A 144,179-nucleotide genomic window follows, 5' to 3' on the forward strand; every position below is an offset into this window, starting at 1 on the left:
TAGGTACAATCTGGCAGCTCTCCTCGTTACAGTGCAAGATCAAATGTGAGTGTATTATATTCTACATTTGCTTACTGCTATACCATACAGAATCACGCTATGTGGCACCTTCTCCATCTTTATTATTTTTAGTAATATTAGGTTTTTTTATTTTTGGTATTATTAGATTTTTTAAACAAGTAACGTTAGGTTTTTTAGTTTAAACGTAGGTTTTATTTTTATTTCACAGGTAAGTTTGTATTTATTTTGCCTAGGTAGTTAGTAAATTGTAATATTGTAACTAGTTTAGGTTTGGTTTTTATTTCACAGGTAAGTTTGTATTAATTTTTAAATAGGTAGTTAGTTAATAATTGTAACTTTACTTTAGGTGTATGTTAATTATGTTAATGTTAGGGGGTGGCGATTTAGAGGTTAATTATTTTATTTAGTGTTTACGATGTGCGGGGATGGCGTTTTAGGGGTTAATAGGTTTATTTAGTTTTGGCGCTGTGGGGGGTGGTGGTTTAAAGGTTAATAGGTTTAGTTAGTGTTGGTGATGTGGGGGGGGGCAGCGGTTTAGAGGTTAATAAGTTTAGTTAGTGTCGGCGATGTTGAGGAATGGCGGTTTAGGGTTTAATAGGTTTAGTTAGTGTTTGCGATGTTGTGGCGATGGTTTAGGGGTTAATAGCTTTATTTAGTGTCAGCGATGTCGGGGAATGGTGGTTTAGGGGTTGATAGCTTTATTTAGTGTTTTAGTTAGCTGCGGCGATGTTTGGAAACTGCGGTTTAGATTAGAACAATGAAAAATTTTGAATATGAATAAAGAATGGATCCGAAAATTCGGAAACTGATTTATTCATTTTCGGAATTTTAGTTATGGTGCCAATTCAGATATTCAGAATCATCCGAATCGGCCAAAATTCGTCCGAAAATAAAATTTGGCCGAAATTAGTTGCACATGTTTAATGCTTGGTCTCAGGAGCAAGGTGAGCATACATAGGTAGCAGGTAGGTCTGCTTTTGTCCCAGGAGTAAGGTGAGCATACACAGGTGGCACATACATCTGTTTTTGTCTCAGGAGTAAGGTGAGCATACACAGGTAGCAGGTAAGTATGCTTTAGTTTTCAGGAGCAAGGTGAGCATACACAGGTATCAAGTAACTATGCTTTGGTCTCAAAAGCAAGATGAGCATACACAGGAACCTGGTAAGTATGCTTTGGTCTCAGGAGAAAGGTGAGTAAGGTAAGAGGGCAATAACTCAGCCCAGAGTGACGGGCTGGGTGAGTTTTTATAGGAACTCCGGCACCTGAATCCTCCAGATGGGAGTACCTATAATTGAGACATGGCCCATTTAAATTTAGGCAGCGTGCGGTTGTGCTCCCTTACAGAGCTGCAGCTGCATGCTGAAAACAAGCAGAGAAAATCAGCACTTTCATTGTTTGCCGAGACCGGGAACCCCCCAACCTGGTAAGGGTAAGTACCCTTACAGTGTCCCCTCCTTAGGCGTAACCTCCAAGGATGACTGAGAACAGAGTGTTTAGGATGTTTCCTCTTAAAGTATCTGAGCAGGAGCATGCACTTCTGATGCTGGTACCCAACTTCTATTCTTGGGCAAGATTCCGAGTGGTGCACTGACTGTTGTGCACGAGCGATAAGAAGTTTATCGTGGCCCTTTGCACCCATCAGAAGTAGAACAATTAAAAGTACAGTTGCACTCATAATAACAATGAAAACATTAAATATTTTTTTTTAACAAAATTGCATAAAGTTTTAAGGGCTCAAAGATATGAGGTCTCAGATGTTAGAATAAAATGGGTCTGCAAAGGTCTTTAACATAGATATGTCTAAATATGTATATGTGTGTATGTTTATATATATATATATATATATATACTGTATGTATATATGTGTGTACAGATGTATTTATGTGTTCAACTGTACATATTTATAATTCCAATGTTCTCCACTGACAGGAAAATGTCCTTTTTATTCCTAAATAAATATCTCTAAATATATCTGTATATAGCTATACCTGTATATCCATTATTTTCTGTCTGAAGAATATAGGAATGTAAAATACGCTAGAATGATTACCGCAACTTCAGAGCTCTGGTTAACTGTTTCACAAAAACATAAAAGTTGCACAAAACTCATTAAAAATGCATTACAAAGTATAGATACGCTCATAATAACACCATCTAATAAAAATTATTCACAAACAAATTTGCACACAAAAGTTATAAGGGCTCAAACATATGATATCTCAGGTGTTAGAAAATAAAGGGCAGGCTTTAACTCGGAGATACATACACATACATGTCTAAATATAGATATGTATGTGTATATATACTGTATATATATATATATATATATATATATATATATATATATATATATGTATATTTATATGTATGTATACTTATGTATTAATGTATTTATATGTGTATATATGTATTTAAAAACTTACAGTATATACATATATAAATACATAAATGCATGTATACACATAATACATATAAATAAGTGCTTTGGAGCACTTTGCCGTGAAGTAGATGAAAACATGTAAAAGCATATGTATGCAATATTCATTTTTAATAAAGGTTTTAAATATGTATTTACTGTAAATAGTTCACATTACAATGTTCTGCACATTTATTTCTAAATAGTCATTCCTATATATATATATTTATATATATATCTATACCTATATATGATCATCTATATATATAGGTATATATATATATGTTAGCAAAAAAAATCATATATATGTAGAAATATGTATTTATGAATAAATAGAACATATTTTGCTATGCCAAATATTCGAATGTGAAATATTCATATTTTCATGTCGGGTTAGCGCAAATGAGAATATGCGATTGTGTTTGTGCAAGAGTAATTGACTTCTATAGGGGAATATGCGACCGAAAAAAAACTAGTTGGATTAGCGTAAGCGTGAAAACAGTTTACTTTCAACTCATAAAACGAGCACAACCCGACAAGTTCAAAAAGCTTGCTTCTAGCACAATTAATACTCATACAGGAGCGTTAATTTGCACTCCACTGGTAATCTGGCCCATAGTATTCATAGTAGTAATGCCAGTGATAAAAAGTAGTGGCAAGCAAATTGTGACTAAGTACAAGAAGAACAAAACCCGAGAGACATAAAATATGAACAAATATGGTACCAGTGGTATGACAAATTATAGATAATATAGCAAATGATTAAGTCTAGTTGAATAACCAAGGGACTAGGCAAGAAGAGTGAAATCTCGATAGGCACACCGAGCTTTGCCTGGGGCTCTTGATCTTTTTGTAATATAGCAATGCTCTGACTAAAAGCATTGAAAATATATAACTGAGGGTTAATAGTGTCTTGTTTTGTAGATATATAACTGTGAGCTCCACAATGTTATGCCTGTAAGCTTCTCAGAATTTGTTCCTGGTGAAAAAATATTATTATTATACTTTTTATTCTCTAACTCAGCAGTTTTCAGTAATTCCATTCATCTACATAGAAAGAGGACATCCACACAATTTTGATTTTACAAATGTTAAAGAACGTCATAAAGACTTTGTTACCATAAAATAAAATTATTTTATATCAATATACTGTATGTCTAAAATGTAGGTTTATCTTTATCTATCTGTTCCTATCCATCCCCTATTTTGAACTTGCAGTTGTGTTTGCACTTAATACTTAACCCAACAACTTTAACCCCTTCCCTGCTAAGCATTTTGTACACTCACATGAGAAGCTGATTTCAAGCTTTTTTTTACTGCTTCTATTTACAAACTAATTTAAGTCATGTTCCAATGATTGACCCACACAAATTATTATCACTGGCATTTAAGTTGCAGGAAGGGTCCATACTGGCTTTTGAAAGTTGTGATAAAACTTAGAGGAGTCCCTTGTGCATTGTTCCAGAGTAGAAATGAAAGCACTTTTTTGCCAGGTGATTGCTGTAACCACATTTATCACCTGACTATACGGACAAAATGAACATTTTCTTTTTAAATAGAACTTGTCCACTATAAAACAAACTTTATTGTGGCTCTAAATACATTTTTTATTATAGATGCCTAAAGCTACCATTAGCAGTAAAACCTTGTGTATTAGATTTTTATTTTTTATTTTTATTATGGGGGTTTGATACTTTTTAAGACCCCTGCCGTTTGAAAGAGCATATGATGCTCTTTCAAATGAAGTGTCATGATCATCTGTAGCTGCTAAGGGAGCTGAGATAGAGGGATTTGAATAACCTCCCCATCCAGATCCCTTACCAGCTACCATCTATATAGCTTACCAGCTATAGTGGCTCCGATCCTTTGTGACTTTACGACCAACAATCCCTAGCCAGCTACCATCTACATAGCTTACCAGCTATAGTGGCTCCGATCCTTTGTGACTTTACGACCAACAATCCCTAGCCAGCTACCATCTACATAGCTTACCAGCTATAGTGGCTCCGATCCTTTGTGACTTTACGACCAACAATCCCTAGCCAAAAACAACTTGTGGTCGGAGATCCAACTGCATAAGATGGATGTCTCATTATACACACACAGGCCGCAATGCACATTCTCATCACGCACATTGAATGGTTAATGACTCTTTTGTTTTACTAAATGTTGCCTTAACGCTCAGATGCACAGACTCCATCTATGAACCCATGAGAGAAACAGTTCTTTCCCACAAGTTTACAACCAAAATAAATAGTAAGAAACATAAAATATTAGTATTAGGTATATGCCACTGATGTCATGGGGGAATTAGGGTGATGTCATTGATGATGTAATAACTGACTCTTTACTTGTATATTAAATTATGTAATTTATCATGTAATCAGAAAATCTTGTGAGTGCAGAAAATGAGTAAAGAAGTTTTGAATGCTCTGTTCCAACACTACCTCTCTGTAATATGACAATTATTTTAAGTTTTTATATAATTTAACTTTAGCAAAGTGTATGCACTGTCATCTATCTAAAAATACACAAATAATAATAAATAGGACATTATACCCATGGCTGCTCTAGACGGTTATATTTATTTATTTAGTCATGCATTGCAGCCCTACACCAACCAAGGGGTTAATCTATTTATTTAAAATTGGTGGCAAATAAACAGCATTAAAACAAATATAGTGAAAATGGGTTATCTGTGCTAATCAGAGAGTGCAACAGATTTCTTTTTTCCATTCATAAAATTCAACACATCTGCTTCGAACATCTGTTCAACAGGTTGAAACAAGGAAAGCATCAGGATCCTGTAACCCACATATTTATAAAGCTTGTAATGCTCACAGATCTCTGCACTTTACTATCACAGTGAGAAAAGCAGCAAGGGAGCAGTTGCAATGTAGAAAACAGCTGTCCAGAAACCCTGCAGCATTAGGATTAATATAGTAGCTACATTTATCGAAGCTGAAAAAATAGTTACCTGCACGCTTTTCACAAGCTGATATTTACATGGAAGATTTTATGCCATATTTTTGGGCAAATAATCCAATCTCACCTGCCAAAGGTAAATGCCATAGATGACTATGGTCTACCCAATGCAATTAAATATGTGGTTCATTTAAATCCCAAAGCAGAGATTTGAAAGGAAAAAAAAATGTGTAAGTCAGTGATGGGTATCTGCCAGTCTAGGTGGCTCTTATATGATCAGCTAAGGCTTCCATTGTGATTCTCGTGCTTTCTCCTGAAGCAGGAAAGATTTAGAATGTTGCATTTTATCCTTCACAAAGCAATATGTTATAGGGAATGGACTTCCAACGAAGAGCATAGGTTTAAAGGTTTTTGCTTTGCATTGTAAAGGTGTTGACCTACATTTTCTTTAAATTCAAAGAACTTTTCAGTTACTACAAACTTTATTGATTCATTTTTATATGAACATAGGAAATAATTAATATTTTCTTTTCTTTATGGAAAGGAAATTGATATTTTTTTCTCTCCAGAGAGTCCTTTGATAACTTAGTGAGCTTAGGTTTCCAATGTTCTTTAGATCTACTGTACTTTCATAGAGGGTATGTCATGAAAACTTAAAATGTGAGAGAATATAAGGTTATGTCAACAAATATAAAACTTGCTGCCTATTCAAGATACACCTTTTTATTTTTCAAATCATTATAATTATTTTTACATCTTATTATTATTATTATACATGTGGAAAGACAAAAAAATGGTTTTGGACAAATTTAATTCGTCATGGATTTTTATTTTTTGTATTTTGTCCAAGATTAGTAATTGGGGTCATTCAATTTCACTGAATTTTGACAGTATTATTAATTTATTAAAAAACATTTTACTTACCCTTATTTCCTAGCTGGAACATCTTCAGGACAACAGAGGAGCAGTTAAACAGTATCTTAAAACTAAGTGAAGTTAATGTGGTAGCTAGTGCTTCTTCTACAAGCCAGCAGCACAATAAACATCTATTTTTAAAAAAAAAATGTTATGGGGTCAGGATTATCCAAGAGCAGAAGTGAAAATTACATATTTGTTGCCTAATACAGGGATCAATCAATAACAATGAAATTGCTGGATATAGTTACTGAATAACATACATCTGATCTTCTGAAAACTCAATCTGAATAGTCTAAATCTGAACTTTTTGAACCCTTTTTTTTACCTGCAGAAAAGCCTTTCTGGCCATTAGAATTACTGGTTTAACTGCATCACAAATAACTCATTTTTTTTTAGTTTTAAAACTAATGCATAGAATACAGCAAAATTACGCCTAGATTTAGAGTTCTGCGTTAGCCGTCAAAACCAGCATTAGGGGGTCCTAACGCTGGTTTTGGCCTACCGCTGGTATTTAGAGTCTTGTAGGTAAGGGTCTAACGCTCACTTTGGAGCCGCGACTTTTCCATACCGCAGATCCCCTTACGTCAATTGCGTATCCTATCTTTTCAATGGGATATTTCTAACCCCGGTATTCAGAGTCTTGGCTGAAGTGAGCATTAGAAATCTAACGACAAGACTCCAGCAGCAGAAAAAAGCCAGGAGTTAAGAGCTTTCTGGGCTAACGCCGGTTCATAAAGCTCTTAACTACTGTGCTCCAAAGTACACTAACACCCATAAACTACCTATGCACCCCTAAACCGAGGCCCCCCCACATCGCTGCCACTCTATTAAATTTTTTTAACCCCTAATATGCAGACCGCACACCGCCGCAACCTACATTATCCCTATGTACCCCTAATCTGCTGCCCCTAACATCGCCGACCCCTACATAATATTTATTACCCCCTAATCTGCCCCCCCCCCATGTCGCCGCTACCTAACTACACTTATTAACCCCCTAATCTGCCGACCGGACCTCACCGCTACTATAATAAATGTGTTAACCCCTAATCCGCCTCACTCCCGCCTCAAAAACCCTATAATAAATAGTATTAACCCCTAATCTGCCGACCGGACCTCGCCGCTACTCTAATAAATGTATTAACCCCTAAAGCTAAGTCTAACCCTAACACTAACACCCCCTTAAGTTAAATATAATTTAAATCTAACAAAATAAAATAAATCTTATTAAATAAATTATTCCTATTTCAAGCTAAATACTTACCTGTAAAATAAACCCTAATATAGCTACAATATAAATAATAATTATATTGTAGCTATTTTAGGATTAATATTTATTTTACAGTACAAATACTTTGTATTTATTTTAACCAGGTACAATAGCTATTAAATAGTTAATAACTATTTAATAGTTACCTAGTTAAAATAATTACAAAATTACCTGTAAAATAAATCCTAACCTAAGTTACAATTAAACCTAACACTACACTATCAATAAATTAATTACATAAACTATCTACAATTATCTACAATTAAATCAACTAAACTAAATTACAAAAAAAACACTAAATTACAAAAAAACCCTCTAAATTACAAAAAATAAAAAAAGATTACAAGAATCTTAAACTAATTACACCTACTCTAAACCCCTAAAAAAATAACAAAGCCCCCCAAAATAAAAAAATGCCCTAACCTATTCTAAAAATAAAAAAAAATTACAGCTCTTTTACCTTGCCAGCCCTTTAAAGGGCCTTTTGCGGGGCATGTCCCAATGAAAACAGCTCTTTTGCCTGTAAAAAAACATACAATACCCCCCAACATTACAACCCACCACCCACATACCCCTAATCTAACCCAAACCCCCCTTAAAAAACCTAACACTAAGCCCCTGAAGATCTTCCTACCTTATCTTCACCACACCGGGTATCACCGATCGGTCCAGAAGAGGGTCCGAAGTCTTCATCCTATCCGGCAAGAAGAGGTCCAGAAGAGGTTCCGAAGTCTTCATCCTATCCGGCAAGAAGAGGGCATCCGGACCGGTAGACATCTTCATCCAGGCGGCATCTTCTATCTTCTTCCAGCGGAGCGGGACCATCTTGAAGCAGCCGACGCGGATCCATCCTCTTCTGACAACGTCCTAAGTCCGAATGAAGGTTCCTTTAAATGACATCATCCAAGATGGCGTCCCTCGAATTCCGATTGGCTGATAGGATTCTATCAGCCAATCGGAATTAAGGTAGGAAAAAATCTGATTGGCTGATTGAATCAGCCAATCAGATTCACGTTCAATCGGATTGGCTGATCCAATCAGCCAATCAGATTGAGCTTGCATACTATTGGCTGTTCCGATCATATAGGGGTCGGCGATGTTAGGGAGGGCAGATTAGGGGTTAATACTATTTATTATAGAGTTTTTGAGGCGGGAGTGAGGCGGATTAGGGGTTAATACATTTATTATAGTAGCGGTGAGGTCCGGTCGGCAGATTAGGGGTTAATAATTGTAGGTAGGTGGCTGCGACGTTGGGGGCGGCAGATTAGGGGTTAATAAATATAATATAGGGGTCGGCGGTGTTAGGGGCAGCAGATTAGGGGTACATAGGGATAATGTAGGTTGCGGCGGTGTACGAAGCGGCAGATTAGGGGTTAAAAAAATATGCAGGGGTCAGCGATAGGTTAAGGTTAGGGGTGTTTAGACTTGGGGTACATGTTAGGGTGTTAGGTGCAGACTTAGAAACTGTTTCCCCATAGGAAACAATGGGGCTGCGTTAGGAGCTGAACGCTGCTTTTTTTCAGGTGTTAGGTTTTTTTTTCAGCTCAAACTGCCCCATTGTTTCCTATGGGGGAATCGTGCACGAGCACATTTTTGAAGCTGGCGCGTCCGTAGGCAACTCTGGTATTGAGAGTTGCAGTGGCGGTAAATTTGCTCTACGCTCCATTTTTGGAGCCTAACGCAGCCCTTCTGAGAACTCTAAATACCAGCGTTGTTTAAAAGGTGCGGGGGAAAAAACATAATTTATGCTTACCTGATAAATGTATTTCTCTTGTGGTGTATCCAGTCCATGGATCATCCATTACTTGTGGGATATTCTCCTTCCCAACAGGAAGTTGCAAGAGGATCACCCACAGCAGAGCTGTCTATATAGCTCCTCCCCTAACTGCCATATCCAGTCATTCGACCGAAGACAAGCAAGAGAAAGGAGAAACAATAGGGTGCAGTGGTGACTGTAGTTTAAAGTTAAAAAATATCTGCCTTAAAATGACAGGGCGGGCTGTGGACTGGATACACCACAAGAGAAATAAATTTATCAGGTAAGCATAAATTATGTTTTCTCTTGTAAGGTGTATCCAGTCCACGGATCATCCATTACTTGTGGGATACCAATACCAAAGCTAAAGTACACGGATGAAGGGAGGAACAAGGCAGGTACTTAAAAGGAAGGTACCACTGCCTGTAAAACCTTTCTCCCAAAAATAGCCTCCGAAGAAGCAAAAGTATCAAATTTATAGAATTTTGAAAAGGTATGAAGCGAAGACTGTTCAACAGAAGCCTCATTTTTAAAGGCCCATGTGGAAGCCCCAGCTCTAGTAGAATGAGCTGTAATCCTTTCATTAGGCCGCTGGCCAGCAGTCTCATAAGCTAAGCGTATTATACATCTTAGCCAAAACGAAAGAGAAGTTGCCGAAGCCTTTTGGCCTCTCCTCTGTCCAGAGTAGACAACAAACAAAGCAGATGTTTGACGAAAATCTTTAGTAGCTTGTAAATAATACTTTAAAGCATGAACCACGTAAAGATTATGTAATAGACGTTCCTTCTTTGAAGAAAGATTAGGACACAATGACGGAACAACAATCTCCTGATTGATACTCTTATTAGATACCACCTTAGGTAAAAACCCAGGTTTGGTACGCAAAACTACCTTATCTGCATGGAAGATCAGATAAGGGGAATCACATTGTAAGGCAGATAACTCAGAAACTCTATGAGCCGAGGAAATAGCTACCAAAAATAGAACTTTCCAAGATAAAAGTTTGATATCTATGGAATGAAAAGGTTCAAACGGAACCCCTTGAAGAACTTTAAGAACCAAATTTAAACTTTATGGCGGAGCAACAGGTTTAAACACAGGCTTGATTCTAACTAAAGCCTGACAAAATGCCTGAACGTCTGGAACATCCGCCAGACGCTTGTGCAAAAGAATAGACAGAGCAGAAATCTGTCCCTTTAAGGAACGAGCTGACAATCCTTTTTCCAATCCTTCTTGGAGAAAAGATAATATCCTGGGAATCCTGACTTTACTCCATGAGTAACCCTTGGATTCACAAATAAAGATATTTACGCCATATCTTATGATAGATTTTCCTGGTGACAGGCTTTCGTGCCTGAATTAAGGTATCAATGACTGACTCGGAGAAGCCACGCTTTGATAAAATCAAGCGTTCAATCTCCAGGCAGTCAGTCTCAGAGAAATTAGATTTCAATGGTTGAAAGGACCCTGAAGTAGAAGGTCCTGTCTCAGTGGCAGAGTCCATGGTGGAAAGGATGACATGTCCACAAGATCTGCATACCAAGTCCTGCATGGCCACGCAGGCGCTATCAAGATCACAGATGCTCTCTCCTGCTTGATTTTGGCAATCAGACGAGGGAGCAGAGGAAACGGTGGAAACACATAAGCCAGGTTGAAAGACCAAGGTGCTGCTAGAGCATCTATCAGCGTCGCCTTGGGATACCTGGACCTGGATCCGTAACAAGGAAGTTTGGCGTTCTGGCAAGACGCCATGAGATCCAGTTCTGGTTTGCCCCAACGATGAATCAATTGTGCAAACACCTCCGGATGGAGTTCCCACTCCCCCGGGTGAAAAGTCTGATGACTTAGAAAATCCGCCTCCCAGTTCTCCACACCTGGGATATGAATAGCTGATAGGTGGCAAGAGTGAATCTCTGCCAAGCGAATTATCTTTGAGACTTCTAACATCGCTAGGGAACTCCTTGTTCCCCCTTGATGGTTGATGTAAGCCACAGTCGTGATGTTGTCCAACTGAAATCTGATGAACCTCATTGTCGCTAGCTGAGGCCAAGCCTGAAGAGCATTGAATATAGCTCTTAGTTCCAGAATGTTTATTGGAAGAAGTGTCTCCTCCTGAGTTCATGATCCCTGAGCCTTCAGGGAGTTCCAGACTGCCCCCCAGCCTAGAAGGCTGGCATCTGTCGTTACAATTGTCCAATCTGGCCTGTGAAAGGTCATACCTTTGGACAGATGGACCCGAGATAGCCACCAGAGAAGAGAATCCCTGGTCTCTTGATCCAGATTTAGTAGAGGGGACAAATCTGTGTAATCCCCATTCCACTGACTAAGCATGCAGAGTTGCAGCGGTCTGAGATGTAGGCATGCAAACGGCACTATGTCCATTGCCGCTACCATTAAGCTGATTACTTCCATACACTGAGCCACCGAAGGGCAAGAAGTGGAATAAAGAACACGGCAGGAATTTAGAAGTTTTAATAACCTGGACTCTGTCAGGTAAATCCTCATTTCTACAGAATCTATTAGAGTTCCCAGAAAGGAGACTCTTGTGAGAGGGGATAGAGAACTCTTTTCTTCATTCACCTTCCACCCATGCGACCTCAGAAATGCCAGAACTATGTCCGTATGAGACTTGGCAATTTGGAAATTTGACGCCTGTATCAGAATGTCGTCTAAATAAGGGGCCACTGCTATGCCCCGCGGTCTTAGGACCGCCAGAAGTAACCCCAGAACCTTCGTAAAGATTCTTGGGGCTGTAGCTAACCCAAAGGGAAGAGCTACAAACTGGTAATGCCTGTCTAGGAAGGCAAACCTGAGAAACCGATGATGATCTTTGTGTATCGGAATGTGAAGATAAGCATCCTTTAAATCCACTGTAGACATGTATTGACCCACCTGGATCATAGGTAGGATGGTAAGAATAGTCTCCATCGTGAATGATGGGACTCTGAGGAATTTGTTTAAGATCTTGAAATCTAAAATTGGTCTGAAGGTTCCCTCTTTTTGGGAACCACAAACAGATTTGAGTAAAATCCCTGTCCCTGTTCCTCCTTTGGAACTGCATGGATCACTCCCATAACTAGGAGGTCTTGAACACAGTGTAAGAATGCCTCTCTCTTTATCTGGTTTGCAGATAATTGTGAAAGGTGAAATTTCCCTTTTGGAGGAGAAGCTCTGAAGTCCAGAAGATATCCCTGGGATACAATTTCCAACGCCCAGGGATCCTGGACATCTCTTGCCCAAGCCTGGGCAAAGAGCGAAAGTCTGCCCCCTACTAGATCCGTTACCGGATAGGGGGCAGATCCTTCATGCTGTCTTAGAGGCAGCAGCAGACTTTTTAGCCTGCTTACCTTTGTTCCAGGTCTGGCTAGGTCTCCAGACCGACTTGGACTGGGCAAAAGTTCCCTCTTGTTTTGCATTAGAGGAAGTTGATGCCGCACTTGCCTTGAAGTTTCGAAAGGCACGAAAATTAGTCTGTTTGGCCCTTGATTTGGACTGATCCTGAGGAAGGGCATGACCTTTTCCTCCAGAGATATCAGAAATGATCTCTTTCAAACCAGGCCCGAATAGGGTTTGCCCCTTGAAGGGAATGTTAAGCAGCTTAGACTTTGAAGTAACGTCAGCTGACCATGATTTAAGCCATAGCGCCCTGTGCGCCTGAATAGCAAAACCAGAATTCTTAGCCGTTAGTTTAGTCAAATGAACAATGTCATCAGAAACAAAAGAATTGGCTATCTTAAGTGTTCTAAGCTTGTCAAGTATGTCATCCAATGGAGTCTCAACCTGTAAAGCCTCTTCCTGTCATGGATTTTCCTCACTTCTCTCTGCCCCTTTAATTTTACCTGTGCTTCCAGCTAGCAAGGTTATTTAATGCCTGGACACGCCCTTCCTCCTTGCTTCAGTAATTTGTTTTTGGCTGTAGTAACAGCAAACAGACAGACGTTAGGAACTAAACTTCCAAGCTACCTATCCTTCCTATAGAAGTATCCTGACTCTAAGAAGAAGCCTGTCCTCACTCACAAGAAGATTTACTACCTTGCTCTGAATTGTTGGGAGCGCATTGCAGCGCTAATTACCTCACCATATCCCTCTGACTTACCTAAAGAACTTATCACCTTCAAAGGTGCTCCTCCTAACCGCTCTTGCGGTCTTCAACTGGATTTACAATTTCAGTTAAACCGTTGCTGACAAACTCTAACACCTCTCAGGACCGGAGTACCGGTGTGAGTAGCCAAACACGCCCCATCGGTTGCGTGTCACGTCACTAGCAAGCCGCCTCTCAGTTCCCTCTAGCCTGTCAGCTCAACCTGACACAGACCGCACACGGAGAGCAGCCTGTCAGTTCAACTGACACAGACCCTAACACATACAGATTGCCTGCAGACTCCAGCTTGTCAGCGCATACTAGCTAACGCTTCACACTAAGCCTGACCACGCACAGGATTCAACCTGTCAATCTTCATTAAGCTGCCTAGAGAAGCATTGTATATTCTGAAGGTGCCATTCCCAAGTTACAACTTCAATTAGTTATTAACTATTCCTTTCTACAAACAACTTTAGCCAAGAGGGAATTACTCTGACACACAGAGATACAAAACCAAAACATCCACTAATCTTGATTCAGAGAATACTGATCAGGATCTTCTACTACAATAGTAAAATCTCCTGCCCAAAACCTCCAGATACATTGTATACTCTTCCTCTGTATCCTGGTTAAGGCATACACTCATTACATTCCGCAGCTGAGATCCACAGCGTACGCTATATCTTACACTTCCAGAGACTCAAACCAGAAAGCCGCAGCAGCAGTGACTGGGGCAATGCATGCAAGGGGCTGTAGAATAAAACCTTGTTGAATAGACATTTTCTTAAGGTAACCCTCTAACTTTTTATCCATTAGATCTAAGAAAACTCAACTGTCCTCGACAGGGATAGTAGTACGCTTAGCTAGGGTAGAAACTGCTCCCTCCACCTTAGGAACTGTCTGCCATAAGTCCCGTGTGGTGGCATCTATCGGAAACATTTTCTTAAAAATAGGAGGGGGAGAGAACGGCACACCTGGTCTATCCCATTCCTTAGTAATAATTTCTGTAAACCTTTTAGGTATTGGAAAAACCTCAGTGCACACCGGCACTGCATAGTATTTATCCAATCTACACAATTTCTCTGGCACTGCAATTGAATCACAGTCATTCAGAGCAGCTAAAACCTCCCTGAGCAATACGCGGAGGTGTTCAAGCTTAAATTTAAATGTTGACATATCAGAATCAGGTTGAATCCTCTTCCCTGAGTCAGAAACATCACCCACAGAAAGAAGCTCTCCTTCCTCAGCTTCTGCATATTGTGAGGGAGTATCAGACATAGCTACTAAAGCGTCAGTATGCTCTGTATTTCTTCTAACTCCAGAGCTGTCTCGGTTTCCTCATAACCCAGGTAGTCTGGATAATACCGCTGACAGTGTATTATCCATGACTGCCGCCATGTCTTGTAAAGTAAACGCCATGGGCGCACTCAATGTACTTGGTGCCATTTGAGCGTGAGTCCCTTGAGCGGGAGTCAAAGGGTCTGACACGTGGGGCGAGTTAGTCGGCATAACTTCCCCCTCGTCAGATTCCTCTGGTGATAAATTTTTTAAAGACAGAATATGGTCTTTATTACTTAAAGTGAAATCAGTACATTTGGTACACATTCTAAGAGGGGGTTCCACCATAGCTTCTAAACATAATGAACAAGGAGTTTCTTCTATAACAGACATGTTTAAACAGACTAGCAATGAGACCAGCAAGCTTGGAAAACACTTTAAAGCAAGTTAACAAGCAAAAAATAAAAACGGTACTGTGCCTTTAAGAAAAATAAAAAAGGTCAGAATTTGAAAAACAGTGAAAAAAAGCAGTAAATCAAACAAAATTTTTAAAGGGTGTATAATAAGCTAACAGAGCATTGCACCCACTTGCAAATGGATGATTAACCCCTTAGTTCAAAAAACGGATAAAAAAAACGATTTAGACTTTTTTAACAGTCACAACAAACTGCCACAGCTCTGCTGTGGCCCTACCTTCCCAAACAAATGACTTTGGAAAGCCTAAGAGCCCTTTAGAGAGGTCCTATAGCATTCAGGGGACTCCTGGAGGAAAGCTGGATGTCTCAGTCTGTAAAAGTTACTGCGCAATTAAGCGCTAAATTAGGCCCCTCCCACTAATGTCTAAACAGTGGAAAGCCTAAGAAAACTGTTTCTAGGCAAATTTAAGCCAGCCATGTGGAAAAAAAACTAGGCCCCAATAAAGTTTTATCACCAAAGCATATATAAAAACATTTAAACACTTCTAGCAAACATTTTATATGACAGGAATTGAAAATGTATAAGAGTATTACCTCTGACAGTAAGCATGATACCAGTCGCTATTAAATCACTGTAATCAGGCTTACCTTACATAAATCTGGTATAAGCAGCATTTTCTAGCATTTACATCTCTAGAAAAAAAATTTAACTGCACATACCTCATAGCAGGATAACCTGCACGCCATTCCCCAGCTGAAGTTACCTCTCTCTTCAGTTATGTGTGAGAACAGCAATGGATCTCAGTTACAACCTGCTAAGATCATTAGAGATCACAGGCAGATTCTTCTTCTATTTTCTGCCTGGGACAAAAATAGTACAACTCAGGTACCATTTAAAAATAACAAACTTTTGATTGAAGAAAAAAAACAACTACGTTTAACCACTTCTCTCTTACTACTTCCATGCTTGTTGAGAGTTGCAAGAGAATGACGGGATATGGCAGTTAGGGGAAGAGCTATATAGACAGCTCTGCTGTGGGTGATCCTCTTGCAACTTCCTGTTGGGAAGGAGAATATCCCACAAGTAATGGATGATCTGTGGACTGGATACACCTTACAAGAGAAAAACCATGCGTAGCTAACGCACCCCTTCTAACGCAAAACTCTAAATCTAGGCGTTAGAGTTTTAATTTGTTCAGATTCAAAGACATATTTAATATTATTATTATTCAACAATGGACAGGTTGCAGTTAGATGTATTATGTGTTTATAGTCCTCAATCATATATGTGTACAAACTCTATTCAACAACACCAAATAACCAGTAATCATACAGATAGATCAGCACTGAATGCTTTTTACCTTGCAATTGACCGTTAAATTAAGCAAATCTAAAAAAATATATATTTTAATTCCTTCCTTGATCATATTTTGTTGTTTCTACATAATTAATTAACTATTAAAAATCTAAAGAAAAACAACCTGGATCTTCATCACTAGCCTAGATGTTGAAGAACAATATACAATATGAAGTTATATATCAAATCCTACATTTATGCATCTTTTTTAATGTATACATCAGATGGGTTTGATTCTGTTTACTTGCCTGTGGCAATTTTTACATTGAAAATGAGACTTTGTTATTATTATATATCTGCTAGACCCTTAAGGGACCAGCATTATGTGCAGTCATTTGCCTGGTTATTTGGTATTATTGAATAATGAGGCAACTCTGGTTTCTCTTACCAGCTATAAGAAGATTAAACAAATATTGACCAGATTTTTTTGGAAAGCATCTTCACTGCAATGTTATAAATTGCCACGTCACCCACCTTTTCTCTAATATATTCTTTAAAAAAAGAAATGTTTAAATAAGGCTCCGGCCTAGTAATGGTTCCATATATCTACTCCTCTTTCTGACATGAATAAAGGTTGAAAATAATAGAGATTATACGTGTTACTATGGTAACAGAGATAGTTTCATCATGAAATCATTGCACATTTAATAATTGTATTTCTAGTTTCAACAGAGAATGAATGTGAGACTGTAGGATAGTATTCAGTCCGGGATAATGCAAATAAAAAACTATTTAAGGTGTCAAACTACTGTACGCTGTTTCTCATAGCATGAATGTAATTGCATTTGTCTCCTATATTAATTCATCTGTGAGTGATGCTCATCTTTATTAAGGAGAACGAATCTGACAGGTGGTCCCAGGAGAAAATGTTTCAAAACAAGAAAATTGGGCAAAAGAAATCTTTTCGCTCATCAATATCGAGCAGTGTGAATATGTAGTATCCCACTGAAACTGTGAACATGGGAATATGTTAGGGTACGATAAAGTTTGTACATTTCATATCTCCCACAGCTATCTGTTATGCTAGATTTTTTTTAGTATAATTAAGAAGGTCTTTATTTCCATAAATGCATTCAAGGGTAATTACACACAACTGTGGTTTAGGCTATTCTTGGTTTCTGTGTGGCTTGCTGCTCATTGTATAAAAAATAATAATCCATGGAATACAAAATATGATGATGTCCCTCAAATACACAAAAGCTGGGGTTAAGCACATAAAACAAGAAAACATATGCACTAGGTTGAGAATGAACTAAAGCTAGAAAAATGCTTAATAGGTTAGTGCTATTCAAGGTGCAGTCTCTCTTAGCTCACTATGCCTTTGACAGAGAAGAAATAATTCCACTTAGAACAAGGAAAAGTAACAAACAACAGAACTATATTTTTGACTCTCTAGGATTTTCATTGAGGCTCACTTCAGCTATCATTTCCAGTGTTTTGTTAGTGGCCGTTCCTGCCATTGACAGATATAGTTGTGTTAATTGCCCCAAAACATGTTATCTAGTGCATCAAAGGTATATATATATATATATATATATATATATATATATATATATATATGCAGGTATATACTGTAGGTGTAACTTTATATGTGTATATGTGTATTTATGTATGTATATGTGCATACACATATGTACACAAACATACACATGTATACATACACATACAAATATAGACACGCATATATACAACTTTGAGCCCTTCTCTGTCAAACACCTTGTGATACAGCAGATCCCTTTAAAACACTTTTTATACTTTCATTTCAATAATATATGTATATTTTACATGAAAACATGTTACAGCATATTTATGCAATATTCGTTTTAAATCAAATGTTATACTATGTATTTACCTTAAATAGTTCACATTTAAATGATCCACACATAGCAGAATATGTTCTATGTATTTTGAAATAGATATTTCTATATAAATCTGTATTTATCTATACCTATATATATACAGGTAGACCTCAGTTTACGCCGGGGTTAGGTTCCAGAAGGAATGGTTGTAAATTGAAACTGTTGTAAATTGAAACCCAGTTTATAATGTAAGTCAATGGGAAGTGAGGGAGTTAGGTTCCAGGCCCCTCTCAAAATTGTCATAAGTAACACCTAATACATTATTTTTAAAGCTTTGAAATGAAGACTTTAAATGCTAAACAGCATTATAAACCTAATAAAATAATCACACAACACAGAATATATAATTAAACTAAGTTAAATGAACAAAAACATTTGCTAAACAGCATTATAAACCTAATAAAAAAATTACACAACACAGACTTCACTTGCATTTTTCTGCAACCAGTTCTTTCTATGCATTCCAATCTGGACTGATTTATAGTCAGGAAGATCTTGTTCCTTTGAAATCTGCTCGATAGCTCAGGTCTGGTTAAACTGATTAATTTCAGCTTGCTTGGCTTGGCTGCAACACAAGCATATATATACATATATATATGTATAGAGAGAGAGAGAGAGAGAGAGAGACAGAGAGAGAGAGTTGTATGCAAACGTTTAGGCACCCCTGACAATTTCCATGATTTTCATTTATTAATAATTGGGTGTTTGGATCAGCAATTTCATTTTGATCTATCAAATAACTGAATGACACAATAATATTTCAGTAGTGAAATGAGGTTTATTGGACTAACAGAAAATGTGCAATATGCATCAAAACAAAGTTAGACAGGTGCATAAATTTGGGCACCCCAACAGAAATATTGCATCAATATTTAGTAGAGCCTCCTTTAGCAGAAATAACAGCCTCTAGATGCTTCATATAGCCTGTAATAAGTGTCTGGATTCTGGATGAAGGTATTTTGGACCTTTCCTCCTTTCAAAACATCTCCAGTTAAGTTAGGTTTGATGGTTGCCGAGCATGGACAGCCCGCTTCAAATCACCCCACAAATTTTCAATGATATTCAAGTCTGGGGACTGGGATGGCCATTCCAGAACATTGTACTTGTTCCTCTGCATAAATGCCAGAACAGATTTTGATCAGTGTTTTGGGTTGTTGTCTTGTTGAAATATTCAGCTCCGGCATAACTTCAACTTTGTGACTAATTCCTCAACATTATTCTCAAGTATCTGCTGATATTGAGTGGAATCCATGCTACCCTTAACTTTAACAAGATTCCCAGTACCGACACTGGCCACGCAGCCCACAGCATGATGGAACATCCACCAAATTTTACTGTGGGTAGCAAGTGTTTGTCTTGGAACGCTGTGTTCTTTTGCCGTCTTGCATAACGCCCCTTGTTATGATCAAATAACTCAATCTTTGTTTCATCAGTCCACAGCACCTTCTTCCAAAATAAAGCTGGCTTGTCCAAATGTGCGTTTACATACCTCAAGCAAATCTGTTTGTGGCGTGTGTGCAGAAAAGGCTTCTTCCGCATCACTCTCTCATACATCTTCTCCTTGTGCAAAGTGCACTGAATTGTTGAACGATGCACAGTAAGACCATCTGCAGCAAGATGATGTTGTGGGTCTTTAGAGGTGGTCTGTTTGCTGTTTTTGACCATTCTCACCATCCTTTGCCTCTCCAATATTTTACTTGGCCTGCCACTTCTGGCCTTAACAAGAACTGTGCCTGTGGTCTTCCATTTCCTCACTATGTTCCTAACAGTGGATACTGACAGCTTAAATCTCTGTGATAGTTTTTTGTAGCCTTCCCCTAAATGATAATGTTGAACAATCTTCGTTTTCAGGTCATTTGAGAGTTATTTTGAGGCCGTCATGTTGCACTCTTCAGAGGAGAGTCAAAGAGAACAACAACTTGCAATTGGCCACCTTAAATACCTTTCCTCATGATTGGATGCACCTGCCTATAAAGTTCAAAGTTTAATGGTCTCACCAAACAAATTGTGTGTTCTAATTAATCAGTGCTCGGTAGTTACAGATATTCAAATCAACAAAATGACAAGGGTGCCCAAATGTATGCACCTGTCTAATTTCATTTTGATGCATATTGCACATATTCTGTTAATCCAATAAACCTCATTTCACTACTGAAATAATACTGTGTCCTTCAGTTATTTGATAGATCAAAATGAAATTGCTGATCCAAACACCCAATTATTTATAAATAAAATTCATGTAAATTGTCAGGGGTGCCTAAACTTTTGCATACAACTGTATATATATATATATATATATATCTACTTATAGATATATTGGAGCCGATTCATCAAGCACCAAATGGAGCTTGTTGCAGCTGTTTCTGTGTTAGCCTTCAGGCTTGCCGGAAACAAGAGTTAAGAAGCAGCGGTCCTAAGACCACTGCTCCTTAACTCGTCCCCCACCTCTGAGACAAAGGACAGTAATCTGCCCGATCGCATACGATCGTGTTGATTGACACCCCCTGCTAGCGTCCGATTGGCCGCAAATCTGCAGGGGGCGCCATTGCACAAGCAGTTCACCAGAACTGCTGGTGCAATGATAAATGCCGACAGTGTATGCTGTCGGCATTTATCGATGTGCGGCAGACATGATCGCTACAGTTGATCATATCTGTCTGCACTTTCATAAATTCGACCTCAATGTGTACCAAAAAAACATCATATATATGTAGAAATATGTATTTATGAATAAATAGAACATATTTTTCTATATCAAGAACAGTGGAATGTAAAATATTTATACCTTCATATCTGGTTAGCACACTTGAGATGTTTTTACATGAGAACATGTTACAGCATATTTAGGCAATATTCGTTTTAAATATATGGAGCTTGATTCAGCTGTTTCTGCACGAGCCTTCAGGCTCACAGGAAACAGGAGTTAAGAAGGAGCGGTCCTAAGACCGCTGCTCTTTAACTCGTTCGCCACCTCTGAGGTGGCGGACAGCAATCCACCCGATCTCATACGATCAGGTTGATTGACACCCCCTGCTACAGGCCGATTGGCCGCAAATCTGCAGGGGGCGGCATTGCACAAGCAGTTCACCAGAACTGCTTGTGCAATGATAAATTCAGACAGCATATGCTGTCGGCATTTATCGATGTGCGGCGGAAATGATCGCTACAGCGGATCATGTCCGTCTGCACTTTCATAAATTTACCCCAATTTGTACAAAAAAAAACCCAATGTAGAAATATGTATTTATGAAAACATATAACATATTCTTCTATATAAAAAACATTGGAATGTGAAATATTAATTCTTTCATGTCTGGTTAGCACACTTCCAGCAGTGTTTGCACCTGAGCGAAAGCGATAAATAGAAGATTACTGGATCAGGTATTGTTTAGCCTCAAGGGCTGCTATTCGAATCCATTAGAGTTTGTATTTAGCTTTGATGATCTATGAATTTATTTTCTATGATGCACATGTTTTGTCACTAAAATCTAGATTACAAGTGGAGCACTACTTCTAGCGCAAGCAAAAGATAACCTCTTCCCCCACAGAAGTCAATGGAGAAAAAAAGTGGGGAAAAAAACAGACTTGCATGCAAACCCAAACTCATATTTTGATATGCGCTAACCCAACATAAAAATATGAATATTTCACATTCAAATGTTCTGCACATAGCAGAATATGTTCTATTTATTCACAAATACATATTTAACCCTTTGAGTGCTAAGCACTTTACCCTCTGGGTGTTAAGCTGATTTAAGTTTTTTTTTTTTTATTTTTTTTTTTAATAATTCTGTAGCTGCTTAGATGCCTGAGATACAGGCTTCTAAGCAGCATGGTAAAATATATATTAATACATATATATATATATATTGATGATTATATATAGGTATATAGATATGTACAGATATATAGGAATTTGTCTTAAAATATATTCTGCTATGTGCAGAACATTGGAATGTGAAATATTTACAGTAAATAATCAGTATAACACTTTATTAAAAATAATTATTGCAGAATTGTTTTTTTTTTTTGTTTTTTTTTAATAGTTTTTATTGAGGGTATAACAGTTACAGAAGTAAAATACAGTTTGCATATTTAAAGAGAAGGTACATGCTAAATAATAGAGCAAATACCATAGGCAGAAAATTATATAAGAACATATATAAGGTTAAATCTAATGCTGCATTTGTTTCATACAATTCCCGCAAAGAAACAAAGATCAGATGTATAATAATTAGAAAGCAAACCTAAAACACCCTCTTTTTCCTCATAACTAGCTGAGGCCGCACTTGGACCCCAATGGATTCAATGTACTTATCTGAGGGGTTTTTTAAATAGCTCAGGCCACTTTTAGGCCTGTTTTTAGTACTCTCCTTCTTATGTCTACCAGGACCATGGATAGGTCCATAAATCCAATACTAAAATCAAAGGAGGGCAAAGGAATAAACATGACAAAAACTCGTAACATGTAATATAATATTGGCTAACACAGTGTCCTAGAAGCAAAACTATAAGAACTACTTTACAAACAAGTCTGAGGGCTAGTATGTTTAAAAATTGTTACTGCTAACATTATTATAGCTGAGATAAGCTCAGGAAATATAGAGGCTGAGATGTCAGAGAATTCAAGATCTAATATGATATAAATACAAATACCACTAGGATTACAGGACCCTAAGGTTCTCTGAGGCTAGTTAAATGGGTATATCCCCCTACTGGGCAATCTCTACGTAAACTGCTGCGTCCATCTGTTATATAATAATCTGAGGGCTGTAAATTTTGGTAAGCCTGAGTAGAGATGGAGCAATACATTGCTTTCCTAGTATTATAAGAATTAGGGGATAGATTTGCATAAGTTGGCAATGCAGTGAATATCTAAGAGCAACTATCTATGCATAGTTTACAATTCAAATTTATCGGCGCCTCTATTTTGTTTCAATAAGGCTGCGCCTTGTCATCTATACCACCTAAGTCTGCTAATCATAATCTTACTCTCTGAAGTACATAAAAAAACACATATAACAGCCACAACTGGTACCTATAAACCCTAAACAGAATCCCAGTGGTCCCAGCATTTACATTAGATAAACATGTGAGTTAACAGTCATACCCAAATTATTGAAAATAGAAAACCTGCAGACAGTAGGACATATAAGCATAGTCATGATAGTTCTTATCAGTGGTTATATAGTCCCCTTCTTCAAACAGGTTATACAACCTAACCCACACATGCTACACATGGTCTCATCATAATAATACACACTATCCAGAGGAAACTGCAAGCATAAATACAATCATATTACAAAACATGTGTGGCAAGAAGGATGCATAGATGTTATGGGTTACTTTCAGTAAATAAGGACTCTAAAGATATTAAAACTAGTAGCTATTTATATAATATAAGTACTTGGGGCAGCTTCACTGACATTTACATGTTGGGCCTAAAGAACAATGACCCTTCTCACAGTACTCAAATGTCACCTAAAAAAAAAGAAAAAAAAAGTCACCAAAGCTTATGGAGTGTCTAAACATCTCTCTCCCGACCATTAGTTCATACATGGGCTCCCCAATAAAATCTCAGGCAAATTTGCCATCATAATGCAGGAGAAGAGATAGAATAAAGGGGAGAAAAAAAGAACAGGGAGTCACTGAGTTCACTGCACAGGGGTGAAGCCTTATGCTAGGGTGGCGATGCATAGCCGCATACAGGATATAGAGAGTCAACCCACACCTTTTTTCTGGTAAGTAGAATTTGTTTTAAAAATGACCCCACAGATGTGAAAAGGTAGCACAGACTGATGGATAATGGAGCGACTGCACCTCAGGATCAGACAGTGAAAATAGGGAGCCTGCACGGCAGAGCAGCCCTCCTCCGGAGCCAGAACCTCCCATCCAACACTCTCCACAGCTGCTTCCTCCCGAAGGCACAGGCAAACTCTGTTCAAGTCGCGAGCATCAACCGCACCTCCCAGGTCAGAGGGGCATGGCAAATGATCGCTGTTCTCGCGGTCTGGAACAAATTGTAGAGGGTAGGTTGTCCCCGGCAGAAGGTGTCGGGTAAAAGTCCCCTGGGGAGCAGTCATGTGCATGTCCGGAGCCGCATCGGATCTCGCACAAGATTTGGTGCTACCTTCTTCCTCAGCCCGGTGTGCAAGTGTAGAAATAAGACTATCAAGTCTGTTTTTGATTTTGCGGTCATACTGCTTAAAGAGGGCTAGGATGGCCATGCGTGAATCCTCCATGTTTAAGCCTCTCCGTGATTAGGCCGCAATAGTTCTTTCCGTCGGTGGGCTATAAAAATTTCCCCAATCTTCTCCAAGTCTTTTGATCCGGCTCTTAGGCAGGGGTTCAAAGCACATCTGGACTTTAATCTGAGCTTTCAGTTCAAAAAGAACCCCCAGAATCTTTATTAACCCCTTAATGACCACAGCACTTTTCCATTTTCTGTCCGTTTGGGACAAAGGCTATTTTTACATTTTTGCAGTGTTTGTGTTTAGCTGTAATTTTCCTCTTACTCATTTACTGTACCCACACATATTATATATAATTTTTCTCGCCATTAAATGGACTTTCTAAAGATACCATTATTTTCATCATATCTTATAATTTACTATAAAAAAAATTATAAAATATGAGGAAAAAAATGGAAAAAACACACTTTTTCTAACATTGATCCCCAAAATCTGTTACATATCTACAACCACCAAAAAACTCCCATGCTAAATAGTTTCTAAATTTTGTTCTGAGTTTAGAAATACCCAATTTTTACATGTTCTTTGCTTTTTTTGCAAGTTATAGGGCCATAAATACAAGTAGCACTTTGCTATTTCCAAACCACTTTTTTTCAAAATTAGCGCTAGTTACATTGGGACACTGATATCTTTCAGGAATCCCTGAATATCCCTTGACATGTATATATTTTTTTTTAGAAGACATCCCAAAGTATTGATCTAGGCCCATTTTGGTATATTTCATGCCACCATTTCACCGCCAAATGCCATCAAATCAAAAAAATCGTTCACTTTTTAACAAATTTTAGGTTTCTCACTGAAATTATTTACAAACAACTTGTGCAATTATAGCATAAATGGTTGTAAATGCTTCTCTGGGATCCCCTTTGTTCAGAAATAGCAGACATATATGGCTTTGGCGTTGCTTTTTGGTAATTAGATGGCTGCCAAATGCCACTGCACACCACACGTGTATTATGCCCAGCAGTGAAGGGGTTAATTAGGGAGCATGTAGGGAGCTTGCAGGGTTAATTTTAGCTTTAGTGTAGTGCAGTAGACAACCCCAAGTATTGATCTAGGCACATTTTGGTATATTTCATGCCACCATTTCACCGCCAAATGCGATCAAATTGAAAAAAACGCAAACATTTTTCACAATTTTATGTTTCTCACTGAAATTATTTACTAACAGCTTGTGCAATTATGGCACACATGGTTGTAAATGCTTCTCTAGGATCCCCTTTGTTCAGAAATAGCAGACATATATGACTTTGGCGTTGCTTTTTGGTAATTAGAAGGCCGCAAAATGCTGCTGCGCATCACACGTGTATTATGGCTAGCAGTGAAGGGGTTAATTAGGTAGCTTATAGGGAGCTTGCAGGGTTAATTTTAGCTTTAGTGTAGAGATCAGCCTCCCACCTGACACATCACACCCCCTGATCCGTCCCAAACAGCTGTCTTCCCTCCCCTACCCCACAATTGTCCCCGCCATCTTAAGTACTGGCAGAAAGTCTGCCAGTACTAAAATAAAAGTTTTGTTTTGTTTTGTTTTAAAATAAAATAATAATTCTGCTGTGTAGGACCCCCCCCTAAGCCCCAACCTCCCTGATCCCCCCCCAAACAGCTCTCTACCCCCCTCCTCTGCCTTATTGTGCACCATATTGGGTACTGGCAGCTGTCTGCCAGTACCCACTTTTAAATCAAATGTTTATTTTGAGTTTTTCTGTAGTGTAGCTTACCCCCCTTAACACCCAACCCCCCACCCTCTCCCAGATCATTAATATTTTTTATTCCCACCCTCTCTCCCACTGAGGCCCACCTTGTGCCTCTTTAACTTAAATGCTAACTTATGGCGTTTCACACGTGCACGCGCGCACGCTCCCGTGCACGTGCATGCACGCTCCCGTGCACGTGCACGCGCACGCACACGCGATCCCGCCCCCCTCCTCTACTGATGGCCACCCACTCGCCTCCCTGGACACGCTCCCACCCACCAACGATCATAGCCATCAATAGCCGATGCAGAGAGGGCCACAGAGTGGCTCTCTCTGCATCGGACTGCTTAAAAAAGTTATTGCAGGATGCCTCTATATCGAGGCATCACTGCAATAACATGAAAGTAGCTGGAAGTGATCAGGATCGCTTCCACTGCTTTCAAAGACCAAAGACGTGCAGGGTACGTCCTTGGTCGTTAAGGACATTTTTTTGGAGGACGTACCCTGCACGTCCTTGGTCATTAAGGGGTTAAAGCCGGGAGCTACTGCATTATTCGCAGAATTGTTTTTTCACGTTTTCATCTTTTAATTGTAATTGGCTCCAATGCACTACTATATATGTCTATATGTGTCTAATATGTATTTATGTGTTCATATATGTATATATGTCTGTAAATACATATAGAATCAAACACAAGGGGGGGTTGGTTAAGCACACCACAAAAAAAACATTTTAAAGTTTTTAAAATACTAGCACACATATTGTGGGAGTGCTGCCAAAAAGACCAAAACAATAACAAAACAACAGAGAGGGTTGGCGCACATCTAAATACTTGAATCCACATGTTTATAACATTTACAAGCAAAATTAAATTTAATTTTTGCTGCAAGACTTTAAGTCTATATATCTTTAAATAAAGTTGGGATCTTAGTCACACAATATGGCCATATTCTGCTAAGCCAGTCTACCACTTACAAGGTGTCCCAAAGTCAGACTGGTCCTAACACTAGTCTGTTTAGCTTTGCTGGGCTGAGTCATTCGATTCTAATATTAAATACAGAATTCCAAAATTGCAGTGCTATGCCTCAAATCATGACTGCACAGAATGAAACTCCCTAGCTTTATATGTATATATATATATACCATAGTCACATTATACTAGTCAGTTTACCTTTGCTGGGCTGAGTCATTCGATTCTAATATTAAATACAGAATTCCAACTTTGCAGTGCTATGCCTCAAATCATGACTGCACAGAATGAAACTCCCTAGCTGAGTATATATATATATATCAAGATCACATTATATGGAATACACCTGGGCTCCTGGGCTGGGTGGTGTGCATTAACCAAAGGGATTTGGTCAACTCCCTATTATAGAATCAAACACAAGGGGGGGTTGGTTAAGCACACCACAAAAAAACCATTTTAAAGTTTTTAAAATACTAGCACACATATTGTGGGAGTGCTGCCAAAAAGACCAAAACAATAACAAAACAACAGAGAGGGTTGGCGCACATCTAAATACTTGAATCCACATGTTTATAACATTTACAAGCAAAATGACTTTGGGACACCTTGTAAGTGGTAGACTGGCTTAGCAGAATATGGCCATATTGTGTGACTAAGATCCCAACTTTATTTAAAGATATATAGACTTAAAGTCTTGCAGCAAAAATTAAATTTAATTTTGCTTGTAAATGTTATGACATGCCCTGATGATCCCCTGTAACACATACTGGAGGTGGGGGAGAAACGTGCGTTGGCACTATGTGTTTATGAGAACCCAGGTACCTGTCGAATGTACCGTGGGCCAGGATTTCTAGTGCACCTGTCCAGGCCTATTCCCTGAATCTTTTGTTTCTTCAGAGACATTTTTGGCTCTATACATGCAGCTGTACCTTTAAAGTGAGCTACGAATCTTTCAGGTGTGACTCCGACAGTGGAGTAAGTGGTTTTGAGGAGTGTGCTATTGGAGTGCAATGGAAGATGTGCCTATACGATAGGTGAACATATACATAACTTTGCGATACAGTCATTTGTCAAAGTTCTTGGCAAAACTTACAATGCAAAATTGATTCAAATGGATCCTTCTGTCTATAGCCACTCATAGTCCCTGGTGACGAGAGACCACTCCCACTGTTGCTGATGTCACACGCCAAGTAATCATCACAGGTGCTTGCAAGCAGAAGACAAGTGGAGACAACAAAAACCGGAGGACTTGGGCTAAGTATATGCTGTGTTTTCCAACTGAATTATTACACTTGCTAGAGACTCTTTATCCAGCAGTACTACTTGCGGCACATTTATTTGCCTTAAGAGAAGATTCCCTGGTATATATAAAGAGGAAAAACAAGCGCTTTTTGATACATAATATAGTTCACCTCTGTTTGGACTGCAGCCATGTGTTTAACATGTATTTTGCCTACTTACTATAAATGTCCTATAAACATTAGATTCTATGTAACATTCGTTATAAACATGAGTTTTCTGGTTAACCCCTTATTGTTTATGATGTCTTTTTGTAATTTATAGCATAGGGAAAGTATTAGGTCTAAGTGCACTTAAAATGTTTTAGATTTTGCTGTCTTTAGTGGTAACTGATATTGACAGATAAGATATCGCTATATACTTAAGTGTATTTTTGGGAAATTATTATAAATAAATTTTTGAAAGTCTTCTATGTGTGCCGTTTATTCCCTTGCTGTTCTAGGGTAATCTTATATACCCTGGTATTTTTTTCTATCTTTCTTTTATATTTTACATATATATATATATATATACTGTATATATACAGTGTATATATATATATATATATATACATATACATTTTTAGACATGTATATGTATGTACCTCTATGTTAAACTCCTTTGACTGCCTTTTTTTTAACATATGAGACTTCCTATCTTTGAGCCCTTATAACTTTTGCGTGCAATATTTTTTTAGAAAAGTTTATATTAGACAGTGTTATGAGTATAACTGTACTTTAACTTTAATAAAGGGGGAGTAAGGAAAAGGAGCTAAGAGGGCGCAACTATTTCTAAAACTAGTAATGTTATTGATATAGATTAAAATCTACTTTTAAAGTGTCATAAAGTAGGGAAAAAAAGGGGAGCAGAAAAATCTGCCCTAGAAAAAGCCTTGTTTAGAAGGGTGACTTGTCCAGTTCACAGTGAAGTGCCAGCTGATATCCAAAAAACTGCCGAAGATGTTAGAGTAAAATGCTCCTAAGATTCCCGGACGATAGCTAGATATCTCAGTGTCGAGTGGGGACACCTCTCACACACCTCCAAACAGATAGAAAAAGTTTAACAGGACTTCTTGAGTAAAGATAGCGCATTTCGGCCCATATACGGGCCTTTATCAAGCCAAAAAAAGGTCTGTGTAAATCTCTAAAAACATTTTGAAAATTTAAATAAAACGGCGGCCTATGAGAAAGTAGCTGCTCTTCTCTGATTGGTTGCCACTTCCAAAAAATACACGCTAAGCATTAAGGTTTGATTAAAGAATAAACTAGTGGTTGTTTTAGTGGTTTAAAACACAAAAAAACTGAAATTAAAAACTTTGCAATGAAAACAATGGTAGTGGTAGGCGTTCATTTGATTGGTTGAAAAACTTTCTAGCACTACGCGGACCTTAATGGGAAATGAAGAACCAAATGCAAAATTTAATAAAAACAAAAAAAACGAGGAATAAGCATGATTCTGATTGGTCGCCATGATATACGTATCGGCGGACCTGTTTTAGAACTGTAACCTGTAGCCGTTAGAATTTTTTAGCGTGTTTTTTTGGAAGTGGCAAGAAATAGCAGCTACTTTCTGATTGGTCACCGTTTTATTTACATTTTTGAAATATTTTTGGAGATTTATACAGCCTTTTTTTTTGTTTGATAAAGGCCCGTATACGGGCCGAAACGTGTCACCTTTACTACAGAAGTCCTGTTAAACTTTTTCTATCTGTTTGGAGGTGTATGAAGGGTGTTCCCACCTGACGCTGAGGTATTCAGCTATCGGTCAGAAATCTTGGGGTAATTTTACTCTAACATCTTTGGCAGTTTTTTGGATATCAGCTCAACTCACTTCTCTCTGAACTGGAAAAGTCACCCTCTTGAACAAGGCCCTTTTTTGCCAATTTGAGGTGAAAAGCTTACAGCTTACAGATTTTTCTGCTCCCCTTTTTTCCCTACTTTATATGCCACTTTAAAAGTAGATTTATATCTATAGAAATAAAATTACTAGTTTTAGAAATAGTTGCACCCTCTTAGCTCCTTTTCCTTACTCCCCTTTATTATTGATAAAAATGTAAATGGCGTGGGTAGCACCAGGAGGAATTATCTATATCCCCCTGTTAATTTTAATTTATACCCTAATCCTGTTATACCACTAAGTAGTGCCACTGTCTCCTTACTGGAATAATAGTGTAACTGTACTTGTTTAATGTATTTGTTATGTGTTTTTTTACACTTTTTATTTTGCGAAACCACAGCTCTTAGACTGCGGTAATCATTCTAGATTAAATCACAATTGCGCTTAAGCGATCGTGATTGTGCTCAACTTGTAATATAAGCACAATTTTACCTGCGAGGAAACTTGTGCCTCACTTGTAATCTAGTGCTAAATGTATAACAATGTTACAAACATTACAAATCTATCTATCTATCTACCTGTCTGTCTAATCTTTCTATCTACTTATATATCTATATATTAAATTTGATACACATAGAGGTGTGTGGCGTATGGATTCTACTGAAAAAACTCTGCTTTGAGGCTCCAAAGAAAAATAAAATTGGACCATGAATAAGTACAATATAACTTAATAAGAATAATTCAGTGGTGATACCATTATACTTATATTTATCTATTTAATATACATTTCCTTGTCTCTATGATCTTTCCATCTAATTCTATGGGCACTGGAATATATAGAACCAAAGCTGAGATTATGACATCTCCAGATGTTGCTTTAACTGATAGTCTCTTTGCGCAAACAGAGCCATTGTCTTACATTTCAGAGAACTTTAAATCTAGCTCATCAGATATTTATCAGGCTGAAAAAGATAATTACTAGTTATTCTTTAATCTCACTTTTTTCACAAATCAGAAGCGCTAACTCATCTTGAAAAAAAAAACGCAACACCTAAATGATGACAATGTTCACTGCTTGCTATTCCCAATGGTCACACAACACTCGACAACGGAATGGGCCACTGACCAATTTTCCCTTGTGTTATCTGCATGAATATAAATGAAGTAGTTAGACTTTCTTTAATCGTACAGAACAATGACATAAATGACAAACCACGCATTTGTGACAGACATTGGAAACAGATGATTCTAACTATTGTTTTCAGTTGGTGAGTACTATCAACTATTATACAATTGTATTTTATATATTTATTGTCATACATTTTGGTGAAACAGCAAATACTATTAGTTGTATTGAGAGGTGGTGGAATGTAGAGGAGTGATAGCTTAAATATAGTTGACTAAGTAAGGAAAGTTTAGCAATGGGGGAAGAGTAAAATGTAAGCTTGGTAAAAACTGACTGAGTACAAAATGTAAAAGAACCAATAGAGTGAAAGGAATGCTTTATCATGGACAGTGCAGTGTCTAACTACATGAGTAACAGCAATATGATTGTGTGTGTATATTCAACTAGACATGACTTTATTTCTTGAAACAGAACATTTTCATAATACACCATTATAGAAACAGAGTGAAGCCATTGCCAGAATATCAAACCCTATAAACAATTTGGTGTGTCTTCCTAATGACAAGTCTAAACGTGGATTTTGTTGTTTGGACTCAACAAAACTAATTCATCACATTTTGCAAATAATATTTTGTCTAAAGTATGTAAGTTAAGGAATCCGTGCACATAAACACTGACTGTGCATTTAACCAATATTGAAAAGGAAAGCTGGGTGGCCACACCTACTAATTCAAGCACATTTTGCAAACAATATTTTGTCCAAATTATGTAACTTCAGGAATCCGTGCACACAAACACTGGTTGTGCATTTAACCAATATTGAAAAGGAGGATGAGTGGTCATCTTTCATCTAACCCTTTCAGTTACGGGTATACAGATGGTTGCTAGGTAATACTGGCATAATATTAAAAAGCAGAAGAAAAAATAATTGGCTAAATTACGAGTTTTGTGTTACAGTGCGGTATGGCTATGCAGTTGAAAAGTTGGTCATTGCGTGTGAAATGGCCGGTAACGTATATTACAAGTTGCCGCGGTATAAGCTGTAATGCAACATTTTAGCCTTAATGCAACCCTCCATTCCGCACTCAAAAAATGTCCATCGCCGTATTACAGGTTGTGCAGTCCGACTAAAATGCTTGTATTACAGCCTATACCGACATGAGCCATTCCGTGATCTGAGACCAGTAGTTATGGATTTTGCGAAATAAAAATGTTTCACAAAGCTCATAACTAAAATGTTACAAAGTACACTAACACCCATAAACTACCTATTAACCCCTAAATCGCCACCCTCATGCATCACAAATACTATATTAAATGTATTAACCCCTAATCTGCTGCCCACCCACATCGCTGACACTAAACTAAACCTATTAACCCCTAAACCACCGACCCCCCACATCGCCAGCACTAAATAAATCTACTAACCCCTAAACTGCCAGCTCCCCACATCGCAACTAATAAGCTAAACCTATTAACCCATAAACCCCTAAACCGCCGGTCCCCCACATTGCAACTAATAAACTAAACCTAATAACCCCTAAACCACCGGCCCCCACATCGCAAAACACTAAATTAAACTATTAACCAATAAACCTAACACCCCCCTAACTTTAAATATAAAGTTACAATATAACTATCTTAAAATAAATAAAAACTTACATGTGAAATAAAAAAAAACTAAGATTAAACTATAAATGAACCTAACATAACTATTCTAATAAAATAAAAAAAACTACAAATTAAAAATCCTAAATTACATGATTAAAAAAAACTAACACTACGAAAAAATAAAAACCCTAAATTACAAATTTAAATAAACCCAATACTACGAAAAAATATAAAAATCTAACATTACAAAAAATAATAAACACTAAATATACAAAAAATAAAAAAATCTTAGATTACCAAAAATAATAAACAAAATTATCAAAAATAATAACAATTACACCTAATCTAATAGTCCTATAAAATATTTTTAAATGAGTACCTTGCATTCAAGCTTCAGTATACGGAGGTGATCGCATGAAGAGGACACTCCGCGCTGGATGTGATCGCCAGTCCTGGACAGCTCCGCTCCTCCACAGCTCCGTGCCACCGGGATGAAGATAGAAGATGGTCCTGCGATGGAGGAAGATGTCGCCGCCTGGATGAAAACTTCTCACCGCCTAGATGAGGATGGATGATTAGACTTCAGGAACCGTGAGTAGATATTCTTGGGTTAGTGTTAGTTTTTTTTTTTTTTTCATATTTTGGGGTGTTTTTTGGGTTTTTTTTAGATTAGGGCTTTGGGAAGTAAAAGAGCTGAATGACCTTTTAAGGGCAATGCCCATACAAATGCCTCTTTAGGGGCAATGAGTATCTTAGGATTTTTTTAGTTACGTTTTTATTTTGGGGGTTGGTTGGGTGGGGGTTTTTACTTTTAGGGGGGACTTTGTAATTTTTTGTAGGTAAAAGAGCTGTTTAACTTGCACTACAAAAGGCCATTTTAAGGGCTATTGGTAGTTTATTGTTAGGTTAGGGGTATTTTTATTTTGGGGGGCTTTATTTTTTATAGGGCTATTAGATTAGGTGTAATTGTTTTTATTTTTGATAATTTCGTTTATTATTTTTTGTAATCTTAAAGTTTTTAATTTTTTGTATTTTTAGTGTTTATTATTTTGTGTAATGTTAAATTTTTATAATTTTTTCGTAGTATTAGGTTTGTTTAAATTTGTAATTTTTTTTTTTTTTCATAGTGTTAGGTTTTTTTTAAGCATGTAATTTAGGATTTTTAATTAGTAGTTTTTTTATTTTATTAGAATAGTTTTATGTTAGGTTCATTTATAGTTTAATCTTAGGTTTTTTTATTTCACAGATAGGTTATTATTTATTTTAAGATAGTTATATTGTAACTTTTTATTTAAAGTTAGGGGGGGTGTTTAAGGGTTAATAGTTTAATTTAGTGTTTGCAATGTGGGGGGCCGGCGGTTTAGGGGTTTATAGGTTTATTCTATTTGTTGCAATGTGGGGGGCTAGTGGTTTAGGGGTTAATAGGTTTAGTTTATTAGTTGCGATGTGGGGGGCTGGCGGTTTAGGGGTTAATAGATTTATTTTATTTGTTGTGATGTGGGGGGCTAGTGGTTTAGGGGTTAATAGGTTTAGTTTATTAGTTGCGATGTGGGGGGCTGGCGGTTTAGGGGTTAATAGGTTTATTTTGTGTCGGTGATGTTGGGGAGCAGCGGATTAGGGGTTAAACACTTTATTTAGCGTTGACGATGTTGGGGAGCGTGGATTAGGGGTATTTAGACTAGGGGTTTATGTTAGGGTGTTAGGTTTAAACCTAACTTTCTTTTCCCCATAGACATCAATGGGGTTGCGTTATGGCGATTTGCCATTTTGCGATCACAGGTGTTATTTTTTTCTAACACTCTCTCCCCATTGATGTCTATGGGGGTAAGAGTGCACAAGCACATAATCTCAGCCCTTGGCTTTTGTGCGGTATGGAGCTTAACGCACCATAACGCACAGCACAAGGAGGTTTTTCAGTAACTCATATTGGCAGGCTATGGAAAGTGCGATACCGCTCATTTTATTGCGTTATTTACACACCCGGTATATAGCAAAACTCGTAATTTAGCCGAATGTATGCAGACATTCCTAAAGCTAATAATTATATGGAAAAAAACAAACACCTTTTATAACAAAGAAAATAGTTTGTTTGTTTGTTTGTTTTTTATTTTCTTGTGTATTATCCCCAAATATATAAAATATAAATGTTAAAGGGATATGAAAATTTTAACTTTCATGATAAAAAAAAAATTCAATTTAGGTGTATTATCTATTTACCTCTTTGTCTTGTATGAAACGCGGACCCGTTCCATGAGGATATACTGAAGTAGACTCAGAAATATGTTGTGTCTTGAGTATCATATGCCGGCAGTAGTGTGTGTAGCAATATTATACAAGCAACCTGTAGAAGGAGCTTTAGAATTCAGTAGCTTCAACCACTCTTTTACAAAACTCTTTGGTAAAGTGAGCTAGTGAACATGACAGCAGTATAGCTATAAACAATGTTTACTGGAAAGACTATTTGAATACAATCTGAGAGCTGATTTATCTTTAGATGGACATCCAAACGGTGCTTTTAAGTAGGGGTAAGTGCAGGCAGACGTGTGAGTGTCCCCTGCTGTCACTCAGCACTGAATAACATTGCTACACAAACCACTGCCATATAGTGCTCAGGACAAGTGCCCACTCCCAAACAAACCTCAGTATGGTCTCATGGAAAGTAACTATGTTTCAACAAAGGGTACTAAATAAAGTACCAAGATAAAGTAAATTCAAACATTTCATAAAAGAACTATATTTATTCAAAGAATGTAAGCTCACTAGCCAATATAAAGGCAAACCATATATTAATTAAACAGCCTATATATAAGCCAATATCTCATATCTTCCTCCTTTGATGGGAAATATATTTTAACAGCAAATCACTCTGATTTATACAACCACAGATACAATCACCAATTTTGATGAGTTTCTCATTAGGAATTCTACAAGACAAGTGCTTTTGCTATGGAAAGTTCTTCAAGGCATTTTTTTATGGGGTCAGGACTGGCCAAGAACAAACTAGAAGCTTACACATTTATTGGCTGATACCGGAATCAATTAAGTGACATTGACATTGTTAAATTGTAATTGAGTAGTGTAAATTTGAACTTCCCTGCCTAGATAGTGTAAACAAAGCAAAGCAAACAAATCAACTATATTTTCTCACATGTATTCAGTTTGTTCATTTTTAGAAGAATGCACTGAATATAGAGAAATATTTTTCCCTTTTTTTACATTTGGCTAAAAATGAATGAATATGGTTTATACTTGTGAGCAGGGGAATACGGTTCATAGAGTTCTGAAACTGCTCTAGTCACCTTTTTTAGTGTGCCCTATACTTTCAATGGATAAAGCATGCTGTGCTAACATTGCTCGCATTGTATTTGTAAGAGGTGTGTTATATGTAACGCACAAGCACAACACATAACTGTGTGTGTGTGTGTGTGTGTGTGTGTGTGTGCAGGGGGGGGGGGGGGTTGTAAGTGTGTAAGTTATGTGTTTTCATATGAATGTGTGTATGTATGGATGCATGTATTTATATATCTTTAAGCTCTTCCCAGTCCAACACCTTGTCATGTACCATATCCCTATATATTTTTGCTAAAAAATCAAAATACAGTTTCTTCTCTTTTTAAGGGTGCCTACAGTGTAGAGCACTCGAGGGAAAGCCAGGACCTGAGTTTTGCAGCAAGCCCCATAGAAGTATATTAGGTGAGGCACACTCCAGATGTAAGAGAGCCCTAGGCTTTAATTTAAGCACCACTTGTAATATGAAAGTAAAAATTGTAGCTCTGTGAATTAACTCTAGCGATGTAGGTGCACCATAGCGCTACCATTTTTAATTCCACTTCTAGTGTAGGCCATAGTGTTTTCCAACAATCTCTCTATCCAGGGTACACCAAGGCACCAAGTGATCACCAAGTGATCCTTCCCCTGGCAAACCTGATCCCAAACTTGACTCATTCGGGCCTGCACTCCAACAGTAGCCCACCTACAAAACACTGGAGGAGCTTTGGAATAATTAGTGAAGAATGTGTATAGATAGTTAGATAGATAGATAAATATATAGATAGGTTTTTAGTGTACGTCAGGAAACAGTTTTGAAGACTTGAGCATTGCCAAACTAATCTAGTCATCAACAATGCCTGAGGAAAGATTAATATGCAGAGAGATAGAGATGTGAGGAAAGGTACTGTCTTTTAGTTAGGCAGATTGACAGCATGCATTGTAATTTAAGTAAATTATAGTGAAATAGTAAATGTGTCTTACCTTTACCATATTGATGTTAAATGAATTCAAAGGTTTTATTAATTTAGGGATTCTTGAAGAACATGGGTGACCTGGACCATTTTGGGACTAATGTGATTAGAATTAATGCAGTTATGGAAATCATTAGAGATGTTTGAACCTGGGTGGGAATAATGTATTATCATCCCCACATGAACTAGCTTATCCTATTTTGTGCAAGGGACAACTATCCTAGTAAATTATATTGCTGAAAAAAACCCTAGTCTGATCTCACTTGCATTGCTCTGGGAAGTTTGATGAACAAAGTGGGCACGGCCATCATGTTTTCAGTTAGCCATTTGTTCCAAAGGGCTTGTAGTCCTCTTGAGGAGGCAATTATCTGGAGCAAAAAAAGATGGCTAAACTGTAGAATTAAATTATGTACTGCATATTTTATAGTTATCTGGTCATTTCATCAGAAATTTTAATGAAGATATACTAACAAAGGAGCTATTGCTGATTTTATCTGCATCATTAGATCATTGAGAAACAGTTGAAAGGGGCTAACTGTAAGACTGTAATAGGAAGTGAATAAATACACCTTAATATCAGTTTTAATGTTTTTTTGTTATCCTATATTATAAAAGGCCAGGTATGTTTGTCCGATGCAGTCATGTGCAGTAGAGACTGCAGCGTGAGACAAACATACCTGGCCGTAAGGAAGGATCTGTCGAAGCTGTGAGGATCAAACAGCAGAGAGGATGGGCGGAAGTGGGTGTGGCAGGGGCGTGGACAGGCGGATGTGGTGGGGGGGAGTGGGGACGGACGGACGGGATGTCACCGCTGCACTGCAGAAAATGGCCTGTGTTCATGGGCTTTAGGACTAATTAAAAGATAATGCAATAGCACTTACTCTGAATCTTTTCTGCCAATTTTCAAAATGTACTTAAATTTACCAGCCATCTGTATCATGTGACAGCCGTCAGCCAATCACAGACTCATATAGTGTACATATACACTGTGAACTTTTGTTCATGTTCAGTAGGAGCTGGTGCCCCTCAGAAAGAGCAATTAAAAAGACTATACACAATTTGATAATGGAAGTAAATTAGAAAGTTTTTTTATAATGATATGCGCCATCTGAATCATAAAGGTTTAATTTTGACTTTAGTTTCCATTTAAATGAAAAACATTGTTCCCTAGATTAACTAAATATCAGCACTGCTGTTCTTGTAGCAATAGATATCTTGATTCTTTTTTAAATAAAGTTTTCTCTGTCACTAAGTCAAGAAGCAACAGGAGACATGTGGGCTCAGCTATTACATATACGGCTCAGGTTTCAGCGCAAGCGCTGAAGACGCGCCACCCCCATAATTTCACCTTGCACATCGGGGTATTATATAAACCCCGCCGGCCATTCATAAAGTGCTGTAAGCCGAATAAACTAGCGATGTCCACAAATGAGCGTAAATACAAATTTCTGGAGTCGCCAGTCACTTACGGCACTTTAGAAACTGCCAGCGCCTAAGAAAATAAAAAAAACATAAAATCTCCCATAAAGGTCTAACCCACCTCCCAAAAATAAACCCAACACATAAAACTCCTATATCCGCCATTAAACCCACATCAGAAATAATAATACAAATATTAACTCCTAAACCGACAACCCCCCACAACCCCTAATCGGCAATTCACCCACATGGTGATCTACCTAATAAAATTATTAACCCCTAATCCGCCATTAACCCACAATGCAATAAACCTATTAAACTATTAACCCCTAATTCGCCAAACCCACACAACGCAATAATGCTAATAAATCTATTAACCCCTAATTTGCCAAAGCACACAACGCAAATAACTAATCACTAAGCCCCCTAACCTAACACCCCTTAAATTAACCCCATTAAATAAATTAAAATACAACTAAATTACAATTAAAATAAAAAATACTAAGTTTAAAATTAAGCTAGCATTACAGAAAATAAAAAAGCTAAAATTACAGAAAATAAAAATTCTAACATTACAGAAAATAAAAAAAAATTATCAAAAATAAAAAAATTATACCTAATCCTTATGAAAATAAAAAAGCCTCCCCAAATAAAAACACCCCCTAATCTAAGAATAAACTACCAACAGCTCTTAAAAGGGCCTTTTGTAAGGCATTGCCCTAAGTTAAATAGCTCTTTTCTTTAAAAAAATACTAACTTCCCCCCTCTAACAGTAAAACCCTCCACCCACCAAACCCCCCAAAATAAAAAAACCTAACACTAAAAAACCTAAACTACCCATTGCCCCTAAAGAGGCATTTGTATGGGCATTGCCCTTAAAAGGGCATTCAGCTCTTTTACTGCCCTTAAAAGGGCATTCAGCTCTTTTAACCCCTTAACGACTCATGTCGTACAGGGTACGTCTTACACAAACTGGTCTTTAAAGACCAGTGACATACCCTGTACGACGTAGGTGTTTAAAGAGTCTGGAAGTGATCCTGATCGCTTCCAGACGCTTTCAAGGTATTGCCGTGATGCCTCGATATTGAGGCATCACGGCAATACCTTTTCTGGCACACTGAAGCAGAGAGGGCCACTCTGCATCGGCCAGCAATGGTGCCAATTGTTGGTGGGTGGGAGCAGCTGCAGGGAGGAGGGTGGGCTGCCGATCACTGGGAATCTTCCACTGGATTAGTCCCCAGTGCGTGCAGGAGCACGGGGGTGGGGCTGCGTGCATGTGCATGTGTGCATGCTCGCACCCCCACAATCTAAACCGTCCGGTTGTGGTGGGAGCGGGTGATGATGTGAAGGGAGCTTCTTCCAAGTGGCGATCGGTTCCTGAAGTCTGGCGGTGAAGTCTTCTTCCAAGCGGCGACCTCTTCTATCTTTATCCAGGACCGCAGAACTGAAGACCGGCGACCGCGGAGCTTGGAGGATTTGTATAATCTTTGTATAATCGCCGCTGTAAATTCAAGGTACGTGATTAAAAATGGCGTCCCTTGAATTCCTATTGGCTGATTTGATTCTTCTAATTCAATTCAGCAAATAGGATGAGAGCTACTGAAATCTTATTGGCTGATTTGAACAGCCAATAGGATTTCAGTAGCTCTCATCCTATTGGCTGATTTGAATCAAATCAGCCAATAGGAATTCAAGGGATTCCATTTTTAATTGAATACTTTAAATTTATTATTCAGGGTACTGCGGCGATCGTGCAAAGAGGATCCTCTGCGCTCCACGGCTCTGCGGTCGCTGGTCCTCAGTTCCGTGGTCGCCGGTCTTCAGTTCCGCGGTCTTGGATGAAGATAAAACAGGTCGCCGCTTGGAAGAAGACTTCACTGCCAGACTTCAGGAACCGTGAGTACCTATTGGGGGTTAGAGTTAGGCTTTTCTTTAAAAAAAAAAAAAAAAATTTAGATTAGGGTTATGGGCACTCTTAAAAGAGCTAAATGCCCCTTTATGGGCAATGGGTAGTTTAGGTTTTTTAGTGTTAGGTTTTTTTATTTTGGGTGGTTTGGTGGGTGGGGGGTTTTACTGTTAGAGGGGTACTTAGTATTTTTTAAAATGCTCTTTTAAGCGCTATTGGTAGTTTATTCTTAGATTAGGGGGTGTTTTTATTTTGAGGGGGCTTTTTATTTTCATAGGGATTAGGTATAATTTTTTATTTTTGATAATTTGTTTTTTTTTTGTAATGTTAGACTTTTTTATTTTCTGTAATTTTAGCTTTTTTATTTTCTGTAATTTTAGCTTAATTTTAAAGTTAGTATTTTTTATTTTTAAAGTGTTAGTTTTTTTATTTTAATTGCAATTTAGTTTTATTTTAATTTATTTAATGGGTTAATTTAAGGGGTGTTAGGTTAGCTGGCTAAGTGATTAGTTATTGCTTTGTGGGCTTTTAGCGGTTTAGGGGTTAATAGATTTATTAGCATTATTGCATTGTGTGTGTTTGGCAGATTAGGGGTTAATAGTTTAATAGGTTTATTGCATTGTGGGTTAATTTCGAATTAGGGGGTTAATAGTTTTAATAGGTACTTTGCGATGTTGGGGTTTGCGGATTTATGGGTTAAAACTTTTATTAGGTCCTTGCACTGAATATGTGATACCGATTTGCAAAGCGGTTCTATGTTAGCTTATGGGAGTAAAAATAGCGGCCGATGGGTGAAAAAACCTAAGCTAACCATTGCCCTGAAAAGGGCATTTGTATGGGCATTGCCCTTAAAGGGGCATTTAGCTATTTTACATGCCCAGACCCTAAACTAAAAATAAAACCCAGCCAAAAAAAACTTTAAAAAAAATAATACTAACCCCCGATGATCCACTTACAGTTCTTGAAGTCCCGCTTGAAGGATCCACCCAGCAGGCATAATCATCATCCATGCGGCAAGAAGTCTTTATCCAGGCGGCCTCTTCAATCTTCATCCACCCGGCGAAGTCCTCATCCAGGCGGCAAGAAGTCTTCATCCAGACAGCATCTTCTATTTTCATCCATCCGGCTGGAGCGGGTCCATCCTGAAGACATCTGGTGCGGAGCATTCTCTTCATATGGTCGCCGCCGTAAACTGGAACTTCAATGCAAGTGACGCAATCCAAGATGGCGTACCTTGCATTTCTATTGGCTGAAAGATTTCAATCAGCCAATAGGAATTAGAGCTGTTAAAATCCTATTGGCTGATCCAATCAGCCAATAGGATTGAGCTCTCATCCTATTGGCTGTTCCAATCAGCCAATAGAATGAGAGCTCAATCCTATTGGCTGATTGGAACATATGAAGAGGATTCTCCATATGAAGAGGATGCTCCGTGCCGGATGTCTTCAGGATGGACCCGCTCCATGACGGATGGATGAAGATAGAAGATGCCGTCTGGATGAAGACTATTTGCCGCCTGGATGAGAACTTCGCTGGCTGGATGAAGATTAAAGAGGCCGCCTGGATGAAGACTTCTTGCCACATGGATGATGACTTCTCCGGTTGGATGGATCCATCAAGCGGGACTTCAAGAACTGTAAGTGGATCGTCGGGGGTTAGTGTTTTTTTTAAGTTTTTTTTGGGTGGGTTTTATTTTTAGTTTAGCGTCTGGGCATGTAAAAGAGCTAAATTCCCTTTTAAGGGCAATGCCCATACAAATGCCCTTTTCAGGGCAATGGTTAGCTTAGTTTTTTTAGATAGTTATTTTATTTGGGGGGGTTGGTTGGGGGGTGGTGGATTTTACTGTTGGGGGGGTTGTATTTTTTTACAGGTAAAAGAGCTGATATCTTTGGGGCAATGCCCCACAAAAGGCCCTTTTAAGGGCCATTGGTAGTTTATTGTAGGCTAGGGTTTTTTTATTTTGGGGGGGGGGGCTCTTTTATTTTGATAGGGCTATTAGATTAGGTGTAATTCTTTTTTATTTTTGATAATTTGTTTCTTATTTTTCTTAATTCAGTGTTTGTTTGTTTTTTGTAATTTAGTTGTTTTTTTGTAATTAGATACTTTTTGTAATTTTTAGAGTAGTGTTAGGATTTCTTAACACTCTCTTGACATTGATGTCTATGGGGGAAAGCGTGCACGAGCACATAAACTGAGCCCTTGGCTTTTGTGCGGTGGAGCTTAACGCCCCATAATGCACAGCACAAGGAGGTTTTTCAGTAACTTATAATGGCAGCGCTATGGAAAGTGCGATACCGCTCATTTTATTGCGTTCTTTATGCACCCAGTATAGCACAAAACTTGTAATCTGGGTGACTGTTTGTTATGCAAAACTGGGGAATAAGTAATAAAGGGATAATTTAAACAAATTTTTTTTTTTGCTAATTGCTCTTCTCCCTCTTGTCTTTACCCCTTGCTCTCCATAGAGCACAGGAAGGGCTAGATTACGACTGGGAGCACAAATTAGCGCTCCTGTTCGAGTGATGACATCTGCGTTTTGCACGCTTCGGGTTATGCTCGTATTACAAGTTGAAAGTAAAAAAGTATGAGCATGAGCGAAAACTCGACATGCACAAAAGAAATATTGCAAGAGTCTTAACTTCTTCTCCTATAGACTTAGGGAAAAAACAAACACCCATACCCGCGTATATTCAAGAGCACTAAACCCAACATAAATTATTAATATTTCACATTCCAATGTTCTTCACTCAAAGGAACATTTCCTTTTTTATTGTAAATACATATTTGTATCTATATACTGTATATACCAATAGAGGTATAGATATGTATTTTACATGAACAGTATAAGATGTATATATAGAAATATATATTTAATAATCAAAAGTTCATTACTTTCTATGTGAAGAACATAGAAATGTAAAATATGCATTTTGCACATCATGTTTCGCAATTTAGATTTTAACGCGGTCAGGTTAGTGCACATGAAAAATTAATAATCTTAAGGTGCATTACTGAAATATTACATATAAATACTATTAAATGTAATGGTAAACCATTTTGAAGAAATGTTCTCTTTGGAATGGTGACTAATAGCAGGCCTGGCCAAGGACCACATTTTTACTCACACTAATTCTAAGGATAATGCCTCAAACAACATTAGGTTATATATACATTTTAGCTAAACATTACATTGTAAATTGGTTACTATTTAAGAATTTAATTTACATGCATATACTACTCACATTTAGAAAATATGGTTCAAATACACATGCTTGATTATCTAATGAAAAGTGGGAACTGCTTTCCTATAAATTATAATGTCTGTTTTCTGTTCAGTGGTGAGAGCCACGCAAAAACGTATTTATGGCCGTACATGGCAGTAGTTTAAAGGAAAATGCTGAATTATATTTAATAGGGTTTCATGATATCTCCACACTTTTGTAAACAATGCACACAAACGTGGAGAGGAGAACATAGAGTAACATAAGGCATACATAATTACTCATCCAGACTGTATGATTTTTACTAAAGATCATAAAAAATAACATCTGCCTACATAGTTACTTCTGTTCAGCAATAGGAATATAGTATGTAGGACACATACAACTATGACAGCAAATGGCAATATACATTTTTCCTTCAATCTCACATTGGAAAAAATATAAGTTAAAATGTAAACCATGTTAAATTGTGAGAGACTCCACAATAGCATTAAACTTTATGACTCCCTAACTGAGCTTCAAAATATCTTGTCAGCAGCTCCATAATGCTGATAGATAACCTTTTCTAAGGCTGCATATGAGCTAAACAATGTGTAATACATGAGGAGCGCTATTAACCTTTGTCACACTGCTGCTTAAAAGGTCATCAAAACCAAAGGACAGGCCATTACCCCCTGTGAGGCGGCATCAAGTGACTGACTGAGAGAGCGAAAGTATAAGAGAGACGAGAGAGAGAAGCATATGTAGCTGTCAGCGTAACATTGCTAATTATAAACTGTCTCGTTTTCTTCTGCCGGTGATCATCTATTGATGTTCTGTAAGAGAACTACATTAATGTCCTCTTGACAAGGACATTTAGAGCAAACAGGAATATTTTCAAGGCATATTTCTTCTTCTTTTGCAATATCATTATTAATATTGTTTAATACTAAATTATGCTCCCATTCTCAATAGGGCCAGAAGTATAAGGGTCTGATCTACTAAGTGATAAACTAGAAAACAATTGAGTAGATAGCAACCATTCAATCAACACAAGTTACAGTACCTTGGGCTCACAAACTTTTAGGGGGGCATGAAAATTATTAACAAAATAGAAAGAACTTTGGAGGTAGAAGAAAATATATATTTTTTCTTAAATAATTACAAAATAACTGTGTTAAGTTTCTGTTGACTTGTTCAAATGAAAAAGCTGACTACTCTTTTTAGGATATTTGGTCAGACCTCTGTTACAATGCTCTGCTTGCATTGGCTAAAGAGGTGACATCATCCAGGCACAGATATAACAGTGCGAACAATTGCCGAGTGTAGTTAGCGCAAGGTAAGCGTTGCACAGTGGAGCACTTTTTTCCTTATGTTAAAAAAAAGGGAGCAACAAAGTCAAAAGTGCTTGGGCCCATAAAAGTTATGATATGGTTCTGTATGTAGTTTGCTACTCAGAATTTATTTTTAGTATTTTATTTTTTTGTATTTTATATTATGAGTTATATTTTTAATGGTTGCAAGCAAACAGAACCCACATGGATTTCAGTACTTTCTGAAAAATTATCCTGCAAGTAAATTTACCAGTCGATTCTGGAATGACTTTGTTTTACTTTAGAAAATAGTAAATGTTTATACTAACTATTAAAGGGTCAATGTGCTAAAAAAATCCATCATCCATATGAAAGTGCAACATTTAAACATCTTATTTTTTTTCCTAGTAAAAGGAAAGTTGCTTAAATTTAAATTGAAAGTAATGTAACAGTAAGTTGTCTACTAGCTTAATGACTGATAGGGACTTCTTTCTGATTTTCATTGGCTGATGGGTCTTCCTACTAAAGCTAATGAGCATTAATATCAAGTACCTATCAGCTAATTTAAACATTTTGTTACTTCAGATTTTTCAGCTAAACAGCAAATCTCAACATGCTCCTTCCCATACACAATAGAAAATGTTGAGCAAAACACCTCTTTATTACGTTGACTACAGGACCCATTTATCATATAGGGCAGGATTACAAATGGAGAGCTAATTTGCGCTCCCGCTCGAGCGTTAACTGCATATAAGTAAGCTTTTTGCACTCGTCGGGTTTCGCTCATATTATGTAATCTGGCCCATAGTAGGCAAATATGCCACATCCACTGTCTACATTTTACCATTGTATAATCAATAGCTTGAGAGCAGAGTCAAATTTGACCAGGATGATTTAACTCTTGAGGTTAATTAGCAGTGGTCTTAATACCATATGTCTTAACTAGTATTGCAGGCTCTAACAAGTGAGTCTGCACCTCTGGTGCTCTGAAGCTGAACCCACAGCTTCATAAATGGAATCCGATATCTGGACAAAATTAAATGTTAATTGAGAAGAAATAAAATGTATCCACTGCAGAATCTGTTGCAGCACTGAGGAATCTGTTGGCGCTCTACAAATAACCGATAATAATAATAATATCCACCAGCTTCACTTCTCTTTTATGTACTCCTTCATTAACAAACAGTAATTATGAGCTAGGTATCCTTTTCCTGTACATAGAACTTATTTCTGTTATGCCCCTCCCCTAATGTTTCTATTACACGCATCTTTCTGTGAGTATGTTTCATGAAGTGCTTATAGATAAGGAGAGTAAATGTAGAACATCCCCAGTATGTTTTAGGTGTAACACACTGGTCATTGTTCAAAGACTAAATGAATTGATCTGATAAAATTTTAAACTTTGGACAACAACATTATATACAAGCTTAAGTTTTGACTTCCATGCCATTGTAATTGATATGAATATAAGTTGATTCAATGTAAAAAAAAAAAAAATGTGTAAATATGCAAAACTATAAACAAAGAATATAACCTACTGGTAGATTTTACATAAATTGGTGAAACAAATAGGAAATCCACCAAATGGGGTAGATCTATCAAAGAAGATAACACAGAACAAAGATCTAATACTTCCTTTGAAAATCTTAGTCAGCCACTACATAATAACCCTCAAAATATGTGAACATGGCTAAATCGTATCTAGATGTCACAGGGTTCACAATTTATTGTGAACATTGTTAATACAGGTGGTGAGCATCTGACAAGGAGTTTTTAGGTAAGAAAAACAATTCCAATCCTCATTCCCAACTAACAGTGTTTTTATAGATACATTAAAATATGTGGGTTAACCCACATAAATGGGCAGATGACAATATGACCTCATTCTTTTCATCAGGTTTTTACAAAATGTAGTCTAATTGAGGATTCTGAGGGCTAGAATATGATAAATATCATCTAGAAAATCCATCTTCCTTTCTGATGCATGCACACTGATGAATCATTAAAATGTATTGTTAATTTTAATACATACACTCAGCAGCCACTTTATTAGGTATACCTGTTTAATTGCTTGGTAACACAAATTGCTAATCAGCAAATCACATAGCAGCAACTCAATGCCTTTAGGCATCTAGACTTGGAGAAGACAACTTGCTGACATTCAAACTGAGCATCAGAATAGGGAAGAAAGGGGATTTAAGTGACTTTGAACGTGGCATGGTTGTCGGTGCCAGACGGGCTGGTCTAAGTATTTAAAAAACTGCAGATCTACTAGGATTTTCACGCACAACCATCTCTAGGGTTTACAGAGAATGGTCCCACTCCTGTTAGCTAAGAGCAGGAAACTGAGGCTACAATTCGTTCAGGCTCACAAAAATTTGACAATAGAAGATTGGAAAAACGTTGCCTGGTCTGATGAGTCTCGATTTCAGTTGTGACATTCAGATGGTAGGGTTATATTTTGGCGTAAACAACATAAATGCCTGGATCCATCCTGCCTTTTATCAACAGTTAAGGCTGATGGTGGTGGTGTAATGGTGTGGGAGATGCTTTCTTTGCAGACTTTGGGCCCCTTAGTACCAATTGAGCATCGTTTAAATGCCACGGCCTACCTGGGTAATGTTGCTGACCATGTCCATCCCTTTATGACTTCAGTGTACCCATTTTCTGATGACTACTTCCAGCAGGATAATGCACCATGTCACAAAGCTCAAATCATCTCAAACTGGTTTCTTGAACATGACAATGAGTTCACTGTACTCCAATGGCCTCCACAGTCACCTAATGTAAATCCAATAGAGCACCTTTGGTATGTGGTAGAACGGGAGATTCACATCATGGATGTGCAGTCGACAAATCTGCAGCAACTGCGTGATGTTCCTCAGACATTATCAAAATGTCTGAGGAATGTTTCCAACACCTTGTTAAATTTATGCCACTAAGAATTAAGACAGTTCTGAAGGTAAAAGGGGTTCAACCCGGTACTAGCAAGGTGCACCTAATAAAGTGGCCACTGAGAGTATATGTCATTAATATGTATAAGTGATTTTAAATTCATATGTTAAAAAAAAACAACTAAAAAAAAATTGTTGTATTTAAATGTTATATTCTCTAGTTATGGTGTCTAGTCATATAAGTTAATACTATTATTTAGTGATTGAGATGAGGCTGCCATCTTGGACCAAAGGTATTCTCACATACTCTGACAGAAATAGTTTGTATTTACATATCAATGAGACTGTCAATTTTTTGACAACTGTATAATGTTCTACAGCTTAGTGTGATGACACAGATCAAAGTCTTGTATTTTTACTGTGGCTGCATTGCTCTATATTATTGTTGTGTGTTTTTTTTAATATATTTTGTATAACTGTAACACTGTGTTTAAAAATGCAAAAATGTAAAGCTCATATAAAGTACTGTGTACACTAACTCCAAGCAAATGATACAGTTGTCAAAAAGTGGGCAATATCATTGGTCTGTGAGTGTGCTGCTTCTGTCACAGGCTGTGAGAATACCTAAACTCCAAGATGGCGACGCCCAGTATGAAAAGGCAGAGCTTCAGTATCTGGCACTTCAAGCTTTTGAAACAAGATAACTGATTTGTAAAGATAGGATGAAATGCAATAAAATAGTGAGTAGTAACAATTATTTTGTAATTGTGCTCAGCAGTTTAATGTCAATTTAACTGGTTTGTTAAAACATGAACTGAATACTCAAAAATGCACAAGAACTTTTAAGACTAACAAAAAGCAGCTAAGAAATTCCATGCAAAACAAGCAAAAATGTGTTTTTTAATGAAGACATGTATGTCTTGATAAAGCCCAGTCTTGTGGACAAGCACATCATCTGTAACTCTACCCATCTGCAAGAAATTGGCTTATCGCTTTTTGCCCACCCTGTGGAGTTTTTTTATATACGAAAAACGGAGGGAGGCAATTTTTTTATGAGACTTTTTATCTGGAACACTCTCGTCTAACCAGATCCATATTCCTCTTTTCAAATATAGAGGTATTTGTTCTGCAATTATTCATGACCTGTAGCGTTACAGAATATTAGGTATACATCTGACCCTTCACCTAACGTGATGTCTGACTGATCACGTGACCGCAACCACCCATGCTGTAGGAAGGAGCCCTACTGGATGCGGGCTGAGCCGCTCAGAGGACTCAAGCAGTGAATAGTACCTGCAATTTCCATCTTCCTGCTAAAGGTAACATCTATCCCACATTAGCGGTATTATCCGCTCACAGATAGACATGTTCTGTCTCAACCAAGGAACTGCACTTCAGGTATTTAAAAATACATAAAAATAAAAATCTGCATGCATCTGCTAATCCGCTAATAGTGTTTGATAAATAATTATATACAGTGAACACCACACTGTTGGAAATAATCAGAAAGACTACTGGTATTACTTGAAACTTTTCTCTCCAGTGAGAGACATTTTAGGATATCTCTATGTTGGATTGTGAGACATTCTCTTCTTGTGTAGATTTTTATTATTGCTTTTAGGGGAGACGTCCCCCATTCCTTTATATTGCATATAATTCATTGTTTTTATTATTTATTTACAATAAATACTCTGTATATTATACTCTTATCTCTCTAACGCATATTAATAGTAGCATATGTAGGTATTCACCTTTAATGATATCTTTGATTATACATCACTATTAAGTTACATCATATTAACACCAATCCTTTATCCTTGCTTTAAGTGCTGCCTTATATTGGTTACAAATCCTATATAATAAAAGGCCAGGTGTGTTTGTCAGATGCAGTCATGCGCAGTAGAGACTGCATGAGGACAAACATACCTGGCCTTGAGCAGCAGAGACAATGAGATCCGTTGTGGGGGCGTGGCCACGGTGGGTGTGGTAAGAGTCATGGCCGGGTGTGCACGTGAAGGGGGTGTGGTCGGCAGGAGCATCCATGATGGGGGCATGGTCAGGTGGGAGTGGGCGTGGCTGAGAGATAGCGAGGAAAAGAGAGGGAGGATTGAGAGCAAAAGAGAGGGAGAGCAAAAAAGGGGGTGAGGAGAGAGAGCAAAAGAAGGGAGAGAGGGCAAAAGAGGGAGAGAGAGAGCAAAAGAGGGGGAGGGGAGAGAGAGCAAAAGAGGGGGGAGAGAGCAAAAGAAGGGGAGAGAGGGCAAAAGAGGGAGAGAGAGGGCAAAAGAGGGAGAGAGAGAGCAAAAGAGAGGGGAGAGAGAAAAAAAGAGAGGGGAGAGAGAGAAAAAGAGAGGCAGGAGAGAGCAAAACAGGGGGAGAGAGCAAAACAGGGGGGAGAGAGAGCAGAAGAGGGGGGAGAGAGCAAAAGAGAGGGTGAGAGAGCAAAAGAGGGAGGCTAGTGGGCAGAAGAGGGGGAGAGAGAGCAAAAGAGAGGGGAGAGAGAGCAAACGAGAGGGTAGAGAGAGCAAAAGAGGGGGGGAGAGAGAGCAAAAGAAGGGGGCTAGAGGGGGAGAAAGAGAAAAAAGAGGGGGAGAGAGAGCAAAAGAGGGGGGATAGAGCAAAAGAGGGGGGAGAGCAAAAGAGGGGGGGAGAGCAAAAGAGGGGGGAGAGAGATCAAGAGGGGGGAGAGGGAGCAAAAGAGAGGGGGAGAGACAAAAGAGAGAGGGGAGAGAGAGCAAAAGAGGGAGAGAAAGAGCAAAAGAGGGGGGAGAGGAGAGAGCGCAAAAGAGGGGGAGAGAGGGCAAAAGAGGGAGAGGGAGAGCAAAAGAGGGGGAGAGAGGGCAAAAGAGGGAGAGAGAGAGAGCAAAAGAGAGGGGAGAGAGAAAAAGAGAGAACAAAAGAGAGGGGAGAGAGAGCAAAAGAGAGGCAGGAGAGAGCAAAACAGGGGGAGAGAGCAAAAGAGGGGCGGATAGAGAGCAGAATAGAGGGGGAGAGCAAAAGAGAGGGGGAGAGAGCAAAAGAGGGGGGGGAGAGAGCAAAAGAGAGGGGAGAGAGAGAGCAAATAAGAGAGGAGAGAGAGCAAAAGAGGGGCAGAGAGCCGAAGAGGGGGGAGAGAGAGCAAAAGAGAGGAGAGAGAGAGTAAAAGAGAGGGTAGAAAGAGCAAAAGAGGGGGGATAGATGGGGAGAGAGAGCAAAAGAGGTGGGAGAGAGCAAAAGAGGGGGGGAGAGAGCGCAAAAGAGAGGGGAGAGAGAGCAAAAGAGGGGGAGAGAGAGCAAAAGAGGGGGGAGAGAGAGCAAAAGAGGGGGGAGAGAGCAAAAGAGGGGAGAGAGAGCAAAAGAGGGGGGGAGAGCAAAAGAGGGGGGAGAGAGAGTAAAAGAGAGGGGAAAGAGAGCAAAAGAGGGGGAGAGAGAGCAAAAGAGGGGGGAGAGAGAGAAAAAGAGGGGGGGGAGAGAGCAAAAGAGGGGGGGAACACAAAAGAGGGGGGAGAGAGCAAAAGCGAGGCAAGAAAGAGCAAAATAGAGGGGAGACAGAACAAAAGAGGTGGAGAGAGAGCAAAAGAGGGGGCAAAGAGGGCAAAAGAGGGGGGAGAGAGAGCAAAAGAAGGGGGAGAGAGAGCAAAAGAGGGGAAGAGAGTGGAAAAGATGGGGGAGAGAATTCTTACTCTACTCCTAAATACTATAAAGTACTATATGGTAAAGACATTTCTTAAAATTAAAAATAGAAAAATTACAACTGATGACCAGGGGGCCTATTTATCAAAGCGTCAAGTATGTAGCATTCGCCGGCGTCAATACACTCGCGAGACATCGCTGCCGTGGATCTGAATACGATCTGCTTATTTATAAAAAAAAAGCCGTCAAAAACATGTGCGTCAAGTACGGTGCGAAGATCATCAGACTGGTGTTAACTAACAGTCATCGATGTCGTGGTTATTCGGGTTTTTCCCAACTTTATTTATACCATTTCATTACTGTCCATGAACAAGCACATTTCTCTAAAGCTAATCTTTTATTTTTCATCTGTTAATGTACAAGAAATAGCTACATTTATACCTCAACAAGCAATATCTCATAGAAAGTTATTTTTATATTAATTTGTTATATGATACTTTCACATAAATTAATGTTTATTTGTATTTCTAGAAATCATATTTTTTATTTATTTTTTTAAATTATTATTAATGCATTATTTCATAATTGTACATATATCCTTGCGCATACTTGTGTATATATATATATATATAAATATATATATATTATATGTGTGTGTGTGCGTGTCAGTGTGTGTGTTATGTCAGAAATCTTTTGCAAACATATTTATACCACTATATGTATATAGTGTAAATGTATTATTATTATGAGCAGGAATAATTGCAAATATAACATGTAATCAGAGTATCATATGTATTTATTTGTAATCAATGGATATTTTAAAGAGATAGGAAAGTAAAAATGTAAGTTTCACTTCTATTTTCAAATGTGCTTTGTTCTCTTGGTATCCCTTGTTGGATAAGAATATGCACATATCCTACACGAGTGGGAGCTAGCTGCTAATTGGTGCCTACACACATTTGTCTCTTGTAATTGGCTAAATAGATGTGTTCAGCTAGCTACCAGTAGTGCAATACTGTTCCTTCAGCAAAGGATGACAAGAGAATGAAGCAAATTTGATAATAGAAGTAAATTTGAAAGTTGTTTAAAATTGTATGTTCTATCCAAATCATGAAAGAATATTTTGGGGTTTCCTATTATAAAATGGGCTGGTATATAAGGTGACATTTCTTACTGAAAAAGACATTCAAGAGAAGGAAGAAATGCCAGTAAAGAGGTGATTTCTTTTCTGCTGTATCTGAATCATGACAGTTTAAAGTTAGTTTGGCTATCCCTTTGAGCTATCAGCTTAAGATTATATTGAATCAAACATCAATTCGAATTTTAAAATCCTTGTCTAAAATATTACACTGTGTGTCCTAATGTCAGCATCAATGTTTATCTTTAATACTAATTTCACATATACATACTTTCAAAGAATAATACACAATGTAACAATACACAATGTAACAAATGTCACTTACAAGTTCTGATGAGTGATCAATGACACAAGTATCGAGCATTTTGATTCGTTAATGATAGTTTACAATGTGTATTTGAATCAGATTGGCTGATGTCATAAATCATGTGATTATGCATATTCCAATCAAAAGTGGTGGAAAAATTCACTAGTGTGTGTGTTGTTGAGGAGTTAACGTCATAATTGGTGCAAAAAACTAGGTACGCTGAGTTGGAAAAGACGCAAGCGTAAATGTAGAATTTTTGCTAACTTAGTGAGAGCTTCAAATAGTGTTGAATAGGAGGGTGAATGAACACAATTCCGCTCGAATACCACGGTTTTCAACTCGCCTCGATCTGCGTCGGATTGAGATTGCGGGATCATATTTTACATCATATTTGATATCACAAATGTCAACATTTGCCGATCTTGACACTTTGATAACTACGGAGGATCAATCTCGCGACAAATACCAAGCAGAATTCCAGCGTATTTTCAGTTGACGCTTTGATAAATAGGCCTCCATGTCTAATTCTTCAAAGAATTTGTAATATTCAAAGAATTCCCAAGCACAATAGCCATAAAGAATGGTTTATATACATCCTTTGTTCTACCAAGGGCATGGATAGAGTTAAATGGGGAAAAGATGTTATAGAAATATAATAAACAGGAATTTGTAGCAGAAATTGGCATCCCATCCACCAATACCCCTTTCCAACCTTGATATTAAGCTTAATGGCAACCTTTATTAGCACTTCAAAATTATTTAAGTATAGAGCCGCCTCTATGTCTTGGGTGAACAGGATTCCTAAGATTTAGATGCATCTAAAATGCCAAAAAAAAATCATTTGTATTGTTGTGGAGATGAATGGTTTCACACAGTTGAATATTTTGTACTCAATCTGTAGAAAACATATGCACTAGTGTTCAACATAAATGAAAGACAATTATCTTATAATATCTTTAGCTTTACAGCAGGTAGAAGAAAGGCATCCTGAGCGGCTCAAGTGTTTCTTATTGTCACTCACATAATATTTTTCTCTTTTGATATTTACAAGCTCCATTGGCATTTGGAGAATACAACTGTAATTGTGACTGCATCGTTCATCAGCAACAGTCAGCTGTTGGCAACTAGCAGACAAAACCAATGGGGTGTCCCTGATCCAGCTGGAAAAAAGACGTGTTAGATATTCAGTGCCTAAAGCGAATATTTTGTTTACGCTTTGGATGCAGAGAGAGGATTCATGGTCAAAGCTTGGCAAATTAACAGTTTGTTTGGCTAATCACATCTAATTTGTGTGTTAGAAGACACAGAAAGCTGATTACCACAAATCCCTATGGGTTTTAAATACACCTTAACCTGCTGGTAGCCTATATAAAAACTATTATTTAGCTAAAAAAATCCAGCTTGGAAAAAAGAAGAGATGGTGATAAAATGTACGTATTAAGGGATACAAAGTTGTAGAAAAAGCTGAAAAATGGTAGAAAAAGAGAACATGCTCAGAGAGTCTTCATTATTCTATAATACAGTATATAACTCTGTAGAAGTCATATAACAGTTATGAATAGGCTCAAAGTAGATCTGCAATTTAAAAATACAACCAATACATTTTAGGGTACCCTTATTACAAGAGAATCATTTTATAAGTAAGTTTTCACAATAGGTTGACTGAGCATCAAAATTTTAATAAATTAGCCTTCAAGGAATAAAAAAAGAGTGTGCCTAATATGGAGGTGTTAGACATCAAGTCCAGGTGTTAAAATAATGGAGAAATATGACACCAAAAGCTATGTTCAATTAGATCATCACACTTAGCACTTCAAAGTGCAAGTGTAAGATTAATGCAAGGAATATTATGACACTTAGAAATAAACTCTCTAAGGAAATGTAAGAGTAATATATGGCTCATAGTGATTCAAAACTATCCGGGCTCAGTGGTTCAAAATTATAGAAATAAAACATTTTACTAGGATTAAGAACTGCTTACTCCATTTGTTGTTTCCTTTTTCTATCAGCTATAAACCGGGTGTATTGATTTTTGTTTTAAACAAACATTATATAATCTTTACAAAAGAATGTGGGGCTATTAAATAAATATTTTCAAATCCCTTATCTTTCAAGCAAAAGATTTTTTTTTATAAAATTTAAACAAATGTGTGTATATATAAATATATATATATATATATATATATATATGTATATATATATATATATATATATATATATATATATATATATATATATATATATATTAGGGTTGCACCGATACAGATACTACAACCTCTATCTGTGCCGATACAAAGTATATATATGTATACAGTATCTCACAAAAGTGAGTAAACCCCTCACATTTTTGTAAATATTTTATTAAATCTTTTCATGTGACAACACTGAAGAAATGACACTTTGCAACAATGTAAACTATAGAGTGTACAGCCTTTATAACAGTGTAACTTTGCTGTCCCCTCACAATAACTCAACACACAGCCATTAATGTCTAAACCGTTGGCAACAAAAGTGAGTACACCCCTAAGTAGAAATATCCAAATTGGGCCCAATTAGCCATTTTCCCTCCCCAGTGTCATGTGACTCATTAGTGTTACAAGGTCTCTGGTTTGAATGGGGAGCAAAAGTGTTAAATGTGGTGTTATCGCTCTCACACTCTCTCATACTGGTCATTGGAAGTTCACATGGCACCTCATGGCAAAGAACTCTCTGAGGATCTGAAAAAAAAGAATTGTTGCTCTAAATAAAGATGGCCTAGGCTATAAGAAGATTGCCAAGACCCTGAAACTGAGCTGCAGCACGGTGGGCAAGACCATACAGTGGTTTCACAGGACAGGTTCCACTCAGAACAGGCCTCGCCATGGTCGACCAAAGAAGTTGAGTGCATGTGCTCATTATCATATCCAGAGGTTGTCTTTGGGAAATAGACATATGAGTGCTGCCATCATTGCTGCAGAGGTTGAAGGGGTGGGGGGTCAGCCTGTCAGTGCTCAGACCATACACCGCACACTGCATCAAATTGATATGCATGGCTGTTGTCCCAGAAGAAAGCCTAAACTAAAGATGATGCACAAGAAAGCCCACTAACAGTTTGCTGAAGACAAGCAGACTAAGGACATGGATTATTGGAACCATGTCATGTGGTCCGATGAGACCAAGATAAACTTATTTGGTTCTGATGGTGTCAAGCGTGTGTGGCGGCAACCAGGTAAAGAGTACAAAGACAAGTGTGTCTTGCCTACAGTCAAGCATCGTGGTGGAAGTGTCATGGACTGGGCCTGCATGAGTGCTGCTGGCACTGGGGAGCTACAGTTCATTGATGGAACCATGAATGCTAACATATACTGTGACATACTGAAGCAGAGAGTGGGTCACAGGGCAGTATTCCAACAAGATAACAACCCCAAACACACCTCCAAGACAACCACTGCCTTGCTAAAGAAGCTGAGGGTAAAGGTGATGGACTGGCCAAGCATGTATCCAGACCTAAACCCTATTGGGCATCTGTGGGGCATCCTCAAATGGAAGGTGGGGGAGCGCAAGGTCTCTAACATCCACCAGCTCCGTGATGTCATCATGGAGGAGTGGAAGAGGACTCCATTGGCCACCTGTGAAACTCTGGTGAACTCTATGCCCAAGAGGGTTAAGGCAGTGCTGGAAAATAATGGTGGCCACACAAAATATTGATACTTTGGGCCCAATTTGGACATTTCCACTTAGGGGTGTACTCACTTTTGTTGACAATGGTTTAGACATTAATGGCTGTGTGTTGAGTTATTTTGAGGGGACAGCAAATTTACACTGTTATACAGGCTGTACACTAACTACTTTACAATGTGTCAAAGTGTCATTTCTTCAGTGTTGTCACATGAAAAGATATAATAAAATATTTACAAAAATGTGAGGGGTGTACTTACTTTTGTGAGATACTGTATATATAGATGATTGTATATAGCTATAGATATATACATATATATATAGGAATATCTCATTATAAATACAAAGAACATATTTTGCTATGTGCAGAACATTGGAATGTCAATTTTTTACAGGCTGTACACTAACTACTTTACATTGTGGCAAAGTGTCATTTCTTCAGTGTTGTCACATTAAAAGTTATAATAAAATATTTAAAAAAATGTGAGGGGTGTACTCACTTTTGTGAGATACTGTATATATACAGAGATAGAAATGTACACTTGTCCAATAGTCCCAGAAATTAATTTTTAAAGTTTATTTCTAAAGTAATAAACACCTAAGACACAAGGTATAACTTTGAACAGTCCAGGTAACTTAAGTGTTATGGCAAAGAGAGACACATATAGATATACATATTTGATGGTGGAGTTCGGGTAGGAATTTCAATATTTTTAATGTTTTAGTGGGAACATAAAGGGACATGATACTCATGGTAAATCTCCTGAAAGTTATGCAGCATAACTGTAAAAAGCTGACAGGAAAATATTACATTAACATCTCCAGGTAAAAAAGAAGATATCTTACCTCAGCTCAGCAGAGTAAGGGCTATGTGATCAGTTATCCTTCAGCTACTGCCATCTGTATGGTGGGAAAAAATAGCCAAACAGCTTAATCAGTGTTGAGGTCACTTTTTGCTGTACTGTGATCTCATGGCATTTCACTGAAATCTCATGAGATTTCATAGTACACTTCCTTAAACTGAGGAGGTAGATAAAGTGACTGTACAGTGTCAGATGCATGCTCCCTTGCAAGTCCCTGGACTAGCATCTGGATTGGATGCTTAAGGTTCAGTTGCATTGGGATGTGGATATAGAGGAAATTTTGAGGTAAAATATTTTGTAGTTTTACACAGAGAGATTACACAGAGTTTATGTGATATTTTCTAGTCAGCTTTTTAAAGATATACTTCCTCACTTTCAAGTGATTCAGCATTTGCGTATCAAGTTCCTTTAAATGCAAAAATTAACGTAAGAGACATATAGTTAAATAAACATTTTCAATATGAATTTTTTCTGTTTTTCCACCTTTGAAAAACTAATAAACATGTTTAGTATCATCTCCCAAACAACCTTTTGTCACAATTTTCTCTTTCTGAGGAAGGGGGTGAAACCCCGAAATGTCACATGGAATAAAAGTTACTTATTTCCAATTCCTACAGAGTGCATCCTTTGTTGAACTTTAGAATATATATATATATATATATATATATATATATATATATATATATATATATATATATATATATATATATATATATATATCAAAACAAGAGAAGCGCACTCCAAAGAATTTCATCCATTTGTGTATTCACTTTATTTGTGAACGTTTTTGGATCAGTATGATCCATCCTCAGACAAGCAATAGTGATGTAATAAAAATGCTGTAACACATTTGAACATTTTCTTATGTTCTTCTTGCACATTTAAGTATATTTAAACTATGATTGCTTTGTAATCTGCAAAACAAAAAACAAATTGCAATCAGCAATTGCTTAGCAAAATATTTGACATTGCTTATGCTTTCATCACTGCCACTCAACTACTAAGGTAAGCAGCCATCAACCGAGCATCCACATGATGACTGAGGAGTGATAGATGTGATCATAGCAAGATCTCAGATCAGACTCTGCAGCTCCACTAAACCACACACACTTCAGACCTCATATTAGATCCCATGTACCTGGAATAACTTTCATGAGCACATACCACACCAGAAACTCACCAGACTTCAGATCAGACAATTGGTCCTGCTGCCTCTCTAATTAACATTCCCAAATAAAAACTTAAATCAGACCACAAAACAATGTTTCCTATGCTCTGACTCCATTCAAAAGACACTCAGGGGCCGAATTATCAAGCTTGGTGCTTGATGCCCCTTGTTTCCGGCGAGCCTTCAGGAACCGCTGCTCCATAACTTGTCCGCCTGCTCTAATGTGGCAGACAGAAATCAACACGATCGAATACGATCGGGTTGATTGACACCCCCTGCTAGTGGCCACGAATCTGCAGGGGGCAGTATTGCACAAGCAGTTCTACATTGTATCATGTCCGTTCACACTTTGATAAATATGCCCCACAGTCTGGTCAGCACATCTAGTTAAAGGGACTTGCTTCTTTTAGACCCAACAACCAAACCACATACTGCTGTGTAAGTTAACCTTCCCAGGGGGTCATTACTAGCCCAATGCTAAACTTCTCTGTTGCCAGATTCTCTTTAGAGACAAGCTTCTCTTGGCAACAGAACTGTAGAGATGAAGTTATATGCATGCTCCACCAAAGGCAATACACAAATGGGGTCTCACCTTAGGTCTGGAGATTACAACCCTTTATTCACTGTAGCAGTATCTATTACAGGCTACAAAAGTGAACACCCTTTTGGATTTTTCTTCTATTTAAACAGTTACCATAAGGAAAGGGATGGCCTAGTTTGTCACAATGCTTCCCACCATAAATTGTGATCTTGGAGCATCAACTGCCATGAGTTATTGCCCCAGATAAGAAACAAGAAATACAGTGCTACCTATTCAATAACATTGTCAGTGTCACAGTCCAGAGTCCTCATGCCTAAAGTCAGTGGTACCTTAATGTCCTGAGAAGCTTTTAGCCCCCAGTTCTAAACTCCCTGTTTCTTATATGACTCTCTCAGTGACTCTCTACCTCCCTGCCTATTGCCCTGGTGATGACATAACAGAATGGAAGGTAATATAAGGCCACAATATTCTCTGCTTCCCTCAGGATAATAGTAGCAGTCCTCATCTCTGACCTTACTGGTCTGTGGGCTGTTTGGAATGTTTTAGCTGGCACTGTCAGAACCTTCTTTTTATCTCTAGCTGTCAGGTATTATTTATTGGTCACTGTCAGAAACCCCATTTTATTCCTGACTGTCTGCTTACCACCCATCTGGATGTGCCTCTGGGTATGGCCTATTCGGGCTAACCTAGCTACTCATGTCTCCCAGTCAGCATGTGGAAATAGTTAGGGACTAGACATGTGCGTTTCGTTTTGTTCCGAATTTAAATTCAGACCAATTTGTCAAATTTGGAGATTCGGATTGATTTGAATTTCCGAATTACCGTAGCACCAAATCTAACAAATAAATCAGAATTAGTTTGTAATTATTTGTAACATTCGGATGGCCATGGACTAATCACAATTACACTAGTATTGTACTGTATATTAGGTTATATCACTCTGCTATGGGTTACACCTAATATTACAGTACATAATACTAGTCTAATACACAGCACATCCCACCTAACACATACCGAACTTCCGAATTTACGAATCGAATCTGAACCGAATATATCCGAATTTATTCGAATCCGAATGAATCCTAACGAATCCGAAACAAATGCATTCGAATGTATCCGAATTTGAATCGATCCGAAAACGAAATTCGAAAACATCTGAAACGATCCAAAACTAACCAAAACAATTTTTTTCACCGTGCACAAGTCTATTAGGGACAGTCCTGTGAGTCCATACCACCTGGCCCCCATCTTTTTGCACTGGTCCCTGGGCCTGTTCTGTGTTCCCACCCACATTCATCCCTTCTACCCCGGTCAGTATGAGTCCCTCCCTCAGGCCCTGATATTCAAGGGTTCTCCAGCTTGTAGAAAAATTGCAGTTCAGACTTCACAGGACCTGAACTTACTGAATATTCAAAAGAAAATGGGTGGAATTCTCCAGCACTGCGAGATCCCTCTCATTTCTATATATGAACGAGAGAAGAGTCCAGTGCAATACAGCACTGCATGATATGAAAGTTTTGTTACACTTCTGTGTTAATTTAACAAATTAGGAAAATGATTTGTATATTTCGGTTTATATATATATATATATATATATATATATATATATACAAATTACATTGCACCTTGAATTTGCTGCATTGCAAACTAAAACTGACAATTTTAGAAAGTGGGAGGGAGAGGGTAGCTCCCTGGGCTGAACAGGGGAGAATATCTCACCTGAGCACAGAGGTTTTGAATATCAGGGCCTTAGTGTTCTGCCCTGAGTTCGGGTTTTCTGTTGCTCATTATCCTGCACTGGTCCCGGGGCCTGACCTAGTTCAGTCACCATAGTCATCCCTATCTTCCCAGTCAGTGGGAAAAAATTATCAAAGACTCTTTCCTGTATCCTCCCTATTAATTATCTTCCAAGCTTTCCTATGCCCTGGGTCCAGTCTGAGTCATGCTCCCTAGCCCTGTATCCTATTCAAGCTAGGTCGAAAGTAGGGAGCAAAGAACAACATTTTGCTCCACATCTCACCTCAATACCAGCGCTGCTTACGTTAGTGGTGAGCTGGCTAAACGTGCTCGTGCACGTTTCCCCATAGGTATCAATGGGGGAGAGCCGGCTGAAAAAAAACCTAACACCTGCAAAAAAGCAGCGTAAAGCTCCTAACGCAGCACCATTGATTCCTATGGGGAAAATACATTTATGTCTACACCTAACACCCTAACATGAACCGCGAGTCTAAACACCCCTAATCTTATACTTATTAACCCCTAATCTGCCGTCCCTGACATCGTCGACACCCACATTATATTAGTAACCCCTAATCTGCCGCTCCGGACACCGCCGCCACCTACATTATAGTTATGAACCCCTAATCTGCTGCCCCCAACATCGGCGAACCCTACATTATATTTATTGACCCCTAATCTGATGCCCCCAATGTCGCCGCAACCTAACTACATTTATTAACCCCTAATCTGCCGCCCACAACTTCGCCACCATTATAATAAAGTTATTAACCCGTAAACCTAAGTCTAACTCTAACCCTAACCCTCCCTAATTTAAATATAATTTAAATAAATCTAAATAAAATTACTACAATTAACTAAATTATTCCTATTTAAAACTAAATACTTACCTATAAAATAAACCCTAAGCTATCTATAATATAACTAATAGTTACATTGTAGCTAGCTTAGGGTTTATTTTTATTTTACAGGCAAGTTTGTATTTATTTTAACTAGATACAATAGTTATTAAATAGTTATTAACTATTTAATAACTACCTAGCTAAAATAAATACAAAAGTACCTGTAAAATAAAACCTAACCTAAGTTACAATTACACCTAACACTACACTATAATTAAATTAATTACCTAAATGAAATACAATTAATTACAATTAAATAAAATTAAAGTACAAAAAAACAAACACTAAATTACAGAAAATAATAAACAAATTACAAGATTTTTAAACTAATTACACCTAATCTTATCCCCCTAACAAAATAAAAAAGCCTCCCCCAAAATAAAAAAAGCCCTACCCTACACTAAATTACAAATAGCCCTTAAAAGGGCCTTTTGCGGGGCATTGCCCCAAAGTAATCAGCTCTTTTACCTGAAAAAAAATTACAATTTCCCACCCCCAACATTAAAACCCACCACCCACACAACCAACCCTACTCTAAAACCCACCCAATCCCCCTTAAAAAAACTAACACTAACCCCTTGAAGATCACCTTACCGGGAGACGTCTTCACCCAACCGGGCAGAAGTGGTCCTCCAGATGGACAGAAGTCTTCATCCAACCGGGCAGAAGTGGTCCTCCAGATGGGCAGAAGTCTTCATCCCGACGGAATTTTCTATCTTCATCCATCGGCGCGGAGCGGGTCCATCTTCAAGACATCCGACGCGGAGCATCCTCTTCTTTCCACGGCTTGGGTGGGTTTTAGAGTAGGGTTGGTTGTGTGGGTGGTGGGTTTTAATGTTGGGGGGGGGAATTGTAATTTTTTTTCAGGTAAAAGAGCTGATTACTGTGGGGCAATGCCCCGCAAAAGGCCCTTTTAAGGGCTATTTGTAATTTAGTGTAGGGTAGGGCTTTTTTTATTTTGGAGGGGCTTTTTTTATTTTGTTAGGGGGATTAGATTAGGTGTAATTAGTTTAAAAATCTTGTAATTTGTTTATTTTTTTCTGTATTTTAGTGGGGGGGTTTTGTACTTTAGATAATTTTATTTAATTGTAATTAATTGTATTTAATTTAGTTAATTTATATAATTATAGTGTAGTGTTAGGTGTTAGTGTAACTTAGGTTAGGTTTTATTTTACAGGTAAATGTGTCTTTATTTTAACTAAGTAGTTATTAAATAGTTAATAACTATTTAATAACTATTTTACCTAGTTAAAATAAATACAAAGTTTCCTGTAAAATAAAAATAAACCCTAAGCTAGATACAATGTAACTATTATATAATATAGTGGCGGCGACGTTGGGGGCGGCAGATTAGGGGTTAATAAATGTAGATAGGTTGCGGCGATGTTAGGGACGGCAGATTAGGGGTTAATAATATTTAACTAGTGTTTGCAATGCGGGAGTGCGGCGGTTTAGGGGTTAATATATTTATTATAGTGGCGGCGATGTCCGGTTCGTCAGATTAGGGGTTAAAATATTTATTTTAGTGTTTGCGATGTGGGGGGGCCTCTGTTTAGGGGTTAATAGGTAGTTTATAGGTGTTTGTGTACTTTTTAGCACTTTAGTTAAGAGTTTTATGCTACAGCGTTGTAGTGTAAAACTCTTAATTACTGACTTTTAAATGCGGTACCAGGCTTGGCAGGAGAGGTTGTACCGCTCACTTTTAGTCAGACTCGTAATACAGGCGCTATGCAAGTCCCATTGAAAATATAGGATACGCAATTGACGTAGGTGGATTTCCGGTATTTCCGAGTATGGCCAAAAAAGTGAGCGGTACACCTGTACCTGCAAGACTCGTAATACCAGCGGGCGTTAAAAAGCAGCTTTGGGGCAGGCCAACGCTGCTTTTAAGCCTAACGCAAGACTCATAATCTAGCTGAATGTAACCACTAATTGATTAATATATATATATATATATATATATATATATACACATACTTGTACATATAAAGCACTAAAATTAAATTTAAATGCACAAAAAGAAAAAGGTTGTTATAGTAATGTTTTAAAATATTTCAGTCCACTTTTTTATGGTTTCACATATTTGAAAACATAAGGTTATTTGGTTTTCTAACAAACTAAATCACACTTTTTTATTGCATTTTGTATAAATTGCATTAAAACAGAAGAAAATGTAAAAGTTAAAGCAAAAAATGCAGTATAGCTAGGGAAAGACAATTTAGCGAGAGCCTCTGTGTTATAACTACTGTGCCATATAGGGCCAGATTACGAGTGGAGCACTAATTAACGCTCCCGTTTGAGTGTTAATTGCATTTGAAGTAAGATTTTTGTACTTGTTGGGTTGTGCTTATATTACAAGTTGAAAGTAAACTGTTTTTGCTCTCGTGCTAACCCAACCAGTGCAAAAATACAAAGTTAGAATATTGCATGCACGTTCACGTAATCTCCCATACAAAAAGTGGAAAAAGTGGAAAACATCTGGATTGGATGAGACTCTTAAGCGCTTGTGCTTAATTACCCAATAAGGAAAGATAGTCTTACTATGTAGTTGGATTCAATGAGATCTATTTATTTTTAGAATTATAAATACATACAATAAAATTTAAAACAATAGAAATTGATTCTTAAAACAAATCTAACTGGTTGGCCAACCATACAGTGTGAATAAAATGATATAATATGTTTTCCAATCCCTGTTACTTAGTGTGTTATACAAACATATCTGTATATTTGAATTTTTGAATTTTGGTTTAATTGCAGATATTTTTTATGGATTTGATATAGTGGACTTGTGAAGAAGTATGGTATCCACAAAGAATATTCGCAATATTAATTCTTAATTACCATATTTACCATATTCGTTTGTTTAAAGCTGAACATACATAATTAAAATAGCGTCAATGGTATCAACAATATAATTAAAATAGCGTCAATGGTATCAACAATAGTAACAAATAATAAAAGTGAAACAAAAATAAAGTGATACAGTAAAAATCGTATAAGTTATGAAAGATAAAGTCTTTCTGCCGTGATCGTTAGAGTAATTGTTAATTGCTTTTTGTTAAAAGCGCTGTTGTTAAGTCCTCCGTGGGGATAGTATGTGCGGGCGTGCTGCAACACGTTTTTATCTAATTGCTATATATATTGCGATTATAAGTCACTGTTAAGTAGTTTTGGTTATCTGTCCTTCACATTAACTTCCTTAGTTGGTGTAGGTATAATAAATCTTACCCGTTGTTTCTTTTGGGATACTTTGTTTCTGGTCTAGTTTCTTTTTGTACCCAATTCAATCTTTACTGTGATGAATGTGGATCGGAAGCCGGGATAGCCGCTGCCGGTGTTGTAGTGGTTTCAGTATGTCGAGTTGGTTTGTCTCTGCGATTACACACACTTGAAGAAGATCGGATACTCTGAAACAAATAGAGTACGGATCTAAACAGAACACATTCGCAACAATTCAAGAGGTTTTGAAAACCTGAACCAGGCAAAAAGCCCAGCCATCTGACAAAAGGATTAACGGTTAAAGCACACTACCACAATACCCCAGCATCTACTTCTTCAAGTGTGTGTAATCGCAGAGACAAACCAACTCGACATACTGAAACCACTACAACACCGGCAGCGGCTATCCCGGCTTCCGATCCACATTCATCACAGTAAAGATTGAATTGGGTACAAAAAGAAACTAGACCAGAAACAAAGTATCCCAAAAGAAACAACGGGTAAGATTTATTATACCTACACCAACTAAGGAAGTTAATGTGAAGGACAGATAACCAAAACTACTTAACAGTGACTTATAATCGCAATATATATAGCAATTAGATAAAAACGTGTTGCAGCACGCCCGCACATACTATCCCCACGGAGGACTTAACAACAGCGCTTTTAACAAAAAGCAATTAACAATTACTCTAACGATCACGGCAGAAAGACTTTATCTTTCATAACTTATACGATTTTTACTGTATCACTTTATTTTTGTTTCACTTTTATTATTTGTTACTATTGTTGATACCATTGACGCTATTTTAATTATATTGTTGATACCATTGACGCTATTTTAATTATGTATGTTCAGCTTTAAACAAACGAATATGGTAAATATGGTAATTAAGAATTAATATTGCGAATATTCTTTGTGGATACCATACTTCTTCACAAGTCCACTATATCAAATCCATAAAAAATATCTGCAATTAAACCAAAATTCAAAAATTCAAATATACAGATATGTTTGTATAACACACTAAGTAACAGGGATTGGAAAACATATTATATCATTTTATTCACACTGTATGGTTGGCCAACCAGTTAGATTTGTTTTAAGAATCAATTTCTATTGTTTTAAATTTTATTGTATGTATTTATAATTCTAAAAATAAATAGATCTCATTGAATCCAACTACATAGTAAGACTATCTTTCCTTATTGGGTAATTAAGCACAAGCGCTTAAGAGTCTCATCCAATCCAGATTTTACCCCCACTTTGAAGTTTGTGAGATTACTTCTTCGAGACTCCCTAGCTTTTACCCCCACAGCGCATAGTTTATTAACCCAACACACCAAAAGTGGAAAACACCCAACCCTCCCGCAAACACGATGGCATATTCTCATTTGCGCAAACCCAGCATGAAAATATGAATATTTCACATTCCAATGTTCTTCACATAGTAGAATACGTTTTATTTATTCATAAATACATATATCTATATATACAGTATATATATATATATATGATTTTGTTTGGTACAATATATATCTATCTACAGGGAGTGCAGAATTATTAGGCAAATGAGTATTTTGACCACATCATCCTGTTTATGCATGTTGTCTTACTCCAAGCTGTATAGGCTCGAAAGCCTACTACCAATTAAGCATATTAGGTGATGTGCATCTCTGTAATGAGAAGGGGTGTGGTCTAATGACATCAACACCCTATATCAGGTGTGCATAATTATTAGGCAACTTCCTTTCCTTTGGCAAAATGGGTCAAAAGAAGGACTTGACAGGCTCAGAAAAGTCAAAAATAGTGAGATATCTTGCAGAGGGATGCAGCACTCTTAAAATTGCAAAGCTTCTGAAGCGTGATCATCGAACAATCAAGTGTTTCATTCAAAATAGTCAACAGGGTCGCAAGAAGCGTGTGGAAAAACCAAGGCGCAAAATAACTGCCCATGAACTGAGAAAAGTCAAGCGTGCAGCTGCCAAGATGCCACTTGCCACCAGTTTGGCCATATTTCAGAGCTGCAACATCACTGGAGTGCCCAAAAGCACAAGGTGTGCAATACTCAGAGACATGGCCAAGGTAAGAAAGGCTGAAAGACGACCACCACTGAACAAGACACACAAGCTGAAACGTCAAGACTGGGCCAAGAAATATCTCAAGACTGATTTTTCTAAGGTTTTATGGACTGATGAAATGAGAGTGAGTCTTGATGGGCCAGATCGATGAGCCCGTGGCTGGATTGGTAAAGGGCAGAGAGCTCCAGTCCGACTCAGACGCCAGCAAGGTGGAGGTGGAGTACTGGTTTGGGCTGGTATCATCAAAGATGAGCTTGTGGGGCCTTTTCGGGTTGAGGATGGAGTCAAGCTCAACTCCCAGTCCTACTGCCAGTTTCTGGAAGACACCTTCTTCAAGCAGTGGTACAGTAAGAAGTCTGCATCCTTCAAGAAAAACATGATTTTCATGCAGGACAATGCTCCATCACACGCGTCCAAGTACTCCACAGCGTGGCTGGCAAGAAAGGGTATAAAAGAAGAAAATCTAATGACATGGCCTCCTTGTTCACCTGATCTGAACCCCATTGAGAACCTGTGGTCCATCATCAAATGTGAGATTTACAAGGAGGGAAAACAGTACACCTCTCTGAACAGTGTCTGGGAGGCTGTGGTTGCTGCTGCACGCAATGTTGATGGTGAACAGATCAAAACACTGACAGAATCCATGGATGGCAGGCTTTTGAGTGTCCTTGCAAAGAAAGGTGGCTATATTGGTCACTGATTTGTTTTTGTTTTGTTTTTGAATGTCAGAAATGTATATTTGTGAATGTTGAGATGTTATATTGGTTTCACTGGTAAAAATAAATAATTGAAATGGGTATATATTTGTTTTTTGTTAAGTTGCATAATAATTATGCACAGTAATAGTCACCTGCACACACAGATATCCCCCTAAAATAGCTAAAACTAAAAACAAACTAAAAACTACTTGCAAAAATATTCAAAATATTCAGCTTTGATATTAATTAGTTTTTTGGGTTCATTGAGAACATGGTTGTTGTTCAATAATAAAATTAATCCTCAAAAATACAACTTGCCTAATAATTCTGCACTCCCTGTATATATATATATATATATATATATATATATATATATATATATAGTATATATTTATACAGCATCTCACAAAAGTGAGTACACCCCTCACATTTTTGTAAATATTTTATTATATCTTTTCATGTGACAACACTGAAGAAATGTCACTTTGCTACAATGTAAAGTAGGGAGTGTACAGCCTGTATAACAGTGTAATTTTGCTGTCCCCTCAAAATAACTCAACACACAGCCATTAATGTCTAAACCATTGGCAACAAAAGTGAGTACACCCCTAAGTGAAAATGCCCAAATTGGGCCCAAAGTATCAATATTTTGTGTGGCCACCATTATTTTCCAGCACTGCCTTAACCCTCTAGGGCATGGAGTTCACCAGAGCTTCACAGGTTGCCACTGGAGTCCTCTTCCCCTCCTCCATGACAACATCACGGAGCTGGTGGATGTTAGAGACATTGCTCTTCCCCACCTTCCATTTAAGGATGCCCCACAGATGCTCAATAGGGTTTTGGTCTGGAGACATGCTTGGCCAGATCATCATCTTTACCCTCAGCTTCTTTAGCAAGGCAGTGGTCATCTTGGAGGTGTGTTTAGGGTCGTTATCATGTTGAAATATTGCCCTGCGGCCCAGTCTCTGAAGGGAGGGGATCATGCTCTGCTTCAGTATGTCACAGTACATGTTGGCATTCATGGTTCCCTCAATGAACTGTAGCTCTCCAGTGCCGGCAGCACTCATGTGAGTCCAGACCGTGACACTCCCACCACCATGCTTGACTGTAGGCAAGACACACTTGTCTTTATACTCCTCACCTGGTTGCCGCCACACACGCTTGACACCATCTGAACCAAATAAGTTTATCTTGATCTCATCGGACCACAGGACATGGTTCCAGTAATCTATGTCCTTAGTCTGCTTGTCTTCAGCAAACTGTTTGCTGGCTTTCTTGTGCATCATCTTTAGAAGAGGCTTCCTTTTGGGACGACAGCCATGCAGACCAATTGGATGCAGTGTGCGGCGTATGGTCTGAGCACTGACAGGATGACCCCCCACCCCTTCAATCTCTGCAGCAATGCTGGCAGCACTCATACGTCTATTTTCCAAAGACAACCTCTGGATATGATGCTGAGCATGTGCACTTAACTTCTTTGGTCGACCATGGTGAGGCCTGTTCTGAGTGGAACCTGTCCTGTGAAACCACTGTATGGTCTTGCCCACCGTGCTGCAGCTCAGTTTCAGGATCTTGGCAATCTTTTACACTAAGGAAAAACTTCTCAGAGACTAACATGGAGGATCCCCCCCAGAGCCTTTCTTAACACCTTTAGATAGCACCCACTCAGGTCTACTATTTAGAGACCAATGTGATTTTAACACATTACTATCACTACAAAACAACACCTCCAGCACTTCATCACTCACACACAAGTTCTCACACAAAGACCGCTCATTCTTTTACCCTATTCAGGCTAGAAGCCCCAGTATTGAACTATATCAAGACACAGTATTGAGAGATATTTTATCACTCAATGAGACCACAAAAGATACTCATTCAACAGTCAAACACAATATTACCCATGAAGAAAAAAACGCACTGGCTGAACTAGAGACCAACCCTGACATTGTAATAACACAGGCTGATAAGGGTGGGGCAGTAGTGATCCTTAACATCACTGATTATATGGAAGAAATCAATGTGCACCTTGGGGACACTTCTACCTACACACGCTTAGGATATGACCCCACTTCTAGGTTCAGCCAAGAATTATTTTCGTTCTTGGACACGGCCCTGGAGAATGGCTTCATTACCAAGGAAACCATGGAATACTTACATGTAGAGAATCCTCTTACTCCAACCTTCAGGGTCGTGCCCAAGATACACAAAACTCTGACTAGACCCCCAGGGAGACCCATTGTGGCTAGCATGGGGTCCCTATGTGAGAGACTGGGGGCCTGGCTCGACTCAGTCCTACAACCCATAGTCATTACATTGCCAGGTTACATTAGAGACAGTGCCCATCTCCTCTACCAGCTTAATGACATCAAATGGCAACCATCTTTTCAGTGGGTCACCATAGATGTAACGGCCCTTTACTCTAGTATACCCCACCAGAAAGGATTGGAGGCTCTGGGTCATATGATCAGGAGGTATACTTCATTTTCTGATGAATACATTCAATTTGTAGTTTCCACTGCTAAATTCCTTCTCTCACACAACTACTTTGTCTCTGGGGGGGAATTCTATTTGCAGAATTGTGACACAGCCATGGGGGCAAAATTTGCCCCCGCATATGCCAATTTATACATGGGCTGGCTGGAACTTAACAGCATTTATGCTGATGACTTCCCCCTCAGAGACAATCTAGTTGTGTATGGCCGTTATATCGACGACCTTATAGTCATTTGGAATTCTGATAACCAGATAGAGGCCCATACCCTGGTGGACCTTCTCAATGACAACCTGTTTAATTTAAAGTTCACGCATACGTTATCATCCAATTCCATAGCCTACTTAGATTTACATCTTTATATAGATGAAGGATCAAACATCATTTCCACAATTCACAGGAAGACCTTAGCACGCAACACCATACTTAGAGCTGATTCTTGCCATATTAGACATACCATCAGAGGCATCCCCAAAGGCCAATATATTAGGGCACGTAGAAACTGTTCCAATATTCAACAGTACAGAATACAAGCAGATGCCATCACTCAGAGACTCCTAGAAAGGGGTTACAATAAGAAGTCACTCATACAAACAGCTAATCAAGTGAGTAAAATAGAGAGGCAGACTCTGTTTTCAAGCTACACTGGTAGAAATGCCACTAATACTACAAAGAAAAATGCATTTACTGATGAAATTGTTTTTTCCACCCAATATAGTAGACAATTTGATGAGATCTGCAAAATAGTACTTAAATATCTTCCTATTCTCCAGAGTGACATCAAACTACAATACATAACCAAACAACAAATTAAATGTGTAGCCAAGAAGGCCCCCACAGTGGGGGATAGAGTTAGGAAACATTTCACTAACAAACCCACACCTGGGACACATTGGCTCAGCCTCAGCAAAGGCTTCTTTAAATGTGGCCACATCTGCAAGAGTTGTAATTATACTCAGAAAACAGATAATTTCTCTTCATCTACCACGGGCAAAACATTTTCTATCAAACAAAGAATAGATTGCACTACCCGTTTTGTAATATACTTAATAACATGCCGGCAGTGCTCCCTACAATACGTAGGTCTCACTACACGACCACTTAAGGACCGTATCAGACAACATATATTATCCCTAGAAGATGAAACTCCCAGAACCCCTGTAGCTAAACATTTCCGTTCTCATGGTAACCATACTAAACATCTTTTTACATTTGTAGGCATTGAACATATCTACAACGACATTAGAGGAGGAGATAGGGTAGGGAAACTTCAGAAGAGAGAGGCATACTGGATATTTACCCTTCATACTAAATCTCCCCATGGCATCAATATGAGACATGACCTTGACCTATTCATTGACTAGGCTTGATACATGCCCCATCAGCAGGGGACCTTTTTGCCTCTTCCTCCATTCCTCCCTTCCTCATCTCTCCTCTTCCTCCTCTCTGTCTTAACCTTTAACTCCAGGCCGAGCAATTTCTGTCCCTAGGTTTCTGTTTTATTTAGATAACTTAATTTTTAGTGTTTTCTCTTCTTTTACTGGTTTGTAACTCATATCTTACATTCAGACCACCACTACCTAATGACCATTTCCTATCCCAGAATTGCACACTACCTTTATTCAATATCTAGCATTTTTTTTCTGATCTGACTCCTTTACTTCCTTACCTGGTACCCATGTCATCTGGATTAAGCTTACATAGAGCAGGCAACCAATGACCAATAGGTACAGTTCCCCCCCATGGTCCAGACACAACAATTAGGTATTTACTCTATATACTGTGAAAATTTGTCCGGCCACTAGGGGCACATAGAAATAATAACCCTATTGGTCCTGCTCAAGCCCTTAGCCTAATTTCCTACCAGTGTAACATAGCAAAGATATGGCCATCTATTATTATTATCCTCCCTCTTATTTGTGTATGCCTTATTTAACAAATATTTCCTTTTTTATCAGAAACATACTTCCTTTGTAGATACATATTGTTTTAGTCCAGCATTTTTAGATTTCCCCCCATGTACCCTCCTGCTCCTCATTTTCAAGTGTTAATCCTGTTACTTTCAGGAATAGTGCCCATCTTAACCTATTAGTTCACTCAAAACTTAGTCTTATAAACTGTAATGAGTGTTTTAATGGTACAGGAAACATTACAATTGTCCCTGTTACCAATACAGGAATTCAATGCCATAAATTTCATAGAGAAAACCAACTTACAAAATTTAAGAATATCTTAACATTGATTCCTAGTGATTTCCGGGCCAAACTAACCTAAAGATTTTTCTTAAAAAGAATTTAGTAAAATTAAGAACTATATCACGAGGTGTAAAGAAAGGGAATAAAAAAATAAATAAATAAATAAATAATAAAAAAATAAAAAAACAAAAAAGAAATATAGTAATAAAAGAAATTTTAATGCACGCTTATGATGTGTGCTTTTTAACACAATTATGGAATTTAGAGGTGGAGAATATCTTCCCCTAGACCCTCTCCACTCCTAGTTTCCTGTCCTTTATCCTGAATGTAATGAATATTCTGCCAATAGTTCATCTTAATTAACTTATTATCACCTTGATTCAAACACCACTTTTAAATAATTGCCCCCTTTTCTTTCCCCTCGCACTTACTTTTTTACTAATCAACAGATTTTAGATGGTTACTCACTGATGTCACTTATTTATTTATTTACCTTAGATAATACACGTTCACAACTAGTTTCACTTAATTATCACAGGGATCAGTGCCGGGATCAGTGCTGCCCACTTTTGTGAATCATGTTCTATTGGCTGATGTTCTCTATATAACCCCTTCACATGTAACACTACTAGATCTCTGATGAAGCGCATGTGAGCATGCATGAAACGCGTCAGATCTAGCACCCCTTGCACACCTGTGTTAGTGCTACTCACTCTGTATATCGAATAAAGTCACCTGGCTTCAAGTTCCTGAGTCCTCGCCTTCTTCCTTGTATTCTATATATATATATATATATATATATATATATATAGTATATATTTATACAGCATCTCACAAAAGTGAGTACACCCCTCACATTTTTGTAAATATTTTATTATATCTTTTCATGTGACAACACTGAAGAAATGTCACTTTGCTACAATGTAAAGTAGGGAGTGTACAGCCTGTATAACAGTGTAATTTTGCTGTCCCCTCAAAATAACTCAACACACAGCCATTAATGTCTAAACCATTGGCAACAAAAGTGAGTACACCCCTAAGTGAAAATGCCCAAATTGGGCCCAAAGTATCAATATTTTGTGTGGCCACCATTATTTTCCAGCACTGCCTTAACCCTCTAGGGCATGGAGTTCACCAGAGCTTCACAGGTTGCCACTGGAGTCCTCTTCCCTTCCTCCATGACAACATCACGGAGCTGGTGGATGTTAGAGACATTGCTCTTCCCCACCTTCCATTTAAGGATGCCCCACAGATGCTCAATAGGGTTTAGGTCTGGAGACATGCTTGGCCAGATCATCATCTTTACCCTCAGCTTCTTTAGCAAGGCAGTGGTCATCTTGGAGGTGTGTTTAGGGTCGTTATCATGTTGAAATATTGCCCTGCGGCCCAGTCTCTGAAGGGAGGGGATCATGCTCTGCTTCAGTATGTCACAGTACATGTTGGCATTCATGGTTCCCTCAATGAACTGTAGCTCTCCAGTGCCGGCAGCACTCATGTGAGCCCAGACCGTGACACTCCCACCACCATGCTTGACTGTAGGCAAGACACACTTGTCTTTATACTCCTCACCTGGTTGCCGCCACACACGCTTGACACCATCTGAACCAAATAAGTTTATCTTGATCTCATCGGACCACAGGACATGGTTCCAGTAATCTATGTCCTTAGTCTGCTTGTCTTCAGCAAACTGTTTGCTGGCTTTCTTGTGCATCATCTTTAGAAGAGGCTTCCTTTTGGGACGACAGCCATGCAGACCAATTGGATGCAGTGTGCGGCGTATGGTCTGAGCACTGCCAGGATGACCCCCCACCCCTTCAATCTATGCAGCAATGCTGGCAGCACTCATACGTCTATTTTCCAAAGACAACCTCTGGATATGATGCTGAGCATGTGCACTTAACTTCTTTGGTCGACCATGGTGAGGCCTGTTCTGAGTGGAACCTGTCCTGTGAAACCACTGTATGGTCTTGCCCACCGTGCTGCAGCTCAGTTTCAGGATCTTGGCAATCTCCTTATAGCCTAGGCCATCTTTATGTAGAGCAACAATTCTTTTTTTCAGATCCTCAGAGAGTTCTTTTCCATGAGGTGACATATTGAACTTCCAGTGACCAGTATGAGAGAGTGTGAGAGTGATAACACTAAATTTAACACACCTGCTCCCCATTCACACCTGAGACCTTATAACACTAACGAGTCACGTGACCCCAGGGAGGGAAAATGGCTAATTGGGCCAAATTTAGACATTTCCACTTAGGGGTGTACTCACTTTTGTTGCCAACGGTTTAGACATTAATGGCTGTGTGTTGAGTTATTTTGAGGGGACAGCAAATTTACACTGTTATAACGCTGTACACTCACTATTTTACATTGTAGCAAAGTGTAATTTCTTTAGTGTTGTCACATGAAAAGATATAATAAAATATTTACAAAAATGTGAGGGGTGTATTCACTTTTGTGAGATACTGTATATATAGATGATTGTATATAGCTATAGATATATACAGATATATATAGGAATATCTAATTATAAATACAAAGAACATATTTTGCTATGTGCAGAACATTGGAATGTCATTTTTTTTTAAACTAGATACATAATTTAAAGCTTTATTAAAAATTAATATTGCATAAATATGCTTTTACATGTTTTTATCTACTTAGCGGCAAAGAGCTCCAATCCACGTATATATATTTCTAGATATTTATACATATACATATTTATGTGTATATACAGTATATCTGTAATTACAGATATACACAACACATATGAATACATATTTATACATTTAGACATATATAAATACATACATATCTATCTTTAAAGATGCCTTTTTTTTCTAACGCCTGAGACCTCCTATCTTTGAGCCTTTATAACTTTTTGTATATATATTTTTTTTTAATATTTTTTTATTAGATAGTGTTACTATAATTTTAAAAGAAAAAAGTGTCTCTGGACCAGCAGGTAAAAACAGTTGTAGGCTTTATTTTCTAATTGTAGATAAAACATAGGGATTACACACAATCCAGTGGTGTATGCAGGTTCAGAGACCGAACCTGCATACACCACTGGATTGTGTGTAATCCCTATGTTTTATCTACAATTGGAAAATAAAGCCTACAACTGTTTTTACCTGCTGGTCCAGAGACACTTTTTTCTTTTATTATTACTTGCTTGCGAGCAAGGAGGAGCTCGCTATCTGGACCTTCAAGTTTCCTTTGAGTGACAGCCTGTGAAAGCATACTATGGATCACGCTATAGCGTAATAGCGTAACGCATGGGAACCGGCATCGTCTTGGAAAGCAGCGTCCGCGAATTGTGGAGGTGTTGTGGAGGTGCAAGATTTTCACCCATCGGTAATGGTAAGACCTCACGCCTGAAAGCGGTTGAATAGACGCATCTGGTGCGGAGTGGTGAGTGCCCTGAGAATAGGGCTATAATCTTTAACATAACACTGAAGCTGCATGTTCTGAATTAGACTTTTATTGCTGGGTTAAAATCGCTATATCTGCTGTTTTTCTATCTGCTTGCCTTTGCTTGCTATAAGGCTGTACACGGAGCAAAGCAAATGTGTTTGTGTGTGTTACTATAATTTGTAATGTATTTTTATGTGTTTTGTTAAACTTTTTTGTTTTGCAAAACAGTTAACTAGAGCTCTGAAGTCACTGTAATCATCCCAGCTTAAATCCAGCGTCAATCGCGTTCACTTTCAATTCATAATACGAATGGTAAGCCCGACGAGCGCAAACCCTTGCGATAAATCCCTTATCACTCGGGCACAAACATTTGCGCTCCTCCTGTAATCTAGTCCTTAGTTGGCTAAGCAATCATTTTATTATATGGAGGGCCAAGTTATGCCTTTCCAATAGCTTAGCCAAACATAGGTTAATGAATATGTTCACATATAGACCAGCCTGGTCAGTAAAGCTGCACATTTCTGTATCGCTAAAAAGAAATATAAGCTCTTAATTTACAGTCTTTTCCTGAGAGACCATGGTGACCTGTTGAAAGAGGCTTTGGTAGCAAAGTCACAAAGACATCAAGGGACCTAGCAATCTGACCCAAGGGAATGGAAGGGTCAGCTAAGGTAAAGTGAGGAAAAGAAGGGAAATATGATAATTAATTCAGTTCGCTTTGTAACCCATCTTATATGCAACACTGAGTCACACAGAAACCTGCTTCATTGCTAGAAGCCAACCATAGATCAAAAAGGTGCATAAGAGACTTAACCTGGTTGCAAACTAACACTATATTATCACAATTAACACCTATGCTACCTCACTTTTAACCTTCATATCATGCAGATGGCTTAAAAATTATCTATTTTAAGGAACAGCAGGTTGTTCTCTTTTGCTTAACTCAAAGATATTTAAAAATTCCTGTATAATAATATTTCTGTTTCACCTTAAAGTGTTCACTGCTAACTGATTTTACAACATAAGGGTTGTGATTACAAGAGATTGCAGGCTCTAATAGTTTTTTTATGCAGCAATTTCCAATAATTTACTTGTAAATTAAAAATGCAATTTGAGTCTATGATCTTGCTTTATAAGTCCTATACATGGGTTTGTTAATTTGTATAAATATATATATATATATATGTATATATAAATATATATATATATATATATATATATATAAAACATTACTAATATTTAAGACAAATTATAATTGCACTTATAGAAGCAACATTTAAATGATAGTCATTGCTGCAATCAGGTCAAACATTTGGTGCCTAGTGGGGGGTTGGGTAGTTGTGGAAAACAAGTGTACAAAGGAAATGAATGAGGGGACATTTGTGACTTCTATAATGATCCTTGCTAAATCTGATACCGTTATTACATGGCATGTGCCTCATACTGAGAGTGCTCTTCCACCTTATATTCCCATTCTATCGTTGGAGGATTTGATGCATGTAGTGGTTGAGGACTGTAGATTTCTGGGAGGTGTATGGTATTGAAACATATTTTGCAGATTTTGAACCTTTTTGTAGAACTGTACAAATGTCCAATCAGAACTCTCTGCTCAGCAACGGAAAAAAATTGTATGTGAACCTAGAATTCCTATGTATTCAAGGTAATTAAAAGTATTTGTTCAACTTCAAAACTCTGGCAAATACTGCAGATTCCTAATTTTCCTTCATTCTGAAAGACACATATGGGATAATGTGATAAACTTAAAGGGATACTAAACCCTATTTTTTTCTAGATAGAGCATGCAATTTTAAGCAACTTTCTAATTTACTCCTACTATCATTTTTTCTTTGTTCTCTTGTTATCTTTATTTATAAAGCAGAAATTTAAAGCTTAGGAGCCAACCCATATTAGGTTCAGCACCCTGGATAGCAGTTGCTTATTGGCGGCTACATTTAGCAAACCAATAAGCAAGCATAACTCAGTTCTGATCCAAAAATGGGATGGCTCTTAAGTATTACATTCCTGCTTTTTAAAAAAGATAGCAAGAGAATTAAGAAAAAAATATAATAGGAGTAGATTAGAAAGTTGCTTAAAATTGCATGCTCTGATTGGGTTTAGGGTTCCTTTAAAGTATTTGAGAATAGCCAACAATATTTCCTTTTTATTTTAACAGCTGGCCATACTAATGAGAACCTATTCATTTAGAAACAAATGTATCTTCTAAAGCAGAGCTCATGTTCCTATCCATCTCCAGAGAAGGATAAACTGTATATCAAATAGGAAGGTGCAGCATACAGGTGTCGGGTAAAGGGGGAGTCATGAGATTTGTTATATATAATATATAAGGGAGGGTAGGAGGCAAGGAGGGATGAAGAAGCAGGGCATCTCAATAGTGTTGCACAATTTGGAACATATTTAATTTCCCCATTTATGTATTGAGGCTTTTTTTTAGCATGAGCAATTAAGACATCACACTTCATGTGCTGGCACTTAAATTCAGAGAATATACAAAATCCAGATGTACTAGTTTATTTCTACTAAACTACTGCTAGCAATCAACATTTAATTCAAGTCTGCAATTACTGCAGTAGCAAAGATCAAAATGAATCTTTATCTAATAAATAGCTACCTACATGTGAAACCACTAAATAGAGTTTAAGCAAAAGTAAAACACACACACACAAAAAAAAATCCTCAACATATCTACATATATTGTTCTCTATTCCATCAGCCTGAAGACAAGACAGCAGTTAGCAGGTTAAACATACTGAGGTAATATCTGTCTACTTTCAGGCTGTGTAACATCTATATCAACTAGGGTGCATTGTGTTGTCCTGCAATGGAGATGCTGAAGGGTTAATAATTTAACCCTTGTTAGCCAATTTATTACTTGCTGTAAAGGGATTCTTCCCATGCTAATTATTTGCTTGAGAGGGGGTAAGGGAGGTGATGAAGAACATGATGATTTAAACAGCATTAAAGGGCTATAACAAGGCAAAATAAATTCTATTATGTTAGTACATTTTATTACTGCACTGTTGCATATTCCCCTGCAAAGGGCATAAACAAATAGTTAATGTCATCTCTAGAGCAGCAGTGTACTAGTGGGAGTTAGCGGAACAGATCTGGTGAGCCAATTACAAGAGGCATGTGAGTAGCCACCAATCGCCCACTTGCTCCCAGTAGCCCATTGCTGCTGCTGAGGATATAAACATATTCTTTTCATCAAAGGAAACCAAGAGAAAACATTGGATTTGATAGTAGAAGTGAATTTAACCTCTTAAGGACCAGCAACATACCCTGTATGTCGCTGGCCTTTTTTTGGGACTTGATTGTTTTCTAGCTCGGTCTTGCCACCAGCGTTGAGACTGCTCTATTCCACAAAGCCTGCTGGAGGGAGTGCATTAATAGTGTGTTCTTGCTAGACTTGTGCTATTATGTCCTGAAAAAACCCTTAACAACCAGTGACATACAGGGTACATTGTGGTCATTAAGGGGTTAACAATTAAATGTCTATTTGAATCATGAACGTTTAATGTTGACTTTTTTGTCCCTTTAAGTAATCAGTATGACTTAATGATACTACTAGTATTTTATGTGCTTGTTTTGTGGTGTATTAGATTGAACAGGGGTTTACGCAAACCATAAATAGACGTGGCTCTGCTGCAAAGTGTCCCTGGAAGTGTTTTCAAATGTTGTCAACTATGGAAGACAGAATGGGACAGATATATTACAGTTTACAGCTTCCTAAATAGCTTATAACTTAATTTAATTAAGTTCATAATATGCTGGGTTATCACCCCACTTGTTTTGTTTCTGCCCATAGTTAATAAAAGTGAGTTACCCTACCTAGAGGAACATACATTTTAATTATGCTGGCTTAGAAAATGTTATGTTAAAGGCACACTGAACCCAAATTTTTTCTTTCGTGATTTAGATAGAGCATGAAATTTTAAGCAACTTTCTAATTTACTCCTATTATCAAATTTTCTTTAATATCTTGGTATCTTTATTTGAAATTAGAAAAGATTGACCTCTGCGCCTATTAACAACCTATGTGCCCGGGGAGGGGTAATCCTAGCTGGTACCCAATGTACAAGAAGAAAATTGAGGTATAACCCAAGGCGCCTACCCTAAGGAGGCTAGGTGTATGAAAATGTAAAATCTAATTATAATTTAAACTCCAGTGTGGTCTAAAAAATGTTTTAATACATAAATAAAAATGTTTTGCAGATAAAACAAATATACATACAAAAATGTTTTGCAGATACTTGAAGCATTGTATGTATATTTGTTTTATCTGCAAAACATTTTTATTTATGTATTATCTTTATTTGAAATGCAAGAATGTAAGTTTAGATGCCGGCCCATTTCTGGTGAACAACCTGGGTTGTCCTTGCTGATTGGTGGATAAATTAATCCACCAATAAAAAAGAGCTATCCATTATTCTGAACCAAGAAAAAAGCTTAGATGCCTTCTTTTTAAAATAAAGATAGCAAGAGAATGAAGAAAAATTGATAATAGGAGTAAATTAGAAAGTTTCTTAAAATTACATGTTCTATCTGAATCACAAAAGAAAATTTTTGGGTTCAGGGTCCCTTTAATTACATGAAAATGTGTGTTTATTACCTAAACATGGTTTAAACTGTGTTAAGAAAACCACATTTTTGGGATAGATTAGAAGTGCACTGTTATTTAACTTTCCCGCTATAGCATTGACTGATGTAGCATTAAATGATAATCTGGTTAGACTTAGACAAGCTGAAACTAAGTGGATCCATATGTTAGGTAGTATGTCCCCCAATGGCCTAAATATTGATATAGATTTGCAAGCCTTTATGCTATAATTTTAATTTTAATATATAGTCAAATAGTTAACCACATGAATTAGATGTAGTAGCACTAGGATATTAGTTGTTTTCAAATTGTTTTTATATCTTTTTTCTGTGTTGTCCTATGAGGGATGTTTTTATACTATATTTTTATACTATATTACACATAGCGGTTTTCTATATAGAGATTTTAGTGTTATAATGTGTTTTTATAGTGATTTATAGTGATTTTTATGCAATGAATTTTCAAATAATGATTTTATATATAATGATTTCAAGAGGGTATATTTCAATAAATAATTTTTAACCGTTTTCTCAGATGATCTTCATAAGACAAGTACGGGCTAATAATAGTTACATTTTAGGAAATAGACCCATAAAGGTTTCAAATACGTTTTTATCATTGTATCATATGTTAAATTGTTGCGATACATACCATGAATCTATATGCCGGTTGAACCGAAACTGAGACTGTCAATCAATGTGTAGGGGCGGGTTGCTACAGAACCCGGCAAATTCAAAAGCCCTTCCGGTATTATACAGCTTCATTCAGCCATCACCTGTTGAAAAAGTCCGCCCGTGTTGCGGACAAAAAGCGTCCAGGAATATCAAGGAAAGTATCAACAAAATGACTTTGGAATTTATGTTTTAAACTCACCCTGTGTCCTGTACCCAAGGCGTTTTCACATAGTGAAATAAGACCTTGAATAGCGGTACTCGCACAGAGGAGATAAACAACTGCCTGAAGGGACTGCCAGGAAGGGTTGGAGTTTTAAAGCCACTTTTTTATTGTCATCTTGTAAGTGCAATAATGTTTGTCCTAAGTTTGTATTTAATAAACTGATGCTGTGAGTCGCGGCTGCGCCTGTCCCCTTTTTTGTTTCTAATATTAACTGATGTAGAATATCAAAATTTTAAATTCCAATGTTCTTCACATAGCTCAAATGTTCTATTTACTCATAAATACACACACACACACACACATATATATATATATATATATATATATATATATATATATATATGTATATATATATATATATATATATATATATATATATATATATATAAAGTATATATATATTGGTTTTGTGTTTCAACTCCTGGCAAAGAACACCCCAGCAAAGCTTCAAATATCCTCCCATTACCCACAATCCCCAGTCATTCAGCCTAGGAATTATGGAAATAGTAGAAGACACAAAGGGTATAGAAGTGCCTGAGGTTTAAAAAAGGACAAAAAGCTGTCTTAAAAGAAGGGCGGGTCGTGGACTCTCCATGCCAGGAAAGAAAAGAATTTATCAGGTAAGTATAAATGATGTTTTCTTTCCAATGGCATGGAGAGTCCACAAAAATTATTAAATTACTAGTGGGAACCAATACCAAAGCTAGAGTCCACAGAATGGAAGGGAGTAATACACAAGACAGGCGAATCTAAACAGAAGGCACCACCGCTTGAAGAACTTTCCTCCCAAAAGAAGACTCAGCTGAGACAAAAACATCAAATTTGGAAAATTCTGAAAAAGTATGCAATGATGACCAAGTGGCCGCCTTGCAAATCTGTTCCATAGAAGCATCATTTTTAAAGGCCCAAGAGGAAGCGACAGCCCTAGTTGAGTAAGTAATTTTCTCTGGAGGCTGCTGTCCAGCTGTCTCATAACCCATAGAATAACACTTCTCAACCAGAAGAAAGAGTAGAAGAAGAGGCCTTCTGACCTCTCCGTTTACCAGAAAAGACAACAAAAAGAGCAGAAGATTGACGAAAATCTTTTGTAGCCTGTAAATAGAACTTCAAAGCACGCACAACTTCCAGATTGTGCAACAACCCATCCTTCTTAGAGGAAGGATTAGAACAAAATGAAGGAACAACAATTTCTTGGTTAATATTGCGTTCCAAAAACTCAGAAAGTCTACGGCCAGAAGTAATTGCCAGCAGAAACAAAACCTTCCAGGACAATAACTAATTATCAACAGAATACATAGGCTCAAATGTAGCCTGCTGCAGAACTTTAAGAACCAGATTAAGACTCCAAGGAGGAGCAATTGACCTAAACACAGGCCTGATTCTAACCAAAGCCTGGACAAAACATTGAACATCTGGCAAAATTGCCAGACGCTTCAGCAGAAGAATCCACAGAGCCCTTTAGGGTACTAACTGATGAACCCTTCTCCAGGCCCTCCTGAAGAAAGGACAGAATATGGGGAAAAGAATATGGAGCTATTAGAATCACTGAAGCCTGTTCCTGTTTGATGCCGGCTATCACCCGAGAAAGAAGGGCAACCAGGGGTAACAGATAAATTAGACCGAAATCCTATGGCACTGCCAGGGCGTCTACCAGAGCTGTTTGAGGATCTCTTGATCTTGCTCCGGATCTTGGAAGTTTGGCGTTTAGATGAGATGCCATCAGATCCAGCCCCAGAACTCTCCACTTGAGGGTTAACATTGAAAAGACTTCCGGATGGAGAGCCTATTCCCCTAGATGAAACGTCTGCCTGCTCAGATAATCTGCTTCCCAGTTGTCCATCCCTGGGATATGAATGGCAGAGTGAGACTCTGCCCACTGAAGAATGCGAGTCACCTCCTACATAGCTAACAAGCTCTGAGTTTCTCCTTGGTGGTTGATATCCGCCACCGAAGTGATGTTGTCCAATTGAAATCTGATAAACCGGACTAAACTCAGTTGAGGTCAAGCTGATAGAGCATTGAGAATTGCTCTAAATTCTAGGATATTTATAGGAAGGGCAGACTCATCCTGAGTCCAATATCCCTGAGTTCTTAGGGACCCCCAAACTGCTCTCCAGCCGAACAGACTGTCATCCGTGGTCACAATCTCCCAAGAAGGTCTCAGGAAACAAGTGCCCTGAGACAAATGGTCCTGGGAGATCCACCAAGACAGAGACATCCTTGTCTGAGAGTCTAAAACTATCCTCTGAGAGAGATTCAAGTGGTGTCCATTCCATTGATTGAGCATAAATAACTGTAGAGGTCTCAGATGGAAGCGAGCAAACAGAATAATGTCCATGGATGCCATCATGAGACCAATTACTTCCATGCATACAGCCACTGATGGACAAATAGAGGACTGAAGAGAATGACAGGCCTCCAGAAGCTTGAATTTTCTGACCTCTGTCAAAAAAATCTTCATAGATACTGAGTCTATGATTGTCCCCAGAAAACATACCCTGGTACTTGGCACCAAGGAACTTTCCCCTAGATTCACCTTCCACCCGTGAGAGTGAAGAATAGCTAACAGAGAAACTGTATAGGATCTTGCTATTTGAGAAGATGGCACCTGGACCAAGATATCGTCCAGGTAAGGAGCCACTGCAATCCCTAGAGATCTGGCCACAGCCAAAAGAGCCCATAGAACCTTCGTAAAGTTTCGAGGAGCAGTCACAAGGCCGAAAGGCAGGGCTACAAATTGGAAATGATGATCCAAAAAAGTGAACCTCAGGAAATTGAAATGTTCCCCATAGATAGGCACATGAAGATACGCATCCTTTAGGTTTATAGTGGTCATAAACTGACCCTCCTGAACTAGAGGGAGAAAAGAACGAATAGTCTCCATTTTTAAGGACAGAACTTTGAGAAACTTGTTGAGAGACTTTAAGTCTAGAATGTGTAGAAAAGTTCCCTCCTTTTTGGGAACTACAAAAAGATTTGAATAAAATCCCTGACCCTGATCTGCTAGAGGAACTGGGATAATCACCCCCAGAGAGGAAAAATCCCTTACACAGGTAAAGAAGGCTTCTCTCTTTACCTGGTTTGTAGATAATCATGACAATTGGAATCTGTCCCTGGGGGGGATAAGACTTGAATTCTATCTTGTATCCCTGGGAGACTGCATCCACTGCCCAAGGACCTGGAACATCGCAAATCCAAGCCTGCTGAAAAAGGAAAAGCCTGCCCCCTACCTAAACCAGAACTGGATCGGGGCGGCCCCTTTATGCTGACTTAGCCTCAGTGGAAGGCTTTCTGGATTGTTTACCCTTGTTCCAGGGCTGGCTAGCTCTCCAAGAAGTCTTGGCTTGCTCAGATTTAGAAGACGAGGAAGATCTCTGTCCCTTGAAGTTATGAAAGGAATGAAAATTAGAGTCTGACGACCCTTGGGTATATTCTTCTTATCCTGTGGTAAAAAAAACTCCCTTTCCATCAGTAACCATAAAAATGATCTCTGCCAGACCAGGACCAAATAAAGTCTTACCCTTAAAAGGTAGAGACAGAAGCTTGGATTTAGAAGTCACAGCCGCAGACCAAGACTTTAACCAAAGGGCTTTGTGGGCTAGTATAGCAAAACTAGAAATCTTGGCTCCCAGCCTTAACAACTTGCATACTGGCATCACAGATAAAAGTATTAGCCAGCCTTAGAGCCTTGATCCTATCCTGGATCTCCTCTATAGTAGTCTGCTCTGAAATTAGATCAGACAAGAGTCACACCAATAAGAGGCTGCACCAGCAACTGTCGCAATACTAGCAACTGGCTGCCACTGCAAACCCTGATGAAGAAACATCTTTCTTAAATAACCCTCCAAATAACCCTCTAAAAGAGGAACTATCCTTGAGAGGAATAGTAGTTCTCTTGGCTAAGGTAGATATAGAGCCCTCTACTCTAGGAACAGTGCACCACATATCACTGAATCAGCCACAGGAAACATCTTTTTAAACACAGGAGACAGGTTAAAAGGAACACCCGGCTTCTCCCATTCCTGAGATATAATGTCAGACATGCGATTTGGAACAGGAAAAACCTCCACAGATTTAGGTTTGACATCAAAAACACTATTCAGTTTATTAGCCTTTTTAGGAGCCTCTGCAACAGTTTCAGAGTCATCCAAAGTAGCTAAAACCTCCTTCAAAAGTAAACGGAGATGCTCCAGTTTAAATCTAAAATTAATCTCCTTAGAATCTATTGTACTAGGAATTGCAGATTCTGAATCATAGATCTCGCCCTCAGAAGCTGCAGTGAAATGATCCTCGCTAGATAACTGAGAAAGACTAACCAAATCAGTCTTGGTGGGATTAGAACCCATATAAATATTCTTAGATTTCCTCTTCCTTTTACCAGAACTAGGTAAAGCACTTAGGTCTGCAGAAACTGCAGAAGTCAACTGTGCAGCAAAATCTTTAGGCAAACAAACAATCCCAGAGACTGACTGAAAAGAACCGCAGGGCACTGCATGTGAATCTGTCAAAGACAGGGAAATGTTAGCAGAAGGCTGAGACAACCCCTGAACAGCATTATCCTGAGAAAAAGAAGGCTCAGATAAGGAATCCTTATCCTTAGATAATAAAACGTTATTAAGGCAAGGGGAACAAAATTGCACAGGAGGTATAACCTGGGCATCTGCAAAATAAAGACATTTTTCAAATGACAGCGAAAGCTTGGGATCGGCTTCCATGGTAAATAAAATAGCCCATTATTTCCCTTATACTCTAATTTCAATATAAAAAAATAGAATACAATTCTAAGCATAGATAAATCATTATTAAAACCAGCACCTCTATACCCCAGCCATGCTGGAGAGACTCACCCAACGGTAACCAGGAATCCAATCCACACCAGCAAATAAATCCTGTTCAAACTGCAGATCCTAGAAAGCTGCAAGCATCAGAGAGAAGCGACAGGCAGGAAAAAAACGACCTAAATCTGGCTTCCAAACAGTCAGCTAGAAAAAAACTGTTCAGCACACAGAAAGTAACAGAGCGGTCACATTATCGCAAATTCAAAAGTAAGGTGCGGTCCAACAACTACAAGCGATATTACCCAAACTAAATAAAGGTAAACTTGTGCAAACAAATCCCCATAGTCAAAAAAAACAAACAAAAAAACCTTCACATGACAGAACAGTGCACCGAACTGCTGCCCAGTAAATCCTCAACCTTTAAAAGGGATATTCAATCCCATAAGGATCCACCTATCTTTTTTTTTTTTTTTTTTTTTTTTTAAACAAGAAACTCCTAAGTGCTGCATACTTTTCACCTAGAAGGTAAATGCACTTATCCTGTGGATCCACTGTATTGCAGGTACAGTAAACAGGTGTGACAGAATCCTCACTGACATAGACCTGTAGATAAAGAAAAAACAGAGTATCCAAAAGTGGTTTTCTATAGAAGGTAGCAAAAATGCTGGAAGGTAAGCAAAGACCACCTTGCCGTCTTCCAACTGCTAAAAGCCACCATTACTCTTACTAAAGAGAATTACATGGACACAGCATAACCCCAGTCCTTGCTTGCAGGGAAAAGTACCCATTAAAGGTTTAACAACTTGATTTCTTCAGACACCTCCTTCGCACATCACCTACAATGTTACACAGGCAAAGAATGACTGAGGATTGTGCGTAATGGGAGGATATTTTAAGCTTTGCTGGGGTGTTCTTTGCCTCCACCTGGTGGCCAGTAGTTGAATTCCCACTAGTAATTGAATGGATTTGTGGACTCTCTATGCCATTGGAAGGAAATATATATTTATAAAATCCCATAGAGCACCTGTGGAGAGATCTCAAAACAGCAGTTGGGAAAAGGAACCTTTCCAATTTGAGAGACCTGGAGCAGCTGAGCTGGGGAAAGAAAAGCGTTCCTAAATTCCAGTAGAGAGGTATAAGAAACTCATTGATGGTTACAGGAAGTGATTGATTTCAGTTATTTTTTCCAAGGGGTGTGATACCACATATTAAATTGAGGGTACCAATAATTTTGTCCAGTCCATTTTTGAATTTTTGCAGGGAGTGTTTCAGATTTGGTATTTTTTTCTCCACTTTTTTGTGTTATACCAAAACAAACAAAAGAAATAAACATGAGAATGCCTAAACATTTGTAATTGCAACAATTTTCTGGGCGAAGTGCTGCATTATCAGAAAGAAATGCAGGTGTGCCAATATTTTTGGCCATGACTGTATATATATTATGGGTAAAGTAAGAAATACGGGTAATCCTAGGATTACCCGGGCAAAACGATCATTATCCAAGTAAAGTTACACAGGAAAGGTATAAACTCTTTTACACTAAATAAATACGAGCAAACATCAAAAAAGAAAAGCACTCTGAGGGCAATTCAAGAGAACATAAGCAGAAGTAAAAAATGGATGTTGCGCTAAAAAGCTAGGTATAATAGGTAGGCAGAAAATTGGTGCAGAAAAATTAATTCACACAAATTACCTCTTAGGAGTTATAATAGAATACCAAGTAAGTAAAAAAATATTTACATAAATAAATAAAAGTAACAGTAACAATATATACACAAAATAAAGTTTAATATATTTCACCCAATAAAATTAATTGATACTAGGTAACCATTGGTGGTACACTCTATAAAAAATATTCATCATAAAAATAGTTTGTTTAAAAAGAATGTCCGGTATGATATTTATCGTGAAAATCCAGATGATAACAAACAGCAAGATCAAAAAGGTGTAATAGTTCACAATGTACCTAAATATATAGGCTTATGTGGCTACAGGCAGTTTCAATGGAAGTGAGCAGTCGGCTTTAGAAACACTACATATGAGGATGCAAACAGTAGACGTTCGGACTAAAACACCACTACGTTACCAGAGTCAGATCAGGAGTACAGTCCCATTCCTTTAGGCTACAACCAACTCCCGTGAATCGCCTCTTATCGGTCTGTAAACAACATTTTGGGCCGGGTCAAGAATCTACCCTTTAGGTGTCCGGTCGTCCTACTATGGGTTTCCTGCAATATCCGACAATTTTATTTGGCGTGTGGCGGTTATCCTTCCTTCCATCTGAAGTGATCACGTGATAAGTTTCTCACGCTGTCAGCCACAGATTTGCAGATTTGAAATTTTAACACAGAGCGCTCTGTTTTGAAGAAAGTCTTTTCAGATAAAGACTACAAATGGTCATCTAAAGGGTAGATTCTTGACCTGGCTCAGAAGGTTGTTTACAGACCAATAAGAGGCGATTCACGGGAGTTGGTCGTAGCCTAAAGGAAAGTGGTGTGTTAGTCCAAACTTGTACTGTTTGCATCCTCATATGTAGTGTTTCTAAAGCCGACTGCTCACTTCCATTGAAACTGCCTGTAGCCACATAAGCCTATATATTTAGGTACATTGTGAACTATAACGCCTTTTTGATCTTGCTGTTTGTTATCACCAGGACATTATCCATGTAGCTGTGGGTAAAGTCTGATGTTCTGTAATTCCCCCATCTACACTATTTCTTTTGCCTGGGGGGTTCAAGGAAGGTGCTTTGCCGATACTCTGGCATCCACCCCAAGTGAACCTTGGAGAATGTGGTTTACTCCCCAGGAGGAGGCAAAAAAGATAGTAAAGATAGGGGAATTACAGTGCATTTTATATATATTTGATGATGTGACTCCACACTCTTTGGGGATTTATGATCATTCATCAGGCTTTACCCACAGCAGCTTGGGTAATGTCAGTTTTACCCGGGTAATCCTAGGATTACCCAATATTTAACTATACCAATATCATACATATATATATATATATATATATATATATATATATATATATATATATATATATATATATATATATATATATATACAGGGAGTGCAGAATTATTAGGCAAGTTGTATTTTTGAGGATTAATTTTATTATTGAACAACAACCATGTTCTCAATGAACCCAAAAAACTCATTAATATCAAAGCTGAATATTTTTGGAAGTAGTTTTTAGTTTGTTTTTAGTTTTAGCTATTTTAGGGGGATATCTGTGTGTGCAGGTGACTATTACTGTGCATAATTATTAGACAACTTAACAAAAAACAAATATATACCCATTTCAATTATTTATTTTTACCAGTGAAACCAATATAACATCTCAACATTCACAAATATACATTTCTGACATTCAAAAACAAAATAAAAACAAATCAGTAACCAATATAGCCACCTTTCTTTGCAAGGACACTCAAAAGCCTGCCATCCATGGATTCTGTCAGTGTTTTGATCTGTTCACCATCAACATTGCGTGCAGCAGCAACCACAGCCTCCCAGACACTGTTCAGAGAGGTGTACTGTTTTCCCTCATTGTAAATCTCAAATTTGATGATGGACCACAGGTTCTCAATGGGGTTCAGATCAGGTGAACAAGGAGGCCATGTCATTAGATTTTCTTCTTTTATACCCTTTCTTGCCAGCCACGCTGTGGAGTACTTGGACGCGTGTGATGGAGCATTGTCCTGCATGAAAATCATGTTTTTCTTGAAGGATGCAGACTTCTTCCTGTACCACTGCTTGAAGAAGGTGTCTTCCAGAAACTGGCAGTAGGACTGGGAGTTGAGCTTGACTCCATCCTCAACCCGAAAAGGCCCCACAAGCTCATCTTTGATGATACCAGCCCAAACCAGTACTCCACCTCCACCTTGCTGGCGTCTGAGTCGGACTGGAGCTCTCTGCCCTTTACCAATCCAGCCACAGGCCCATCCATCTGGCCCATCAAGACTCACTCTCATTTCATCAGTCCATAAAACCTTAGAAAAATCAGTCTTGAGATATTTCTTGGCCCAGTCTTGACGTTTCAGCTTGTGTGTCTTGTTCAGTGGTGGTCGTCTTTCAGCCTTTCTTAACTTGGCCATGTCTCTGAGTATTGCACACCTTGTGCTTTTGGGCACTCCAGTGATGTTGCAGCTCTGAAATATGGCCAAACTGGTGGCAAGTGGCATCTTGGCAGCTGCACGCTTGACTTTTCTCAGTTCATGGGCAGTTATTTTGCGCCTTGGTTTTTCCACAAGCTTCTTGCAACCCTGTTGACTATTTTGAATGAAACGCTTGATTGTTCGATGATCATGCTTCAGAAGCTTTGCAATTGTAAGAGTGCTGCATCCCTCTGCAAGATATCTCACTATTTTTGACTTTTCTGAGCCTGTCAAGTCCTTCTTTTGACCCATTTTGCCAAAGGAAAGGAAGTTGCCTAATAATTATGCACACCTGATATAGGGTGTTGATGTCATTAGACCACACCCCTTCTCATTACAGAGATGAACATCACCTAATATGCTTAATTGGTAGTAGGCTTTCGAGCCTATACAGCTTGGAGTAAGACAACATGCATAAAGAGGATGATGTGGTCAAAATACTCATTTGCCTAATAATTCTGCACTCCCTGTATATATATATACATATATATATATATATGATTATATATAGGTATTGACATATACAGATATATATGGGAATATGTATTTACAAATACTTAGAACATATTCTGCTATGTTTTCATCTACTTAACTGCAAAGAGCTTCAATGCACTTATGGATAAAATGTCTATATATGTAGTATACATACTGTGTGTATTTATGTGTTTATATGTGTATACATATATCTGTAAATACATATATATATACACATATAATACATAAATACATATGTACACACACAAAATAACAAGTATATCATTGAGCAATGATACTTTTTTATTGGACTAACTATACATTTATAAGTTGACACTTCTGAAAGCTTTTCAACTAATAAATGTACAGTATAGTTATTCCAATAAAAAAAGTATCATTGCTCAATGCAACTCTTGTTATTTTGTTATCTACATAGATATACATATTTAGACATGTATGTATATGTATCTCAATGTTCAAGCCCTTTACCTGCTTTTTTGTCTAACACCTGAGACCTCAAATTTTTGAGCCTTTATAACTTTTTTGTGTATTTCTTAAAAAATATTTTTTATTAGATGGTGTTATTATAAGTGTAACTGTACTTTGTAATGTATTTTGATGTGTTTTGTGAGACTTCTTTGTTTTGCGTAACAGTTAACTACCTCTGAGGTTGCGATAACCCAAAGTGGATTAACCTAAATTGTGCTCAAGCGATCACGTTTACTTTCAACTTGTAATACGAGCAGAAAACCTGTTGCGTGCAAACATCCACAATAAATTCCTTTTCGCTTGTGTGAAACTGTTACCGCTCCACTCATAATCTAGCCCTTTGTGCTGTCTGCATTTCACATTTTTAAGTGTACTAATCTCTAAGTATTACATAGGCAAAATATAATATAAGAAGGTCTGCACCAAAATCCTGATCTTCCTCTCTTTTTCGCTTCTTTTGTGCAGTAAAATACACTCTCGACCAGCTCCTCCCTAACTACTTTGCATAAATGCCACAAACATAACATGAAGTTGTGAGCATGTTTTTTTGTATAGTTTTAACAATGTATGAAATTGTGGTGATGTGTTATGTTTCTATTGGTGCATTAATAACTCCCAAAATTAATTAGTAGAAAATATAGATTTCCCAGCTTGTTTTGCTCTTTATTGGAACTGGAAATGCAATGTCATTAATGTGATAAATATACAGGTGGCATCAGCAAAGTGTTATTTTTTTCTTGAGAAAATGTGATAAATTGTAGAATAATGGATGGATTGGAACATAAGATATTTTAAACTGCTTAACATACCGTGCACCATTTACTTTAGGCTTTGCAGTATTTTAGTCTCAAGCATTGTATATAAGCTAATGTGTACCAGAAATGTGCCAAAATGATTGTTCCTGGTTTATCACTCATTTCATGCATATTGTTCCATTATTCGTCATACTGTGATACTCCAGGAAAAAGGCATATTTCAATAATTATTTAGTTCAAGAATAAAATGCCAATCAAAGCCATAAACCAGCCTTATTTAACAGAAGTAAGCTTATAGAATAATCAGAAAAGTATGAGCTCAGTAAAGTGGCTCTCTCGCATTATACATATATATGTGTGTGTGTGTGTGCGTATATATATATATATATATATATATGTGAGTGTGCTTCTTTCTGTGTGTATTTAGTCTCCCTATGGAAAAAAAGGGGCAACCAGGCGTGGACTCCTTGCTCAGTGTGCTTAGAAGAATATTGCTACACCTCACTGACGAGGCCCAATGAAGGCCGAAACGATTGTCTGGGGTTGCTGTGTTCCTTGTTCAGAGAGGAATTGCCTGGTATTTCGGCGCTGGACTGACCGTAATAGGCGGGATCAGACTGATATATGAGAGTGTGTACAAATCCCCAAATCCAGAATTCCAAAATCCAGAATTATTCTTAAATCAATACTTCTTCCTTAATATTTTATTTTAAAGATAAACTTATTAAAAAATAGTATTTTTCCCCTCCCAGTTTTCTCTGTCTGTGTCTTTGGCTGTTTTTTATGTTCTAAGATGCAGATGCTAGTCTATATGTACTAAAAACAAGTATAACCTTTCTGATTACAGTCCTGTTCTATCTTTCTGATGATACTATGTATACACAACTTAAACATTATATAAAACTACCTTTAGGTTACATGTATAAGCTGCATTATGACATGCAAATATTGCATAAATAACATAAGATATTGTTGTTTACACCCATCCCCCTATAAACTGTCCCATTTTAAAGATATAAAACATAAAAATATTCCGAAAACCAGACTATTCCAAAGTCTGGATAAAGTGTTATATGTATATATATATATATATATATATATATATATATATATATATATATATATATAACCACATATATATACATTATATGCTTAAAATAGTGCTCTCCCTGCATTGCAACTCAAATATTTAATGCAAAGTGGGGCTTGTGTCTTTAAAAAAAAGAAAGAGACAAATGGCTGTGCTGTGAGTGGATGTGGCCTTTGCTTAAACAGAGCTATAAATCATTAGGCTGCTCTGCCTGAGAACACCACAAGAAGTACAGCACTGCTGCAGGCTAACTACACAAGGACACAGGGTCTGTTTGTAAAGAAACAGCAGCCATGTAGACATTAACCCTGCAGGGGATGAGGTGACAAAGAACAAAGCAGGCATTCATAACTCTATCTAATATTATGTGTAGCATAAATATTGACACCCTGCTCAGTTACACAAGATTGGATATCAAGTTACATTCTCCTAGGTAACATGATATGTTTTGCCCAATAAAAAAAAAAACCTGAATTTTTTTATTATTTATTTAGATTTGGTGCTGGTGTTGATATATTATTTGCTTTTGGTTTTGGAACTGATCATATGTTTAAGACAAATAGTCAATAACATTATTTATGTTGTTTGTCACCTATATATAAAAACTGTTATAGAAAGTTTTAAGTGCTAGAAAAAACAAAAACATTAAAACCTTATGTTTGACCAAGTTATCAGAAATACTTTATTTGCCCTTTCTCTTAGTAGTCATGCAAACTCTCCGTAAACTACACACAGGGCTGGATTTATATCGGTAAGATCCATAAACATATGATGCCTAGATCTTTTCATTCCTGAAAAGTTCCATGGTTAAACTTCTTATTTGTTGTACTGGGCTGAGTAATCTAAAACAAAGCTGCTTTACTAATTTACAAAAACTTCAATCTTAGCCAAGATCAGAACAACATCGGGGGGTGGGGGGAACTCAATAATATCTCCAAATCAACCACCTGAAGATTATTCAACTGACATGGATTTACAACAACACAGGAGAAATAAACGCCCTTGCACAAATGGCAACTGCTGACAAAATATATTCCTTCCACAGCTACGCCCAAAGCTAGCCATATAAGTTCAATATACTCAGACCCCAGCAATATCCTATCGTCCTTAACCACTGGTTCACTCCTGGCAAAGTATTGAAATTAAAGCCATTTTATTACAAATGCCATGGATAAACTACAAAGAAAATGCACAATGAAAACAATGAACATCACATACAGGCCTATCACGTCACTATTAACATGATACACATATTCAAAAATAACCAACGCATCAATACTTGAGCTGCAATTTCCATCACTACCTATGCAGATTTCAATTTGACCCCCAACTACTCTAACCAGTACTGACTCAGTGTAACCAATTCTGAGCATGAAAATCAGCAAATGTAAAGCAATCAAGAAAGCAGCACGTAAAAGGAAAAACTCAACAATGGAAGGACATATAGTGATCAAAACAGGAACTAGCTGGTACAACATTCAAACAGAAACTGTATAATGAACATACTAAACATAATTTCTTTCTAAAATCCTATACATCTGATGCACTTTACATATCTCCACACCCAAAGATGAAAGAAAGAATGCCAATTATTTCAACCTTCTATTGATCTGCTGAGGTTTGCTCTCTAGCAACAGAGAATTCCTGTACTATGTACTCTGCATTGTCACACATCACTCCTACATAGTGAAAAGGTTTGCAGGAACCCAGACCCTAACTTCCTACATCCTTGCTTAGTTGCACTTTAGTAATTTCCTTGGTATGAGCAACCTGTAGATCCCTACAATTTCATATAGTTTCTAGGGCATGGTTTCCATTCAGCTGCTAAAATGTGGAAACTGGTGGTAACATAAAAATTCTCCATAGGCTTTAATAGAGATAATGTTTTTACCTCCAGTTTCAAAATGTTACCAACTCAATGGAAACTAGGCCTTAGTTGTAACATTCTAGGATTGGCCATGTTTCTGTGGCTTCCATTAGCAAATAGTACCAAAACATGGTGCATGATTTTCTGCTGGTAAATAGCATATGCAGAAAGTATAAATGCACAATTTTCTAAGAAATATGAATATAAAAAGAACACATTTTGCTTTTATGAAAAAATATGTTTTTGCCATTCTCCCAACACGTGCCAAAAAGCAAATTTTGTAACATGCAAGTGTTGTAAATCAAATATCCGCGGTTTGTGCAATGTGCATTTTGAAAATACAGGTTAGAGATTTTGCTGTTTTTTCTCCCATCTAGAGAGTGTGACACAAAGCACACTTGTTTTCCAAGAAGTGTTTAATGCCCCTTTAATACTTTACAGCCAGAACCGGATGTTTCAAACAAAAAAAAACAAAACTTTTTCATGTCCCTTTAAGGAGGTTTTGATAGATTTTGTAGGTTTTACAGTCATTATGGTTTTTTTTTTCAAATCGTCAGAAAAGACAAAATATCATTAAATAAAATAGTACTATGCTATTTATTTATTTTTTTCAATTGATAGATTAAATTCAGTCTACGTATCTTTTTGGCCTGTGCTAATGTAGCATTTATTAGTTGCATAAATACATTTGTTTGCTAGAAGTCAGCTAAAATCAAATGCCCCAAGGAAATTGAAGTAACACATTATGAACTACCTTAAATTTCTAAAAATTAATAAATCCATAAGCCAGTTTTCTTCTAATAATTTAATTACTGAGCCTGGAGTACATTCCATTTCATCATTTTATTTGGCCAATGTTTATATATTGTTATTAAAAATGTGATTAACAAAGATAAAAGTTTGCTGCAAACTATTTTTGCTTAAATATTTATATGATGTAATCCCACCAGGCTTTGTGGAGTTCTAGAGAAAATACAGTTTAATTAAATTAAAGCAGATTATGATAAAGCTTGGAACTAAATGATTTGAAGCAATGTTCTTGTTTAGTTGTGCACGTTTTGCACCTTCTTTAGAAAATCAATAAACTGTTTCATATAGTGCTACTGAAAACTGTTATTGTTAAAGGGACATTAAGCTCAACAAATGTCTGTCGTCCATGTGAAAGAGTGCTGTTTATTTGAAAGTTATTAGGAAGTACATGCCTGCGTACAGATGGTTATTAAAGACTGATTGCTCACTGGTTATGTCTCATTATGTCCCTTTAAAAATATTTATGATCAGATGCTGCAATGACTAATGGAATTTTTTATGCATTTTGTTGTTTTTCTCTTCTGTAACAAGTGTTGCAGTATTGTAAATACTTTAAAAAAAATCAAGGACTATGCAAACCACAAAAAGGTTAAAAACAGAACAGACTTTATTATTTTTTCCCCAGTCTTTCATTTCATTTTGTGTTTCTATGTTAAAAGCCACATTTTCTCTAGTCAATATGTTGCACCTTCTAAAGAGAACGCACAGCATGTTTACCAGAATGAGGCTCAGTAAGAGAAGTTTCCTCGGCCAGAAGCCACTACTGACTCACTGCCAAAAGACTGAAGGAGTAAACTGGAATATAAAATAATCTGAGAAGACAGCTTGGAACTTATAAATAACTTATGCTGGAAGAACCGATGTAAACTCACTCCTGTTATACTAAAAAAAAAAAAAATCAGTAGAAAATATAGCTGTTGGAACAACTATCATAACAAAAGGAATACAATACTGCATTTAGAATATTTAATATTAATGGTGTTATTATTCTGATGATTAGTCTATTCTCCACACGTAATACACTCTAATAGCATCACATTTCTAAACCAAAGAAAGACCAGGACTTGTGAATACATGGTAAGGGCTTTTGACTCCCCATGAAGACAGTACAATGCTTATGTGTAGAATAAGGGGTGGGGTTAGGAAGCTACTTAGTAGGGTGTGAGGGGGGGCTTCCAGTGCAGAAGGGGGAGGCTGGGTAGGATGGCGCGGGAAACCAAGATTTAGTGGATTGCTGGTTTGGCTGGTCAGACAACTGAGCTATCGGTGAACCAGGCCGCATAGTGTAGTGAGGGGCATTCTGGGTGACAGGCAGGGGAGGACGTGGGAGTTGGAGGTGGGTTGGAGGGGTTTATAAGGTGGCTCCTGATGGCTAGGGCTTTTGGTAGGATGGGGGGATCAATTGTTGTCTCTCTTTCTATGATGTAACAGCTTAGTAGTGGGGGAAGGTGGTAATCTTAAAGGGGATTTTGGTAGGGAACAGGGTTGCATGGGGGAGGATTACATTAAAAAAATGCACACAGATAGAAGGAAGTGGGATGGCTAATCAAGGGGGTAGGAATTACTGATGACTTTGGCAAGTCCATGTGGGGTGGGGGGAGTGGGGATAGCTTTGGGGGGCAGGTGGGTGGGTTGGTTGATGTGCTTTTATCTTGGTGGGGAGGAATTACTAGACAAAAATCAATAATAATAAATAAAAAAAACAAAAAAACTTTCAGGTAGGCAAGTTGGTGGGATAATGTGGGTGTGTGGAGGGCATGTAGTGGTTTTGGTGGTATTGTTGGTATGGGGGTTTGTTCAAAGTAACCTTTTTTATTTGTGCAGAACAGGCCTGTGAGGAGCTGTGTGCTGCTTTACTGGAGGCTGAAGGAGATTCCTTGCATATTATTGAGTTCTACAGTGATTTTGATGAAGAGGATCCAGGAGAAGGGGCCTCTGCTGGACCAGTAGGGATGGGCAAGTTAGAGGATACTGCAAATTTGGCCCTGTTGTTGCACCTTTTGACTTTGGGAGCTGTGAGGGTTGCGGGAGGCCTATGCCAAGGGACAACCTGGAGAAGATGGCAAAGAAAGGGGTATTGCTTCATGGGAGCGGCATAGGGTTTGTGGGGCAGTGACATTGTCTTGTGTTTTATCTGTGCAGGAGTGGTGGCCTGGAGCAGAGCGCAGGAGGGGAGACAGGTGTTCTCCTATCTGGGAAACATTGGAATAGTAGAGAGATCACCATCCAGGAGGTAGAAACCTAGTAGGACTGGTGGTGTTGGCATGTCATCTGCCCTAGTCAGCACGGCTAGGGAGGTTTCTAGGCCAGAGGAAGTAATTGCAAGAGGACCTACTATGGTGCCTGCGGCCAAAGGTGTGGTATGATTTGGGGGTGACTCTGTATGTATGTCTGGAGGAAGTGAGGCTGTTGATTGGCATAATGCAGTGCTTAAGGGTTTGAAAGGGTTGGTGGCTCATATGGAGAAGCAGTTGAAGTGGATCATTGGCAGCAGGGGGGTGGGGGTCTGCTTGTGGGCATGAGTTGGACTGGGGACCATCCCAGGGGTTGTCAGTGTTCCAGAGGCGAGTGGGGCAGCCGGAGGTTCCAGGTCACTTGAAGTTTCTGGAGACTTTATGTTTTCTATTGGTCCTTTGGGGTTGCATCTAGCAGCAGATGTGAAGAAAAAGATATGGAAGAAGGAGTTTTTGGAAATGTTTTTGTTTCTAACTTTGAACCAGTTTGTGGAAATAAAGGATGATGTGAAGATTGAATCTGGGAAGAAGGAAGAGGAGGAGCGTAAGAAGAGATACGGGAAAACTTTGCAAATTGGTCCAAAGCTTTCTGTATTTTGGCCAGTGTGATTGTGGAGAAGTTTTCAGATCAAGGTTTAGATTTGTTTTACTACTTGGATGCAATTGCATCTGCTTATAGGACTTATGGGGGAATGGCATGGTAGTGCTATGATGAGCAATTTCGGTAATGGATTGCAGTTTGTCCAGAAATGTGGAGGGATGGTAGGGATGTGGGCATATGGTTAGAAATCATGATGCCAGGGCGGCACTCATTTTGGCAGGAGTGGGGCAGGAGGCAATGTGGTGTCCAGTGAGGCAGTGGCGATCAGAAAAGGTCTCTGGAGGCCTGGATGCGGCGGATCCCATAGGAATCAATGGGAGTCTGACCATAGCGAAAGCTCATGTTCTCTGCTGCCAGACATCCCATTAATTCCTATGGGAGCTGTCTACACCTAACACCCTAACATGTACCCAGAGTCTAAACACCCCTAATCTGCCCCCCCCCTACACCGCTGCAACAAAATAAATGTATTACCCACTAAACCGCCGCTCCCGGAGCCCACCGCCACTCTAATAAACTTATTAACCCCTAAACCGCCGCTCCCGGAGCCCACCGCCACTCTAATAAACTTATTAACCTCTAAACCGCCACTCCCAGAGCCCACCGCCACTCTAATAAACTTATTAACCCCTAAACCGCAGCTCCCGGACCCCGCCGCCACCTACATAATACCTATTAACCCCTATCCTGCCCCCCCTACACCGCCGCCACCTATAATAAATTTATTAATCCCTATCCTGCCAATCCCGTACCCCGCCGCAACTAAATAAATTGTTTAACCCCTAAACCGCCGCTCCCGGACCCTGCCCCCACCTATATTAAACTTATTAACCCCTAAACCTAAGTCTAACCCTAACCCTAACACCCCCCTAACTTAAATATTATTTTAATAAATCTAAATAAAATTACTCTTATTAACTTAGGCCTAGATTTGGAGTTTGGCGGTAGCCGTGAAAACCAGCGTTAGAGGCTCCTAACGCTGGTTTTAGGCTACCGCCGGTATTTGGAGTCAGTCAAAAAAGGGTCTAACGCTCACTTTTCAGCCGCGACTTTTCCATACCGCAGATCCCCTTACGTCAATTGCGTATCCTATCTTTTCAATGGGATCTTTCTAACTCCGGTATTTAGAGTCGTGGCTGAAGTCAGCGTTAGAATTCTAACGACAAAACTCTAGCCGCAGAAAAAAGTCAGTAGTTAAGAGCTTTCTGGGCTAACGCCGGTTCATAAAGCTCTTAACTACTGTGCTCTAAAGTACACTAACACCCATAAACTACCTATGCACCCCTAAACCGAGGTCCCCCCACACAGCCGCCACTCGATTAAATTTTTTTAACCCCTAATCTGCCGACCGCCACCTACGTTATCCTTATGTACCCCTAATCTGCTGCCCCTAACACCGCCGACCCCTATATTATATTTATTAACCCCTAACCTGCCCCCACAACGTCGCCGCCAGCTACCTACACTTATTAACCCCTAATTTGCCGTCCGCACGCCACCGCCAGCTACATTATAGCTATGTACCCCTAATCTGCTGCCCCTAACACCGCCGACCCCTATATTATATTTATTAACCCCTAACTTGCCCCCCACAACGTCGCCTCCACCTGCCTACACTTATTAACCCCTAATCTGCCGAGCGGACCGCACCGCTATTATAATAAAGTTATTAACCCCTAATCCGCCTCACTAACCCTATAATAAATAGTATTAACTCCTAATCTGCCCTCCCTAACATCGCCGACACCTAACTTCAAACATTAACCCCTAATCTGCCGACTGGAGCTCACCGCTATTCTAATAAATGTATTAACCCCTAAAGCTAAGTCTAACCCTAACACTAACACCCCCCTAAGTTAAATATAATTTACATCTAACGAAATTAATTAACTCTTATTAAATAAATTATTCCTATTTAAAGCTAAATACTTACCTGTAAAATAAATCCTAATATAGCTATAATATAAATTATATTTATATTATAGCTATTTTAGGATTAATATTTATTTTACAGGTAACTTTGTATTTATTTTAACCAGGTACAATAGCTAAAATAGTTAAAATAATTACAAAATTACCTGTAAAATAAATCCTAACCTAAGTTACAATTAAACCTAACACTACACTATCAATAAATTAATTAAATAAAATACCTACAATTACCTACAATTAAACCTAACACTACACTATCAATACATTAATTAAATACAATATCTACAAATAAATACAATGAAATAAACTAACTAAAGTACAAAAAATAAAAAAGAACTAAGTTACAAAAAATAATAAAATATTTACAAACATCAGAAAAATATTACAACAATTTTAAACTAATTACACCTACTCTAAGCCCCCTAATAAAATAACAAAGACCCCCAAAATAAAAAAATGCCCTACCCTATTCTAAATTACTAAAGTTCAAAGCTCTTTTACCTTACCAGCCCTGAACAGGGCCCTTTGCGGGGCATGCCCCAAAGAATTCAGCTCTTTTGCATGTAAAATAAAAACATACAATACCCCCCCCCAACATTACAACCCACCACCCACATACCCCTAATCTAACCCAAACCCCCCTTAAATAAACTTAACACTAAGCCCCTGAAGATCTTCCTACCTTATCTTCACCATACCAGGTTCACCGATCGATCCAGAAGAGCTCCTCCGATGTCCTGATCCAAGCCCAAGCGGGGGGCTGAAGAGGTCCATGATCCGGCTGAAATCATCATCCAAGCGGGAGCTTAAGAGGTCCATGATCCGGCTGAAGTCTTCATCCAAGCGGGAGCTGAAGAGGTCCATGATCCGGCTGAAGTCTTCTATCAACGGCATCTTCAATCTTCTTTCTTCGGGAGCCATCATCTTCCATCCGACGCGGAACATCCTCTTCTCCCGACGCCTACTCGCCGAATGACGGTTCCTTTAAATGACGTCATCCAAGATGGCGTCCCTCGAATTCCGATTGGCTGATAGGATTCTATCAGCCAATCGGAATTAAGGTAGGAATATTCTGATTGGCTGATGGAATCAGCCAATCAGAATCAAGTTCAATCCGATTGGCTGATCCAATCAGCCAATCAGATTGAGCTCGCATTCTATTGGCTGTTCCGATCAGCCAATAGAATGCAAGCTCAATCTGATTGGCTGATTCAATCAGCCAATCAGATTTTTCCTACCTTAATTCCGATTGGCTGATAGAGACCTATCAGCCAATCGGAATTCTAGGGACGCCATCTTGGATGACGTCATTTAAAGGAACCGTCATTCGGCGAGTAGGCGTCGGGAGAAGAGGATGCTCCGCATCGGATGGAAGATGATGGCTCCCGAAGAAAGAAGATTAAAGATGCCGTTGATAGAAGACTTTAGCCGGATCATGGACCTCTTCAGCTCCTGTTTGGATGAAGACTTCAGCCGGATCATGGACCTCTTCAGCTCCCGCTTGGATGATGACTTCAGCCGGATCATGGACCTCTTCAGCCCCCCGCTTGGGCTTGGATCAGGACATCGGGGGAGCTCTTCTGGATCGATCGGTGAACCTGGTATGGTGAAGATAAGGTAGGAAGATCTTCAGGGGCTTAGTGTTAAGTTTATTTAAGGGGGGTTTGGGTTAGATTAGGGGTATGTGGGTGGTGGGTTGTAATGTTGGGGGAGGGGTATTGTATGGTTTTTTTTTACAGGCGAAAGAGCTGAATTCTTTGGGGCATGCCCCGCAAAGGGCCCTGTTCAGGGCTGGTAAGGTAAAAGAGCTTTGAACTTTAGTAATTTAGAATAGGGTAGGGTATTTTTTATTTTGGGGGTCTTTGTTATTTTATTAGGGGGCTTAGAGTAGGTGTAATTAGTTTAAAATTGTTGTAATATTTTTCTGATGTTTGTAAATATTTTTTTATTTTTTGTAACTTAGTTCTTTTTTATTTTTTGTACTTTAGTTAGTTTATTTAATTGTATTTATTTGTAGATATTGTATTTAATTAATGTATTGATAGTGTAGTGTTAGGTTTAATTGTAGATAATTGTAGGTATTTTATTCAATTAATTTATTGATAGTGTAGTGTTAGGTTTAATTGTAACTTAGGTTAGGATTTATTTTACAGGTAATTTTGTAAATATTTTAACTATTTTAGCTATTGTACCTGGTTAAAATAAATACAAAGTTACCTGTAAAATAAATATAAATCCTAAAATAGCTATAATATAAATATAATTTATATTGTAGCTATATTAGGATTTATTTTACAGGTAAGTATTTAGCTTTAAATATGAATCATTTATTTAATAAGAGTTAATTATTTTCGTTAGATGTAAATTATATTTAACTTAGGGGGGTGTTAGTGTTAGGGTTAGACTTAGCTTTAGGGGTTAATACATTTATTAGAATAGCGGTGAGCTCCAGTCGGCAGATTAGGGGTTAATGTTTGAAGTTAGGTGTCGGCGATGTTAGGGAGGGCAGATTAGGGGTTAATACTATTTATTATAGGGTTAGAGAGGTGGATTAGGGGTTAATAACTTTATAATAATAGCGGTGCGGTCCGCTCGGCAGATTAGGGGTTAATAAGTGTAGGCAGGTGGAGGCGACGTTGTGGGGGGCAGATTAGGGGTTAATAAATATAATATAGGGGTCGGCGGTGTTAGGGGCAGCAGATTAGGGGTACATAGGGATAATGTAAGTAGCGGCGGTTTACGGAGCGGCAGATTAGGGGTTAAAAATAATATACAGGGGTCAGCAATAGCGGGGGCGGCAGAATAGGGGTTAATAAGTGTAAGGTTGGGGTGTTTAGACTCGGGGTACATGTTAGGGTGTTAGGTGCAGACGTAGGAAGTGTTTCCCCATAGACAACAAGGGGGCTGCGTTAGGAGCTGAACGAGGCTTTTTTGCAGGTGTTAGGTTTTTTTTCAGCTCAAACAGCCCCATTGTTTTCTATGGGGGAATCGTGCACGAGCACGTTTTTGAGGCTGGCCGCGTCCGTAAGCAACTCTGGTATCGAGAGTTGCAGTGGCGTTAAATATGCTGTACGCTCCTTTTTTGGAGCCTAACGCAGCCATTCTGTGGACTCTCAATACCAGAGTTATTTTAAAGGTGCGGCCAGAAAAAAGCCAGCGTTAGCTACGTGGGTCGTTATCGACAAAATTCTAAATCTAGCCGTAAATTAATCCTATGTAAAACTAAATACTTACCTATAAAATAAACCCTAATATAGCTACAATATTACTAATAATTATATTGTAGCTATTTTAGGATTTATTTTTATTTTACAAGCAAATTTAAATTTATTTTAACTAGGTACAATAGCTATTAAATAGTTATTAACTATTTATTAGCTACCTAGTTAAAATAAAGACAAATTTACCTGTAAAATAAAAACTAACCTAAGTTACAATTACACCTAACACTACACTATCATTAGCTAAATTATTCCTATTTAAAACTAAATACTTACCTGTAATATAAACCCTAATATAGCTACAATGTAATTAATAATTACATTGTAGCTATTGTAGGATTTATATGTATTTTACAGGTAACTTTGTATTTATTTTTACTAGGTTGAATAGTTATTAAATAGTTATTAACTATTTATTAGCTACCTAGTTAAAATAAAGACAAAATTACCTGTAAAATAAATCCTAACCTAAGTTACAATTAAACCTAATAGTACACTATCATTTAATAAAATAAATTAATTAACTACAAATACCTACAATTAAATACAATTAAATAAACTAACTAAAGTACAAAAAATAAAAAAACTAAGTTACGAAAAATTACAAGATTTTTAAGCTAATTACACCTAATCTAAGCCCCCTAATAAAATAACAAAGACCCCCAAAATAAAAAAATGCCCTACCCTATTCTATATTACGAAAGTTAACAGCTCTATTATCTTACCAGCCCTTAAAAGGCATGCCCCAAAGAAATCAGCTCATTTGCATGTTAAAAAAAATACAACCCCCCCACATTAAAACCCACAACCCACATACCCCTACTCTAACCACCCAATCCCCCATTAAAAAAACCTAACACTATCCCCTTGAAGATCATCCTACCTTTAGCCGTCTTCAGCTAGCCGACCACCGATGGAACAGAAGAGAACATCCGCAGTGGCGAAGTCTTCATCCAAGGGGCGCTGAAGAGGTCTTCCATCCGATAGAAGTCTTCATCCAGGCGGGGTCTTCAATCTTCATCCATCCGGAGACGAGCGGAGCCATCTTCAAAGCAGCCGATGCGGAGCCATCTTCCTCCAGCGATGCCTACTCGCCAAATGAATATTCTTTTAAGTGACGTCATCCAAGATGGCGTCCCTCGAATTCCGATTGGCTGATTGGATCAGCCAATCGGGTTGAACTTGAATCTGATTGGCTGATTGGATCAGCCAATCAGATTTTTCCTACATTAATTCCGATTGGCTGATAGAATCCTATCAGCCAATCGGAATTCGAGGGACGCCATCTTGGATGACGTCACTTAAAGGAATATTCATTCGGCGAGTAAGCGTCAGTGGATGAAGATGGCTCCGCGTCGGCTGCTTTGAAGATGGCTCCGCTCCGCTCCAGATGGATGAAGATTGAAGACCCCGCCTGGATGAAGACTTCTATCGGATTGAAGACCTCTTCAGCACCCCTTGGATGAAGACTTCGGCCACTGCGGATGTCCTCTTCTGTTCCATCGGTGGTCGGCTGGCTGAAGACGGCTAAAGTTAGGATGATCTTCAGGGGGGTAGTGTCAGGTTTTCTTAAGGGGGGATTGGGTGGGTTAGAGTAGGGGTATGTGGGTGGTGGGTTTAATGTTGGGGGGGGTTGTATTTTTTTTAACATGCAAAAAAACTGATTTCTTTGGGGCATGCCCCGCAAAAGGCTTTTTTAATGGCTGGTAAGGTAATAGAGCTGTTAACTTTCGTAATTTAGAATAGGGTAGGGCATTTTTTTTTTTTTTTTTTGGTGGGCTTTGTTATTTTATTAGGGGGCTTAGATTAGGTGTAATTAGCTTAAAAATCTTGTAATTTTTTTTATTTTTTGTACTTTAGTTAGTTTATATAATTGTATTTAATTGTAGGTATTTGTAGTTAATTAATTTAATTTATTTAATGATTGTCTAGTGTTAGGTTTAATTGTAACTTAGGTTAGGATTTATTTTACAGGTAATTTTGTATTTATTTTAGCTAGGTAGTTATTAAATAGTTATTAACTATTTAATAACTATTGTACCTAGTTAAAATAAATACAAAGTTGCCTGTAAAATAAATATAAATCCTAAAATAGCTACAATGTAATTATTAATTATATTGTAGCTATCTTAGGGTTTATTTTATAGATAAGTATTTAGTTTTAAATAGGAATAACTAATTTAATAAGAGTGATATTTATTCAGATTTATTTAATTAATATTTACGTTAGGGGGGTGTTAGGGTTAGGGTTAGACTTAGGTTTTGGGGTTAATAATTTTATTATAGGCTGCGGCGGTATAGGGGGGGCAGGATAGGGGTTAATAAATTTTTTATAGGTGGCGACGGTGTAGGGGGGGCAGATTAGGGGTTAATAAGTTTAATATAGGTTACGGCGGGGTCCAGGAGCGGCGGTTTAGGGGTTAAACAATTTATTTAGTTGCGACGGGGTACGGGATCGGCAGGATAGGGGTTAATAAATTTATTATAGGTGGCGGCGGTATAGGGGGCAGCATAGGGGTCAATAGGTATTATGTAGGTGGCGGCGGGGTCCCGGAGTGACGGATTAGGGGTTAATCAGTTTATTAGAGTGGCGGTGGGCTCAGGGAGCGGCGGTTTAGGGGTTAATACATTTATTATAGTTGCGGCGGGTCTAGGAGCGGTGGTTTAGGGGTTAATAACTTTATTTAGTTGCGGGGGGCTCCAGGGGCACCAGTATAGGGGGTAGAACAGTGTAGTTTAGTGTGGGTGCTTAGTGACAGCTTATCAATAAAGCTGTAGAAAAGCCGAAGAGCAGCGAGATCGGATGAGTGATAACTATCACAGTCCGCTGCTCATCGCCCTGTACTTGGTGCGTGGCTTTTTGATAGCTTTTTTGATAACTTTGGCGAGCTTATTCAGGTCCGCAGCGGCGATGGTAGGCGAGCTTAGGCGGGCGTATTGGGCCGGCGAAGGCAGGTAAGTAGACAAGTTGATAACTAGAGGCCATTGTGAGCATCTTACTGTATAGTTGTGGTTCTTGCAGGATTTTAATGGGAGAACTTTGTTTCAGCAGGTTGGGGTTTAGTAGAGAGATTTATGTCTTTGGTACATACTTGGGGGATAGGTGTTGCAGTGGTCAGGGTCCTGCAAGGTGGTTGGAAGCTGGTTTGATGAAGAATCTTACCTTTTTTGTGGGGGGTTACTGTGGCTTTGTGGGTGTGGCCTGGGCTTCTGTCTAACAGACGAGTTACATTTCACTCTGACAATTTGGAGCAAGTGTTGACTATTAACAGGCTTACAGCTAACTCTCCTCCATTTATTCATTGGTTGTGTTTGTATTGTAATGCTTGAGGTATAATGTGTTCTTTAGAGCCTTGTAAGTGCCTGGGAAGGATAATTAGGTAGCTGACACTCTTTCAAGTTCACAGTGGGACTATTTTTTATTGTTGGCACAAGAGACAGAGAGCGAGGTGACAGTGTTTCTGGAATCTTTGCGTACGGTGGCATTTCCAAAGTCTTGATGTTTGTAATGGGAGCATTAGCTCAGAAGACTTGGCGGTCATATGTACAGGTATGGAAGGGTTGGCTCGGGGTGTTAGAAATTAAAGGGAATGTGTATTTGAGGGAGGGGAGGCAGCAGGCATTATTGGGTTGGATGCAGGAATGGGGTAGGTCAGATGTGTCAGAAGATAGAAGATGCCGGCTGTAGGATCACTTCTGCCCAGATCGGATGAAGACTTCTGCCCGATGGGTGAAGATGGCTTAAGGTAGGGTGATCTTCAAGGGGTTAGTGTTAGGTTTTTTTAAGGGGGGATTGGGTGGGTTTTAGAGTAAGGTTGGATGTGTGGGTGGTGTGTTTTAATGTTGGGGGGGGTTGTATTTCTTTTTTTACAGGTAAAAGAGCTGATTACTTTGGGGCAATGCCCCACAAAAAGCCCTTTTAAGGGCTATTTGTAATTTAGTATAGGGTAGGGAATTTTATTATTTTGGAGGGCTTTTTTATTTTATTAGGGGGCTTAGATTAGGTGTAATTAGTTTAAACTTCTTGTAATTTTTTTTATTTTCTTTAATTTAGTGTTTGTTTGTTTTTTTGTACTTTAGTTTATTTGATTTAATTGTATTTAATTTTAGCTAATTGTAGTTAATTAATTTAATTGATTTAATGATAGTGTATTGTTAGGTGTAATTGTAACTTAGGTTAGGATTTATTTTACAGGTAAATTTGTCTTTATTTTAACTAGGTAGCTATTAAATAGTTAATAACTATTTAATAACTATTGTACCTAGTTAAAATAAATACAAACTTGCCTGTAAAATAAAAATAAACCCTAAGCTAGCTACAATGTAACTATTAGTTATATTGTAGCTATCTTAGGGTTTATTTTATAGGTAAGTATTTAGTTTTAAATAGGAATAATTGAGTTAATAATAGTAAATTTATTTAGATTTATTTAAATAATATTTAAGTTACGGGGGTGTTAGGGTTAGACTTAGGTTTAGGGGTTAATAACTTTATTATAGTGGCGGCAGCAGATTAGGGGTTAATACATTTAATAGGCTATGTGGGCTATGGCGGTTTAGGGGTTAATACTTGAATAGGTTTATTGCGTTAATTATTGGGTTAATGGCGGATTAAGGGTTAATAGTTTTAAGAGGTAGTTTGCGATGTTGGGGTTGTCGGATTTAGGGGTTAATAATTTAGTTATTACTTGCGGTGTGGGTTTGATGGCAGATATAAGGGTTAATACACTTTATTAGTTATTGCAGTGGGGGATTGCGGTTGACAGGTAGATAGACATTGCACATGCGTTAGGTGTTAGTTGATTTTTGCAGGCATTTTAGGGAGTTACGGTGCTCCCATACTCAGCGCAAGGCTTGCTACGGCTGCCTTTTATGGCGCCACGTAAGTCCTTGCGCTGGATATTGGATACCAATTTGCAACGCGGTTCTATGTTAGCCTATGGGAGTAATAATTGCGGGCGATAGCTGAAATATACGTGGGTAACTTGTATGCTACGCCGTATATGTAATACCAAAATCGTGTAAAATCTGGCAGCGGGGGATTTTGCGGGCGACGCTGCATATGTAATGGAGACCTTGGTATGCATGTGTTTTCCTATTATGGTTTTAAGTATTTTGTTTAGAGAATTTCGCTGGGATTTGAGAAAATCTATATGTGCCCATGTTCAGCCCATTTTACAGAAAACAACAATTATGCTTTGTTTTTTTACTTATTTGATATGGTTTTAGCACATCCAGTGTATTTAAAATAGGATTTATGCTGTGCATATTTAATATGATTTATTCCTGTGTAATTTACATACACATTTTACGTTTTTGATAAAATTCGAATTTTTGTGATCAATTTTGTTAGGACTTTTGATGCACCTTAACAATACAGTTTTTTCCTTTGTATTTATGTGTGATGGTTCAATTATTCATTGAGCAGTTTGTAATGTATGCATCTCCTTCCCATATGAAAATTAAGTATAGGCCTCTTAGTGAGAAACCCTGTTTTCAGAGATACTATCGCTCCCTTTAAAACTGTGCGTGTTTACACACTAAAGGTTGTGTGTGCTAGCCCCTTGAAGTCTGTGTGAGCTGCCCTTTAAGGTTGTGCTGCATGAACATTACTGTGATCTGTCCCTTTAATGATGTGTGATTGTGGTGCAAGTTGTCCTTTTAAAGGTTGTGAGTGCTCTGTGTGTTTGTGTGCGTGCACCTGCCACTGTCCTGTTAAGACAGAGTGTCCCTTTAAGTCTGTGTGCATCACGTATCGATGCATACTATCGCTCTCTTTAAATCTGTGCCTGTTTACCCACTAAAGGTTGATTGTGCCTGCCCCTTTAAGACTGTGTGAGCATGTGCCGAGCTGCCCTTTAAAGTTGCGCTGTGTGAGCATTACTGTAATCTGTCCCTTTAAGATGGTGTGCATGTGGTGCTAGTTGACCCTTTAAAAGCTCTGTGTTTTTTTGCCTGTCCCTTTAAGACTGTGTGACCAGGCAGTGAGCTGCCCTTAAAGGCTGTGCTGTGTTATTTATTTTCTCAGTAGTTTATACAGTTGGTTCTGACAGGGCTGCTTTAAGTGTCTGTGTACAGTAAACAGTTACAAATGTATAAAAAGCTGTAGGCTGAGGGTTTGATACAATGTATCCATGTAGGTGAGCACAGCTGGCTGGCTAGGGAAAGTTTATGGGGAGAACAGGGATTTTATACCCCTAAATATGGCTCCCTTTTTGTTCCTGGAGACACAAACACTGTAGTATTGTTTGTAGCCCTCATCTGAACCCCCATACCAATTTTTGAAGTAATAATAATGCAATATGGCCAAGAAAATAATTTAGAATGCTAAACACAGATTTTACCATATCTGAAAAGAGGGGAACTTCCGGGTGGTGGCCATGATAGGTTGCAGCTCGAGCCTAAACGATTTAGCTTGACAAAACCCTGTAACAAGAAGCCATCTGGCCTGAAATTAAATATACTGCAATCAAGCTAATCATCCTCCACCTGATCACTCTAAAATCATTAAGTTAGCTGCCAACATCAGAGCACTGGAGCTTATATTGAGGTTCTGGCCTCCAACTGACCCCCAGACGGAGTACCCTCAGGGCTTTGCCGTATCACAATGCCATGGGTGAGTTGCAATAACCTCACATAGATGTTTTAAATATATCCGATTAACATATGTTTAACATAGAAGAGCTATACTTTTCTATTAAGGCGCTGCTTGAGGAACATGAAGAAAAAAATATGAAAAAGAATAGATTAAGCGCTCTACATACTGACCGCACCTAATCCAACACATAAGGCAGCTACGCTGAGAGAACAAACTGCAATCGCATGCTTTGCACAGATCAGGCTACAGAGATTGCCTGCTTGATGGTGGTGATGGAACGCCTGTGCAAGACTTGTCTGGACCTGACATCCCCTCCCTAGTCATGGGGAACTGTGGCCCAGAAACCTTTGAACATGCACGGAGTGAGCGCAGTGATTATTTCTGCTTCCGATAACTATCAACCATATGGGGCACATGAATGGATGGTCATTCGCGGCAGGATGGCCCTGGACTTGATCTTACCGGCTACCTGGAGACATGCGGTCGGCCCTTCTAGGTGGGAGGTGAGTTCTCCCAGGACTGCTTCTTACAAGAAATACTGCGACATAATCTGCAGGAAACGCCACCAGCTTAGCAGTTGCCAATATTTTGTCAGATGCGCTCCCTACCTACTCCGCTGTCTAAACTCCCTAGAGACATGGAGACTCATTCTTTTGCTACAATGTCCTGGGCCTCCAAGTATAAGGTTTGTAGTGCCATGGCATGGGGACTTCTGTTTTTCAATGTTTCTTTGCAAGATAGGAGTGAGAAAAGTACATTCTGGCCTTGTACATATATTACAACAACTTGTGACTGGGACATTTGTTTAGTTATTTATTGTACTTACTGAACTATACTACTTTAAATTTATTTGGTTGTTCATGGAAATTCCTATTACGTGAAAGTTTATACTGTGCAATAGATCTTTATCTTTCTGTTATACTGTAAGCCTGTTTATCTACTGGTCAGAGATATTGCAGATATATTATAGCCATCCCTTGTTCTATGTTTCATGGGTATTCTAATGGGAAATAAGTAGAAATCAGTATGCATGTTATTAGCAACTTATACAGGTCCAGAGTATAGAACCATTATTTAGTTGCCATATTTTCTTGTAGTTAATTGATTTGATTCTGATGATGCCCTTATAGAGACACAGCTACCTAGTTCTTATTTTAAAGTATACACTATATCAGCACATTGTTACATAATTACTAGCAGTGACTATCAGCACATTGTTACATAATTACTAGCAGACTGAGTAATAGTATGAGCTCTTTTGTATACACAGTATTGCTCACACTCACCTAGATTACGAGTTTTGTGTTACGATGCGTTACGACTTTTAACGGTGAAAAAATGGCCATTATAGTGGAATGTCCAGGAACGCATATTACGAGTATTGTCGGTATAGCTATACCGCAATCATTTTAGCCTATAACGCAATGTCCATTCCGCACTGAAAAAAATTATGTTTGAGTATGGGATTTCCATAGCGCCGGTATTACAGGTTGTGCGTTCAGGCTAAAATGTTAGCGATACAGCCTATACCAACATGATCCATAACGCCATCTGAGACCAGTAGTTATGTGTTTTGCAAAACAAAAATGTTTCACAAAACATAACTAAACTGTTTCAAAGTACACTAACACCCATAAACTGCATATTAACCCCTAATCTGCTGCCTACCCACATCGCCCACACTATTTAAATATATTAAACCCTAAACAGCCGCTTCCTGACTTTGCCGACACTATAATAAAGTTATTAATCCCTAAACCTCCGGCCTCCCTCAGGTCCTAATCCGACCTTTTACGTCGGTAAAACTGGCAGAGAACATAAAGAGAGGGTACGTGAACACAGAAATTATATTAAAAATAAAGACTGTGACAGTCCTGTAGCAAGGCATTTTAGAGAATGCCATAATTCAGATCACTCAGGACTGAGGATTATTAGAATAGAGCATTTAAAGTCTAATAGAAGAGGTGGAAACTTGGATAAAACATTACTCCAACATGAAACTCGTTGGATATATTTGCTAAAGACAATAGCCCCTAAAGGGTTAAATGAAAAAATTGAATATGTGTGTTTTCTTTAAAACTCTTATTTGTATATACATAATGCTCATTATGTGCTATGACAAAAACATGCATGTATTATTTAATTCCCGATAAGTCTTTATGAAATTTACCACTTCAATTCTGTAATGTATAATAATATGTTGAATGTATCAAATAATCAAACATATCACTTTGAAATGTATATATTTGTAACCTCTTAAAATGTCAACAAGGGTTTAGAAATATGCCATGCTGATCAAGCAATATATATCATGATGTAAGGATATTAGTAACACAGTTACAACCTCTAACTGAGCTTTAATGTGTGGCACTTTTAAATAAAATGGAGGCGTGACTGGGTACCTGCTCTTAAGGACGCCTCAGCAACACTGCAAACATCTGACGAAGCCCCACCAGCCCTAAAGTGGGAGGGGCGAAACGCGTCATCCTGGCAATTGTTTGGCACATGTGATGAAGCAAACTACCTTGCTGTTGCTCAAGATCAGTGGCCACATTATGTGAACTGAGAACCAGATAAATACTCACCCTGGAGATATGAAGAATCTGTTGGTGAGCAAATGTCCCGATGATCATCTGTTAAGCGGGCAGTAGTTGCTACAAGAGGGAAGGCAAACCTTACCTGCTTCTAAGGCTAAGGCTTGTAATAGCCCTGAAGAGGTTTGTGTTTTTTGGCCATTTTTACCCCTTTACAAGCACCTGAATATCCTGCATTTGATGTTTCAAATAACCGAAATGTATTCATTTCTCTGAATACTTCACTGCTAATATCTGTCCATAAGCTGAAAAGAGGATCAAAGTTTGGCAGCGTGCTTCCTATTTCCCAGGCAGTTGTGGGTGCCACTTCTTTTGCAAGGACATTTGCTCACATACTCATGTATATGTTTTTTTTTATGTATTTTAACATTGTGGTGTATTTAAGTATGCTTAGCAGACAGATACATTAAAGCCTTTTTTCTGTACTCTAATGTGGTCTTGGTCACTCTTTAGTAGTTAAGGCTTTGTTAACTGATCTTTTCTTTTTTAATTTTTGATACATAGTTCTTATTTTACTTCTATTAGAGCTGTTCCCATTTAGGCTATATCTGAGCCCTTGCAAATTTCAAAAACCTTCACTATGGGATAGCGAAATCTATAAAATACCAACTCTTAAGAGCTACTTTTTTTTTTTAATGCTCTTAGAAGATAGACTTCTCAGAACTCCATGGTTGTGGTCAGAAATATTATAATAATTTCAACAGAGATATCCAGTGAAGGTCTAGGGGTCGATCCGATAAAAATCGTTGCACGCAAAAGTCGGCGACGCCAATAATTGCGCGGGTTTGGTATCCTATATACGGCGTAACCTAGAAGTTACGCGCGTATATTTCTGCCGTCGCCCGTAGTTTTTTGGGCCATAGGCAGGTATACCAAACCCAATTTGGTATCCAATATACAGCGTAAGGAATTACGTGGCGAAAATGGAGAAATCTTACTCCATTTTCACCTCGCCACAAAAAGCAGCCGTAAGAAGCCTTACGCTGACTATTGGAGCCCCGTAACTCCCTAAACTGGCTGCTAAATAAACCTAAAACCTAACGCATGCGCAATGTCTATCTCCCTGTCAACCGCGATCTGCTAAATAAAACCTAACACCTAACGCATGCGCAATGTCTATCTCCCTGTCAACCGCGATCCCCCGCCGCAATCCCTAATAAAGTATTTAACCCCTAAACCGCCGCCATCTACATAAACTAACCCCCTACTGTGAGCCCCTAAAACAGTCACCATCTAACTGATCTATCCCCTAATGTGAACCCCTAAAAACGCCACCATCTAACTGATCTATCCCCTAATGTGAACCCCTTACACCGCCGCCATCTATATTAAAATTATTAACCCCTAATTTAATCTACCTACCCCGCCGCCAGCTATATTATCTATATTAACCCTAAGTATATTATAGTTAATATAGTTATTACATTATATATATCAACTATATTAACCCTAATTATATTAGGGTTAATATAGTTAATATAGTTACTATAGTATTTATATTAACTATATTAACTCTATCTAACCCTAACACCCCTAACTAAATTCTTATTAAATAAATCTAATTCATATTATAAACTAAAATATTCCTATTTAAATCTAAATACTTACCTATAAAATAAACCCTAAGATAGCTACAATATAATTAATAATTACATTATAGCTATGTTAGGGTTTATATTTATTTTACAGGTAAATTGTTAATTATTTTAACTAGGTATAATAGCTATTAAATAGTTATTAACTATTTAATAGCTACCTAGTTAAAATAATTACCCAATTACCTGTAAAATAAATCCTAACCTAAGTTACAAATACACCTACACTATCAATAAATTAAAGAAACTACAAATATCTATCTAAAAATACAATTAAATAAACTAAACTAAATTACAAAAAAAAAAAAAAACACTAAATTACAAAAAATAAAAAAAAGATTACAAGATTTTTAAGATAATTACACCTATTCTAAGTCCCCTAATAAAATAATAAAGCCCCCCAAAATAAAAAAATTCCCTACCCTATTCTAAATTAAAAAAAGTTCAAAGCTCTTTTACCTTACCAGCCCTTAAAAGGGCCTTTTGTGGGGGCATGCCCCAAAGAAAACTGCTCTTTTGCCTGCAAAAAAAACCACAATACCACCCCCCAACATTACAAACCACCACCCACATACCCCTAATATAACCCAAACCCCCCTTAAATAAACCTAACACTACCCCCCTGAAGATCTCCCTACCTTATCTTCACCACGCCGGGCCAAACTCCTCATCCGATCCGGGCGATGTGTTCCAGCAAGCGGCAGTGAAGTCTTCTTCCATCCGGGCGATGTGTTCCAGCAAGTGGCAGAGAGTCTTCTTCCATCGGCGATGTCTTCAAGCAAATTGGCATCTTCAATCTTCTTTCTTCGCTCCTCCGCCGCGGAGCATCCATCCGGTACGACGACTTCCCGACGAATGAGGTTCCTTTAAATGACGTCATCCAAGATGGCGTCCGTCGAATTCCGATTGGCTGATAGGATTCTATCAGCCAATCAGAATTAAGGTAGAAAAATCTGATTTGCTGATTGAATCAGCCAATCAGATTCAAGTTCAATCCGATTGGCTGAAGCATTTAAAGGAACCTCATTCGTCGGGAAGTCGTCGTGCCGGATGGATGCTCCACGGCGGAGGAGCGAAGAAAGAAGATTGAAGATGCCGATTTGCTTGAAGACATCGCCGATGGAAGAAGACTCTCTGCCGCTTGCTGGAACACATCGCCCGGATGGAAGAAGACTTCACTGCCGCTTGCTGGAACACATCGCCCGGATGGAAGAAGACTTCACTGCCGCTTGCTGGAACACATCGCCCGGATCGGATGAGGAGTTCGGCCCGGCGTGGTGAAGACAAGGTAGGGAGATCTTCAGGGGGGTAGTGTTAGGTTTATTTAAGGGGGGTTTGGGTTAGATTAGGGGTATGTGGGTGGTGGGTTGTAATGTTGGGGGGTGGTATTGTGTTTTTTTTGCAGGCAAAAGAGCAGTTTTCTTTGGGGCATGCCCCCACAAAAGGCCCTTTTAAGGGATGGTAAGGTAAAAGAGCTTTGAACTTTTTTTAATTTAGAATAGGGTAAGGAATTTTTTTATTTTGGGGGGCTTTATTATTTTATTAGGGGGCTTAGAATAGGTGTAATTAGCTTAAAAATCTTGTAATCTTTTTTTTATTTTCTGTAATTTAGTGTTTGTTTGTTTTTGTAATTTAGTTTAGTTTATTTAATTGTATTTTTAGATAGATATTTGTAGTTTCTTTAATTTATTGATAGTGTAGGTGTATTTGTAACTTAGGTTAGGATTTATTTTACAGGTAATTGGGTAATTATTTTAACTAGGTAGCTATTAAATAGTTAATAACTATTTAATAGCTATTATACCTAGTTAAAATAATTAACAATTTACCTGTAAAATAAATATAAACCCTAACATAGCTATAATGTAATTATTAATTATATTGTAGCTATCTTAGGGTTTATTTTATAGGTAAGTATTTAGATTTAAATAGGAATATTTTAGTTTATAATATGAATTAGATTTATTTAATAAGAATTTAGTTAGGGGTGTTAGGGTTAGATAGAGTTAATATAGTTAATATAAATACTATAGTAACTATATTAACTATATTAACCCTAATATAATTAGGGTTAATATAGTTAATATAGCTGGCGGCGGTATGGGGGATTAGATTAGGGGTTAATAATTTTACAATAGATAGCGGTGGGGTAGGGGCTCACTTTAGGGGGTAGGTAAGGTAGATGGCGGCGGTGTTAGGGGCTCACTTTAGGGGGGTTATAGATTTAATATAGCTGGCGGCGGTTTAGGGGTTAATAATTTTATTAGGTTGCGGCGGGCTCCGGGAGCGGCGGTTTAGGGGTTAATACATATTTTATTGTTAGGATAGTAAGGGGGGATACCGGATAGAGGGTTAGACGTGTCGGGCTATGTTAGGGAGGCGTGTTAGACTTGTCAGGCTTTGTTAGGGAGGCGTGTTAGACAGTGCGGGTGATTTAGACTTTAGTCAGGTTTTGTAGGCGCCGGCAGTTTCTAACGTGCCGTAAGTCACTGGCGACGCCAGAAATTTGTACTTGCGCAGATTTCTGGACATCGCTGGTTTATCAGACTTACGGCACTTTAGCATCTGACGGCGCAGTATATGGGATAGCTCGAGTTGCGAGCTGAAACTGCGGGCGACGCGGGTTCCCTCGCTTGCGCCGCAAACTACGATCTATATCGTATCGCGCCCCTATAGTTCACATCTATATTATAACTACCTCCAGAAATGTTTTGCTTCTCTGGATTATAAAGGATAGTAGATGTAATCTTTTAGTGTCATGTGTATACAATCAATAGACTACATAAGCACTAGTTAATAGTCATGTCCATGTCCTCCAGATATTTCTTACCTCCCTAGACTATTGATGACAACAGATGTCATGTTTATCATGTACATGTAACCAATAAACTATATACACATTTCTCAGACATGCTTTAAGCATAAGCATAGTGATAGGGACGGTCAAGTCCAAAAAAACTTTCATGATTTAAATAGAGCATGTAATTTTAAACAACTTCCCAATTTACTTTTATCACCAATTTTGCTTTGTTCTTTAGGTATTCTTAGTTGAAAGCAAAACCTAGGAGGTTCATATGCTAATTTCTTAGACCTTGAAGACTGCCTCTAATCTGAAAAAAATGTCACCACTAGAGGACATTAGTTCATGTGTATTATATAGATAACATTGAGCTCATGCACGTGAAGTGACCTAGGAGTGAGCACTGATTGGTTAAAATGTAAGTCTGTCAAAAGAACTGAAATAAGGGGGCGGTCAGCAGAAGCTTAGATACAAGGTAATTACAGAGGTAAAACATGTATTATTATAACTGTGTTGGTTATGCAAAACTGGGGAATGGGTAATTAAGGGATTTTCTTTCTTTTTAAACAACAAAAATTCTAGTGTTGACTGTCCTTTTAATGATAGTCCTATTTTTGGCTTAGTTGCCAAGATCTTGTTGACTACTTAATAAAAATAGGATTAAAGTTTGGCAGCATGCTTTTGCACTTATGTGCTGGGTGCCACTCAAGAGTCTTTTTAAAGGCTGCAACTCTAACTACACAACTTACCCTGCTCTGCAAACCATTTTAAAAGCTGCAACTCTAACTACACAACTTACCCTGCTCTGCAAACCATTTTAAAAGCTGCAACTCTAACTACACAACTTACCCTGCTCTGCAAACCATTTTAAAAGCTGCAACTCTAACTACACAACTTACCCTGCTCTGCAAACCATTTTAAAAGCTGCAACTCTAACTACACAACTTACCCTGCTCTGCAAACCATTTTAAAAGCTGCAACTCTAACTGCACAACTTACCCTGCTCTGCAAACCATTTTAAAAGCTGCAACTTTAACTACAAAACTTACCCATTTTAAATCATTTTAAAAGGTAATTCATCTGAAAGATATCTCCAATCAAGACAATGGGGCCCATTTAACATTGTACGAGCGGACATGGGCCTCTAGTTATCAAGCCGTCAACCGCAAATACGCTGGAATTCTGCAGCGTATTTGTGGAGAGGCTGATTCGCCTTAGTTATCAACCCCTACTGCCCGGCAAAAGTAGAATATAGTGACGTAAGCTTCGATCTGCCGGACTCAGTCCGACACAGATCAATGCTTAAAGGGACATTATACACTCATTTTTTCTTTGCATAAATGTTTTGTAGATGATCTATTTATATAGCCCATAAAGTTTTTAAAAAAAATAAATGTATAGTTTTGCTTATTTTTAAATAACATTGCTTTGCTTTTCAGACTCCTAACCAAGACCCAAAGTTTTATGTGAATACCGTCAGCTACCTTCTCCAGCTTGCTCCTGTTTGTGTAAAGGGTCTTTTCATATGCAAAAGAAGAGGGAGGGGGGGAGTGTCTTATTTGCCACTTGCAGTGGGCTTTCCAGCTAAATTTTCAACAGAGCTAAACTGAAAGCTTCTAAGTAAGTTTTTAAACAGTTTTATACTGGATTTTTATATCAGTATCTGTGCATCTTGTTCTTTATAGTAGTGTCTATTACATGCAGTTATATGAAAATGAGTGTATCAGAGAATTATTCTCACAGCGCTAGAAGGACCTATAGCTCCTATCTAAAATGGGCCCCCAATGCCCACGGGAAGAGTACTAATAGAAGATAAGTTAAGAGTGGAGCGCCAACAAAGGCAAGGTCTGGTGTGTGTGTGAGGGATATGTTCACACTATCTTATGTGGGGGCTATATCCCTGTGATTAGCTGCAAAGGTTAATAATGGTAAAAGTAATAACACAATTTTAATACAAACACAAATTACATCACTAAACATGGATCAATGGTACATAAAAACATATATATATATGTATATATATTTATAAAAACAATTCTAAAAAACACAACACTTAAAATATAGGTTTGAATACCAGGGGGAATATGTCCCTCCAAGAGAAAGTTACGATATTGTTAGAACTGATATGGGTATGTAAATCGTAGAGGTGGTTGGACTCAACTACCCTCTATAACATTGGGTTCAGGGCTACCCGAAAATGGTTCAAGTCACTGGTAGGTTGGTTCCTACTAGTCTGATCGATGCAATATACAAATTGTACAGAAGCAGAGAAATATATAAAAATATGAGAAAATACAAATAAAAATTCACAACGTGGTGTGTATCATATGTGAAAAAAGGAGAAAAAATGGTTATAAAAGAAGGTGATCACAGATTGTACTAGTGTGTACACAAACTAGTGTTGATCAAAAAATTATTCCAAAAGGTGATAACAAAAAATTCTTGAAAAATAAAACTATAAAAATGTGTGAAAAAATATATGTGTAAAAAAAATAAGTGACAAATCACACAGTGAGTGATGTGTGAGATGGTGAGTGGAAAAGGAGTTTGTGTAAAAAGGTACAAAATACAAATAAATACAATATGAAAACAAAATATATTCCTAGAAAACGTCCCCAAAAGTCATAAAATGAAAATCAAATTAGTTCCAAATTAGTGTCCATAAAAATCAGATGGTGGTGACATTATGGTGATCCTGATAGAAATTGTATCCAAAAATAAATAAAAGTTAATGGTTCCGATAAATAGTTCAAATTAACTATTGAACCCGGAAGTGCTAAACCGGAAGTCTCAGCCCTATACCGGATATAGTATCTCTGTTCACAAAAGTTCCTAAAAGTTAATATATGTTTGCTACAACCCAAAATGCCAGCTTATACATGTATAATAAGACTCTGGCATCTGTTATGCTTATACGACCATCCTGTGTGCCATGCTCGATCCCATCCGGTATTTGCGCTAAACCGGATGTTTACCTATGTCCTCTACTTCCGGTTTGAGAGTTATGCGCCAAACCGGAAGTTAGGATGCGTGAAACAGGAAGTTGGGTTTTCTGCATCATTACCCAGAGGGACAGTGGTTTTGCCTCGGTGATGTGCCCATATCTATTTCCGGTGGTACTATGGCTCAAACATCTTAGAGTAAAACAAATAGGTCTACACTGAAGTTATTCTGTTAGAGATTTCTTATGGCTAATATTGCGCAAATGACTCTTACATGGTCTATGGGTTGGAATGTAAGAACTTGTCACCTATTAGAGTATCGTACATATGTGGTACATATCAGTATATTTAAATCTCCCTCTTCCATTCTATTGATGAGGGGACCTAAGGGGTGCTACTAAAGTACAGTCAAAATTGGGATAATGTGTTACTAGACTCTGTGTAAGATCTTGAATTTAAGGCTCATAAGTATATTAGGGTATACTACGGAGCATAGAGATATGAAGACATATGGGGTGCAAAGACATATGAAGACATGTGGGGTGCTAGTTGGACTCTGTTGGAATAAGGGATGTGTGCTGCTGGACTCTTGGTTCCATTCTTTGTTTTTTTTTTTTTGTAAATAAGATTTTTATTGGGTGACAATTCCAACAGCTTTAACATTCACAAACTTTTAGTCACGTGATAACAATAGAATCGAAAAAGAAAACATGGTATACTTTCAACAACAGAACTTATGATCACATTTTTGCTGCCGAATTGCCCTCCCCTCTTTTCATTATATCTCGCCCCCTCCCCTGTTTGATGTCAACCATCTCCCCTGTTCTATTATCCTCTCTATCTCTGCTCCCCCTTTTCTGAGGCCCCTTATACTCCTCTCCCCTTCTTCTCCTATCATTTCTGCATGTATAACATTTTGTGTCTTTCAGGTTGATAAAAATTCTTGCCTGTTATTATACTTTGCTGTTAGTATTTCTACATTTAATTACCTCCGCACTTTAATGTTCAGCAGTGGACTCCTTTCCCCCCTGGGACTCGCTTTTTCAATTTGTAGTGTTTACAGTATGTTCCATTCCCCTCTCAGTTGTGCAGCTAATATGTATTCTGAGTTACGGAATGGGTGTAGTATCTGTTTTTGTATCTCTGTTGATTGTTGTAGGATCAACCTCTCCCATTTCTTCATGAAAGCCTTTACCCTATCTTTGACCTCACTCATGGTATCAAATTGTTCTATTATCATTTGTTGCCGTAGTGCATTTTTGAGCTGTCTTAATGTTGGCGGTTCCCTCTTCCTCCACTCCTTGAGAATTAATTTCCTTGCTGTAAGGATCACGTTATGTGTAAGTCTTTTCTGAGTGCCTAGTTTAGCTGTGATGTCAAGAAATACTATGGCTTTCCCATCTAGTTTAATCTGTGTGGAGCACATCTTATTTATCCATCTTTCCGTCATGGCCCAAAATTTTGTCAGTCTTGGGCAAGTCTCAATTAGGTGTGTATAATCGGGGTCCGGCTGTCTGCATTTGACGCATACATTTTCTGTGTCTTTCACCCATTTACTGTATATTCTGGGTGTGATGTGTGCCCTATGAATCGTTTTGATATGCATCTCCCTTATGTCTGCTCCTATGGTGGCTCTCCTGACTTTTTCTATACTCTCTGTAATTTGTTCCTCTGAAATTGGTGTCTGCAGTATGTCTGACCATTTGTCACCCAGGTTTGCCTTGTGTTTTTGGTTTGGCTTTTCTATCAACATTTTATATATTGGGGAAACAGAGTGACCCCCTTGTGATGTTCGAGCAATCAGTTTTGATATCGGATCATTATGATCTGTGAAATCTATGTGTTTCTGTAACTGTGCAACGTAGTGTTTGACTTGCAGGTATGCAAAATGGTGTTGTCTAGGTAGTGTGTATTCTTTTTGTAGGTCTTGGAATGTATGGATCAGCCCTGTGGACTCCGATACCAACTGTTTAACAGCGTGTAAGCCTGTGTCTTTCCATTGTTGGAATGGCTTTGTCGTCAGACCTGCCGGGAAGTCAGGGTTTCCCCCTATGGGTATGAATTTTGTGTGTGTATGTGATACCCCCATCCACTTGCACATTTTCGTCCAGGCCCTTACTGATTCCCCAAAGATTGGGAAGTCCTTGGACCATGTGCGTAATTTGTGATGTTCCATGTGCGGTAGCATGGCTAATGCCCATGGCTGCACCATACTACTTTCTATTTCTTTGTGTGTGAAATGGTTCGTGTTACTTAGCCAGTCCAAGATGTATTTGCTAGTTGTGGCCCAATTGTATAGTTCCAGGTTCGGTAGGCCAAGGCCCCCTGCGTGAACCGAACACATGATCTTCTCCAGGCTGAGCCTGTGTTTTTTCCCCGACCATATGAACTTCGCCCATTGTGTGTTTAAATGTTTCAGATCTTTCTTATGTAATAGCATGGGGAGCATTTGGAAGGGATACATAAGTCTAGGAAACAGGATCATTTTTATCAGGCTAATTCTGCCCGTCATTGATATAGGCAATGCCTTCCAATTTTCTAGATCCTCTATAATTTTGTCAATTATCGGTTTATAGTTAAGTGCATACCATCTGGCTGGGTCCTTTGATAAACTAATCCCCAGGTATTTAATAGTGTCCTCTAGTGTTTTAAAGTTAAATCCTAGATCTGCTCTATAACTAGGTGGAGATAGCCACAAGATCTCGCTTTTATCTTTGTTAATTTGGTACCCTGAGATTTTGCTAAAGTCTTCAATAATTGACATTAGTCGTGGTGTGTCCCTTTCTGGGTCTGATATGAATACTATCATGTCGTCTGCATACAGGGATAGGTGCAGTGTCTCCTTCCCCACCCTTATTCCTTGTGTGTCCGTCCTAATTCTGTATGCTAGCGGCTCCATGGCCAAGTCAAAAAGGAGGGGGGATAGGGGGCAGCCCTGCCTCGTCCCCCTTCCCAGTCCGAATCTTGGAGAGAGTGTGCCATTAATGATTACTGCTGCTTGAGCTGATCTATAAATGCTGGCGACCGACCCGAAGAAGGAGCCCCTAATTCCATATCTGGTCAACGTGTGGAATAGGTGTTCCCACAACACCTTGTCAAAAGCCTTCTCCGCATCGATCGCCAGCATGCATGCTTTTTGTGATGTGTAGTCTGTTTTTCCTTCCTTTCTGGTGTTCCAGTAATGTTGTAAAACTAATTGTACTTTCCTGATGTTGAGGACTGATGATGTGCCCTTGATGAACCCTGTTTGATCGTTGTGGGTCAAAGATGGTAATATGATAGCTAACCTGTTGGCCAAAATTTTTGTGAAAATTTTGTAGTCACTATTTAATAGTGATATGGGTCTATATGATTCCCTAGCTGTGGGGTCTCTGCCTGGTTTTGGAAGGACACAAATGTGTGCTTCTGTAAATCTGTCACTTAGCTCTTCCCCTCCTGTTATCTTGTCAAATAGCGTGACTAGTGGCGCCAATATTTCCTCTTTCATCAGTTTGTAGAATTCATTGGGTAAGCCGTCAGGTCCTGCTGTCTTATTCAGTGGTAGTTGTCCTATTGTCTTGTGTATTTCCTGTATTGTGATTGGTGCGTTTAATAGTTGAAGGTTCTCCTCCGTGATTTGGGGTAATTTAATGGTTTCCCAAAACTGATCTCTGTGTCTCCCGTCTACTGAATGTGGTGTATATAGTTCTGAGTAGTAGTCGCTGAATGCCTGCTGCTTTTCCTTTTCCGTTATTAAAGTTTTGCCCTGGACTCTCAATGTCTGTATTACATTGGGTTTTCTCACTAACCTTGTAATGTTGGCTAGGGTGCTGCTTATCTTATTGCCATATCTGTAGAAACGTGCCCTGGCTCTGGTTATGGTGCCTTTAGCATTTTGCAACAAAAATGTGTCCCTTTGTAATTTAACTTCGGTATACTTTTGCCTGTTCTCTGTGTTCGGGGCTCTAAGATATTTATTGTATGCGTTCGTGACTTGTCTTAGTAGTATGTCTTCCCTTTGTTTGTATTTCTTATTAACTCCTGATGCATATGACATTATGACTCCTCTTAAAACCGCCTTAGCTGTGTCCCAAAATAATGCCGGTGTTGTCATATGTGCTTTATTAGCTTCTGCATAATGCAGCCATTCTCCTTTAAGGTGGTTTAACAGGTTAGCATCCCTGTACAGATAGTATGGGAATTTCCAACCCTCTCTTTTGGGTCGCCTGGGCCCTATCGTCATGGTCATGGAAATTGGTGCGTGGTCTGAGAGTGTGACTGTATCAATTTTGGTGTCCATAATCTGTGTGCTCAAAGTGGATGATGTGAGGAAGAAGTCTATCCTGGATAGTGTCTGTTTAGATGGGGATATACACGTGTAGTCTCTGCTGTCTGGGTATCTTGCCCTCCAAATGTCTGTCACTTTTAATGCCCTCTTAAATTTGTTCAGTATCCTTGTGTCTCTCTTGCAGTAAATGGCTGGCTGTTTTTTGTTCCCTGGAATGTCTGGGTTGGGAAATCTGTCTGCTGGCACCTGTGGTGCGATGTTGAAGTCACCTACCACTATTAGTTGTGTCCCTGTATGGGTCAGTAATTTTCTTTGTAATGTTTGCCAAAACTCAGCCTTCCTGTGCAAGGGGCCATACAGTCCACATAGAGTGAGTGTCGTTTGTTCTACTTCTATCTTTAGAATGATATATCTACCCTCGTTGTCTATTTCCTTGTATGTTATTTTGTATGGTAATTGTTTTCTGAATAGGATGGCTACTCCTCTTGCTCGTTTAGCTTCGTATGGTGTGAATGTGACCTCCCCCACCCAATCCTGTTGGAGTTTCCTGTGTTCTCCTTGGGATAAATGTGTCTCTTCCAACACTGCAATGTCTGCTCTTTGTTTTTTAAGGTATTTAAGAATAGCTTTTCTCTTAACAGGTGATGTGACCCCACCCACATTCCATGCTACTATCTTGATCTGGTTTAGTGCCATTGTGCTATGAATGAAATGTATCTTTTATGTATGTTTGTATGGTATTTGTGTTCGTCTAGTAAGCGCTTACCCTTGTGGTGTTCACCAGAAGTATATAGATGTATTTATGACCTACTTATTTCTTTTTCTGTGAATTGTAGCTGAGTCCCAGGGGAGTCCGTGAGCTGAGTCCAACCTGCTTGTCAAAGATAAAAGAAAAACAGTGTAAGCAATAACTTGTCTTGGTTACCTTAGTTTCCAACACCTAGCCTTTATGTGCCTTGCAGAAAACGATATGTCTATTAAATAACAATTAAATAACAAGCCCCCCCCCCCCCCAATAACTTGAACTGTGATACTTATTTTAACTGTTCATTGTTATGTCCTATTGTAGTCCTTAGGTGAAGACCTTTGGTCTTTCTTCTCCTTTTGCTCTTAGTGTTTCTACCAGACCTATAGCAGGTCTTGCCTTGCTTGTATGGAACTTTTCCTATAGGGATGTTGATACATTGTTATTTTTACTGCTCTGCCGGTGGATCATGTTCTTCTTCTTCCTGTTGGTTTCCGCCTCCTGCCGCATGTCTTAGATACTTCTGTATTTGGCTCGTTGAGTCAAAGAGTCGTGGGCCCTGGGGGGTTTGAATCCTGAGCTTTGCTGGGTATAGTAATGCCACTGGGATTCCTTTTTCTATGAATTGTCGACAATATGGGGAAAATTCTCTCCTCTTCCTGGTCACATCCGCTGAATAGTCTTGAAAGACGTGTAGTTTTTTTGCCCTCATATTGGATTGGTCCAACTTGTCTGTATGCTCTCAACAGTTGCACTTTGTCTTTAAAGTTTAAATATTTTATCATTACTTGCCGAGGTGGTGCATCTTTATTGTCCATTTCTCTCATCTTGCCTACTCTGTGAGCCCTTTCCACTACACACGGAATGTTGGCTTCTGGAATTTGTAGTGTTTGTGGTAAGATAACCTCTGCAAAATGTATCAGTTCGGTGCCTGGAACTGACTCTGGCAACCCCACAACCCTCAAGTTGTTCCTCCTCGACCTGTTTTCCAGGTCATCCACTTTTGCTAGCAGTATAGAATTTTGTCTCTGAAGTTGTGTGACGTTCGTGTTGGTATCACGTTGTCTGATCTCTGTGTCTGAGATTCTTTGTTCAACTTGTGTCAATCTTGTTGAGAAGTGTTTGAATTCAGACGAAAGTGAATCCATCCCATTTTGGAGCTGTTCAATCTTTGGGAGGAACAACGCTGACAACTGAGAGACTATGGGGTGAGTATCATGTAGTTGAGAGTCAAATGTTGTGTCTTCATTATTGGATTCTGCATGTATTTCTGCCAAGTGCCTTGTTTTGCGCTCTGCAGTTTTGTTCCTGGCTGTCATGGTTTCTGTTCTTTTTTTGAAGCTATGATAATATTTTTGCATACAGTTGTCTGGCAATTGAGCTTCTTGTTAAAACAGGAATCGGGTTAGTGAGAGTTCTAAGGGATAAATGTATACCCCTTTGTTCGGCTGCACCCCTTGTGTAATTGGCCTTGTAGGAGTATCTGTAGTCCTGGTAGGTTGTGTTAGTCTCTCAGTAAGGTCTTGGTCTTCACCGTTATAGGAATGTCTCTGTGTTTGTTCAGGCGATGGTGTATTGGGGCATTGGGGGGGGTTCAGGCCATAGGGTCTTACTCCTCACATGGTGTCATCACTACTAATTATGAAATTACCTCCTTTCCAATAATTAATTTTTCCTTCCCCAGGGCCCAATTCTCTTGCTGTGCTGCACCCCCCTTCGTATCCCTGCTGCTGTGTGTGGTGCGGGAGTTGTTTTGGGGTTAATCACCTCTCTGCCCAGCTCTCAAACTTGTATGTCCTTTCTCTCCACCTGGTATCTGTGTAGGGGCCTGTAATTTCCGTGCGCTGCGTGGCCTTTGCGTTATTACCCCTTCAAGTGATTTTTATTTCTGTATATTTTGTCCCTTTGTTTCTGGCCAGTGTCTCTTCTGATGCAAATATATGTAGGGTTTTTTAGTGTTTTTTGTTTTGCAGGGTATAACGTGGTGCTCTTAAGTTACAGTTCCGCTTACTCTGCAATAGTATGTAGCCCTTGCCACGTGGGTCTTTCGGCTGTGTGTCAAATGGTCTCTTTATTACTCACTGTCGTTGTGGGTACCGGGCGGTTTCCTCTGCTATCTCTTGTGCCGTTTTGCACTCCTCCGGTATGGTTGCTTTTATGCTTCTATGCCTGGTGCGGGCAAGATGGTTGCTGCGCTTTCGCGCCACTGCTGTACTGTCTGTCCGGGTGCCGGGGCGGTGTATTTCCCCCGCACGCTTCTCTGGCCAACACTGACCTGTCCAAGGTGTTAAGGACTAAGGGTCATGTAAGGCTTGTGCGTTGGAGCTGATTGAGTGGTTTTTTTTTTAGTTTATTACTATCGCTTGTCCGGAGCTCTCTGTCCTTGCTTCCACTCTGCAGCTCCGCCTCCCGGAAGTCCACTCCATTCTTTGTTGATATCCTGTGCTTACATGATACCTTGCATTTGTTGGCGCTCCACTCTTAACTTATCTTCTATATGAAAATGAGTGTATACTGTCCCTTTAAGTTACTACAGATGTTCCGAACGCAAGTTCGGAACAATCTGACTACTTTTGGTAGTTCTCCAGCGTACCTGGATTTCAATCATAGGAATCAATGGGAGTCTGACCATAGCGAAAGTTCATGTTCGCTGCAGCCCGATATCCCATTGATTCCTATGGGAAACGTCTGCCCCTAACACCCTAACATGTACCCCGAGTCTAAACACCCATAATCTGCCCCCCCCCCCACACCGCTGCAACAAAATACATTTATTATCCCCTAAACCGCCGCTCCCGGACCCCGCCGTCACCTACATTATACATATTAACCCCTAATCTGCCGCCCCCTATACCGCCGCCACCTACATAAACTTATTAACCCCTATACTGCCGAACCCGGACCCCGCCGCAACTAAATAAATTGTTTAACCCCTAAACCGCCGCTCCCGAACCCCGCCACAACTAAATTAAATGTTTAACCCCTAAACCGCCACTCCCAGACCCCGCCGCCACCTATATTAAACTTATTAACCCCTAAACCTAAGTCTAGCAATAACACTAACACCCCCCTAACTTAAATATTATTTTAATAAATCTAAATCAAACTTACTATTATTCACTAAATTATTCCTATTTAAAAAACTAAATACTTACCTGTAAAATAAACCCTAATATAGCTACAATATAACTAATAATTACATTGTAGCTATTTTAGGATTTATTTTTATTTTACAGGCAACTTTGTATTTATTTTAACTAGGTACAATAGCTATTAAATAGTTATTAACTATTTAATAGCTACCTAGTTAAAATACTTACAAAATTACCTGTAAAATAAATCCTAACCTAAGTTACAATTAAACCTAACACTACACTATCATTAAATTAATTAAATAAATGACCTACAATTACCTAAAATTAAATTAAATTAAATAAACTAATCTATAGTACAAAAAAACAAACACTAAATTACAGAAAATAAAAAAGTATTACAAGAAGTTTAAACTAATTACAGCTAATCTAAGCACCCTAATAAAATAATAAAGCACCCCAAAATAAAAAAATGCCCTACCCTATTCTAAATTACCAAGTAACCAGCTCTTTTACCAGCCCTTAAAAGGGCTTTTTGCGGGGCATTGCCCCAAAGTAATCAGCTCTTTTACCTGAAAAAAAAATACAACCCCCCCAGCATTAAAACCCACCACCCACATACCCCTACTCTAACCCACCCAATCGCCCCTTAAAAAACCTAACACTAATTCCCTGAAGATCTCCCTACCTTGAGTCGTCTTTACCCAGCTGAGCCGAATTCTTCATCCAATCCGGGCGATGTGGTCCTCCATCCGGGCGAAGTCTTGATCCAAGCGGCAAAGAAGAGGTCCTCCATCCGGGCGATGTCTTCCTCCAAGCGGCATCTTCTATCTTCTTTCTTGCGGCTCCATCTTCAGACAGCCGACGCGGAACATCCACCTTCCCTGACGGACTAACAACGAATGAAGGTTCCCTTAAGGGACATCATCCAAGATGGCGTCCCTCGAATTCCGATTGGCTGATAGGATTCTATTAGCCAATCGGAATTAAGGTAGGAAAAATCTGATTGGCTGATTCAATCAGCCAATCAGATTGAAGTTCAATCCGATTGGCTGATCCAATCGGCCAATCGGATTGAGCTCGCATTTTAACTTCAATTGAATTGAATCAGCCAATCAGATTTTTCCTACCTTAACCATTTAACGACATACGTCGTACAGGGTACATCTTGCACAAACTGGTCTTTAAAGACCAGCGACGTACCTTGTACGACGTTGGGGTTGAAAGCAGCTGGAAGCGATCCTGATCGCTTCCAGCTGCTTTCCGGTTATTGCAGTGATGACTCCATGTTGAGGCATCACTGCAATAAAATTTTCCCCCATCCGATGCAGAGAGAGCCACTGTGTGCCCTCTCTGCACCGGACATCGATGGCCGCAATCGTTGGTGGGTGGGAGCCGACGTGGGAGGCGGGTGGGCGGCCATTGATAGCTTGCGGAGTACAGAGGTGGGCGGGATCGAGGGCGGGATAGCTGGGGGGCGCGCATGGACGCGCACGCATGCATGAGGGAGGTGGGCGGGCGGCGCGTGCATGAGGGAGGGAGCGGGTGGGAACCATTACACTATGGAACGGTTTGTGTAATATTAGAGGGAGAGAGGGGAAATAAAAATTATATTATAAATAATCAAAGTGATCTGGGAGGGGGTGGCGGTTTAGTCTTTGGGGGGGGGAGCTACACTACAGAAAAGTGGGGAGAAAAATAAAAAATATTTTTTTTGTAAACTGGGTACTGGCAGACAGCTGCCAGTACCCAAGATGGCTCCCAATAATGTAGAGGGGGAGGGTAAGAGATTGCTGTTTTGGGGGGGATCAGGGAGATTTGGGGCTAAGGGGGATCCTACAGTACTTTCTGCCAGTACTTAAGACGGCGGGGACAATTGTGGGGTGGGGGAGGGAAGAGAGCTGTTTGGGAGGGATCAGGGGGTCTGATGTGTCAGGTGGGAGGCTGATCTCAACACTAAAGCTAAAATTAACCCTGCAAGCTCCCTACAAGATCCCAAATTAACCCATTCACTGCTAGACATAATACATGTGTGATGTGCAGCGGCATTTAGCAGCCTTCTAATTACCAAAAAGCATCGCCAAAGCCATATATGTCTGCTATTTCTGAACAAAGGGGATCCCAGAGAAGCATTTACAACCATTTGTGCCATAATTGCAGAAGCTGTTTGTAAATAATTTCAGTGAGAAACCTAAAATTGCAAAAAAAATTAAGTTTATTTTTAATTTGATCGCATTTGGCGGTGAAATGGTGGCATTAAATATACCAAAATGGGCCTAGATCAATACTTTGGGTTGTCTACTACACTACATTAAATCTAAAATTAACTCTACAAGCTCCCTACATGCTCCCTAATTAACCCCTTCACTGCTGGGCATAAAACACGTGTGGTGCGCAGTGGCATTTAGCAGCCTTCTAATTACCAAAAAGCAATGCCAAAGCTAATTATAAAAAAGCAATGCCAAATAGCTGTCTGCTATTTCTGAATAAAGGGGATCCCAGAGAAGCATTTACAACCTTTTATGCCATAATTGCATAAGTTGTTTGTAAATAATTTCTGTGAGAAACCTAAAGTTTGTGAAAAAATTTGTGAAAAAGTGAACAATTTTTTTTATTTGATCACATTTGGCGGTAAATGGTGGCATGAAATATACCAAAATGGGCCTAGATCAATACTTTGATATTTAGATATTCCTGACAGATATCAGGGTTCCAATGTAACTAGCGCTCATTTTGAAAAAAAGTGGTTTTGAAATAGCAAAGTCCTTCTTGTATTTAATTGCCCTATAACTTGCAAAAAAAGCAAAGAACATGTTAACATTGGGTATTTCTAAACTCAGGACAAAATTTAGAAACCATTTAGCATGGTTGTTTTTTGGTGGTTGTAGATGTGTAACAGATTTTGGGGGTAAAAGTTAGAAAAAGTGTGTTTTTTTCCATTTTTTCCTCATATTTTATAATATTTTTAATAATAAATTATAAGATATGATGAAAATAATGTTATCTTTAGAAAGTCCATTTAGTGGCGAGAAAAACGGTATATAATATGTGTGGGTACAGTAAATGAGTAAGAGGAAAATTACAGCTAAACACAAACACCGCAGAAATTTAAAAATAGCCCTGGTCCTTAAGGGAAAGAAATTGAAAAATGGCCTTGGTCCTTAAGGGGTTAATTCCGATTGTCTGATAGAATCCTATCAGCCAATTAGAATTTGAGGGACGCCATCTTGGATGACGACCCTTAAAGGAACCTTCATTCATCGTTAGTCCGTCGGGGAAGGTGGATGTTCCGCGTCGGCGGTCTGAAGATGGAGCCGGAAGAAAGAAGATAGAAGATCCCGCTTGAAGGAAGACATCGCCCGGATGGAGGACCTCTTCTTTGTCGCTTGGATCAAGACTTCGCCCGGATGGAGGACCACATCCCCCGGATTGGATGAAGAATTTGGCTCGGCTGGGTGAAGACGACTCAAGGTAGGAAGATCTTCAGGGGGTTAGTGCTAGGTTTTTTTAAGGGGGGATTGGGTGGGTTAGAGTAGGGGTATGTGGGTGGTGGGTTTTAATGTTGGGGGGGTTGTATTTTTTTTTACAGGTAAAAGAGCTGATTACTTTGGGGCAATGCCCCGCAAAAAGCCCTTTAAAGGGCTTTATTATTTTATTAGGGGGCTTAGATTAGGTGTAATTAGTTTAAACTTCTTGTAATTCTTTTTCATTTTCTGTATTTTAGTCTTTGTTTTTTTTGTACTATAGATTAGTTTATTTAATTTAATTTAATTTTAAGTAATTGTAGGTAATTTATTTAATTAATTTAATGATAGTGTAGTGTTAGGTTTAATTGTAACTTAGGTTAGGATTTATTTTACAGGTAATTTTGTAAGTATTTTAACTAGGTAACTATTAAATAGTTAATAACTATTTAATAGCTATTGTACCTAGTTAAAATAAATACAAAGTTGCCTGTAAAATAAAAATAAATCCTAAAATAGCTACAATATGATTATTAGTTATATTGTAGCTATATTAGGGTTTATTTTACAGGTAAGTATTAAGTTTTAAATAGGAATAATTTAGTTAATAATAGTAAGTTTGATTTAGATTTATGAAAATAATATTTAAGTTAGGGGGGTGTTAGTGTTAGACTTAGGTTTAAGGGTTAATAAGTTTAATATAGGTGGCGGCGGGGTCCGGGAGCGGCGTTTTAGGGGTTAATGAGTTTAATGTAGATTGCGGCGGTGTAGTGGGGGGCAGGATAGGGGTTAATAACTTTAATATAGGTGGCGGCGGGATCCGAGTGCGGCGGTTTAGGGGTTAAACAATTTATTTAGTTGCGGCGGGCTCCGGGCTCCGCAGGATAGGGGTTAATAACTTGAATATAGGTGGCGGCGGTGTAGTGGGGGCCAGAATAGGGGTTAATAGGTACGATGTAGGTGGCGGCGGGGTCCGGGAGTGGCGGTTTAGGGGTTAATACATTTATTTTATTTGCGGCGGGGTCCAGGAGCGGCAGTTTAGGGGGTAATAACTTTATTTAGTTGTGGGGGGCTCCAGGAGCGGCGGTTTAGGGGGTAAAGCAGTGTAGTTTAGTGTGGGTGCTTAGTGACAGGCTATCAAAAAAGCTGCGAAGAAGCCGATGATCAGCGAGATCAATGACTGTTAGTTAACAACAGTCCGCTGCTCATCGCTCCGTACTTGGTGCGTGGCTTCTTGACAGCTTTTTTGATAACTTTGGCGAACGTATTCAGGTCAGCGGCGGCGATGGTAGGTTAGATTAGGCGAGCGTATTGGGCGGGCGAATGCAGCTAAGTAGACGGCTTCATAACTAGAGGCCATGGTCCGATATTGCAGGTCATGTCCGCTGCACATCGATAAATGCCGACAGTATGCACTCTCGTGATTTATGATTGCACCAACAATGGTGCCATGCCGCCCCCTGCAGATTTGCGGCCAATCAGCCGCTAGCAGGGGTGTCAATCAACCCGATCGTATTGGATTGGGTAGATTTCCGGCAATGTCTGTCCTCTGCCTCAGAGGAAACAAAGGGCATCAAGCTCCATACGGAGCTTGATAAATAGGCCCCAATGAGTGCATGTATTTCTTATATCTGTTGGGCTAATATGCAATTGCTTTTAACTTTAATTATTGTAACATTCCAATCTCTTGTCTCCCCTTCTACTCTATCTCAAACTACACCTCCCCCCTTATTTTATAACCAGGATTGTTCACCTTATCATTCTCTTTCTTACAGCTGCAACTCTAACTACACAACTTACCCTTCTCTGCAAGCACTGGCCCTTCAATCCTCTCTCCACCACCCACCCTGGTGTTTACCTTAATATATAAACACCCCCTAACAACAATTAGGTGCAGCTGTCACTAATAATCCAGGATAGAAACACTACTTCATTTTCACAGCCTCTGTACTGACACTTAACCTGGTGCTTTATAAATACTTGATAATAATAATAATAATAGTTCATGTATGTTAATCTTTTCTGACCACCCCGCTTCAGTTAAAGGCAATATTACAGGGGTCCGTGGTTGCTTACTATTGGGGGATGACATCCCATTAACTATTTAAATAAGACATGTCTATGAAGTTAATAAACATGTTAATGTTTGTAATACTAGCCTCCGTCCCCCCTGAAATACCCCTTTCAGTCAAAACTAATATTTTGACAAAGAATGCTATGTGGCCCAAGAGTGACCACAGTCTACCGTTTGGGGATACCCTCCCTACAAATGCTATTATCTATTTATAGGGGATCATATTTCAATGAAAAAATCTAAGTTGCGTTATTTAACCCCCTATAGCGCAGCCTTTACAAGTTTTTCAAAACCCAGCTTGTTCATGCGATATGGGGTTTTTAAGCTCCATACCGCACAAAAACCAAGCGCTGTTTTGACATGCTCGTGCAGACTTTCCCCATAGACATCAATGGGGAGAGCGGGTCAGAAAAAAGTCCTACACCTGCGATCACGGAAAAAAAGCTTCGTAACACAGCCCCATTGATATCTATGGGGAAAGAAAACATGTAAACCTAACACCCTAACATAAACCCTACATCTAAACACCCCTAATCTGCTGCCCCCGACATAGCTGACGCCTAAATAAAGGTATTAACCCCTAATCTGCCACTCCCGATATCTCAGAAACTATACTAAAGTTATTAACCCCTATTCCGCAGCACCCCAACATCACTGTCACTAAATTAAAGTTATTAACCCCTATTCTGCCGCTCCCCGACATTGCCGCAACTAAATAAAGTTATTAACCCCTAAACATCTGGCCTCCCAGATCACTGCCACTAAATAAACTTATTAACCCCTAAACCGCCAGCCCCCCACATCGCAACAACCTAAATTAAACTATTAACCCCTACACCTACCCCTAAACCTAACCCTACTCCTAAACCTAACCCTAACCCTAATTGTAATTTTAATATAAAGTTAGGGGGGGCGTTAGGTTTGGGGTGAATAGTTTAAATTAGTTTATTGCGATGTGGGGGGCTTTTGGCTTAGGGGTTAATAGTTTAGTTAAGTATATTTTGTTGTGGGGGCTTGCGGTTTAGGGGTTAATAGGTTTATTATAGTGGCGGTGGTGTAGGGCTTAATAACTTTAGTATAGTGGGGGCGATGTGGGCGGACGGCAGATTAGGGGTTAATAATATTTAAATAGTGTTTGCGATGCGGGAGGGTGGCAGTTTAGGGGTTAATAACTTTATTATCATGGTAACTATGGCAGGGAGCGGCAAAATAGGGGTTAATCATTTTTTTTAAAGTGTTGACGATATCGGGAGCGGCAGATTAGGGGTTAATAAATTTAATATAGTGTTTGCAATGCGGGAGGGCCTCGGTTTAGGGGTTAATAGGTAGTTTATGGGTGTTTAGTGTACTTTGTAGCAGTTACGGATCTTGTCATTTTAGGCTGTAACGCCAGTTTTTTAGCCTCACTGCAAAACTCGTAATGGCAGCGCTATGGGAATCCCATGAAAAAACATAATTTTTACGAGTGCAGGACTGACATTGCATTACAGGCTAAAAGGCTTGCGGTACAGCTATACCGACAAGACTAGTAATGGCTGCGTTGCTATTTTAACGCTGAAATCACCATATTTTCAGCGTTAAAAGACGAACGCACAACTCATAATCTAGCTGTTAGTTAATTATTTAGCTTACTGTGGTATGTGCGTACTATTGGCTAAGTACATTTATGTAACAGCACCTTTGATGTATAACTGCCATATTGTATGACTTGCCTGTAAGGGGTATATTTATCAAAGCGCAGGCGAACAAGTTATGGAGCAGCGGTCTTTAGGAGCTAGATAATTCGCCCCCTAAATGTTTGTGTACCTCAATAAAAAATATTAAAATAAACAAATATCTGAAAAGAGTAACCTTAGTTGAAACACTCGCAAGCATCAGTTCAGCTAGTTGCCAAAAAAAGAATTTGGGGTGGAATTAGGGAAGGTATTGGCAGCTAACTGAAAAAATGATATCCACTGTTTTATCCACTTTAAACTGTAATGCCTTATCTGTATGTTTTTTTTTTTATATATATGTTGTAAGATATATAACAGAATATGTATAAAGAAATCATATTAATCCTCAGATTTCACTAGGGGTTTTTAGACTTAGCAGTTATAACATTGTGGTCTATTCAAATCCATTAAAATACTACAGATTGCTTTTTTTGTGGGTTTTCAGTTGTGAGAACATTCCAAACCAGGTATGGATTCCAGTCTTTGTGGTAAATACACAATAAATATTGCAAAGTAGGTTGGGTGTTTCTTTAAGCTTTTCTCATTCAGAGAAGACACAAAATCAATTTAAAAAAGTTATATTTCAATATTTCCATTTTCCAGGTTTCCAAAATAATCCCGTTTAAGATATAGGGGTGTTTACATGATCCAAATGAAAGTGGCTTATCATTGTGTTGATAAATGGATTTGATCTGCTTAAGAATCCACTATAACCTCCTTGATAAGTACTGGAAAGCAATTCCGATGTACTTGAATCTATGCCAATGTGCCTTTAAATCATAATCAGCTGGTTAAGAAATATATACAGATATATATCAAGGGATGTTAAAATAATGATGAAGATTTGAAGTCACTGTCACTTTAAGAAACCCATTAGCACTATAACAAGTGCAGTACAACTGATAATGATGGGTGCATTATCTTAAAAAATAAAAAAAAAGTTTTAAAATGGATCTAAATGGATATGATATATAACAAGGTGCTGGACTGAGAAGGTCTCCAAAGTGTATATGTATGTTTGTATATATATATATATATATATATATATATATATATATATATATATATATATATACACACACACACACTACTGTTCAAAAATATGGTGTAGACATGGTTAATGTTGTAAATGGTTAGTGTAGCTTGAAACTGATGATTCTTAATTAAATATCTACATAGGTGTACAGAGGCCCATTATCAGCAACCATCTGTCCTGTGTTCAAATGGCACGTAGTATTTGCTAATCCAAGTTTATCATTTAAAAATGCTAATTGATCAGTAGAAAATCATTTTACAATTATGTTTGCACAGCTGAAAACTGCTGTGCTGATTAAAGAAGCAATAACACTGGCATTCATTAGACTAGTTGAGTATCTGGAGCATCAGCAATTGGGGTCTCGATTACAGGCTCAAGATGGCCAGAAACTAAGAATTTTCTTCTCAAACTTGTGAGTCTATTCTTGTTCTGTGAAATGAAGGCTATTCTATGCGAGGAATTGCCAATAAACAATATCTCGCACAACTCTGTGTACTACTCCCTTCACAGAACAGCACAAACTAACCAAAATAGAAAGAGGAGTGGGAGGCCCAGGTGCACAACTGAGCAATAGGATACACACATTAGAGTGTCTACTTTGAGAAGCAGGTGCCTCACAGGTCCTCATCTGGTAGCTTCACAAAATACTAATCTAAACATTAACAGTAAAGAGGCAACTCGGGAGGTTGGCCTTCTAGGCAGAGTTGCAAAGAAATAGCCATTTCTCAGACTGCCCAATAAGAAGAAAATATTAAGATGGGCAAAGGAACACAGACACTGAACAGAGGAACATTGGAAAACAAGTGTTATGGACAGATGAATATAAGTGTTCTGATCACATTTGTGAGACTCAGACCAAATGAAAAGATGCTGGAGCAGTGCTTGAAACCATCTGTCAAGCATGGTGGAGACAATGTGATGGTCTGGGGGTGCTTTGGTGGTAGTAAAGTGGGAGATTTATACAGAGTGAAAGGGACCTTGAAGATGGAATGCTATCACTTAATTTTGCAACGCCATGCCATACCCTGTTGATGGCTCTTGATTGGAGCCAATTTCCTCCTACAAAAGGACAATGACCCAAAGCACAGCTCCAAACTATGCACAAACTATTTAGGAAATAAGCAGTCTGCTGGTATTCTGTCTTTAATGGAGTGGCCTGCATAGTGACCTGATCTCAAAGTTATCGAGATAGACAGATAGATAGATAGATAGATAGATAGATAGATAGATAGATAGATAGATAGATAGATAGCAAAGATAGATAGATTAGAAACAAAGATTAGATAGGTAGATAGATAGCTAGATAGATAGATAGAGTGAAAGATACATAGACAGAGAGATGATAGGCAAATAAATAGATACTGTAGATAGAGGGACTGATGATCTAAGGTCTTTGGGCTGGAAAGATTATTAAATGATGCTCACCAGTACTTCTATTTCCCTAGTGGAATGATGAGATAGATAAATAGATAGATGATAGATAGATAGATAAATAGATTTAGATAGATAGATGATAGATAGGTAGATGATAGATAGATAGATAGATGGATAGATAGATAGATAGATAGATAATAGATAGAGACAGATAGACAGACAGACAGACAGACAGATAGATAGATAGATAGATAGATAGATAGATGATAGATAGATAGATAGATAGATAGATAGATATAGATATAGATAGATGATAGATAGATAGATAGATAGATAGATAAGAAAAAATACAGCATAAGATTTAGCTCTTACTAGGTTTAATTAAAAAAATATCTTAAACCCTTTAGCTGTTAGTTTATTTAAGCATTTTTTAGCAGCCAAGGGTTTCGATTTGTTCTGATAAAGTCGCACCCGTAGTTCATTTAATATGATAAGCAGCTATCCAGTGATGATCCTTATCTGATACGTTCTTTCTGCAAAATTACTCACCTCCTAAACTTCCTTTTAAATTGATTCCCCCCTCTGGCTCCTTAACATTTTTTTAAGCCAAGAATAAAATAATCACTTCGGCTGACATCACAGTCTGATAGAAGTGCATGTTATTAACTGTAAATCAGGGGGGGGTGTAGTGTGAGCTGGAGAGTTTGATGAGGTACAGAGATATTATATCATGCTATATTACTTTCTTACCCCATAGTAATGCTCATGTGTCATGGAAATGAGACAGAACTCCCAGAGCCTGTATTAGAAGAGTGCATCTGTTAAAATAAATAGGGCCTCTCTCTCTCTGTAGGGATCTGTATACAGGGGATTGCTTAATGTCTCTTTGGCATATCTTGAAATGCATTTGCTCTGGAATCTAGACAGGAGCTTAAGTTATGATCTTTCACTTTTTTATTTTCATACCAACAATGTAATTAGTTTTAGTTCTTTTTTGATGAAGCCTCAATTTAACTCTTTTAGTGCCAAGATTCCTTTTGGGCATCTTGGAATCACTTGATGGTACAATGATCAAGGAAAGATGATATCTGCAATCCAAATGGTTATCTTTTATCACTGTCTTCTTGAGAATTAGGTTAAGATATACTAGTAAGTCAGGGGCATTTTATGTAGCACTTGCAGATGTAGCCTAAACTGAGTCAGAGATAAAGGTCTCAGAATAAAAAAAAAATACAGTTATAAGAATGCCAATGATTCTACCACTTTTAGAAAAATGTTTGCTTTCAATAGGGTTCATATTACTAGTTTTAGTACAATATGATTTTTTTTTTAATTCCTCTTTAATAAAAATTATTTGTTGCATTTTCTTCTTGTCAGTTGCATTGTGCTCCAAACAATGAAACTGGAGACAAAAAAATTCTTATTAGTTAGAGTCCTTCTAAGGAACTGAAAACAGTATGGTTTATCACACACACAAAATGTGTCCTGTCTACCACAGAAATAAAGGTTGTAATTGTCTGATTTGGCTGGGGAAAAAATAATAAATTAGTAGTAAGAACTATTAGAACAGTAGATGTGAACTGATAAACCAAAAAGAAGAAGAAAAAAACAAAATAACCGTTTCATAGTCTTTTATTTACTAGTTACAGGAATGTAGTTGTTTATGGTACAATGCTGCCTTCACAGTGGTATAAAATTCATTGCTTAATTGCAGATGCAAGCTATACTAAAAAAGTAAAAAAAAACAAAAAACGATGCTTACCTGATAAATTTCTTTCTTTCCGGGCATGGAGAGTCCACAAAAACATCTAATTACTAGTGGGATATTCACTCCTGGCCAGCAGGAGGAGGCAAAAAGCACACCAGCAGAACTGTTAAGTATCACTTCCCTTACCCATAACCCCCAGTCATTTGGCTGAAGGGAAACTGAAAAAGAAGATAACACAAGGATATAGAGGTGCCTGAGGACTATACAAAAAAACTGTCGTCTTAAATAGAATAAGAGCGGGTCGTGGACTCTCCATGCCCGGAAATAAATAAATTTATCAGGTAAGCATAAATTTTGTTTTCTGTCCTTTGGCATGGAGAGTCCACGAAACATTCTAATTACTAGTGGGAATCAATGCCCAAGCTAGAGGACACAGAATGAATAGGGAGGGAGAACAAGACAGGCGGACCTATACTGAAGGCACCACTGCTTGAAGAACTTTTCTCCCAAAAGAAGCCTCAGCTGAGGAAAAAGTATCAAATTTGTAGAATTTGGAAAAAGTATATATGGAGGACCAAGTGGCCGTCTTACAGATTTGCTCCACGGAGGCTTCATTTTTGAAAGCCCATGAAGAAGAAATAGCTCTAGTTGAATGAGCCATAATTCTCTCAGGAAGCTGCTGTCCAGCTGTCTCATAAGCTAAACGGATAACACTTCTCAACCAGACAGAAAGAGTGGTAGAAATGGCCTTCTGAACCCTACGCTTACCAGAGAAAACAACAAACAAGGCAGAAGTCTGCTGAAAATCTTTAGTTGTTTGAAGATAAAATTTAAGAGCACGCACAACATGCAAGTAATGCAATGGAAAGAAGGGTTAAGACAAAAAGAGGGAACAACAATTTCCTGATTAATATTGCAATCCGACACTACCTTAGGGAGAAACCCCAGCTTAGTACGAAGGACCACCTTATCAGCATAAAAAATAAGGTAAGGGGAATCACACTGCAGAGCCAAAATTTTGGAAACTCTGCGAGCAGAAGAAATAGCAAGAAGAAACAAAACCTTCCAAGATAGTAAATTAATATTAACAAAATGCATCGGCTCAAACGGAGCTGCTGCAAAACTCTAAAAACAAGGTTAAGGCTTCAAGGGGGAGCAACAGATTTAAACATAGGCCTGATTCTGACCAAGGCCTGAACTAAAAAACTTAATATCTGGCAGAACTGCCATACATGCAGAAGAATAGACAGTGCAGATATCTGACCCTTCAAAGTACTGACTGACAAACCCTTCTCCAGGCCCTCCTGAATAAAAGCCAAAATTCGAGGAATCCTTACTTTGTTCAAAGAAAAACCCTTTGAATCACACCAATGAAGGTATTTAGACCATACCCTATGGTAAAGTCTGCGAGTAACTGGTTTACAAGCCTGAAGCATAGTATCTATGACTTTTTCAGAGAAGCCACATCTAGTCAAACTTAGACATTCCATCTCCAAGCAGTCAGCTTCAGAGAAACCAGATTTGGATGAAGAAAGGGACCCTGAATTAGAAGGTCCTTCCTGAAAGGTAACCTCCATGGCGGAAGAGATGACATCATCACCAGATCTGCAGGAGCTATTAGAATCACAGAAGCTACCTCCTGTATAATGCGAGCAATTACTCATGGAAGCAACGCAAATGGAGGAAACAGGTATGTTAGATTGAAGCTCCAAGGAACCACTAGAGTGTCTACTAGAACAGCTTGAGGATCTCTTGACCTTGAACCATACTTTGGAAGCTTGGCATTTTGAGGAGACCCAATCAAATCCAACTCCGGAACCCCCCCTCCCCCACCTGAGAGTTATCATTGTAAAAACCTCTGGGTGCAATGCCCACTCTCCGGGATTAAAAGTCTGCCTGCTGCTCAGAAAATCCAACTCCCAGTTGTCCACCCTTGGTATGTGGATGGCAGAGAGATGGCAATCGTGAGACTCCACCCACTGGAAAATGTGAGTCTCCTCCTTCATTGCCAAGGAACTCTGAGTTCCTCCCTGGTGATTGATGTAGGCCACTGAGGTGATGTTGTCTGACTGAAATCTGATAAATAGGACCAAAGCTAGTTGAGGCCAAACTATTAAAGAATAGAAAATTTCTCTCAACTCCAAGATGTTTATTGGAAGAGATGACTTCTCTGGAGTCCACAGACCCTGTAAGAAACCCCAGACTGCTCCCCAGCCTAACAGGCTGGCGACCGTGGTCACAATCACCCAGGAAGGCCTCAGAAAGAATGTGCCCCGAGACAGATGGTCCTATGAAATCCACCACGAGAGAGAAACTCTTGTTGGGGAATCCAAATGTATCTTCTGTGAGAGATCTGAGTGGTCCCTGTTCCATTGATTGAGCATGCAGAGTTGCAGATGGAACCGAGCAAAAGGAATGATGTCCTTAGAGGCAACCATCAGTCCAATTACCTCAATGCATTGAGCCACAGATGGATGAATAGCAAACTGGAGAGACAGGCAAGAAAAATAAAGTTTGAATTTTCTGATGTCCGTCAAAGAAATCTTCATGGACAGGGAATCTATGATTGTTCCCAAGTAACACACCCTTGTATCTGGAACAAGGGAGCTCTTTCCCAGATTCACTTTCCACCCATGGGAATGTAGAATAGACAACAACATCTCGGTATGAGATTTTGCTAGATGAAATGATGGAGCTTGAACTAGAGTGTTGTCTAGATAAGGCACCACAGCAATACCCTGGGACCTCACCACTGCCAGAAGAGCCCCAGAACCTGTGTAAAAATGTTGGGAGCTGTAGCAAGGCCAAAAGGAAGGGTAACAAACTGGAAATGTTTGTCCTGGAAGGCAAACCTTAGATACTGGTAATGATCCATGTGAATAGGAACATGAAGATAGGCGTCCTTCATATCTATGGTCATCATTAACTGACTCTTTTGGACCAATGGAAAAATATAACGGATGGTCTCCATCTTGAAGGACGGAACCCTAAGGAATTTTTGAGACACTTAAGGTCCAGAATAGGATGAAAGTGCCCTACTTTTTGATAACTACAAATAGGTTTGAATAGAATCCTAGACCCTGTTCCTCTAGAGGAACTGGAACAATCACTCCCAGAGATGATAGGTTCATTACACAGTTTAAGAAGGCCTCTCTCTTTTTCTGGTTCACAGATAACCTTGACAGGTGGAATCTGCCCCTGGGAGGTCAAGATTTGAATCCTATTCTGTAACCGTCAACACAGCACACAGAAAAAGTCCAGCACTCACTCACAAGCTCTCAGCTAAGATTAAAAGCAAAACTGGAAGAGTCAGTTACTGTATTTGGACAAATGGGACAAGCCCAGGTACCTTGCAAAGGTCTCTTCCAAAAACCTGGGTCCCTAATACAGCCACACAAATGCAGCCATGCACACAAATGCAAGATCTTAATCTAACAATCTGGGAACAAGTCAGGGTTCAAGGATTTATGTAATCACCCTAGGCGTATGCAAAACAAGGAAAAGTGGACAGCACTCTCAGACCGGACCGGGTACACATCCCATGACTCCTAAACAGGCTCAGCTTTGGTTGCTATTCTGTAACCGTGGGACACTATATCTAAAGGCCCAAATATCTGGAACATTATGTATCCAAGCCTGCAGAAAAAAAGAAAACCTCCCCCCCACTTGATCCACTACGGGATGGGGGGCAGACCCTTCATGTTGATTTAGAATCAACGGAAGGCTTTTTAGCTTGCTTCTACATATTCCAAGGCTGACTGGACCTCCAAGAAGACTTGGATTGATCTGACATGGAAGAGGAAGACTTCTGTCCCTTAAAGTTATGAAAGGAAAGAAAATTAGAATTCTGGCAATCCTTAGGTCTACTCTTTTATTCTGAGGTAGGAAAGAACCCTTTCCACCTGTAAAGTCAGAAATGATTTCTGCCAGACCTGGTCCAAACAAGGTTTTACCCTTATAAGGCAGAGATAAAAGCTTGGATGTAACATCTGCAGATCAAGATTTTAACCACAGAGCTCTGCGAGCGAAACAGTAAAACCAGAAATCTTAGCACCCAGCCTAAGAACTTGCATGATGGCATCACAAATAAAGGTATTTGCTAGCTTGAGAGCCTTGATCCTGTCTTAGATCTACTCTATAGTACTCTCTTCTAGGATAAGATTAGATAAGTCATCACACCAATAA

The sequence above is a fragment of the Bombina bombina genome, chromosome 3 (genome assembly GCF_027579735.1).
Source record: "Bombina bombina isolate aBomBom1 chromosome 3, aBomBom1.pri, whole genome shotgun sequence".
Taxonomy (NCBI): Eukaryota; Metazoa; Chordata; class Amphibia; order Anura; family Bombinatoridae; genus Bombina; species Bombina bombina.